Source organism: Sciurus carolinensis, chromosome 16, assembly GCF_902686445.1.
Source record: "Sciurus carolinensis chromosome 16, mSciCar1.2, whole genome shotgun sequence".
NCBI classification, from domain to species: Eukaryota; Metazoa; Chordata; class Mammalia; order Rodentia; family Sciuridae; genus Sciurus; species Sciurus carolinensis.
The window spans coordinates 67,590,480-67,734,658 of NC_062228.1; the positions used below are offsets into that span (position 1 = coordinate 67,590,480).

The 144,179-nt window shown below is 41.8% G+C and overlaps 5 protein-coding genes and 1 pseudogene across 6 annotated transcripts; all 6 read left to right on the forward strand.

Annotated features, from left to right (window-relative positions):
* The first annotated feature begins 6,771 nt into the window (after positions 1–6,771).
* LOC124966797 (zinc finger protein 416-like) lies at positions 6,772–14,614 on the forward strand. Of its 2 annotated transcripts, XM_047528496.1 has the most exons (5): positions 6,774–6,942; positions 7,417–7,455; positions 9,741–9,855; positions 9,994–10,120; positions 12,534–14,614. In XM_047528496.1, exons 4-5 carry the CDS (start codon positions 10,087–10,089, stop codon positions 14,108–14,110), a joined length of 1,611 nt encoding a protein of 536 aa, XP_047384452.1. In that variant the 5' UTR covers positions 6,774–6,942; positions 7,417–7,455; positions 9,741–9,855; positions 9,994–10,086; the 3' UTR covers positions 14,111–14,614. The 2 variants fall into 2 exon arrangements, with proteins under 2 accessions (XP_047384451.1, XP_047384452.1); XM_047528495.1 differs by lacking the exon at positions 9,741–9,855 and having other exon boundaries at positions 6,772–6,942.
* Positions 14,615–44,800: 30,186 nt separating this feature from the next.
* LOC124966798 (eIF5-mimic protein 2-like) lies at positions 44,801–45,888 on the forward strand. The gene has a single exon (XM_047528497.1). It carries the CDS (start codon positions 44,841–44,843, stop codon positions 45,711–45,713), a length of 873 nt encoding a protein of 290 aa, XP_047384453.1. The 5' UTR covers positions 44,801–44,840; the 3' UTR covers positions 45,714–45,888.
* Positions 45,889–48,288: 2,400 nt separating this feature from the next.
* On the forward strand, positions 48,289–64,625 carry LOC124966259 (zinc finger protein 671-like). Its single transcript, XM_047527291.1, has 5 exons — positions 48,289–48,356; positions 50,753–50,966; positions 53,399–53,525; positions 61,104–61,133; positions 64,597–64,625. The coding sequence occupies exons 1-5, from the start codon at positions 48,289–48,291 to the stop codon at positions 64,623–64,625; spliced, it is 468 nt and encodes a 155-aa protein (XP_047383247.1).
* Positions 64,626–64,709: 84 nt separating this feature from the next.
* Positions 64,710–71,474, forward strand: LOC124966597 (zinc finger protein 256-like). Its single transcript, XM_047528020.1, is given in 4 exon segments — positions 64,710–65,179; positions 68,572–68,698; positions 69,255–70,191; positions 70,193–71,474. Coding segments are annotated over 2 exon segments (867 nt in total). The 5' UTR covers positions 64,710–65,179; positions 68,572–68,698; positions 69,255–69,687; the 3' UTR covers positions 70,556–71,474.
* Positions 71,475–86,947: 15,473 nt separating this feature from the next.
* LOC124966598 (zinc finger protein 134) lies at positions 86,948–89,888 on the forward strand. Its single transcript, XM_047528021.1, has 2 exons — positions 86,948–87,023; positions 88,303–89,888. Exon 2 carries the CDS (start codon positions 88,766–88,768, stop codon positions 89,531–89,533), a length of 768 nt encoding a protein of 255 aa, XP_047383977.1. The 5' UTR covers positions 86,948–87,023; positions 88,303–88,765; the 3' UTR covers positions 89,534–89,888.
* A 43,867-nt stretch (positions 89,889–133,755) lies between these two features.
* LOC124967344 (MORC family CW-type zinc finger protein 3-like) lies at positions 133,756–136,728 on the forward strand (annotated as a pseudogene).
* The last annotated feature ends 7,451 nt before the right edge of the window (positions 136,729–144,179 follow it).

The window sequence follows — 144,179 nt, forward strand, 5'->3', positions numbered from 1 at the left end:
ATTGTAGGATTTTCTGCAAACCAATTTAGCAAAATATATAAAATTTCATGTATTGGCATTCTGAGTGATCTTCAAAAAAAACCTCTAAGTATGCAAATGTTTTATATTTTTTTCACAGGACAACCAGTTGCAGCCACAAGACAGGACACTGGAGAGGTACAAGTTAACTGTACTCACACAGGTCCTAGAGAGACAGTCACTGCATGCACAAGGGCCCACACTGGGCGAGTTCCACAGGAGGGGGGTTGACTGAGGAGGTGGGAGAGGGAGGAAAACTTTTGTATTAAAAAAAAGTACACTTGCCTTGTAAGCACAAAGCCCTGGGTTCGATCCCCAGCACTCCCCCCGCCCCAAAAAATAAGTACAAATATCACCAGGTATGGTGATGCATGCCTGTAATTCAAGCAATGGTGGAGGCTGAGGCAGGAGGATCGTACGTTCCAGGCCAGTCTGGGCAACTTAGCAAGGCCTTAAGGAACTTAGCAAGGCCCTGTCTGAAAATAAAAAATAAAAAGGATTGGGGATGTAGCTCAGTGGTAAAGCATCTCTGGGTTCAGTTCCCAGTGTCAAGGAAAAAAATTTACAAATACAAAAACACCAAAAAGTTTTGAGACAGCAGGTTTGATACATAGTAATACTTTGCTAAGACAAAATTATGAAAAATATACTGTGGTATTTTATCTAAGAGATTTAACATTATATTTACATCAGGCATTTATTAGTTTTCTTCTAAGATTAAGGCAATAACTGTATCTCTAAAATCTTAATTAAATCTCTACATACTTTAATGGCACTTCTTGAACAAGCCATTTCTCCAAAGTCATCATTCACTTTAACCATATATAAGTTATTTCTGAAGCCCTCCTATGTAAATATCTGCAAACATAAGTCATTTCAAGTTCGGTTCTATTTTTTCCAGTAGCAAACTATAACTATTATTATACTTTACATATAGGTAAGTTCTTTTCATTAAACTGATTTTTAAATTTTTTGTACTTTTGATAATAGAGGAAATTGAGAAATATCAACATTTTCATTGACATCTTATTCAATAAGATACATATTAGTGTGCTTTGAATTACTATATTGGAAAGACTTCTACCTAGAACAACAGTTTTCTTTGCTACTATTTAAGTTCTATGATTTAAATACCATTTTTGGTTGTCAATGTTTCCTTTCCATTATTTTTATCATTTCCCCCCAAAATCTCCCTTTTTTCACTGATGTATTGTTGTTGTAAGTTTAAGATTGTTGCCTCCACAAAAGAAAAATTTCAACTGTCTTGATTTGTGACTCTTCTAGATGATATTATTGACCTTAATAACATTTCCTGTTTCTAGAATGTTTCTCAAATGTGTATTTCAATTCTCAGTCATAGATGTGGACGTTCATCTCACAGCTGTGGTTTCTGTGTGGTAGAAATGACCATTCCAGAAGATGATAACAAGGCACAGTCCCGCATGGTAGTTTTGTTTCTTCTCAACTTCAAACATCCTCATACTTCACCATCCAACAATGAAGATTCGCAGCTTTTGGAAGAAGGGATTGTTCTGAGGAAGGTTCTCCTCAAACAGTGTTGTTGCTATTATTTTGTCTTTACATATGATAGTAAATGTTTTGAAGTGACAAATATCTCACCCAAATCAGAAATTTCTTAACATGAAATAGAATCTACACAGCTATAGATAGGATAAACCCTCCATTGGTTTTCAGTAGAATGATTGTGCTTTCCAAACATCTTCCAGCATAAACCTTAGCAATTACTGTTACATCACTTCTACCATATACAACTAGGTTATGTGCATTAATCCTTCAGAGTGATTGTTACATAATTTTCTGCAATGGTAGTTCCTTCCTGTGGCCCTGCAAGTGCTTCAGGTGAACTCAGCATTCTCTGTTTCCTCGCATCCCTTATTTTACATTTTCCAAGAGAATCTTAGAAAGTTTCTGCTCTAGATCTGAAATAAACTACTTCCATCCCCAAAGACACTGCTTTCTTATACTGAGAAATTGTACTAAGACACCAAAACCTGGCTGCTAGAAATAGGCATTGATATTTGGTTGTCCATAATTTCTACAGTTTTTCAATGCAGAAAGGAAGGAAAGTATATATTTTATGGATTTATTTACATATTGATATATGTGTGTGTATAGGGGGCTGAGAGTGCAGCTCAGAGCAAATGAGAGTCCCTGAGTTTGCTCCCTAGTATCAAAACATTTTCTTAAATATTAAATAAGTTAATATTGATTGTTCCTCTCAAGTGGAGGTTTTAGAGTTTTATTTTAAATTATCTTTATATTATCACTCACTTTCTCTTACATAGAAAGTCTTATTTTCCACTTATATTAATATTGTTTCAAAAATACGTCAATACTTTCATACAATATATAAACAAAGTTTAAGCTGTATTGATAGTTTTGCCTCTAGGGCACGCAGTCAAAATTATACATTTTCAATTCACTTGAATGTCCTTTTCACAGAGGTCATCGACTGGATATGCACTTTAATTTTTTATTTTTAAAACACCTAATTTGATTCAACAATGTTTACTAATTATGTAAAATATTTGTATTTGTGAAAACAAAGCCACTATTTTAGATTTTCTTCTAAAATCTATCTCTATGTATTTGGTTCCTGTATTTTTTTTCCTCCACATATTTGGAAAAACTTTGGTATAGTCCATACAGTTCTTCACCTGGCTTTGCATTCCAGAAAGCAACCAGTTGGTAAATCAGTATAAAGATCTTCCTCACTCAGTTTATATGTATGGAACACAATGCTATGCAGATGAACAATAATGCATTCACCTGCTTCCTGTGGTTAGACATTTAAACTGTTTCCAACTTTCAAGAATACCATCTGAATCCACAAGCACACATACTTAATGTCCACTTAAACAGAGAAAATATGTGTTAGGTTTAGAAGTAAAGTTACTGGGCATGGTGATGGTAACTTTTTTTTTTTTTTTTTTTTTTTTTTTTTTTTTTTGGTTGATGAACTACCCATTCCTTTTGTTCCAATCAAAATCACTGACCCAGGAATGCTGATGTGATGGCTATTGTCAAGTTGGAAATTGGGGTTATCTTCCTTATTCAGATGGGAGTGGGAATCCTTGGAAATTTCTCCCTCCTTAGGCTTTATACATTCACTTTGCTCATTGGACAAAATGTGAGACCTACAGACATGGTCCTCAACCAGCTTGTCTTAGCCAATTCCTTTGTACTTCTCTCTAGAGGGATCCCTCAGACGCTGGCAACTTTTGGACTGAACTACTTCCTGAGTGACGCTGAATGTAAACTTCTCTTCTATTTTCAGAGTGGCCAGAGGAGTTTCCCTCAGCACCACCTGCTTCCTTAGTGGCTTCCAGGCCATAAAACTTTACCCCAATTTGTCTAAGTGGCTGGAGCTCAGAATGAGATCCCCAAAGTGCGTTAGCTTCAGTTGTTTCCTCTTCTGGATCCTGCATCTGTTGGTAAATATCTTTGTTCCTATGAAAGTGACTGGTCCAATGAACAGCAAAAATTTAAGCGTGAAAATAAATTATGGATACTGTTCCTCACTTAATCCAGATAGATTTAAAAGGTTTCTAGTTGCATTCTTATTCTTCACAATTGACTTCATGTGTTTGGGACTCATGGCCTGGGCCAGTGGCTTTATGGTCCTTTTCCTGCACAGACACGAACAGTGAGTCCAACACATTTACATCAACAGTCACACCTCCAGACCTTCCCATGAAGGCAAAGCTATACACACCATTTTGATCCTTGTGAGCTCCTTTTGTCTCTTTTACTCATTCTCTTCTGTGTTGCATGTTTGGATGACTCTTTCTGTAATCCCAGGGCAGTGGCTGATAAATACCTCTATGATTTTGTCTTCATGTTTCCCAGCACTCAGCCCCTTTGTGCTCATTCATAGTGATACTCGTTTCTCAAGTTTCATTTGACCTGCTAAAAAAGGAAGCAAATTTTCCCTAGTTTGGTGATGACCATATTCTCTCCAGCTATTTCAATCATTCCTTCTATCATATTTTAATAATTTGGATGATAAATTTCTCATTCTTGATAGAAATGTGTCATTCTATGTAGAATGGGATGGTTCAGTCCTAGACATAAGTCCTATAAGAGGCCTAAAATAACTTTGTGTGCATAAACAAACACTATTCAGACTGCTTTAGCTTCAAAAGAGTGATTCATGAATGTGAAATAGTATGATAGAGGAAAAGTATTGTTTGGGATTTGGAGAAAATCTCTCACCTTGGCTTTTGTACACAGTGGTAAATGACATGTAAAATGCACCATTTTAATAAATTTCAGGTGTACGATTCAATAATGTTAAGTAAATGTGATGTTGTGAATCTACCATTACTACTTCCAAAACTTTTTAAAAATAAACCCAAACAGAAAAAGTGTCTACACTGAGCTATGACTTCTCATTCCCTTTGCCTCCAGCCTCAGGTATCCTCTGACTCACTGCCTGTCTCCATGAGTTAGCCTATTCAAGATATTTTGTAAAAGTGGAATAATAAAATATTTGTTATTTTGTATGTGGCTTACCTCAATACATTTTTCAAAGTTCATCCTTGTTGTGTTAAGTGTAACTTTATTTCTTTTATGACTGAATACTATTCCATTGTATGAATGTATCATTTTTTAAAATTCACAAATGTTTGATGGATATTTAGGTTGTTTCCACCTTTCAGACACTGAGACTAATGCTACCATGATCATAAGTGTACAGGTACCTGAGTTCATGATTTCAGTTCTTTAGAATATGTAAACAGGAGTGGAACTGTGGTGTCAGATGGCAGGTTCTATACTTTGAGGAACTGCCAGACTCTTTTCCACAGTGAGTGCACTATTTCATATTCCCACTGCCAGCATACAAGCGTTCCACTTTCTCTGCATCCTTGCTGTTGTTGTTTTAGTACCATCCTGATAGATGTGCAGAGCACCACTGTGGTTTCGACTATCCCTTAATGATTATGGTGACATTTTATGTTACATGCTATTCTCAATATTTCCTTTCCTCATCGATTTGCCCCTCTCTTCTCACCTCCCATCAGTGTACAAACATGGACTTACACCTACTTTCTCAAAAGGAAAACTTGCTTGCCTCCATCACCTCCTTAAGGCCTATTCCATTGCCAGAGGTGCCAGACTTGCGAGTCAGACTTGCAGCCCACCTGTTAACTCCCTTCTCCAACTGTCTCTCTTCTACTCCATGGATGATGTTAGGGAAATCCAGTTTTCTTCCAGTGAGCAAACTCCACATAGCAAACTGAATCTTCAACAGGAAATGGAAATATGTAGTTTTTCAAAGTAAATAATATGACTTGAGTCTGTTACTTGAGGATTTTCTTCTCCCTTTATTCGGATCACAAAATAATTTCCTTAAACAAGTTTGACGTTAAGTGCTGTTCTCTGTCAATTTTCATGTATTGAAGGCTGAGAAGTTAGCTGGAATTCATCTGTCATGCTGACAATGTTGGCGATGCAGAGCAGCAACCTCAAAAAGCTGCATGGGGTCACCAAGATGTTTGGCAGGAAACTGCTGGTGGGGGCTACCAGAGAATGGCTGTGGGCGGAAGACTGGCAGAAGCCAGGGGGACAGCATGGGCCTCTTTGCAGTGATGTCACAATCCTCACAGCCAGTGACAAGTCACCCCCTGACCAGCCTGAGCAGTCAGTGGAGACCCCGGAAAGGCTCTACCTCAGCAGTCCCAGGGCAGCGTGGAGGAGCAGCTTGGCAGGTTTAAGGCCTGGATCTAGCCCTCCTGGCCACTAGTGAGGCCAGGGCAAAAGGACAGTCAGTGTACATAGCGAATGACTGGTCAGGAAGATGGAAGCTGATTCAAAGGAAATAAAATGCTAATACCTCCAGAGCACTTCCCCCTCCTCCAATCTGTTGCCACGGTCACCTGCCTCCAGGGATTGTTCCTCCCAACAAGGAGTTGCTAATGAGCAGCCCTGGGTGGCCCCCTTGCTGCCTTCCTGGGCAGCTCCTCTCCGGGCTTTTGGTCACTGGTCCAGTAGGCAAATAAGAGGAGGAGGGGGCATAAGAAGGCAGTGTTAAATTCTATAAAAGGGGCAGGCCGCCCCCACTCCCTCGGATACCAGTTCTGGATTCCCCTCTCCCTGAGAGAAGCAAGTCTCTGTTCTGCGCTGGCCTCGGCGCGTCTCCGTGTTCAATCTTGGCCAGCAGAACGAGCCGGCTCCTGATTTGTCCTCAACACCGGGCCCTCCCGGGCTCACGGGGGCGTCTCCCAGTACTTCACAGCGTCCTCCTTGCTGTCTGCAGGTCAGCGTCTCAGGAGCAGGTCACTTCTGCCCTGGGATGAGCTTAGCAGTGCACGCCAGGCCTGCTGCACCACGAGCGACCCCGGTCCTTGTCCCTACTCCTGGACCAAGTCGCCGAGACCCCCCAACGGCGCCGCAGTGCCAGCTAACGGTCGCTCTTCTGAGCGCGAGGCGGACCCGCCTCTGGAAGATGGATCTGCGTCCACGAGGAACGTCCAGCACAGATGATTCGGCCATGGCGGCCGCGGTTCCTTTAAGTAGCGCGAAGCCCCGCCCCGCTCACCTAAGGCGGTGACGCCATCTCCCAGCGCCCAGAGGGGTTGCTGGGCAGCAGTACCCAGAGCGCCACGCCGGCGGCCCTGCGGCGCGTGGGAACTACACTACCCAGAAGTCCAGGCCAAGGCCGACCAATGAGCACTCGGCAGCGGGCGCTGAGACGTTTGTTCCGTATTCGAGGCGGGACTTCCGGCGCAGTCCCAGGTCGGTCGCAGTGGTCGCCTCTCCAGTTCCGCACGCTCAGCACTGGGGGTCCTGGCTGGTCCCCGCCGCTCAACGGCGGACCGAGGCGCGGCGGCTGCGGCCCGCCCGGCCCCGCGGCGCTCGCGGAGTCCGATGGCGGTGGCCGCGCCGCAGGACCCAGGCCGGGTAAGCGCCGCGCCGTCCGGGAGCCCGAGGGGCTACGCGCGTCCCCCTGTCTCACAGCCGGTTCCAGGTCCCTGTGTCCCGAGTCGCGCGGGGTGGGGCGGTCCCCAGCCCGAAGCTGTGTCCGGGGCGTGGCCGCGTGGCTGCCGAAGGAACCGGGTGATTCATTCTGTGGACGGGGCGCCGGCAGCACCGAGGCCTTTGGCCCGAACCCCGCAGAGGCACGAGGGCCGCGTTCAGGTCCTCAACTTGCAAACGCGTTGGAATCGGAGCACCTTGCAAGGGCCGGCGCCGAGGCGCAGCAGAGCCGAGGTCCTCGTGCAGGTTCCACGGAGTTACAGCACCGGGCTGTAGCACGGAGGCCGCCCACCGTGCGGTCATCCCCCGGCCGCTCGCTCCGGGGCTGGGCCGGGGGAAAAGGAGGCCGAGTCAGTGGAGCCCCGCCATGGTCACTTGTCTCTCCTCCTCTTCTCACAGGCCCGCATGACTGCAGAAACCCGTGTGGACCTCGCACAGGTGAGTGGAGGGTGCGCAGGACTTCCGTAGTTCTGACCCCATTCTGGCACTCCGCATTTTTGTGTTCTGGGACTCTCCTCGTGTCACTGCCCCCGTTCTTGGACCCTGAGCAACAACACCAGGCCCAGGAATCACACCTCTGGACTAGGGGCTCTCTCAAGCGCTTTCTGTTGCTGGAATCTGGTACAGTAAGGTGTGGAAGGTTGTCCCAAGTTTAGATCCTCGATAAGCAGATACTCAAAGGCAGGGCTGAGTTGTTGAGGAAAGCCTGGGTCTCCTGTCTCATGGGAGTTGAAAGCTAGAGAGCAGGAGTCACGTCTGTGATTGTTTTTTGATTTTCTGTGTCTCTTCTGGAGTGAGATGAGCAATGGAAGTTTTGGATTAGAAGATGGTGATCTGACCTAGGTCTCAGGCTCCCTGTGGCTGCAACATGGAGACCAGACCGTGAGTGTGACGGGCGAGATAGGGTGAGCAAAGAGAAGGCTACTGTAGTAGTCAAGTGAATGCTAGATGACTGGACCAGTGTGGTGGCCATGCAGCTGGTAGCTGTTGGAGTTTAGATCGTTTTTTTTTTAAGTATGAAAGGCTGGGTTTACATATATTGAGGGTGAGAGATTCTTACTTAAGAATCTGTGGTTCATGAAAGTGGGGTGTTTGGGTCTAACAGCTGGAAGTGTAGAAACGCCACTAACTGGGTTAAGTTGGTAGTAGGGTCAGTTTTTTGGTATATCAGCAATTTTGTTTTGGGACATCTTCAGAGGCTGAGATATTTCAAAGAATAGTTAGTTTAGCCATCAAATGGATAGTTAACTACCCAGGACCACAGCTCTGGGGAGAGATTCAGAACTCATCCAGAAGGTGACCAGTGTTTGTCCAGGGGTGTAACTTGGGTCACAATTAGGAGGGGAATTCTGGTTTTGCTGGTAATGCTATTAGTAGCCTGGGAAGGGAAGGTGGGATCACTGTTGGGTCACAAGTGCTTGGGTCCTTGGGTTATTATTGTGGGAGTCACAAAGATGTGGAAGAGAAGTAGCCATGGGGAAGGTGTGAGAGAGAGAATGATCTGGCCACTTGCCAAAGCTCTAAGGGATAAGTGGACATGAAATCCATGTGAAGGCCTAGGAGTAATTGAGGTAATGAAGCTAGGGCTACTTTTATTCAACACACTTTAGATGCACCAGGACTTTGTAGAACCTGTGGTGTGTCTGGTGAGTTTCAGTCAGGTACTTAAGTTTAGCAGTACCGATTTTCATGAGGAGAGTTGGTGGTCTTGAGGTAAAAGGCTACTGTGGCAGGCATTGAATGAAGGTCAGGAGAAGAGGCAAGCAGTTCTAGAGAGGGCATATCAGGTGCAGCACAAGTGGAAGTGGGCTGTGGTTTCTGAGATCTCTAGGCTGTTCTGGGTGGCTGAGGCTGAAACAGGAGCTTAGGCAGAGAAGCTGCTGTTTTGGGAATGTGGCTTGAGTGTCCCCCAAGGCTTCGTGTATTGAAATGCAATTCCCAGCTTGACTTATCAAGAGTAGAAACAATCTGACTGTGAAGTTTAGAGGTGGAGCCTTCGGGAAGTGATCAGGGTTAGAGTCATCAGGGTGGAGCCCTGTGATGGAATCCCGCTGGCTTTATAAGTAGAAGAGAGACCGCACACATGTGTGCGCACTTCTTGTCTCTTGCCATGTTATGCCCTGAGCCGCCTGCGGACACTGCCAGGAAGAAAGCCATCACAGATGAAGCCTTTAGACCTTGCATTTCCAGAACTCTGAGCCAGAACCTCTTCTTCATAGTTTGCTTCAGATATTTTGGGATGCTGGTGAAAATGGACTAATGTAGGATGCGAACAGGGTAGGGGCTGCCTCTGGTGGTGGGGACTCTCAGAGCTCTGGGTAGCACTGGATCATGTGTCAACTTGCCAAGCTCTTTGGATGCCATGTTCTGAGTGACATGGAGAAAGAGAGATGCTGTGGTTTGGACACAGGGTGAGGTGGTTGCAGGAGTGAGGTGATGTGAGAGGTGTAGCACAAAGAGTGAAGTCTGCGTGGTGGGCAGTGTGACTAATGTCTCACGGCCATGGCACCGAGGACAGCGCTGCGTGGTGGGGAGGGTGACGAATGTCTCATGGCCATGGCACCGAGGACAGCGCTGCGTGGTGGGGAGTGTGACTAATGTCTCACGGCCATGGCACCGAGGACAGCGAAGTGATGGCGAGCCCACATGTGTGTCTGAGAGGCACCATCTTTGGACCCCAGGAAAATCACCTGGCTTATGGGGATCTGGCCCTACATTTTCAGGCCATTTAGATGCTTCTCCCAACCTACCTGCCTGGTGATGCTGAGGGAGGACAGTGACCATGAGACATGAGGAGAGGGTGGTGCTAAGGGAGGACACAGTGAAGGTGAGGAGAAGGTAAGCTAAGTACCACCAGGCGCCTCCCCTGAGGTGGAAATCAGGAAGGAAGATGAGCAAGGGAGGCTGACTGGTGGGGTGGAAGGGTGGACTTGGGTTCCCAGGAAAAAGCTGATTAAACTTTCCCCATCTTGGCAGGACTGTGTAACCTTTGAGGACGTGGCCATTTACTTCTCCCAGGAAGAGTGGGGGCTCCTTGATGAGGCTCAGAGGCTACTGTACCTTGGTGTGATGTTGGAGAACTTTGCACTTGTAACCTCACTGGGTAAGACCCTCACCCCACCCCATTGTTTTGACCTGAACTCTATTTATCCACTTTCACCCTAGCGGCAACTCTGCCTTTTCCAGAGCCTGTGGAAATCCTCTCCATTGTCTGGCACATGTTCAGGGATGAGCTTAGTTCACTCCATGAGAAGCCCTTGCTCCTGCTGTCCTGCAGTGCGCAGGGAGGGTCTCGGAGTCAGGTGTCTTGAGGCAGCCTAACATATCTCACCTACTTTCTTCCACTTTGGGTCACTGTTTCCTCCCTCTGGATGATGTTTCCTGTGCCTGTGTTGGGGACTGGGGCATTTTCCTGATGTTTATGTGAACCTCGGGATGTTGGCAGAGCTTCCTCCGAGGATCTTCGTAGTCCTGACTTCCTTTCCTGTGGTCTGTAGTGTGCTGTGTGGCTCTGCGCCAGTGCTGCGGGAGCACCTGTCCTGTCTTTCCTTTAGGACTTGCTTCACACTGGGAGAGCAAGTGAGAACCCTGGTTGCCTCACAGCGTGAACATGCCACGTGTCTCAGAGGACTCCTGGCCTTGAGTGCCTCTAGGGGAGGATATCATATCCAGGTGTTCTGATCATAACCAGCAGCGTATTTTGCATCTGCCAGAGTTTTGGAGCTCTTGCCACCATCACCCTTCGTTTCTACTGTCTACCTACCTTCTTTTCTTCCTCCCCTCCTTCCTTCCTTCTTTCCTTCCTTCCTTCTTTCCTTCCTTCCTTCCTTCCTTTCTTCCTTCCTTCCTTCCTTCCTTCTCTTCCCTTCCTTCCCTAGGGATTGAACTCAGTGGTACTTAACCACTGAACACATCCCCAGACCTTTTTTTCTGTTTTATTTAGAGACAGGGTCTCACTGAGTTGCTTAGGACCTTGCTAAGTTGCCGAGGCTGGCTTTGAACTTCCAGTCTTCCTGGTTCAGCTTCCTGAGCCACTTGGACCACAGGTGTGCAGCACCATTCCTGGCCCTTTTCATTGTCTTTGTTGGTTCTTTACTGACTTTTTACTTCATGTGACTTCTGACCTTGTGCTGCTTCCTCCTTTCTGTCTTCCATGTCTCACATCTTCTCTGCACTGCTCCCTTGATGGTGTTTTCCAACACTGACCATTTGTAGTGAGGTATGTGTAAGCCATTAAATGTTCCTTGAATAGAATTGCTGTCTTGTACTCGATTCCAATTGAACTTTCCTGGTCCTGGACACTACTAGCCTTTGGAATGGCATGCACATGTCACCAGATGACAAGGGCTTGCCAAAGGCAGTTGGTGAGGAATAGATTTGAGGCCTTGCCTCTCCTTCATGTGGTGCAACCCAACCTGTATCCTTTGTCTGGTGATGACTTCCCTTTTCTGATCTTTATAGGCTCAGTAGTTCCCAGCAGCCCCTTCTTCAAACTGATTCCAGCTTCCTCATCCTCAGAACAATACAGTATGAATTCATTCTTTGATATGTGTGTGATAGGACCTGCCTTTTCCTGTGTTAATGTATACCTGCAAGATTTTAACTAATTGAGTTGACTGAGAGTTTTAATGTCATTGGTAGAAGAATTTGTTACTTACAGTAGCAAGAGAATAAGCACCATGCCATACAGGCCTACATGAGAAGTTGCCCAGTTGTGAGGAGGCTGAAGCAAAAGAGAAGGGAAAATATTAAGCCACAGCCTTTATTGGAGTTTCTGCCTAAGAGACAAGGCATGCTGAATAGCCCAGGATAGATACATTAATCATTGCCGTGGACCCAGTGACTAAAGGGCATCCTGGCCTGACTTGTCTACTGCCTGTCTTGGGATGAATGGGGCAGGGGAATACAGCATCCTGAAGTGTCTAGGCCATACAGAAAATATAGTCTGCAGCATGGGCTCTGAATTGGTTAATTTCATTTTAATGCTGTGCTTTCAGCTCAGCTCAGACTTTTGCTGAGAATTGCCTTGCTCTCTTCCCCAGCCAGCAAAGTTTTGTTTTTAAATGGAGGCTCACTGCTGCCTCAGCTTCCCAAGTAACTGGGACCACAGGGGTGTGCCATTGTGCATGGCTTTCAGCAAAGGGTTTTGTACTGGAGATTGAACTCAGTGGCACTCTTTTGTTGAGCTACCTCCTCACCCCTTTTTATTATTTTAAGACAAGGTCTTGCTAAGTTGCTCAGGCCAGCCTTGAACTTGTAATCCTCCTGCCTCAGCTTCCCAAATAGCTAGGATTGTGGGCATGTGCCACTACTCCCTGTATTAGCAGTGTTTTAAGATAGAAATTCAGACTGGGGCATAGCTCAGTGGTAGAGCACTAGCATTCATGAGATCCTGTATTTCATCCTTAGCACCACACACAAAAAAGTCATATTATACAGAAAGTACTTGGAAACGTGAGCATTATACTCCCACTATGGTGTCAACATGTATTTTATTAGAATTTGTTTGCTTTCAGTTTGTTGGCATGGAATAGAGGATGAAGAGATACCTTCTGAGCAGTTTTCTGTAGGATTGTCGCAGGTCAAGACTTCAAAGGCAGACTCATCCACCCAGGAGACTTATCCCTGTGAAATGTATGTCCCAGTCCTGAAGGACATTTTGCACCTGACTGGTCAACCTGGGCAGGAACCCTATTTGACTGGGACATGTGCAAACCTTCACCAGGACCAGAATTGTCACAGCTCAGAGATGTCGTTGACGAGAGACTTGGAAAAGGCCTCATATATGAAGAGCTGCATAATCCAAGAGAAACCCATTAGCTGTGGTAAGGTTGGAAAGGACTTTCTGGCCAAATTGGACTTTATCCAGCCCCAGGCTGTTCCCAACTGTGAGAGGCCAAACACAATAACTGAGCATAGGGAAGCCCTTCATATTGGAATAAACCATTACAAGTGGAGTGAATGCAGAAAAACTTCCAGCCACAAACACAGTCTTGTTCACCATCCAGGAGTTTACACTGGAAAAAGGCTTTATGAATCTACCAAATATGGGAAAGCCTACCACTGCAAGTACTCACTTATTCAGCTCCAGAGAGTCCATAATGGAGAAAGACCTTATGAGTGCAGTGAATGTGGGAAATCTTTCAGCCAAACCTCGCACTTGAATGACCACCGCAGAATCCACACTGGAGAAAGACCTTATGAGTGTGGTCAGTGTGGGAAATCATTTAGTCAAAGAGCCACACTCATTAAACATTACAGAGTACACACTGGAGAAAGGCCTTATGAGTGCAGTGAATGTGGGAAATCCTTTAGCCAAAGTTCCAACCTCATTGAACACTGCAGAATTCATACTGGAGAAAGACCTTATGAGTGCGATGAGTGTGGGAAAGCATTTGGGTCCAAATCCACTCTTGTTCGGCACCAGAGAACTCACACGGGAGAAAAGCCTTATGAATGTAGCGAGTGCGGGAAATTCTTTACACAGAGCCACAGCCTGCTTGAACACCAGATAATTCATACCGGAGCAAGGCCTTTTGAGTGTGGCCAATGTGGTAAGTCGTTTAGCCTAAAGTATGGCCTCATTCAACATCAGTTAATCCACAGTGGGGCTAGGCCTTTTGAATGTGACCAGTGTGGAAAATCTTTTAGCCAAAGAGCCACCCTCAATAAACACCACAAAGTACACACTGCAGAAAAACCTTATGAGTGTGGGGAATGTGGGAAAGCCTTTATGTTCAAATCTAAACTCCTTCGGCACCAGAGAACTCACACTGGAGAAAGGCCTTTTGAGTGCAGTGAGTGTGGGAAGTTCTTTAGACAAAGCTACACCCTTGTTGAACACCAGAAAATTCACACTGGACTGAGGCCCTATGAGTGTGGCCAGTGTGGAAAATCCTTTATCCAGAAGTCTGGCCTCATTCAGCACCAGGTCGTTCACACTGGAGAGAGACCATACGAGTGTGGCAAATGTGGGAAATCTTTTACACAACACTCTGGCCTCATTCTTCACCGAAAATCTCACATCATGGAGGGGCCTCACAAAAGCAACAAATGTGAGGAAGCCTTCAACCCAGGGTTTAACATTACTTAGCTCCTGGAAGTCCACACTTGAGAAACACCTTATACCAGCAAGAATTGTGCTGTTTCTTTGATCAGTGTTAGACTCTCTGAGGGAACTGCCTGCCTGAAGTTGAACATTTTACTTCCTAACACCTACTGGGGTAAGAGTCCCTGCATTCAGGCACGGATGAGGCTCACAGGAACCTTTGTCAGAGTAAAATCACTGCCAGAAGGCATCTTCTACCCATTCACAGTGTTCTTTGATTACCTGAGCTTGTAAAGGAAGACACCTGTCTGCTTATTCCCTGGAGAAAGCCTTGAACAACCTGGGCTCCCAAGGAGAATTCTTTCCCTTTTCTGAGTGATTAAAACATACATATGACTAGTTTTTAGGAGGAGGAGCTTGTCTGCAGTTTGCTGGAGTCTTCCAGGAATGGCTTACCTTCATGGAAAAGTTTTATCAGTCTCCTATTCACCAACAGGAAATTTTCTTCATGTTGTTCTGGTTTATACATTAATAAATGCTTTATTGTTTAATCTACCCATAGTCTTCATGTTTCTCTTCACAGTTTCTAATGGGAGGGAACAAAGTTGAGCTCTGTATGAAGTGATCAACAGTCTTCACAGAGCCCCCATTTTTAGTGACTTAATAGAGATAGTATTATGAATAAAAGTAATGGTCATTTCTTACCCTAATGTGCTTTGCTGCCTAGAACCTAGAAAAACCTGGAGGACTTTATAGTTGTGTGTAACCTTCATGTCTCTTTTTGGTGAAAACAGGTCACTATGAAGAGGGGTGTTATGAATTTGTTCAGTTCCCACAGACTCTTGCATAGTGCCCAACACTGTTGAAGAGATGCATTTTCTAGTTTCTACAAGGGCAAAGTGCCCTTGTGTTTATAATTCCATAGTGTTAGACAACCTTGCAGGAGCCAGGTGTACACCATAATTGGTACATAAATACTAGGTGAGATTAATTGGAAGTGGAAGATCCAGTAGCAGAACAAGTGGACTGCCACTTGTAGAAGCGCAGGCACAGTGACTGACTGTCTTTGTTTAACTTGATGACATGATCACTGTGTACTAAGCTTGACGGTGCATTTGCAGCCTGGCTTAGATAGGATGACCCCACACCCTGCAGGCATGATAATGAACTAATGTGTCAGAGCCTGGGGCTGGGTGCACACCTTGGCATAACCTGGTGGCATATGGAGGGTTCCACATGAGTACAGAGCAGGCTGCGATAGATCATCTGAAGGAGCTTGGGTTGGAGGAGGGTTGACTCAAATGACGTGCTCCACCATGGCGGCCAGGCACAATCACATCCTGAAGCACTGTCCACCTCCTGGTTCCTGCATAGGACTTAGCCCTCAGAAGTCCTGGCTTTCTGCACCTTTCTCAGTGACAACAACAGATACTAATGTCCAACAGCCCAAAACCAACTTCCTGCCTCTCACTTGCCAGACATGGTACCCTTCAAGGTAGGGGCCATGACCTTCACCTGGTAGAAACTTGAACCTGGCCAAGAAGATGCGCCAGTGTGTGAGGCTGGAGAACTCTGGGCTCTGGATCTTGGTTGGTCAGACTTGGCCTCTGTCTCATGTGAGTGACTTTTTCTTTCATTCCACACCCCTGTTCATGCCTGCCTTTCTCCACCCACAGTCCCTGCTGTGTTCTGAACATACTCGGGTCTTATGTTTTTCTGGTTTCCCTGTGTTATTGGACAAGAAACACTGCCTTATAAACCCTCACCTCAGTGCAGCACTCAGGCCTGTGTTCAAGGTCCTTCCAGAATCTAAAGAGAACCTGATTGATCCAGCCTAATGAGCCAGATGTCACCACAGCCCACTTTGCAGGAATTGGGTGATGGGCTATTCTCGGAGAATGTGCTGAGTCATTCAGGTCTCAGAAACCTTCCACAAATCAATTTTGGTGAAAAAGCTGTTTGCTGGCAAGATCTGCCTGAAGTGTAGGATATGTTCCTCCTGTGGTGTAGATGATCTCAAAGGGCCCAGAGGTATGTCTACAGCCCTCTCCTTCCCCTCCTGAATGTGTCAAGAGGGGCACTGTGCTCCTGCAGCCTGGACTCATCCCTCAGCAGGTGCCGTAAGCTCGCTGGAACTCGGGGGAAGTATTTTGATTTCTTTATTGTCCTTTGAGGATGATTTTCCATTGCTGACAAACTGCTTTCCCCAGAGCAATTTATTTCCCTTTAAAAATAAGTTGAAAGTGCAAAGCAGGCTCGTTGGATTTGAAACCACTAGTCACAATGACCATAGCTGAGTCAGGCCTGCTCCAGGCACTGTTTGTGATCAGCCATTAATGCTCATGACACCCCTGTTCCCTCAAATTTAGGAAAAGAACAGTTAATGCAATGAAAGCTTCATAAAGACTAAGTTTACTTAGAAATTGCTCCTTCATTGCAAGGTGCTGTACTCTGCCACTGTTGGTGGTAAAGTCCTTTTATGAAATGTGGGTGAGAGTAGACGGTTGATGTTTGAAATGTCCTTTTTGAACCAGATCACTGTGTGAACTTCTAATGTTTAAGATTCTCAGTGATTCATGAAATGCCAATAACTAGAAATCATGAAATTATCACCTCCAATAGGTTCCTCTTCCCCTCTCCCCCATGTTAAATCCTCCCAATCACATTCTTTCCTTACCTCCACATCCCACTTCTGCAAGACTTCTAGCTCCACACAGTGGCTGTGAGTCATTTCCTCCTGTGTAGCACCTGGAGCTCATCTCTGGAGCCAGACACATGGTGTTGAATTCAAGAGCTACTTCTAGTGAGTTATGTGACCTTATGTCCAGGAATGTATTTCCCGTGGCTGTGCACAGACTTATAATTTATATGGGTTGATCCACTGAATGTACCACCACAAGCCACATAGGAAAAGATAATATTCATTAAGTCATATAAAGTATATACAAAAGGAAAACCACCCCAGGTAGCATACCAACTCAGCACCAGAGAGACATCACGGGCATTTCGCAGCCTACACAACCAAAGAAAGCAGTCTTGTCACCTTTGAGTTCTTCTCATCTCTTAAATACCCTGGAGTAAACATAAAGTTATTGTCTGGAGCCACTGGGCTCAGTGCCATCAGTACGTTTGTTCTCCAGACCTGAATCTGGCCAGCAGCCAGGCCTTGAGAGCAGAAACCAGATGTCTTTAAGTTTTTTTTTTTTTTTTTTTTAAATGTTCTCGGGCAGAGAGCTTATCTGTCCTTGAACAGGGGCACTGCCAGACCACTAAGTTTCTCATGCAAGTTGTTTACTCCTTGCCCTGATTTCACTTTTTGAAAGCACTCTTAAGGTTCTATTTTTCTCTACACCTTAGGAAAGGTAAAAAAAATTCTTGTATGTCAGTGTCCTTCTTGGTAAAATGGGGAATTATGGTATCAACTACACAGGACTACTAGGGTGAATAAATTATGAAAAGGCACCAAACAAGACCCAGTGCTCCCCAATTGTGTGTTATTGGTTATGATCCCTGTGGTCACAATCCTTATCATCACTGTTGCTGCTGGCATCTCGGTCACCATCCTTATTCTGACCATCTTGCCTGAAATCAGCATGTTCTGGAGTTCTATGCCATTTTCATTGAGAAAGGCGCTTTACGTGTCTGACTGCAGGTTAGTGACATCCTCAGCATTCACTTGGTTAGTTTGCTTGTCTGACCAGCATCCCTGGGAGCAACTGTCCTGGCATACATGCAAGGAAGTAGCTTTCTACAAATACACTAACTTGCCCTAGTTCCCAGAGACCATGAGAGAGCTCCGGTATCCTTCAAGATAATACGCATCTGGACGTTCTGGCCCAGGCTTTCTCTATCATTGTTCACAAAATACTTGGTTAAGTATTTGGGAACAGAAAGAGCATTCAAGATTTAGTGTTTTACTGGCTCCCTTTTCTTTAAGAAAGATACATCATTCCATTAGTTGTTAACAATTTCTCTTCTCAATGTTTACTAGTGTTTTAATTACTAAGAAATGTTACATTTGAATCAAATATACAAATTCACCGTGACATTCTTGAGAAATCAACTTATGTACAAATGTGAGATCGATATGCATTCTGACAGACCTCCAAACTTGTACTAGTCAACCTTTCATCAATGTGATCAAAACATCTGATAACAGAGAAGAAAAAGTTTATTTTGACTAATGGTTTCAAAGGTCTCAGTTCATGGTTGACTGACTCCTTTGCTCTGGGCCTGTGGTGAGGGAGAACATCATAGTGGAAGGGCATGGTGGAGGAAATTTGCTCAGACCATGGCTGCTGGGACATAGAGACAGGAAAGTGCCAGGAAAGATTTAATCCCAAATCAAGCCTCCAGCGACTACTTCCAACCATGCCCCATCTGCCTACTGTTCTCACTAGTTCATTAAAATGATTAATTCACCAAATGGATGATTTCATTGAGGGATTGTAACTTTGATGATCTAATCATTGCATAGTACATGAGGATTTTGTGGGACATCTCAGATCCAAATCTTTGTGCCTTCTCTTTTCCTCTTCCCACTCATAGAGGTCACACTACTTTATTGTTGGGTATCTTCCCCACCACATCATACCCATCCATGAAGTTCTGCCTTAACACACATCTCCCTGCATTTCTGTGGACTGAATTCATCTTTTGTTTTTTCTTATGAGATGTGCTAAGTATTGTCTGGGGGTATGAGAAATGATCACCCAAAGACATGTTCTCCCACTACCTATGCCTCCCCTGGTACTGTTATCACTAGTGTAGTCCTTGACCAAAAGAGATGTCTCCCCCACACTCACACACAAATTATTCTCTTTATTCTAATTGTTGTGATGTGATTGCAATATTTTTGTGAAGGTTCTAAATTTCTCAATATAAAATCATGCAAATTTTCTAGAAAACAATATCAGAAAGAAATAGACTTTTATCTATGGGCACTCTGAATGATTTTCAAAAGCACGTCAGCCTGAAGCAGGCAGGAAAGTGACCAGCACACACCAGCTGCTCTCACAAAGGGTCATCTTGCACTGTCTGCAGAAAATGCCTGTGTCCAGTCCATGAACACACCATGAGCCACACACACATGCACACCACACACCATACCACACACTACACAAAACACACTGCATACAAACACACCACACAGCACACACACAACAGTCACTGCACACACATCACACATTACACATAAACCACTACACAAACCACACCATAATCATGCCACAAACTTCACACTATACACACCACACCACACACATACAAACAACACACACACACATACACTTGTCCTTTGTTCCTGGGGATTTCCTCCAATATAATTCTCCTGTAAATCAAATACTTATCTGAAAAAATACAGATACTTACCAAATGGCATTGGAGGTTCAGACAGTAGCAGTACAGCCTTTGTGCAGGAGTGGAGAGGGGCTTCTGAATTTCAGATAAATGACAGACTCCTTGATCTCATCTCCTTATCAGGAAAGCAATAAGTACTTTACCTGTGACTGCAATGGCAATAAACATCTGCAGAGGGACTTGAGATCAACTTTGGAAAACAACACTGTGCAAAGCACCAAAAGAAATTAATATTGAAATACATTCTCTACAAAAATTGAGGAATAATCTGGGAACAACTTATCTTGACTAGTGATTATTATTTCTTTAGGGTAAGAATCTAGTGGTGAGACTGCAGTATCATATCATAGGTATGTACTTGGTGTACAAGGAAGGCCCAGGTGCTTTTGTAAATTGGATGCATAGATTCTTTCTTGTGCCAACAATGTTTGACTGCTTTAGTTCCCCACATCTGCACCAGATAGTATTACTAGTCTTTTCCCTAATTTTGCATGTGCTGGTGATCATATAGTAGTATCCTGCTGTGGCTTTAATGTGAATTCTTGAATAATGATGTTGAGCATATATTCTTGTGCTATTTGCCATTTGGAGATATAAGAATATACTTGGTCCGCAGTGCCCAAGGTTCAGATGTGGAGCATTTAGGCAATGATTTATTTCATCATGAAGGCTGAACTCAACAGTGGATTAATCCATTTTTTAAAAAATGGATGGATTAGTGGGTTAATACCTGGATGAACTACTAGGAGGTGGGACCTGGTTGGATGAAGTTGGTCACTGAGGGCATACCCTAGAAGGGTTTGTCTTTCCTCTGGTCCCTCTTTCTGCTATCCAACTGCATGAGCTAAGAAAATTTCCTACTCCACATATTTCTGCCATAAATTCCTGTTTCACATTAGGCCCAGAACAATGAAGTTACCAATCATGGCTCATGGATAAAACAGGAACCCAAATAACTGTTTCTCCTCGAAGTTGTTCTTGACAGTTTTTGGTCACAGTGATGACAAACTGACTAACATCAGCATTGTGCCTTTTGGAAGGGAAGAGTGCTTCTTGGTTCTCACATCATTGAATCCAAAGCCAAAAACACTGTCCTGGAAGGGCTTTGTTTTCTGGCCTTAGTACACGGGGAGGTATATTAGGATGTGGGTGTATTTCCGGGGTGTCTGTGAGGGAGGAGTTGCCCAAAGTCCTTCACCTGAGGAGGAAAACTTTTAGGTAGTGGCCTAATCTTTTATACTAAATGTGAAGTTGGTAATTTTTGTTAGTCAAGGCATTCAGTGTTAACATGATTGCCTCCAGTTTGGTCAAATATTTTGATTTTGGATTCTGTCCTGTCAGGGACATTCTGACTGAGGAATGGAAAGTCACAACATTTAAGGGAGCTCCCTAATGTTGGCAGTTATTTTGTGTGATCCATGGACTCACAGTGCTGCTCATCAGTGAATCACAAGGTCTCATCAGGGACCTGTGGGATACAAAGGAAGGGTGACATTTACCACCATGGAATCTAGCAAGGCACTGAAGTCAGGTGAGTTCACACTTGCCTACAGTTAGATTATAATATAATATAATATAATATATAATAGCTGGGATTGTAGGCATGCATCAGTGTCCCAGCTCATTGGTTGTTTTTAAATTTTTTTATTTGTTCTAATTTGTTGTATGTGACAGTAGAATTAATTTATGTATGATTTTTTAGATCATACATAAATGGAGTGTAATTTCTCATTTTTCTGATTATACATATTGTAGGATCACAAAAGTCATGCAGTCATACATGTACATGAGGTAAGAATGTCTGTTTCACTCTACTATCTTTTCTACCTCCACTCCTCTTCCCCTCCCTTCACTCCCCTCTACCTAAAATAAAGTAACTCTATTCTTTCCTTTCACCCCCTTATTGTGAAATATCATCTGCATATCAGAGAAACTGTACAGCCTTTGGTTTTGGGGGATTGACTTATTTCACTTATCATGATATTCCCTAACTCCATACATTTACCAGCAAATGACATAATTTAATTCTTCATAAAGCAGCATAATATTTTAGCACCACATTTTCTTTATCCATTCATCAGTTGAGGGGCATCTAAGTTGGTTCCACCTTTTAGCTATTGTGAGTTGAACTGCTATAAACATTGATGTGGTTGCATCACTGTAGTATGCTTATTTTAAGTCCTTTGGGTATAAACGAAGGAGTGGGATAGCTGGGTCAAATGGTTCCATTCCAAGCTTTTTGAGGAATCTCCATACTGCTTTCCATAATGGTTGTGCCAGTTTGCATTCCCATCAGCAATGTCTGAGTGTACGTTTTCCCCCACATCCTTGCCAACCTTTATTGTTGCTTGTATTCTTCATAATTACCATTCTGGTTGGAGTGAAATGAAATCTTAGAGTGGTTTTGATTTGCATTTCTCTAATTGCTAGAGATGTTGAACTTTTCTCTTATGTTTGTTGGTCAATGTATATCTTCTGCTGTGAAGGGTCTCCTCAGTTCCTTAGCCCATTTGTTGATTGGGGTTTTTTTTTTTTTTTTTGTTTCCATGTATAACATAGCAGTAAGAATGGTAGTTTCTTGACCCCCAGCCCTTGGATGTCTTGTAGTCATCCTAGGTGGTCCAGAATTTCAGGAGACATAAGAGGAGACTGCCAAAGTTTCTATGGGAAGGAGTTTCCAAGATTATTAATGGTAGTGCCTATTGATTAAATGTGGTAATAAATTTGGTAAACTAGTAAATGTGGAATACATTGCCTCATGAACACCTAGAAAATTAAAAGATATTGGATATTGAACTTGCATATCTTCATGTTGTCACAATTTGTTCATTTCCCTTAATACACATGCTGCTATAAAAACCATTTATCTTTGGTAATGTTTTGCTTGTGCTTTAGTGTCGCGTTCCTTCTGCCCGCAGAGAGAGACACGACACATCAGTTGTTCATCAGAGCTCTTTATCCTCAGATGATGATTTTACAAGGCAGTTACAGTCATATTTATATGAATCATGAGCCAATCAGGTTACAGAGCATGTGGGGAGAGCATGATGATAATGTAATACAATTAGCATGATAACAATGTAATACAATAAGGGTGTAGCGGGCATGAGTCACCTTGTCCAATCAGAGCAGTCCATTCTGGCACTGGCTTAGTGCCGGGGCAACTTCTTTAAGCAGTGTCAGCTGTTTGTTGCAAACCAGGCCGCCCCGGCTCAGCGCCAGGTTGCCCCGGCTCAATGCCAGGTGCTATATTGAAGTCCTTGATGTTGCAAATCAGGAGCCCCGGCTCTATGCCAGACGCCACACTGAAGTCCTTGAAGTTGCAACCCAGGCTGCCCCGGCTCAGTGCCAGGTGCCGTTTGTTCCTCGATGTCGTAAACCAGGTTGCCCCGGCTTAGTGCCAGGTTCCGCACGTTCCGCACTGAAGTCCTTGATGTTGCAATCCACTGTCTCGGCATTAGGGCCACACTGAAATTCTGAAAGCCAGGCTAGGATGGGGTCTGCAGCCCCCAACACTTTAGCTGGGATGGGATTTGTGAACCTGATTTCAACAGATTCTGAGAGACAGTTAAGACCTGGCTCACTAAGAGCATCAAATCTACAGCCTGGACCATAGCTTCTCAATACCATCCTGCAATAAAAGGTAGCAAAATTATGTGGGAAAAAAGGCAGATTCCTGATCAGATCAAGGACCTTACAAGATGCCTCTGCGATGTTTGCTTGTCTGTTTTGCTCCAGAGGAAGTGCCCAAGGAAAATGGTGAAATGGTCAAACACAAGCCGATTGGGAGAAACTCACTGTCCTGATCTGGAAAAACATGATCATCAGAGCAAATAAGACAAATGCAATTACACCAAATGAAACATTGAAGAATTCACAAATACACATTGATATATTAATGAAATGTATAAACAAAATGAAGTGACAACTGTGGGATGGGAAAGTCTACCCCATTGTAGACTGTCTAGTCATGAGCATGGGCTGAACATCAGACAGTTATCAGTGGTGGGCGTCTAAAACTGTGGGAGAAACACTGGCATGGATCAGGATCTTTACATAGTTCAAAATAGTTGCAGACTCATCACTAAATATAAAGAGAAACTAGTAAGTATCAAGTCAAGATGTGAAAAATTAACATGAGCAGAAATAACATAGTTGACATTCTCATACACAGATACCACATTGCTCCTGCGAGAGTGCCAGAAGTGGTCACGTTATCCTTTTTGTGGATTCCCTGAAAATATTCAAATTTTAATAAATCTTTCAGAAACAGAGGAGACCCAGAGGGAATTTTTACAAAAGAATTGGCCTGCAACATTGAAAAAGATAATTCCAAGGTGCTGAATGGAAGGCTGAGGAGTCATCTCTCAGAGGAATACAAAGAGACACAGAAACTAAATGAAATGTGAGAATTTGACTTTGGGCTCACACAAGGAAAATTGCTACTGGCAATTAGGGGTGAAGGATGGCAATGTATTATGTACTGTTCTTGTATCATTTTTAATATTACTATTGTGTAATAATGGCATTTTGACAAAATATAAATTCTTGATTTTTATAATAGAACTCCAATAGCATAAGAATTTTCTGAGCTCTTAGGCATTATGCAATGAAATACCTCAACCTTCTGCATTCACGGATTCAATCAACCATGGGTTGAAAATACTTGAGAAAATAATTTTGTCTGTATGGATCAAATACACAGTTTTTTCTTGGCATGTTCCCCTAAGCAGTACAGTATAGTGGGTATTGCATAGATTTTACACTGCATTGGGTATTATGAGTGATATGGGGTGATTCCAAGTACACAGGAGGTTGTGTTTAAGATTTATGTAAGTGTTACTGCATTTTATATTAGGGACTTGAGCATCTGTCAACTTTGGTATCCACAGGGGTTCTGGAACCAAAGCCCTAAGGGTACTGAAGGATGACTCTATACACTGATGAATTGGAAAAATATTTCCTATTAAGTCCAGTTGTTCAGGAAATAAATCAATATTAATATATATTTACATATTGCAATCATAATACATATTCTATATTATTATAATATCACCTTTTCAATGTATGGAAACAAACTAAAAGTGAAAAGGTCTCCATTAATTTCTAGTAAGTCTCACCAAGAAAAAGTCTCTGGTACAAAACATACCAGAGTGGGATCCATTATTAAGGTATTTCACCTAACTCAGGAATGAAGGAGGGACCATCCATATTGGCCTTTAACATTAGGCTGTAAGAACTACTTATCGAGTTATGAATAAAAGTAACCAAGAGTGTGAATGGGAATGGAATATGCCTCCATCTCCTGAACTCACTAAAGCAACTCCTGGGGCAGCACCATCACCATGGGCACCCCGTGAATACCCTGCTCAGTGTGGGACTTACTCCTGAGCCATCTTCACCAAATATAGTTCCTGCCCTTCTCTCCTGTGGGACCACTGGCTTCTGACATGAGGCTGTGCAACTTAATTTGTTGGGTGCATCTGAGTAAGAAAAGCAGACAAAATGTGGAGACAAAACTTTTACCATGTCTCCTGTACTGATATATCCCAGGTGCCCAGAAAAGCGCCTGACCTGTGTGGCTTAGGAAATATTCTTGAAGCAGAAAATGGATATGTTCTTGTGATACTCCTGCTCACTTGAACCACTCTGGCTTCTCTTTCCACTTTATTCATATGCTGTCTACTGTTTAATTTGGGTTCCTAGAAGTCCCCAGGTATTTGCACAATCATACTTTGAAGCCCAAGTTTTCCACAAAGTTGAAACCCAGCAGAGTCATGATCTCCATGTACCCTCTCACTAGGCAGGTCCCTGTGTGCTCTGGTCTTCTGAACCATCCCTGTTCTTCCCCTTCCCCTACATGTAGTTTACCTTATAGCTTTAGATATATCATGTGTCTGTAGTACATTGGTGAGTTTTAATCTGCCTTTCCTATCTTGCATGATGTTTTAAAGTGTTCAATTGTGAAAATTCTACACATACCACAGTGCCCAAAGAAGATGTGGGTGCGCACTCTGACTGCTGGCAAAATGTCTCTTCCTATGTTTCTATTTTCTTTTATGCAAAGAAATCACTCTGCACACGTCTGTATCTTGCCTTTGCCTTGTAAAATGTGTGCTTGAGAATAACCCATGTTACTGCACAGGACTCTCCTTCACTCTCACTTTCACCTTGGAAGTAGATACTGAGGTTTTGTGCAGTTCAGGTTTTCATTGTGTTGTCTTTGAGCAGGTGGGCAGAAAGTCATCTTCCATTTCATGTGAGAGATTATTGTAAGTATTTAAAAAGGGGGTTGTATTGATGGTGACACTTTACTCTCATTTGTTTATCCCCTGACTTTAGGTACAACCCACCCTCCAGTTGCTGATGTGATCCTTTCAGCATGGATATGGGGATTATTTTCCTCACTCAGACAGGAGTAGGTTTCCTGGGAAATTTCTCCCTCCTTTGCCTCTATAACTTCATCTTTCTCTCTAGACATTCCTTTAGACCCACGGATTTGATTCTCAATCATCTGGTGTTGGCCAATTCCATTGTTCTTTTCTCTCAAGGTGTACCTCAGACTCTGGCAAGTTTGGGATGAAAACATTTCCTGGAGCACTTGTGTGTCCTTCTGCACTTTGTGCCTGTTCAATGGTTTCCAGGCCATTAAGCTCAACCCCAGAATCTGTAGGTAGATCACACTCAAGATTATATCCCCAACGTTCATAACTTTCTGCTCTTTCCTCTGCTGGATCCTGAAGCTCTGATGCATTCATTTATGCCTTTAAAAATTTATTTCTGCCTTTACTTGCGAATGGCCAATTTAATAAGAAAAATGTCAGTGTAGATGTATATATTGGTCTTGTTTCTGCATAAGCATGGGAATCATTGCTCATTTTATACTGTTCTATACTTTTCCCCTGTCTTGATGAATCTGACCTTCAATGCCTGGGCCAGTGGCTCCATTGTCCTCATCCTGCACAGGCAGAAGCAGCAAGTCCAACACATTCACAGTCATGTCCTCTGCCCCAGATCATCTCACAAGGCCAGAGTTATACACAGCATTCGGATCCTAGTCAGCTCTTTAATTTCCTTTTATTAAGTTTACATTTTTTTGACCATTTGATGACTAGGTGTAAATTGAGTCCATTGGGTTGTAAACAGCTCTGTGCTCATGGTCTCATATTTCCCAGTGCTCAGCCCCTTTGTGTTAATTATGAATGACCCTTGCATCTCTCAGTTTTGCTATGCCTGCAGAATGAGGAAAATTGTGTTTCCTAATCTGGGTACAGTGCAATGAGTCTATTCTCTTGGCATCCAGTCAAGCATTATTAATACTTGAAGGCTTATTAAATTTAAGGAATATGTGATATTATTTTGAATAAAAGTAGCAAATTCCCTACCTGGAGTGATATTATAATAGAGATGAAATTTACATCATATACTCAAAGATTCCTCATTATATACCATTGGGCATTTCATTTTTAAATTTCAGTGCCTGGGATTGAATCCTAGGTCTCACACATGGTAGCCAAGTGCTCTACCATGAACTACATCCCAGCCATTTTTATATTATTTATATATAGGGTCTCACTATGTTATCCTGGCTATCCTCAACCTTGCCATCCACAACTCCTCCAAAATCACTTCAATTGCAAGTATGCATCTCATGACCTTTCCTAGATTTTGGAGTTTTTAGTGGATAATTTACCACACTTGAAATGGTATAATAGAGTAAAATATAGGACACCATGATCAAGTGGGGTTCATCCCAGGGATGCAAGGTTGCTTCAACATTCAGAAATCAACAAACATAATTCATCACATCAATAGGCTTAAAGATAAGAATCATATGATCATCTTGATAGATGCAGAAAAAACATTTGACAAAGTACTGCACCTCTTCATGTTTCAAATACTAGAAAAACTAGGAATAACAGAAACACAGATCAACATTGTTTTTATGCTTAGCCCAAGGCCAATATAATTCTAAATGGAGAAAAATTGAAAGCATTTTCCTCTGAAAACTGGAACACAACAGAGATACCCTCTTTCACCACTTCTCTTCAACATAGTCATTGAAACTCTAATGAGTAATTAGAAGAAATAAATTTAAAGGAATATGAATAGGAAAAGAAGAGCTCAAACTATCACTATTTGCCAACAACATGATGCTGTACTTAGAAGATCCAAAAAATCCACCAGAAAACATCTAGAACTAACAAATAAATTCAGCAAAGTAGCAGAATATAAAATCAACACTCACAATAAAATGCATTTCTGTACATCAGTGATGAGTCCTTTGAAAGAGAAATTGGAAAATGACCCTATTAACGATAGCCTCAAAAATACTTGGAAATCAACCTAACCAAAGAGGTAAAAGATCTCTACAATGAAAAGTACAGAATGCTAAAGAAAGAAATTAAAGAAGACCTTAGAAGAAGGAAAGATCTCCCTTGTTCTTTGATAGGCAGATTAATATTGTCAAAATGGTCATACTACCAAAAGTGTTATGCAGATTCAATGCAATTCCAACTAAAATATCAATGACATTCTTCATAGAAATAGAAAAAGCAATCATGAAATTCATTTAGAAAAATAAGAGAGCCTGAATAGCAAAAACAGTCCTTGGCAAGAAGAGTGAAGCAGGAAGCCTCACACTACCAGAACTTAAACTATACTACAATACTATAGTAATAAAAATGGAATGGTATTGGTACCAAAATAGACATGTAGACCAATGGTACAGACTAGAGGACACAGAGACAAACCCACATAAATACAGTTATTTCATATTAGACAAAGATACCAAAAACATACATTGGAGAAAAGATAACTGCTTCAACAAATGGTGCTGGGAAAACTGGAAATCCACATGCAGCAAAATGAAATTAAATCCCTCTCACCCTGCACAAAGCTCAACTCCATGTGGATCAATGACCTAGGAATTAGACCAGAGATCCTGCATCTAATAGAAGAAAAAGCAGGTCCAAATCTTCATCATGTTGGCTTAGGACCTGACTTCCTTAGTAAGACTCCTAGAACTCAAGAAATAAAATCAAGAATCAATAAATGGAATGAATTCAAACTAAAGAACTTCTTCTCAGCAGAGGAAACAATTAATAACCCGAAGACAGAGCCTACAGATGGGAAAAAATCTTTGTCATGTGCATGTCAGGTAGAGCACTAATCTTCAGGATATATGAAGAACTCAAAAAACTGAACACCTCCGAAAAATGAACCAGTCAATAAATGGGCTAAGGAACTGAGTAGATACTTCATAGAAGATATACATTCAATCAACAAATATATGAAAAATGTTCAACATCTCTAGCAATTATAGAAATGCAAATCAAAACTACTCTAGGCGATCCAAGATGGCGGCCTAGAGGGAGACTGCACCCCCAGTCGCTCCAGAACCCAGGAGTTAAGAAGGGGAGGCATTGAGAGACTCGGACTGAAATATAGCCACAGGTGAGTCTGCCCACTGGGTAAAGCTCGGCCTGGGTGGCAGGCCCAGATAGAGGTGGCTTATCGGAGCCGGGCAGGGCAGCTAGAGTCATCCACAGGCAGCCCTGTGCACTCCGGCGGTGGGCCCCGCCCACACAGCCAGCTTCTCCAGGTTCTCGGAACAAAACTGGCCCGCTAGTGAGAGCCTTTCTGACCAGAACAAGCTCTGAGTCCCGGAGCCAGTGCAGTGCAATGTACTCCGGCACACAAGCAGCTTCAGGGACCAGGATAGGGCAGCCAGAGACCTCCCCAAGTAGCCTGGACCCCTGCAGTGGGAGGTGCCTTCCAAGGCTAGCTTCTCAGACCAGACCGCCCAGTGAGAGGTTTTCTACATAGAACCAGCCACAAGTCCCCGAACCAACGGAGAGCTTCGATCTGCAAGCAGCCTCTGGGATCAGGGCAGGGCAGCCAGAGACCTCTTCAGGCAGCTCTGCCCACTCCGGCTGCAGGCTCTCTTCACGGGGCGATCCAAGATGGTGGCCTAGAGGGTGACTGCACCCCCAGTCACTCCAGAACCCAGGAGTTAAGAAGGGGAGGCATTGAGAGACTTGGACTGAAATAGAGCCACAGGTGAGTCTGCCCACTGGGTAAAGCTCGGCCCGGGTGGCAGGCCCAGATAGAGGTGGCTTATCGGAGCTGGGCAGGGCAGCTAGAGTCTTCCCAAGGTAGCCTTCCACACTCCGGCAGTGGGCTCCTCCCACAAGGCCAGCTGCACGGTGCAGGCCCACAGTGAGAGCATTTCCGCACAGAACCAGTTCCAAACCGTGGAACCAGTAGGGGGCTAGGGGCAGTTTTCTTTGGATGTGCTGCTTTATCAGATTCCTCCAAGACATCAGGCTACTGAAGGCTGGGAGGTGATACACTGGAAATCTAACGGGATACTATAAGCCAATAGCGGAAAACTGCAATATCTCAGGATCCCACTGACAGCTGACCAATATGAGAAAACAAGGGAAGAAAATGTCCCAAACAAACCTAGATACTACATCAATAAAACCCAATGACAGCACAGCAGAAGAAATGTCAGAAAGGGAGTTCAGAATGTACGTAATTAAAACGATCAGGGGAGCTAATGAGGAGATGAAAGAGCAAATGCAGGCATTGAAGGAGGAGATGAAAGAGCAAATGCAGGCATTAAACGATCGCACCAATCAACAGTTAAAAGAGCAAATACGGGAAGCAAGAGATCATTTCAATAAAGAGTTAGAGATACTGAAAAAAAAAACAAACTGAAATACTTGAAATGAAGGAAACAATAAACCAAGTTAAAAACTCCATAGAAAGCATAACCAATAGGATAGAACACCTGGAAGACAGAACCTCAGACATTGAAGACAAATTATTTAATCTTGAAAGCAAAGTTGGCCAAACAGAAAAGATGGTAAGAAATCATGAACAGAATCTACAAGAATTATGGGATATCATGAAAAGGCCAAATTTAAGAATTATTGGGATTGAGGAAGGCTTAGAGAAACAAACCAAAGGAATGAACAATCTATTCAATGAAATAATAACAGAAAATTTCCCAAATCTGAAGAATGAAATGGAAAAACAAGTACAAGAGGCTTATAGAACTCCAAACATACAAAATTACAACAGACCCACACCAAGGCACATTATTATGAAAATACCTAACATACAAAATAAAGACAGAATTTTAAAGGCCGTGAGAGAAAAGAATCAAATTACATTCAGAGGGAAACCAATAAGAATATCAGCAGATTTTTCAATCCAGACCCTAAAAGCTAGAAGGGCCTGGAACAACATATACCAAGCCCTGAAAGAAAATGGATGCCAACCAAGAATCTTATACCCAGCAAAACTTACCTTCAAATTTGACAATGAAATAAGATCCTTCCATGATAAACAAAAGCTAAAGGAATTTACAAAAAGAAAGCCAGCATTACAGAACATTCTCAGCAAAATATTCCATGAGGAAGAGATGAAAAACAACGATGCAAATCAGCAACAGGAGGAGCTAGCCTAAAGGAATAGCCAGATAAAGGAGAAACCAAATCATGTCAAAAACAAATATGAGTCAATTGACTGGGAATACAAATCATATCACAATAATAAACCTGAATGTCAATGGCCTGAATTCATCAATCAAAAGACACAGACTGGCAGATTGGATTAAAAAGAAAAATCCAACAATATGCTGCCTGCAAGAGACTCATCTCATAGAAAGAGACACCCATAGACTAAAGGTGAAAGGATGGGGAAAAACATACCATGCACATGGACACAGCAAAAAAGCTGGAGTATCCATCCTCATTTCAGATAATGTGCACTTCAAACCAAAACTAGTCAGAAGGGATAAAGAAGGACATTACATGCTGCTTAAGGGAAGCATAAATCAGCAAGACTTAACAATCATAAATATCTATGCCCCGAACATTGGCTCATCCACGTACGTCAAACAAATCCTTCTCAATTCCAGAAATCAAATAGACCACAACACAATAATACTAGGTGATTTTAACACACCTCTCTCACCACTGGATAGATCGTCCAAACAAAAATTGAATAAAGAAACTATAGATCTCAACAACACAATCAACAATTTAGACTTAACGGACATATATAGAATATACCATCCAACGAAGAGTGAATACACTTTCTTTTCAGCAGCACATGGATCCTTCTCTAAAATAGACCATATTTTATGCCACAAAGCTACTGTTAGCAAATACAAGAAGATAGAGATACTACCTTGTACTCTATCAGATCATAATGGATTGAAATTAGAAATAAATGACAGAATAAAAAACAGAAACTTCTCCAATACCTGGAGATTAAATAATACACTATTATATGATGAATGGATAACAGAAGACATCAGGAGGGAAATAAAAAAATTCTTAGAAGTAAACGAGAACAAAGACTCATCATATCAAAATCTCTGGGATACTATGAAAGCGGTACTTAGAGGAAGATTTATTTCATGGGGTGCATTCAAAAAAAGAAGTAGAAATCAACAAATAAACGACTTAACACTACAGCTCAAAGCGCTAGAAAAAGAAGAGCAGACCAATACCAAAAGTAGTAGAAGACAGGAAATAGTTAAAATCGAAATCAACGAAATTGAAACAAAAGAAACAATTGGAAAAATTAACAAAATAAATAGTTGGTTCTTTGAAAAAATAAATAAAATTGATAAACCCTTAGCCACACTAACAAAGAGAAAGAGGGAGAAAACTCAAATTACTAAAATTCGTAATGAACAAGGAAACATCACAACAGACATGAGTGAAATACAAAACATAATTAGAAGCTATTTTGAAAATCTATACTCCAACAAAACAGAAAACCTCGAAGACATCAACAAATTTCTAGAGACATATGAATTACCTAAACTGAACGAGGAGGACATACACAACTTAAATAAACCAATTTCAAGCAATGAAATAGAAGAGGTCATCAAAAGCCTACCAACAAAGAAAAGTCCAGGACCAGATGGGTTCTCAGCCGAGTTCTACAAAACCTTTAAAGAAGAGCTCATTCCAATACTCCTCAAACTATTCCATGAAATAGAAGAGGAGGGAACCCTCCCAAACTCGTTCTATGAAGCCGATATCACCCTGATACCTAAACCAGAAAAGAAAATTTCAGACCAATATCCTTAATGAACATCGACGCAAAAATTCTCAACAAAATTTTAGCAAATCGCATACAAATATATATTAAAAAGATAGTGCACCACGATCAAGTGGGTTTTATCCCAGGGATGCAAGGTTGGTTCAACATTCAGAAATCAATAAATGTCATTCACCATATCAACAGACTTAAAGTTAAGAATCACATGATTATTTCAATAGATGCAGAAAAAGCATTCGATAAAATACAGCATCCCTTCATGCTCAAAACACTAGAAAAAATTGGGGTAGTGGGAACATTCCTTAACATTATAAAGGCAATCTACACTAAGCCCATGGCTAATATCATTCTAAATGGTGAAAAACTGAAAGCGTTCCCCCTAAAATCTGGAACAAGGCAGGGATGCCCTCTTTCACCACTTCTATTCAACATCGTCCTTGAGACTCTAGCCAGAGCAATCAGACAAACCAAAGAAATTAAAGGGATACGAATAGGAAAAGAAGAACTCAAACTATCCCTGTTCGCTGATGACATGATTATATATTTAGAGGAACCTGGAAATTCCACCAGAAAACTTTTAGAACTCATAAGTGAATTCAGTAAAGTAGCAGGTTACAAGATCAATGCTCATAAATCCAATGCATTTTTATACATAAGTGATGAATCTTCAGAAAGAGAAATTAGGAAAACTACCCCATTCACAATAGCCTCAAAAAAATAAAATACTTGGGAATCAATCTCACAAAAGAGGTGAAAGACCTCTACAATGACAACTACAGAACACTAAAGAAAGAAATTCAAGAAAACCTTAGAAAATGGAAAGATCTCCCATGTTCCTGGATAGGCAGAATGAATATTGTCAAAATGGCTATACTACCTAAAGTGCTATACAGATTCAATGCAATTCCAATTGAAATCCCAATGATGTACCTTGCAGAAATAGATCAAGCAATTATGAAATTCATCTGGAAGAATAAAAAACCTAGAATAGCTAAAGCAATCCTCAGTAGCAAGAGCGAAGCAGGGGGTATTGCAATACCAGATCTTCAACTCTACTACAAAGCAATAGTAACAAAAACGGCATGGTATTGGTACCAAAATAGACAGGTAGATCAATGGTACAGAATAGAGGACATGGACACAAACCCAAATAAATACAATTTTCTCATACTAGACAAAGGTTCCAAAAATATGCAATGGAGGAAATATAGCCTCTTCAACAAATGGTGCTGGGAAAACTGGAAAACCATATGCAATAGAATGAAATTAAACCCCTATCTCTCACCCTACACAAAACTCAACTCAAAATGGATCAAGGACCTCAGAATCAGACCAGAGACCCTGCATCTTAGAGAAGAAAAAGTAGGTCCAAATCTTCAACTTGTTGGCTTAGGATCAGACTTCCTTAACAGGACTCCCATAGCACAAGAAATAAAAGCAAGAATCAACAACTGGGATAGATTCAAACTAAAAAGCTTTCTCTCAGCAAAGGAAACTATCAGAAATGTGAAGAGAGAGCCTACGGAGTGGGAGAATATCTTTGCCAACCATACCTCAGATAGAGCGCTAATTTCCAGAATCTATAAAGAACTCAAAAAACTCTACACGAAGAATACAAATAATCCAATCAACAAATGGGCTAAGGAAATGAACAGACACTTCACAGAAGAAGATGTACAAGTAATCAACAGATATATGAAGAAATGTTCAACATCCCTAGTAATAAGGGAAATGCAAATCAAAACTACCCTAAGATTTCATCTCACCCCAATTAGAATGGTGATTATCAAGAATACAAGCAACAATAGGTGTTGGCGAGGATGTGGTGAAAAAGGAACACTCATACATTGCTGGTGGGGTTGCAAATTAGTGCAGCCACTCTGGAAAGCAGTGTGGAGATTCCTCAGAAAGCTTGGAATGGAAACACCATTTGACCCAGCTATCCCACTCCTTGGCCTATACCCAAAGGACTTAAAATCAGCATACTACAGAGATACAGCCACGTCAATGTTCATTGCTACTCAATTCACCATAGCCAGATTGTGAAACCAACCTAGATGCCCTTCAGTTGATGAATGGATAAAGAAGCTGTGGCATATTTATACAATGGAATATTACTCCGCAATGAAGAATGATAAAATTATGGCATTTGTAGGCAAATGGACGAAATTGGAGAATATCATGCTAAGTGAGATAAGCCAATCTCAAAAAACTAAAGGACGAATGATCTCACTGATAAGCGGATGAGGACATATAATGGGGGGTGGGAGGGGTTAGCATTAGGTTTAGGGTTAGGTTTAGGGTTAGGGATAAGGAGAGCGGTAAGAATGAAGGAAAGAAGGACTGTATAGAGGGAAAAGAGGGGTGGGAGGGTTGGGGGGGAAGGGAAAAAAATAAACATCATTGCCCTATGTAAACGTAAAAAAAAAAAACTACTCTAAAATTTTTTCTACTTTAGTCAGAATGGCAATTATCAAGAATACAAGCAGTAAGTGTTGACAAGAATGTCGGGACAAAGGTATACTCATTCATCATTGATGCGATTGAAAATTGGTGCAATCACTCTGGAAAGCAGCATGGAGACTTCTTAGAAAATTTGGAATGGAACCACCATTAGCCCCAACTATCCACTCCTTGGTTTGTACCCAATGGACTTAAAATCAGCATACTACAGTGACACAGCCATAACAATGTTTATAGCTGCTCAATTCACAATAGCTCAACTGTGGAACCAGTCTAGATGCCCTTTAATAGATGAATGGATAAAAAACTATGGTATACATATGCAATGGAATATTACTCAACCTTAAAGAAGAATGAAATTATGGCATTTGCAAGTAAATGGGTGGAGTTGGAGAATATTATGCTAAGTGAAGAAAGTCAATCCCCAAAAGGCAAAGGCCAAATGTTTTCTCTGATAAGTGAATGCTGATCCATAGAAGGGGACAATGGAAGAATGGAGAAACTTTGGATAGGGCAGAGGGGAGGGAGGGAAGTGGCAGGGTAATGGGGTTGGGAAAGATGGTGGAATGAAGTTGACATTATCAACCTGTGTATCTGTATGATTGCATGAATGGTATAACTCTCCATCATGTACAACCAGAGAAATGAAAAGCTGTGCTCCATTTGTGTACAATGACTCAAAATGCATTCCATTGTCATGAATAACTAATTAGAACAAATAATTTAAAAAATAAATAAAAACAAATATATGTAGTCAAATAACTTTTGTATTGAGTTTTTTCATCAGGTGTAGAGAAAGATGGAGTCTCGTTTAAGAGTGCTTTCAAAAAGTGAAACCAGGAAAAGGAGTAAACAACTTGCATGAGAAACTTAGTGGTCTGGCAGTGCCCCTGTTCAAGGACAGATAAGCTCTCTGCCCGAGAACATTAAAAAAACAAACAAACAAACAAACAAAAAAAAACTTAAAGACATCTGGTTTCTGCTCTCAAGGCCTGGCTGCTGGCCAGATCCAGGTCTGGAGACCAAAAGTATTGATGGCACTGAGCCCAGTGGCTCCAGACAATAACTTTATATGTTTACTTCAGTGTATTTAAGAGAGATGAGAAGAACTTAAATGTGACAAGACTGCTTTCTTTGGTTGTGTAGGCTGCAAAATGCCCGTGATGTCTCTCCTGTACTGAGTTGGTATGCTACCTGGGATGGCTTTCCTTTTGTATATACTTTATATATCTTACTGTTATTTTTTCCTATATGGCTTGGGGTGGTACATTCAGTGGATCAACCCACATAAATTATAAGTCTTGTGCACAGCCACGGGAATAACGTTCCCAGACATCAGGGGAAAATCAACTATAAAGATTCATGTAAAGAATTTATGTGCTCTCATGGAAGTGGGCTGAGTCCCATATGTTTGGTGTGTAGAGAGTTAGAGAAATCAGCAGAAAAGGAGGGATAGAGAAGATTCTGGGCAATCACTTAGTATGGCTGAAGAAATCTGTTATTTAAGATAAATGATGGATAATGAAGGAATTTGGTCAAGGTATGACAATATCAGTATGCCTCAATATTTAGTAAATATTCATTTACAATAATTTTATTTACTTTTACAAATAATCATTTTACTTTTATTACTATAGTTTAAATGAAAAGTATGGAATATTAATTAGTCCAAGAAAATACCAATGACCAAAATTAAGCACCCTAAACAATTTTTAAATTAGCTTTTTCAGCTATTTTCACCATAATGAAAAAATTCAAAACACTGAATTTCACAGAATAAAAGCTGTTTTTCAAAGCTCTTCCTAATTTATTGAACATGCTTTGTTTTAAAAAAATGTTATTTGTGAGGCATGGTAGCACGTGCCTGTAATCCCAGTGGCTCAGGAAGTTGAGGCAGGAGGATCATAAGTTCAAAGCCAGCCTCAGAAATTTAGTGAGACCCTGTCTCTAAATACATTATAAAAAAGGACTAGGGATGTGGTTCAGTGATTAAGCTTCCCTTGGTTTAATCTGCTGTAACAACAAAAAATATTATTTAATCTTCTATTATTGGAAATTGCTATTACTTTTGGTTTTTTATATTTCTTTACAAATATCCAGCATTGTAATAGATATTGAAATGTCAATAGCATTTGTTCATTTGCTATCAAAATTATAATACTTCATATCTTATTAAATTCCAACATTATCACATTAATATTTTCCTTACTGCTTTTGACGATTTTTAAAATGCACACATTCTATATTTTTTGGTTTTTTAAATATTTTTTGCTTCTTTGAAAAATTATCTATGAGAAATTATCTATTAATATATTACCTTAATTATTACAAGATTTAAAGTGAGTTTAGTGCATATCATATTTCCAAAATTTAAAAAATGATCTGCATTAAATATGAATCTGTTGGTAAATTAACATTGGCTTTTATTTTGATATTTAATTTTAATTCAACTTTCTGATAATCTGTGTTGGTATATCGGGAGGGATTCTACCTCTTGGGATCAATGGGCTTGCAACTAAGCCTCTGTCACCTTACCTTAGGTGCATACTTTTATAAGTGTATTTTAAAAGCTACCTCGGGAATCCCATAACACCCACAATCTTTTCATGGTTTGTTGTTGGTTTTGTAGTAGTTAGGATTGAACCTAGGGCCTTGTGCTTGACAAATGCTCTAGTATTGGGCTACATCCCCAGTCCCTTTTCATGGGTCAATTTCATCATTAGAGAGCTTGATATTTTACAGGATTTAATTTCATCTTCAAATATGATGCCTAATTTTGCTGGCTATAGAATTCTTGGTTGGCATCCATTTTTTCTTGCAGAGTTTGGTATATTATTCCAGGACCTCATAGTTTTGAGGGTCTGGGTTGGGAAATCAACTTCTCAGTTGACTCAGTTGGCTTCTCAAATTGGCTTTCCCCAGACATGATCTGATATTTTTCTCTTGCAGACTTTAAAACTATTCCTATCCTGTATGTTAGGCATTTTTATTATAATGCAACTTGGTGTAGTTCTGTTGTAGTTTTGAATATTTGGAGTCCTGTAAGTCTCTTGTATTTGATTTTCCATTTCATTCTTTAGGTTTGGGAAATTTTCTGGTATTATTTCATTGATAAGATTGTGTATTCCAAGAGGAGACACTGCTGCAGTTGCCGCCACATCGGGGATTTTTGGCTCTTTTCTCTTCGCCTTAATTTCGAGTGTCTTTTATGAATAATCAAAAGCAGCAAAAGCCAACACTATCAGGACAGCGTTTTAAAACCAGAAAAAGAGATGAAAAAGAGAGGTTTGACCCTACTCAGTTTCAAGACTGTATTATTCAAGGCTTAACTGAAACTGGTACTGATTTGGAAGCAGTAGCTAAGTTTCTTGATGCTTCTGGAGCAAAATTTGAATATCGCTGATATGCAGAAACACTCTTTGACATTCTGGTGGCTGGCGGAATGCTGGCCCCAGGTGGTACACTGGCAGATGACATGATGCATACACATGTCTGCATGTTTGCAGCACAAGAAGACCTAGAGACCATGCAAGTATTTGCTCAGGTTTTTTTTTTTTTAATTGTATACAATTGGGATACATGTTGTTTCTCTATTTGTACATAGAGTCAAGGCATACCATTTGTGTAATCATATGTTTACATAGGGCAATGATGTTTATTTTTTTCCCTTCCCCCCCAACCCTCCCACCCCTCTTTTCCCTCTATACAGTCCTTCTTTCCTTCATTCTTACCGCTCTCCTTATCCCTAACCCTAAACCTAACCCTAAACCTAATGCTAACCCCTCCCACCCCCCATTATATGTCCTCATCCGCTTATCAGTGAGATCATTCGTCCTTTAGTTTTTTGAGATTGGCTTATCTCACTTAGCATGATATTCTCCAATTTCGTCCATTTGCCTACAAATGCCATAATTTTATCATTCTTCATTGCGGAGTAATATTCCATTGTATAAATATGCCACAGTTTCTTTATCCATTCATCAACTGAAGGGCATCTAGGTTGGTTTCACAATCTGGCTATGGTGAATTGAGTAGCAATGAACATTGACGTGGCTGTATCTCTGTAGTATGCTGATTTTAAGTCCTTTGGGTATAGGCCAAGGAGTGGGATAGCTGGGTCAAATGGTGTTTCCATTCCAAGCTTTCTGAGGAATCTCCACACTGCTTTCCAGAGTGGCTGCACTAATTTGCAACCCCACCAGCAATGTATGAGTGTTCCTTTTTCACCACATCCTCGCCAACACCTATTGTTGCTTGTATTCTTGATAATCACCATTCTAATTGGGGTGAGATGAAATCTTAGGGTAGTTTTGATTTGCATTTCCCTTATTACTAGGGATGTTGAACATTTCTTCATATATCTGTTGATTACTTGTACATCTTCTTCTGTGAAGTGTCTGTTCATTTCCTTAGCCCATTTGTTGATTGGATTATTTGTATTCTTCGTGTAGAGTTTTTTGAGTTCTTTATAGATTCTGGAAATTAGCGCTCTATCTGAGGTATGGTTGGCAAAGATATTCTCCCACTCCGTAGGCTCTTCTCTTCTTCTCTCTTCTGATAGTTTCCTTTGCTGAGAGAAAGCTTTTTAGTTTGAATCTATCCCAGTTGTTGATTCTTGCTTTTATTTCTTGTGCTATGGGAGTCCTGTTGAGGAAGTCTGATCCTAAGCCAACAAGTTGAAGATTTGGACCTACTTTTTCTTCTCTAAGATGCAGGGTCTCTGATCTGATTCCGAGGTCCTTGATCCATTTTGAGTTGAGTTTTGTGTAGGGTGAGAGATAGGGGTTTAATTTCATTCTATTGCATATGATTTTCCAGTTTTCCCAGCACCATTTGTTGAAGAGGCTATATTTCCTCCATTGCATATTTTTGGAACCTTTGTCTAGTATGAGAAAATTGTATTTATTTGGGTTTGTGTCCATGTCCTCTATTCTGTACCATTGATCTACCTGTCTATTTTGGTACCAATACCATGCCGTTTTTGTTACTATTGCTTTGTAGTAGAGTTGAAGATCTGGTATTGCAATACGCCCTGCTTCGCTCTTGCTACTGAGGATTGCTTTAGCTATTCTAGGTTTTTTATTCTTCCAGATGAATTTCATAATTGCTTGATCTATTTCTGCAAGGTACATCATTGGGATTTCAATTGGAATTGCATTGAATCTGTATAGCACTTTAGGTAGTATAGCCATTTTGACAATATTAATTCTGCCTATCCAGGAACATGGGAGATCTTTCCATTTTCTAAGGTTTTCTTGAATTTCTTTCTTTAGTGTTCTGTAGTTGTCATTGTAGAGGTCTTTCACCTCTTTTGTGAGATTGATTCCCAAGTATTTTATTTTTTTTGAGGCTATTGTGAATGGGGTAGTTTTCCTAATTTCTCTTTCTGAAGATTCATCACTTATGTATAAAAATGCATTGGATTTATGAGCATTGATCTTGTAACCTGCTACTTTACTGAATTCACTTATGAGTTCTAAAAGTTTTCTGGTGGAATTTCCAGGTTCCTCTAAATATATAATCATGTCATCAGCGAACAGGGATAGTTTGAGTTCTTCTTTTCCTATTCGTATCCCTTTAATTTCTTTGGTTTGTCTGATTGCTCTGGCTAGAGTCTCAAGGACGATGTTGAATAGAAGTGGTGAAAGAGGGCATCCCTGCCTTGTTCCAGATTTTAGGGGGAACGCTTTCAGTTTTTCACCACTTAGAATAATATTAGCCATGGGCTTAGCGTAGATTGCCTTTATAATGTTAAGGAATGTTCCCACTACCCCAATTTTTTCTAGTGTTTTGAGCATGAAGGGATGCTGTATTTTATCGAATGCTTTTTCTGCATCTATTGAAATAATCATGTGATTCTTAACTTTAAGTCTGTTGATATGGTGAATGACATTTATTGATTTCTGAATGTTGAACCAACCTTGCATCCCGGGGATAAAACCCACTTGATCGTGGTGCACTATCCTTTTAATATATATTTGTATGCGATTTGCTAAAATTTTGTTGAGAATTTTTGCGTCGATGTTCATTAAGGATATTGGTCTGAAATTTTCTTTTCTGGTTTAGGTATCAGGGTGATATCGGCTTCATAGAACGAGTTTGGGAGGGTTCCCTCCTCTTCTATTTCATGGAATAGTTTGAGGAGTATTGGAATGTGCTCTTCTTTAAAGGTTTTGTAGAACTCGGCTGAGAACCCATCTGGTCCTGGACTTTTCTTTGTTGGTAGGCTTTTGATGACCTCTTCTATTTCATTGCTTGAAATTGGTTTATTTAAGTTGTGTATGTCCTCCTCGTTCAGTTTAGGTAATTCATATGTCTCTAGAAATTTGTTGATGTCTTCGAGGTTTTCTGTTTTGTTGGAGTATAGATTTTCAAAATAGCTTCTAATTATGTTTTGTATTTCACTCGTGTCTGTTGTGATGTTTCCTTGTTCATTACGAATTTTAGTAATTTGAGTTTTCTCCCTCTTTCTCTTTGTTAGTGTGGCTAAGGGTTTATCAATTTTATTTATTTTTTCAAAGAACCAACTATTTATTTTGTTAATTTTTCCAATTGTTTCTTTTGTTTCAATTTCATTGATTTCGGCTCTGATTTTAACTATTTCCTGTCTTCTACTACTTTTGGTATTGGTCTGCTCTTCTTTTTCTAGCGCTTTGAGCTGAAGTGTTAAGTCATTTATTTGTTGATTTCTACTTCTTTTTTTGAATGCACCCCATGAAATAAATCTTCCTCTAAGTACTGCTTTCATAGTGTCCCAGAGATTTTGATATGATATGTCTTTGTTCTCGTTTACTTCTAAGAATTTTTTTATTTCCCTCCTGATGTCTTCTGTTATCCATTCATCATATAATAGTGTATTATTTAATCTCCAGGTATTGGAGAAGTTTCTGTTTTTTATTCTGTCATTTATTTCTAATTTCAATCCATTATGATCTGATAGAGTACAAGGTAGTATCTCTATCTTCTTGTATTTGCTAACAGTAGCTTTGTGGCATAAAATATGGTCTATTTTAGAGAAGGATCCATGTGCTGCTGAGAAGAAAGTGTATTCGTTCTTCGTTGGATGGAATATTCTATATATGTCCGTTAAGTCTAAATTGTTGATTGTGTTGTTGAGATCTATAGTTTCTTTATTCAATTTTTGTTTGGACGATCTATCCAGTGGTGAGAGAGGTGTGTTAAAATTGCCTAGTATTATTGTGTTGTGGTGTATTTGATTTCTGGAATTGAGATGGATTTGTTTGATGTACGTGGATGAGCCAATGTTCGGGGCATAGATATTTATGATTGTTAAGTCTTGCTGATTTATGCTTCCCTTAAGCAGCATGTAATGTCCTTCTTTATCCCTTCTGACTAGTTTTGGTTTGAAGTGCACATTATCTGAAATGAGGATGGATACTCCAGCTTTTTTGCTGTGTCCATGTGCATGGTATGTTTTTCCCCATCCTTTCACCTTTAGTCTATGGGTGTCTCTTTCTATGAGATGAGTCTCTTGCAGGCAGCATATTGTTGGATTTTTCTTTTTAATCCAATCTGCCAGTCTGTGTCTTTTGATTGATGAATTCAGGCCATTGACATTCAGGTTTATTATTGTGATATGATTTGTATTCCCAGTCAATTGACTCATATTTGTTTTTGACATGATTTGGTTTCTCCTTTATCTGGCTATTCCTTTAGGCTAGCTCCTCCTGTTGCTGATTTGCATCATTGTTTTTCATCTCTTCCTCATGGAATATTTTGCTGAGAATGTTCTGTAATGCTGGCTTTCTTTTTGTAAATTCCTTTAGCTTTTGTTTATCATGGAAGGATCTTATTTCATTGTCAAATTTGAAGGTAAGTTTTGCTGGGTATAAGATTCTTGGTTGGCATCCGTTTTCTTTCAGGGCTTGGTATATGTTGTTCCAGGCCCTTCTAGCTTTTAGGGTCTGGATTGAAAAATCTGCTGATATTCTTATTGGTTTCCCTCTGAATGTAATTTGATTCTTTTCTCTCACGGCCTTTAAAATTCTGTCTTTATTTTGTATGTTAGGTATTTTCATAATAATGTGCCTTGGTGTGGGTCTGTTGTAATTTTGTATGTTTGGAGTTCTATAAGCCTCTTGTACTTGTTTTTCCATTTCATTCTTCAGATTTGGGAAATTTTCTGTTATTATTTCATTGAATAGATTGTTCATTCCTTTGGTTTGTTTCTCTAAGCCTTCCTCAATCCCAATAATTCTTAAATTTGGCCTTTTCATGATATCCCATAATTCTTGTAGATTCTGTTCATGATTTCTTACCATCTTTTCTGTTTGGCCAACTTTGCTTTCAAGATTAAATAATTTTTCTTCAATGTCGGAGGTTCTGTCTTCCAGGTGTTCTATCCTATTGGTTATGCTTTCTATGGAGTTTTTAACTTGGTTTATTGTTTCCTTCATTTCAAGTATTTCAGTTTGTTTTTTTTTTTCAGTATCTCTAACTCTTTATTGAATGATCTCTTGCTTCCCGTATTTGCTCTTTTAACTCTTGATTGGTGCGATCATTTAATGCCTGCATTTGCTCTTTCATCTCCTCCTTCAATGCCTGCATTTGCTTTTTCATCTCCTCATTAGCTTCCCTGATCGTTTTAATTACGTACATTCTGAACTCCTTTTCTGACATTTCTTCTGCTGTGCTGTCATTGGGTTCTATTGATGCAGTATCTAGGTTTGTTTGGGACATTTTCTTCCCTTGTTTTCTCATATTGGTCAGCTGTCAGTGGAACCCTGAGATATTGCAGTTTTCCGCTATTGGTTTATAGTGTCCCGGTAGATTTCCAGTGTATCACCTCCCAGCCTTCAGTAGCCTGATGTCTTGGAGGAATCTGATAAAGCAGCGCATCCGAAGAAAACTGCCCCTAGCCCCCTACTGGTTCCACGGTTTGGAACTGGTTCTGTGCGGAAATGCTCTCACTGTGGGCCTGCACCGTGCAGCTGGCCTTGTGGGAGGAGCCCACTGCCGGAGTGTGGAAGGCTACCTTGGGAAGACTCTAGCTGCCCTGCCCAGCTCCGATAAGCCACCTCTATCTGGGCCTGCCACCCGGGCCGAGCTTTACCCAGTGGGCAGACTCACCTGTGGCTCTATTTCAGTCCAAGTCTCTCAATGCCTCCCCTTCTTAACTCCTGGGTTCTGGAGTGACTGGGGGTGCAGTCACCCTCTAGGCCGCCATCTTGGATTGCCCCGTGAAGAGAGCCTGCAGCCGGAGTGGGCAGAGCCGCCTGAAGAGGTCTCTGGCTGCCCTCCCCTGATCCCAGAGGCTGCTTGCAGATCGAAGCTCTCCGTTGGTTCGGGGACTTGTGGCTGGTTCTATGTAGAAAACCTCTCACTGGGCGGTCTGGTCTGAGAAGCTAGCCTTGAAAGGCACCTCCCACCGCAGGGGTCCAGGCTACTTGGGGAGGTCTCTGGCTGCCCTATCCTGGTCCCTGAAGCTGCTTGTGTGCCGGAGTACGTTGCGCTGCAGTGGCTCCGGGACTCGGAGCTTGTTCTGGTCAGAAAGGCTCTCACTAGCGGGCCAGTTCCGTTCCGAGAACCTGGAGAAGCTGGCTGTGTGGGCGGGACCCACCGCCGGAGTGCACAGGGCTGCCTGTGGATGACTCTAGCTGCCCTGCCCGGCTCCGATAAACCACCTCTATCTGGGTCTGCCACCCGGGCCGAGCTTTACCCAGTGGGCAGACTCACCTGTGTCTCTATTTCAGTCCGAGTCTCTCAATGCCTCCCCTTCTTAATTCCTGGGTTCTGGAGTGACTGGGGGTGCAGTCTCCCTCTAGGCCGCCATCTTGGATCGCCTCTGCTCAGGTTTTTAACAAGCTAATCAGGCACTACAAATACCTGTAGAAAGGTTTTGAAGATGAAGTTAAAAAAGCTGCTGTTGTTCTTAAAGGGTTTTTCAGAGTCGGAGAGGAACAAACTGGCTATGTTGACTGGTGTTCTTCTGGCTAATGGAACACTTAATGCATCCATTCTTAATAGTCTTTATAATGAGAATTTGGTTAAAGAAGGAGTTTCAGCAGCCCTTGCTGTAAAACTCTTTAAATCATGGATAAATGAAAAAGACATCAATGCAGTAGCTGCAAGTCTTCGGAAAGTCAGCATGGATAACAGACTGATGGAACTTTTTCCTGACAAAAAGCAAAGCGTTGAATATTTCACAAAGTATTTTACTGAGGCAGGCTTGAAAGAGCTTTCAGAGTATGTTTGGAATCAACAGACCATAGGAGCTCGCAAGGAGCTCCAGAAAGAACTTCAAGAACAGATGTCTCATGGCAATCCATTTAAGGATATAATTCTATATGTTAAGGAGGAGATGAAAAGAAACAACATCCCAGAACCAGTTGTCATTGGGATAGTCTGGTCAAGTGTAATGAGCACCATGGAGGGGAACAAAAAAGAGGAGCTTGTAGCAGAGCAAACCATCAAGCACTTGAAGCAATACAGCACTCTACTTGCTGCCTTTACTACTCAAGGTCAGTCTGAACTGACTCTGTTATTGAAGATTCAGGAGTATTGCTATGACAACATTCATTTCATGAAAGCCTTCCAGAAAATAGTGGTGCTTTTTTATAAAGCTGAAGTCCTGAGTGAAGAGCCCATTCTGAAGTGGTATAAAGATGCACATGTTGCAAAGGGGAAAAGTGTCTTCCTTGAACAAATGAAAAAGTTTGTAGAATGGCTCAAAAATGCTGAAGAAGAATCTGAGTCTGAAGCTGAAGAAGGTGACTGAATTTTGAAACTACATCCTCAGTACAGCAAACAGGAGTTGTAGATAAAATGTCATGTCTCATGTGTCCTGGTTCTTACATCTTCCTACCTCCCTATATCAAGCATGATATAAGGGCTTTCATGGCAAATTTTATTTTAACTGTTTCTATGGTTACTGGAAATGTTGGGTTTAGTTTCTAAAAACCATGTTTTAAGTTGCTATAGGAGCTATAGATTTGAATCTAATGTTGCATTAGTCTTTTCAGTTATCTTCTACCTCCTGTATTTTCTACTGTAATAATGTAATTTAAAGCCTTCCACAATGAACAGGTCACTCTATTCCCTGGGTTTTCTATATATAAACAGTTTTCAAGATATGATTTGGTTAAAAATAATTTGTTATAAAAATTCTGTTTGCAAATTAAACTGTAAAAGTATCCAAAATCTCAAAAGGCAATTGTTTGTGTGATAATTTGGTATGCCTAGAGCCCTATTCATCAATAAAAGTCTCTTACACAGTAATTGAATTCATTAACATGAATCCTGAATATTTGGACCATTGCTTGCATGTTAACATTTACTTGCATCTTTAACCCCAGATGTCCTTAAGTTCAATTGTTTGCTCTCTATTTTTCACTATAAGTGAGCTATGGAGAACAAACTTGAAGTTTGAGGAATCATATATGTTAGAGATGGTGGGAAGAAGAAAATTGAGCTTTTTCCCATTGAGAGACTTCTGCATTCAGTTTTTATCTTTACAGGCAAAACAAATGGGTACTCTTTTCATGTGACCATTTTCAACTGAACCGTAGAAGTCTTATGATTAAAATATTTTGTGCTCAGAATACACTTCGATTGATATGAAAAGACTTCTAAAGAAGTGTGAATAAAGGATATTACTGTTGTAGACCCCATAAGATTGTTGAAAAATGCCAAGACTCTACATGTTCTAATTGGGGATCTGAATTTAACTTATATTTCCTTTTGGCTTAGAGTATTTGTTGCAAAGAATGAAGTTCAGTGATAATTATATGTTCTCACTTGTTTGTACTGGACTGACTTCATTCTCTTACTACATTCAGTAGTGACTCAATCATCTGGCTATTAACATGCCCTAGTTGCCAATTTTTAATTGCCATGAGCCAAATATTTCTTCTATATGGCTAATTCATTTATTTTGACATCTTCCTTTTAATTTTCATCTTTTTATTTTCTTGCTGCTACCCATCCATGTATGTAGTCATTAGGGGGGAAATATTGCAACATTTTTGGGTGGAAAGGCATTGTGTTACAAGTGAACATTTTGAAGGATTTTTAATTGAAAGAAACTAGCCTGGAATAATGCCACCAGAGATTGAGTGGAAATTACCCCTTTTGAAGGTGTCGTTCTTATTAGCCAAGAAGTTGGTATTTAAAAATTCATCTTGAGGGAATAACATGTAATATAATTTGAAATAAAGGTATAGTGACCTTAAGAAGATCATTATAACAGATAACATTGTGAATGGGGTGATTTTGTTAAGTGAATAACTTTGATAAAGTTTTCATGTGCAGGCAAAATGTGTTCACTAGATTTCTACTTAGTGATCTGCTTTTACTTTGTAATTTGTAGTCCGCAAAAGACTTTTTTTAAAAAATAAAGTCCATCCTTACACACATAAAAAAAAAAAGATTGTGTATTCCTTTGGTTTGTATCTCTGTGCCTTCATCCATCTCAAATCTTTAATTTGGTCTTTTCATGTTATCCCATAGCTCTTGGAAGTTCTGTTCATGGTTTCTTAACATCTCTGTGTGGTCAACTTTATTTTCAAGATTATGTATTTTATCTTTATTTTTTATTTTTATTTTGTATTGTCAAGATTTTGCATTTTTGCCTTTATTGTCTTCCAAGTGGTCTTGTCTGTTGGTGATGATTTCCATTGACTTTTAAATTTGGTGCTTCCAGCTAGGTTATGTCCATGGCAGTGGATGTGCCACTGGGTATTTCTTCCTTTTTATTTTATATCCAACCTCCTGAGTCCCTGATCTGCTTTGAATGTTTGGTTTTAAATTCCAGTAAATTCCCCCACATTTTTTGTTCACCCACCTTGCTGAGAAGCTGCCTGTTGACCTTCTTGGTTTCATTCCATGGAGCAGCCAGGAAGGCAACCTCCTCTATTCCACAATCTTGAAAAAAGTCCTCATACCAGTCTTAACACATATGCAATTACTAATAGTGGGGCCAGCAATATCTTAAATAGATATTAATTCCTATTCATTTGTTTTTTTGTTTATGCAATATTTCATTGGCATGTTACAAGATGACCATTACAGCCTCACTTTACTCCCTGACATCACACACCTTGAATGCATCTCCATGTCTGATATATACTCAGGAGGGAGAAGCAGGAGATGGGGAGGGAAGTGAAGCTACATCCTTTAGTGTGAATTCTTCAGGATACGCAGAGTAATATTTTAGAATTGAATGGTTTTAACTATTTCACAGGCTTTGGGATTTGAGGCTGTGTGTAGTTGTCTGGTTCTTGGCCCTGGGTTGATTCAGAACAGGACAATACTGGCTTGCTGTGTGATAATTAGATAAGGATATGGATGGAGACATGGTCCTGGATCCTCAGTCTGCACATGAAAGCAGCTCCAGGATAGTTGACCTGCAGAAGACAGGAAAGTAGGCTTCAGTCGTTCCCTGTGATTAATGAGCACCAAACAGAAAGGCAAAGGACTTAAGAAAATACTGAACATTTGTTTGTGTGACTGTTTGGAATCATTTTGTGGAAACACTGGGAAGATGCTAAGGGGGACTTCTAATGATTAGGTCGTAATTTCTCTAAACAGCATAGAAAACACTTTCCTTTGAGTGGAAAGAGAGAAACACTAAAAGTATGTGGAGTCCTTGTAGATTACCCTGTAACTAGAGTCACCATTGATATGGCATTATCAAATAAAATGCATCTCGAATCACTGAAATCTCTATCAGTATGTTGGTGGAGTTGTAGAGTTTGCTAAAAGAATGAGATGTATAATAGTTCCTTGCTGCATCTCTAGGATCAAGCTGGCAGGTCCATCTTAAATGTAGTCAGACAATATAAATTGAAAATTTAAGGAAATATATATAAAGATTATTGGAATTTGTGTGTAACCAAGGGGTAAGGAGTGATCATGATGGGAGAGGCAGGCAAGAGGTCACTGTGCAAATCTGGAGGACTGTAGACACAGAAAAAATAATACAATCAGAGTACTGCTAAGCACACAGTAAGCTCAGAAACATAATAGAATTCCTAGTATCAAAGACAGCAAAAATTTCTTGTGTCCAATTTGTGCATAGAAAGGGAAACCAGGAACATCCCTAGGGTGGAGGTTTTAGTGTCCAGGATAATATTATTTATAGTGTAGAAGGCTGAATGATTGTGGTGCCCTTCAGGTCATATAAACCAACACTTATTTTCTGATACCTAGCAATTTTGATTAAAGGAAATTCCTCCCTTAGGTGTAAGGTATGCACATTAAAGGTAAACTCGGACAAATTGACTTGAAAGAGATTTAAGATTTTTGGCTATGGCTGTCTATCCCTCTGAAGATGGCCTACCTTCTTCCTTGAATGTGTATTTCTTACTTTATTTCAAAATCTGTCTCTCCCCTGATATAACCCACATCCTCCATTGAATACATATCCACTTTCTTAAATAAATCTGTGTCTCTGAAAAAAAATACAAACCTTTGCTATTAATTTGGTCCTGTGACTAAGAGCCAAACAGAGAAATGTAGAAAACCAAAACAATTGGTTTACCTCCTAGGACCTTCACTCTTCTTTAACACTATCTTCAATGTTTTCAACTTCCTTGTGTGGTAGTTGTTTGCTACCTTACGTTTTATGACCTCTTTGTGGCCCTGCTGGCCTTCCAGTCTGTGGCAGGAACCCTCTACAAAGTGCTGAACCCTAGGAGCAAGGGTCCTGTAGGCACCTCACAGAGTGGGTTTTCTGAAAGAGGTATCCTTGCTCCCCTGTGTTATCCAAGAAATTCTGCTAGTTCTTCACCTCTGTGTCACTGAACTCAATGGTTCTGTCTCTCCTTGGGATCTGAATCAGAATGGAACAACCCAAATCATCACAGGGTCAAGTTTATTTGCCACAGATAAGAATACCCCAGAAAATCACCTGAGGGTGAGCGGCAATTTATTTGGGCAGGGAATACTTATTCAGAAAAGGGAAAGTGCTCATCATGTGCATAGGGCAGGAACAATTCTGCTTCAGTTAATCTAACAACATGCCCCTTCCATGTTATGAAAATGAGACTCCAGCTCTTGCTAAGTGTAGGTTTTGGTATTATAATGAAGTAACTTTTCACTTCTTGGTGTATGTTCCTTCGGGTATCTTATGGACTATCATCTCTGAAAAACAAATTTAAGCAGATGTATTGGAACAACTTACTTGAGGGGCTCAAGGTACAGGAATGGGGGAAGAGTCTGCCTTCTGCTTTTCCTGGCTATAAATGGTAGAGACAGACTGCATCCTGTTTTCTCAGGCTGCTGGTGGGGAAAAGCTGGCACCCTGCTTTGTCAGGCTGCCCTGCTGCTAACAGGTGTACAGACACGCTTGCTGTTTGGGGAGCCATGTGTGATTTGAGTTAGCATGTCCAAGAGAACAGAGAGGAAGGGGCAAGTCAGGTGCCATGAACAGTGTGGGAATAGGCGTTAGAAAGCCATGCAGACGCACAAGCATCTCGGAACAGAAGGCAGGCAGGAAGCACGGGAACACCTAGGGGCCTAGAGAAGAGGCCCTACAGGCTGTCTCCAGCGGTGACCACAGAGGACAAGCCCCACGGTTAGCGCCAGGGCTGGCCCAGGAGTCCTGTCCTGCTGCTGCGTCGCTGTTCAAGTCCTCCCTGCGGTACAGGCCTGGTTTCCACCTGCGGAGCGGCCGCCTGGATGCACAACACCCCAGCTCCTGCTCTTGCTGGTCTCCCCGGAGCGGAGGGCACTACGTTACCCAGAACGCCCTGCCCCGGGGGCGCTAAGCCAATGAGCGTCCTGGGCGGGCTGTTTCCGGCGTGGTCGCTCGTGTAGGCGGGGCTTCCGGCGTCGCCCCGCGCCGCTGCTGCGAGCGGTTCTTGGGTCTGTCCGCTCTGGCTGTCGTAGCTTTGTCCCGCGGGAGTCGGCGAGACTGGGAGGGCGCTCGGAAGGGCGGCCCCCGGTGACCGCGAGCCCGAAGGTGGCGGCTGCTCTGTCCGTGTCCCCACGGCGCGCGCGGAGGCCCATGGCAGAGGCCGGCTCGGCTCGGGTAAGTGCGTCCCCTGGGCCGCGCTGTCCTTGCCCACATCATAACGCCCGAGTGAGGGGCTCTGCCCAGGTGGCTGAAGCCCAGGTCTGGGTGCAGCACGCCCGGGCTCGTGAGTGAACCCCCTTTCCAAGGCTCGCGCGATGAGTGGGAGGCAGCCTGCGGTCCCGGCGTATGTCAGTCCTGGGAGGAGCGCTTGAGCGGCAGTGTTAGCGCCTGCAGCGGCAGCGTGCAGAGGTTTACCTTTCTCCTGGTGGACTGATGGCCGCGAGAATTGCATACAGAAGAGGTACATAGTCTGAGTTAGACTTCAAGGTTTTCCAGAAACTTCTATTAATAGGACAGAAAGCGGTGACAGCACTGCAGCACTGGGTGACTGAGGCAGGGTTTCCAGGCCTGACAGCTGCTACCGCCAGCACTGAAGCTCCAATATGATGACAGCTCCTCAGGTCACCGGCTTCAGGCTGGAAATGGGTACAGGAGGGCCTGAGCCTCTGGATCCCTGCTGTGGTCTCCTGCCTCTCATGACCTCACTCTTCCTAAAGGTGTCCCTGAGTGCAGAAGCCCTCAGGTGAGGAGTGCATGACCAAAGGCTTCCGGTGGTCCTGACAACATCCTTCCCCCAGGATTCTTTTCAATGCATCTCTTCTCTTGACACTCATCATTCCTTGGACCAAAGGACCTTTAACAAACCCAAGCCTGTGATCACAATTCTAGTTTGGGGGTTATTTTGAGTAGTTCCTATGGATGGCAGACAGTAGACTGAGGTATGAAAAGCTGTCCCATGCAGGTACCAGAATGTGTATGTCCTTGGAGGGGAGGCTGAACTGGTTCATGGAACTCTGGGTCTCCTTTCTATTTTGCAGGATCTAAAAGTAGCAGAGCAGGATTCAGACCTGGAATGACTCAGAATTTATCTATTCTGGAGGTGGTGGGAGCTGTGGGAGTTTTAGAGAAGGGAAGATGATGATCCAAAGATGATCTGGTGCTGGTCTCATCAGCCTCCATGTCACTGTAACATGGAGAACTCTGTTGGTATGGGAGGCAATAGGAAGCTTTTTTAGCTACTTACATCTGAGATATTGGATGAACAGTTAGTAGAGACATCAAGTGGGTGACTGGCCACACAGGTTTGGATTTTGGGGAGTAGTTTAAGATGGAGACATCTAAAAGGTATGGTCAGCGTTTGGCCCATAATTAGGAGAAGTTATATTTGTCATAATACTAGAACTCTGAGCAGCCCAGGTAAGGGAAAATGGGACTGTGCCTGGGTCTTGTACTTGGATACCTGAGTAGATATGATGGGCATCATAGATGGATGTGGAGAGATAAGTGGCCATGGAAGGGCATGACAAAGTGGATTGTCTGGCAGGTGGCTAAGGCTTCTAAGACATAAGGGAGATAGGATAGTTACAGAGACATAAGAATAATTAGGAGAAGATGACACCAAGGCCAGGACTTAATTTTTTGTCCCCTCCATATTTCATACAGTGAAATCGTAATCCCACAGGGATCTAATCCTAGTCCTAGAAGTGGGGTAATTAAATCATGAGAATGGAGTTTTGTGTATGGGATTAGTGAATGCCCTTTAAGAAGAGGTCAGAGAATAGCTAATGGTCTTTTCACTCTGTGGAAAGATACAAGGGGAAGTCGGCAGTCTACATCCTTGAAGAGGATCCTCACCAGAACGTGACCATGATGGCACCCTAACCTCAGACTTACAGCCTCCTTATCTGTGAGAAATTCCTGTTGTTAGTAAGACACTCAGTGTATGGTATTTTGTTGTAGCAGCCCAAACAAAGGTACTCAGGATAGTGCTTTTTCACTGTGCTACAGGATTTTGTTTTGACACTAGATTTGTCTATAGAGTTTCATTAAAGCAGATGGATAAGTTTGGAGACACAGTGTTCTTCTATGAGAGTCACTGGATCTGGAGAAGAATGTCATTGAGGCTCTGAGATACTTTGGTCACTGAGTTTGAGGATTAAGAGTAAAAGAAAGCTGTGACTGGTGAGGGGTCATCAAAATCAGCAGAAATAGAGGACAATAGGTGTTTGAGACCCATAAGTGATCCTGGGTAGCAAGGAACAGAATAAGACAGGCAGGCCTTCAGAGCAGGATCCTGGGCTGCTCGTGTCTGGGAGGCACCAGCTGGAGGACCACTGGGGAATTGTCTAGCAAGAGGAACACAGCACTACACGCCAAGTCCACAGTAAAGAGGGTTTCTGTGTCTCCCTGCCTTCCTGCCTGATGATGCTATGGGAGGACACAGTGATACTGGGACCATGACAGTGAACCTCAGAGACTTTAGGGTCTGGTATTCCTCTGAGATAGGAATGTGGGAAGAAGAGCAAACAGGATGGACAAGCAAGTGGATGAACTTGGGATTCTAGAGGAGAAGTTGATTGTGGAGTGACCTTTTCTTATTATGGCAGGACTGTGTGACCTTTGAGGACGTGGCCATTTACTTCTCACAGGAAGAATGGAGACTCCTTGATGAGGCTCAGAGGCTCTTGTACCTCAATGTGATGCTGCAGAACTTTGTACTTACAAGTTCTCTGGGTAAGGCTCTTATAGGGTAAGACACCCTAGTATCTCTGTCCTTTTTCCCCAGTTTCCTTACAGTTTGTTAAACGCTTTCTTGACATATGTGCTACAGGTGGCAGCACTGAGCTGTGTGCACTGCTTGTGCCCTAACACATCTGCCCTGTGTGGTCTGGGGGTTGGGTATCCTGCAGTCAGCCTAATGGATCTCAACTTCTTGCCGTCTCATGGGCTGTGTCCAGATTCATAACACCTTTTATCACAGCTCCCCTACCCCTCACCTTTTGCTAGTTAACCTTTTCTTGTGGCTGCCTGTGGCATGATAACAGGTAGTCATAGTCCATACTTATAGAACCGTGGGCTATTTTTATCAAACCCCCCTTTTTAAATAATTTAGTAATTTTTAAAATAATTTATTTTTCTTTCCTGTTGTCTCTTATGCTGAGATGCTCTGTATCACTGTTGGTTATCTGTGTCTTGTCTTTCCTGTGGACCTTGTTTCACACAGGTCCCATGTAGTGATGGTACTCAGGGTGTGGGGAGAAACCTGGTACCTTCATAGAGTGTAGAGTGAACATGGTTTCAATGGAGGCCTGGGCCTGATGAGTGGCACATAGAAAGCAGCATGACATCCAGGCCATTTTCAATCATAAAAGGATCCTGTCCTCTGTGTACCACTGTTTTGGAGCAAATACCACTAGCCAAACTTCATTTCCACATTTTCTTCCCCATACATGATACTTTTTTGATTTCTTATTTCATGTAACTGCCAGCACCCAGCCATCCACATCTTTCTGGTCTTCATGCCTCATCTGTTCCTTTATACTGCTCTCTACAGTGTTTTCCAGCACTGCCTCATACATACTATCTGGTAAAGTATACACGTACATTACATTAACCTGAACAGTCGCTACTCAATTTTGTGTGGATTTTCATGGACTTGGACCCAATCAACCTTCTATACAGCATGTACCTGTTACTAGCAAATAGCTTCCTGCCAAAGGTTATGTGGTGAGTTCTGGGGATATGACCACAGTATCAAAGCAACTTAAGCTTAAGCAGCTTCTCTTTTGGCAGAGAAATGAGTTGAACACTGCCTCTCCTTATGGCCCATACATCTTTGTGATCTTCATTTGGTAAGGCCTTCCCAATTCTGTGACCTTGAGAGACACCATATTGCCATACAGCCTCTTCCTCAACCTCTCCCCATATCCCTTATCCATAGGAAAAAAAATCTTGAAATCACTTGTATAGTGTGGATGGGGGCTCTTTCTTCATGCATAGTTACCATACACTTCATCAGCAATTCTCTGCTTTCAGGTTGTGGGCATGGAACAGAAGATGAAGAGATACCTTCTGAGCAGAGGGTTTCTGTAGCAGTTTCACAGGTCAGGACTTCTAAGACAGGTTCATCCACACAGAAGACTTACCTCTGTGGAAAATGTTTCCCAATTCTACAGGACATTTTGCCCCTGGATGATCTACCTGGGCAGAAACCCAGAATTGGGGCATGTGCAGAACTTCACCAGCACCAAAAACATCAGAGTACAAAGAAGCCCTTGACAAGGGACATTGACAGATCCTCATATTTGAAGCACTTCCTGTTCCGCATGTCAAGGAAGCCCTTTCCCAGTTGGGAGATTGAGAAGGACCTCCCCGCCATGTTGAGCCTTATTAAGTCCCCAGCACTTCCCAGTAGTAAAAAGCCCAATAATACAACCAAGGGTGGGGAGGACAGTCATAGTCATGAAAGTCCTAAGTTGAGAGAATGTGGAAATCCTTTCAACCACAAGCACACTCTTACTCACCGCCCAAAAGTTACCACTAGTAAAAAGCTTTATGAGTGCAGCAAATGTGGGAAAACCTTCCGTGGCAAGTACTCACTTGATCAGCACCAGAGGGTCCATACTGGAGAAAGGCCTTGGGAGTGCAGTGAATGTGGGAAATTCTTTAGCCAAACCTCCCACCTGAATGATCACCGGAGAATTCACACTGGAGAAAGGCCTTATGAGTGCAGTGAATGTGGAAAATTATTTAGACAGAACTCCAGCCTTGTTGACCATCAGAAAATTCACACTGGAGCAAGGCCTTATGAGTGCAGCCAGTGTGGGAAATCCTTTAGCCAAAAAGCCACCCTTGTTAAACACCAGAGAGTTCACACTGGAGAAAGACCTTATAAGTGTGGTGAATGTGGGAATTCCTTTAGTCAAAGTGCCATTCTTAACCAACACCGGAGAATTCACACTGGAGCAAAGCCTTATGAGTGTGGCCAGTGTGGAAAATCCTTTAGCCAAAAAGCCACACTCATTAAGCACCAGAGAGTTCACACTGGAGAAAGGCCTTATAAGTGTAGTGAATGTGGGAAATCCTTTAGTCAAAGTTCCATCCTTATTCAACACCGGAGAATTCACACTGGAGCAAGACCCTATGAGTGTAACCAGTGTGGAAAATCCTTTAGTCAAAAGTCTGGTCTCATTCAACACCAGGTAGTTCACACTGGAGAAAGACCTTATGAGTGTGACACATGTGGGAATTCCTTTAGTCAGTGCTCTAGCCTCATTCACCACCAAAAGTGTCACAACATGTAGGGGTATCATGAGAGCAACAAACGTGGAGAAGTCTTCAGTCCAAGGTCTAACAGCTCCTGAAAGTCCACACTTGAGAAAGGCCTTAGGCCTGTAGAGAATGTCCTCTTTTTCAGAGAGGCTTTGTGAAAGAACCAACTGCCAAACATCATACTTCTAACACCGACTGGGGCAAGAATCCCCATGTTTTCAGGCATAGATGAGGCTTACAGGAGCTGCCATGCACATTGTCAACTGAGTGGGGCCTTGTCAGAGTTAACCGCCACTTTCTCTGGTACAAGGCATCTTCCTCTACCACCTTGCACAATGTTCATGTGCACTGGAATCAGTCACTGGAGCATGTAAGGGAAGGCAAATGCTTTTTCCCTGGAGGAAGTCTTGAACAACCTGGGCCTTCAAGGAGAATTGTTTCCCTTTTCTGACTGATTAAAGCATACATATAACCTAGTTTTCACCAGGAAAATCTAGTCTGCAGTCTGGTGGAGGCTTCCAGGAATGACTTACTTTCTTCATGGGAAAGTTGTTTTATCAATCTAACATGATAGTTGGGTTAATTTTTCCAGCCCTCTATTTACCAACTAGTAACTGCCTGCCTTGCATTGCTCTTGATTGTGTGCTAATAAATGCCTTATTGTTAAAGCTACCTTTAACCTTGGGGTTGAGTTACTATGTGGGAGGCTGGAAAACACTTTGTGCTATTTGTCTGAAAGGATAAACAGCTTTCATTGGTCAACTTTGTGTTCCTTTTCAGGAACAGTAAAATAACAGTTCTCATTTCACTTTCAGTCCAATTTGTATTGCTGCCCTAGACAACATGGGAAACAAAGCAGGGATTTTGCCCTGATTTGTGGCTTGGATGCTTACACTTTTCTGTGAGACTATAGGTCATCCTGGGGAGAGGCCAGCTGTTATGACAAGTTTCTATGATTGGGTGAATGGAATAAACTTGCTCCTTTGTTCCCAGAGGATGTAATTTTATACTGCCCAGTATGTAGAGGAGAAAATGTTCACATGGCCTTACAAAAAGCGATGTGCCCTGATACCAATCAGTTTCATAGATTGGTGTCACTCATAAGATGACTGGAGCCAGCTGTGAACCATAATTGGTTAAGAAAACAAATACTGGGTGTGGAGGAGGAACTCACAGTAAACCACACTGAATGTGCCTCTTTCCAAAGTGCAGCCACATATCTTCCAGTGACTAACTGTGAGCATTCATAGGACCTAGAGATCCATGTTTGCCCAATAGCTGTGGTCATTGTCAAAGAAAAGAAAGGTTTTGTGGATTTCTGTTGTCTTTGTAGGTTGTTCACCTGAAGTGCATTGCTGTAGAAGCAGGAAAATAAGGAGATCATGGTGATCCTGCAGTCCAGGGTTATAGCTTTGGCGATCCTGTCAGTGTTCCTATTGCTCAATATCACAACAGCACTCAGTACTTCACTGAGGTAGAGCTGCCCTTCTCATGCATGAGGACAGAGAGAGTGGAATCAACATGGGCTTATTACCAAACTTTCTGGTTTCCAGAAAAATAGTTTAGGCTTTGAATTTTGTTTTTGAATTATTTTTTATAAACTTTTTGATATATGATTACTTGGAATAATCTAGGTTTATGGTGTATAATTTGTGAAGTTTTGTCTCATAAATTCTTGAAACCATTGTAGTGATCATGAATATATCTATGATTTACCTCATGCCTTTTTATCTCCCCATATTCCCCAAGTTTGCAAGTATCCAGTAATTTACTTTTATTCACAAGACTGTACCTCATGAATGAAATATTTTATGAATGAAATTAAATATTTTTACACTACATGATTATTTTGAGAATCATCACTACTGCTTATATGAATAGTTCATCCTTTTTGTTGCTGAGTAGGATTCAGTTCTATGGATATGCTGTTGTTTATTCTCCCATCTCTTAATGGGCTGTTGGATTATTTCCTATTTTGGGATCTTAAAAACAAAGCTATTATGAACACAGGCATAGGATTTTTAATGTGCACACGTATTTTACTTTTCCTGTGCCAGTAATTCAAAGTATGTATTTCACATTTTTTAAAAAACTGTCAAACTGATCTAGACTGATTGTACTTATTGCATTCCCACCAACAGTATATGAACATTTTTGTTCTTCCACTTTCTAGCCAGTACTTGGAATGGTTAGTCTTTTTAATTTGAGTTGTTTTAATGTATTATAATAGCATCTCACTGTAGTTTTAATTGCATTTTTCTGGTATTTCATAATGTTGGGCATGTTTTGTTTGCCACCATTGTATCTTCTTTGAAAAAAGTTTGCTCCTTTTTTGCCTATTTTTAAATGTATGTTGGTGATGTGGTTCTCATTAATAAACAAACATGTATAACAAAGACATGTTGGAACTTACTCATTCTTCACTAAATCACAGGCTTTTTTGTTAAGTGGGAAATTGTTTTTGAATACTGGAAAAATATTTCCTCAATTTTTTTTTTGCCTATTCATAGTGCAACATAGACACTATGTGTTTTTAGCATTTTCTGCATTATTAACAAGAGCAAACCCTCTTTTTAGTATTTGTTGATTACCCTGGTAAAATACTCCCACCATGGTGAATTCCAAGTTCTAAAATGATGTCACTGAACGTGGAGTTGGGGAAAGATATGCAGTAGCACATAATTATGTTTTATTCTCACCATACTGATACAGTAGTCACAAATGACCTCAAGAATATAAATATGTAAAACAGTAAAATAGGAAGTGACAACTTTTGAGTATCACCTTAGATTTTTTAGATATTAGTCATCCATGAACCTTTATTTATTTATTTATATGTCATGCTGGGCTTCACACATGCCAGGCAAGCACCCCACCACTGAGCTCCAGCCCAGCCCCATAATTCCTGCTTTGATGTCAGTGCTCAGTTTTTTTTTTCAGTTGTCTAAAAAATCTACTTGTTCCTTAAAACATATATCTGAGTTCAGTTAATTATATATGCCTTTTATATATATAAAACTTTTAGTAGTTTTGTTTGGTAAATCCCTATTATCCTACAAATACCATTTAGGGTTTAAAATATTCATTTGTTGAGGTTTTGGGGTCATTTATTCACCAAAATTTGTCACATTCTGGATCTGGTTGTTTTTCATTTCTCTGATGTAACTAAACATGCTCTGTATACCCTTTGCACTAGACATTTTATTAGATGAACAGAACCAAAATAATGTACATAGTGATAAAAGGGAATTTATTAGATTGGCTTACATGACAGGTGCTGGATTATCCCACAGTGGTTGTCTATAGGCTGGAGAGGTGGGGAAAACAGCAGCTGCTCAGTCCAAGAAGATGGAACCCTCACAAGAGGGATGAATGTTGCAGACCCATCCAGAAAGTGAAGGCCTGAAAGCTCCCTGGAGAGTCACTGAGTTCGAGTTCAAAGACTGAAGAATTGTAATCTGATGTTCACAGGTGATGGCGGCAGCCAAAAAATGATAATTTAAAAAGCATGTGCTTAAGAAAGCATGAATCTGCACATGTGGGAACTTCCCCTTTGTCTACTTTTTGTTCTATCTGGTCTCCCAGCCTATTAGATGGTGCTTTTCATGTCAGGGTGGATCTTCCCCGCTCAGTGTGCTGACACACAAGGCAATTGTGTCTGGAAAAACTCACACAAACACACTCAGAAGTGTGCTTTACTAATTTTCTAAGCATCTCTCAATTTGGTCAAGGTGAATTAACCATCATAGATTTTGAACCAAAATTAGCCATCATAAGATTTTGTTTTTTTGTTTGTTACTAGATATTGAATCCAGGGGTGCACTACCACTCACTGACATCTCAAGCCCTTTTTAATTTTATTTGGAGACAGGATCCCACTAAATTGCTCAAGCTGATCTTGAACTTGCAATCCTTCTGCCTCAGCCTCATGAGTTACTGGCATTACAGTCTCGTGCCATTATACCCAGCACTATCACAGATATTAACAAGAGGGTTGATGTGGTCTGGTTCCACATGTAAGTGTGTAATAGTGAGACATCTATGCAGTCTGGTTTTTTTCTTTTGGTCTATTCACAATGGTAAAAGCTAAGACACTATATTTTAAGGATTATCTGCATATTGCACAATTTGCTAGCATGCCATAGCCCTGCATGGAAACAAAAACATTTCAGGTATTGAATTTTGCAGGACCACCAAATGGAGTGGGAGTGTGTCTTTCTATGATAGTTTTAAAGCAGCACAGCCTTGGGACAAACATATCTCAGGAAACATTTGTGAAAGTATATGAAATTGACAAACATATCCAGGTGTGCTGTTGCATACCTGAAATCCCAGTTGCTCAGGAGGCTGAGGCAGGAGGAGTGCATGTTCAAGACCAGCATGGGCAATACAATGAGACCCTGTCTCAAAATGAAATTAAAAGGGGGACTTGGGATGTATCTGTTAGATAAGACCCTAGGTTCAGTCTCCAGTATGGGAGGGGGATGACACAACTGAGTACAGTCTGAATATGAATGTACATGTATCACACACACAACCAAATCAAGTGTGAGACATGGGACTAACAACTGGTGTGTCAAATTGGGCCAAAGACCTGTAAGACACAATTTCAGGACTTGGTAAATAACTTCCAGCTTTCCTAACTTTTTTCCACAGATCCAATGGAGAAAGACAATTATGCTCCCCTAATCAATGATATTGGATTCTTTGCTTCTTGTCAATCACCAACAGCTTCCCTGTACCAACAGCTTCCAATCAGAGCACTCACATAGTCTTCCTTGATTTCCATCAGAAAGATTTTCCCCTTCTTACCTATCCTTGCTTTTCTGACATATGTGGTGATTGACTCCTCACTATGACAATCTGAATAAATACCCTTTTCTTGTTTTCATATTCAATACACAAGCACACAATCTACATTAACCATATCTTTGTTTTCAGTATGTTATGATGGTGCCCTCTTCGTGGGAGCTATGGTACAATGATATACTGGCCTAAATGTTGCTCTAACACTAAATATCCTTATTGCTTTTCATACAGCTGATTTCTCCCACAAGTCGTCAGTGGCATGTAAGGGATTCCATCCTTGAAGACAGAAGACATCATGAAAAAGCAAAATGGAAAGAAGCACCTTGTGGTTTCTCCCTCTAAAACACTTGAGATTTTTTTAACTGATTTGCAATTTGAAACAATGCCAAAAATGTTTAACAAAGAATGTCAAAGCAATTACTATGGAATCAGTAATAGTGCTCCTTGGTTTTCCCCAGATGGATTGAAGACTTCCATCCACATGCAAAAAAACTGGACAGGAATATTTAGAGCATCAAAACTATTCTTTATATTATAATAGTATGTACATACCATTATACATTTGTGAAAACACATGGAATGGCTAAGAGCAAGAATGAACCTTCATGAATAATATGTACTTGGGTGATGATGATGTGTCAATGTATAATCAATCATACCTTTTCAGTGGTGGGATATTAACAGTAGGGATGTCTATTCATGGTTGGGAATAGTGGATATGTGGGAACCCCATAGTTTTTGCTCAATTTATCTGTGAACCTAAATCTACTCTAAATATTAATTTATTAAAATAGTCTATTTTAAAATAAAATAGCTAAAAATGTGGCATGTTTTTATTCTCAATGTTTGTATAATTCAAACAGAGATCCATTTTAACAAGCTGAAATTGGCAAACCAGTTTCCTCTAATAGCACTTTATCTACCTAACAAAAACAAGTAGATATGGAGAATTTCTGGAATTTTTCCCAAGTTTGGCTTTTCCATAATTTTTTTTTGACTACCAGCTGTTTTAGTCATCTTTCTTGCTGCTGTGACTAAGTAATCTGACCAGCACAATTATAGAGGAGGAAAGGTTTATTTGAGGGTTCACAATTTCAGAGGTCTGAGTCCATAAAAGGCTGGCAGCATACTCAAGGTGAGGCAGAATGTCAAGGCAGAAGAGCCTGGTAGAGGGAAGCAGCTTGCATCATCAGGAAGCAAAGAGAGAAAGAGACTCTACTCTCCAGATTCAAAATGTATACCCATTAGCCACACCCAATTCCCACCTTCTCCAGCCACACCCTACCACATCAGTGAATCCCATCAGGGATTAATTCACTGATTGGGTTAAGACTCTTACAACCAATCATTTCTCCTCTGAAACTTCCTGCCTTGTCTCGCAGGTGAGTTTATGGGGGGACACCTCACATCCAAACCATAACACCAGCCTAAGAATTTACCACAAGACACCTAAATATGCAGGGAAAATGATCCCTTAGTGGGGTCCCTCCAAGGGCTCCTCACTTATCCTTCTATAAGGAATCAGGCTGAAGATGGTAGTCAGGGACCCCCATGAAAAACAAGACCCCTTAGGATTAAGGGATAAAAGCCTCTCAGGAAATAATTACACTAGCTCTTAGTCATATGGGATTAACACTCATACCAAAAAAAGTTGGAAGTTAAAAGGTAAACTAGTTTTCAAGGCTACAGAAATGGGATAACATACCAGGTGATGGGAGGTTGGGAAAGTGAGCTCAACCTCCTAAGATTATGTGGTCAGCAAAATGCTAGCTAAAATCAGACAAAGTAGGGTCTGCCCTGTTCTGAAAATAATAGAGACTTCCCAGATGATAAAGGTAGAAACTCCAGGTGGAATAGTTTCTAAAGTAAAAATCAGTTACCTTTACATTTTTCATATAGTAAAAAGCACTTGCCTAATTGGAAACATAAGATGGCAATAAGACAAGCAAGATATGAAGAAGTATGGATAAGAACACAAGCATAACTGAAGTCCCACCTCTACATATGACATCAGATGACCAAGTTTCTGCCTGCCCCACAGATGTCATAAAAGTTGTACACATTTGTTCTTTGCTTGAGTCAGCCTGGGATTTCTGCTCCACATGTACTGTATCCCTTCTGACTCAAACAGAAGTCCCTAATAAAAGTTTGCCTATGCCTAAATATTTTTGGAGTCCATTTTTTTGTTTCTTCAACTCTGGATCCAAGAACCAGAGTTGAGTAATAGAGCCAGGTCTTCCCTCTTTCCTATCTGGATAGGACAGTAATTTAGTAACTTTGGAGCTATCTGCTCTACATATCCTCATGCAAACTTTTCAGAATACTAATGATTAAGTACTGCTTCCTTCATATTTCCTGTTTTCCTTAAATAGTCTAAGACTCATGAGAACAGGCTTGTCTTTCTTGTTTCCTGATTTGTTTCATTTACCTCCAATAGTGCCTAAAGTTAATGAACATGACACCCCAGATTTCACCTTCCTTCCCTCATTTATTTTTGCGGTACTGGGGTTTGAACCCAAGGTTTCACACATGCTTGGCAGTTGTTCTACCACTGAGCTTCATCCACCCAGTTCTTTTTATTTTGAAATAGAGAATCCCTCAGTTGCCCAGGATGCTCCTGTCCTTCTGGTCCACTTGCTTCAGTCTGTCATGTAGCTGAGATTTCAGGCTTATACTACCATGCCTGGTCACCATTTTCACTTTTATGACCACTTCAACATTCTTTTTAACTATCTTTCCAAGTGGCCATTAATGTTTCCATGAATGAAAAAAAAAAATCAGCATTTTATGACAAAATTCTCAGAGTGCCCATACTGTTGAACAGTTGTTTTGTTTGGTTCTGTCTTCTCAGACTCCAGTGTTCAATTAACATTTAATCATTTGATGGTGTTGTCTCACAGCTATTTCTGCTATGCATAAATGCTTTGGATAACTTCACTACTACTACTACTACTACTACTACTACTGCTGCTTTATTGCATTGCCAAGGATCAAGCCAAGGGTCTTGTGTGTGCTAGCAAATACTTCACCACTGCACGACATTCCAGTTTTCTCTCTTCCTGTGCCCCTCTTTCTCTCTGTCTTTCCCTTTCCCTTCTTTCTCGTGTCTTCTTAATGTTTTGGGGGTTTTTGTTTGTTCATTTGTTTTTAAAGACTGGGTCTCACTATGTTGCCCAACTTGGCCTGGAATCCCTGGATTGAAGACTTGAACTGAGAGTCACATGCTCTAATGTTTCAGGATTCATGAATTTGAAGACAGCTGATCAAATTCCCACTAATAAATGTACTCTGTGCCTGAATGACTCAATCATTGAGAGGTCCCTTTGGATTTAGAGTTTGGGGAGTGTCTGAAATACTTTTGCCATCTGAAAGCAAGATTTCAAAGAACCTGAAGTAACAGATCTCAAGTTGCAGACAGCACTTTCCAGAATTCTGAGTACAGACCCTTTAAAATGGAGCTAATCCTCCTTCCCCCACGCAGCAGGCTAGAGACCCCACGTTCAAGGCCCGCCTGGCCTCCTGCAGTACCTCTAGGGCTTTCTTCTGTAAGTCAAGAGAAAAGGTTCCTGACGACAAGCCTAGGAGATGGGAAAATACATTACCCAGAGGTCACTGCGCCAGAGGCCGTAGGCATTGAGCCAATGACAGTCCAGGAGGGAGGCATTTCCGCCACGTCAAGGCGGGACTTCCGGCATTTCTTCTGGCCTCCATTGGTTGGCCCCAGATGTCTACGCCCATCTGGTTGGTATCTAGGCGACGTCCCGGAAGGGTGGGGAGCGCCGCTGCCTCCAGAGTTCAGTGGCGACTGCCGTGCGGCGGGACCCGGGTGAGCGCCTAGACCTGGAGCGGGGAGGGGCGGCGCGTCCTTGGCCCAGGCCCGGGTCCGCCCTGCGGCGCGGGGTGCGGCGGGCGGAAGCTCGGCCGGCGGGAGGCTCAGAGGGCGAACGGGCGGGCACCGCGGGGCCGGAGCCGCCGAGCGCCGGTTCCGCCCCTGCGCGGCCTGGCGCTTCCGCGGTCCTGGTCCCGGGCTTCTGAACGTTGCCCCGGGACGCCGAGGGCAGCCCGGCCCTCTGAGCTCTTGACACCCAGCCACGCGCCCATTGGCGTGCGCGGCTCCGGGCCTCGAGGCCCGCCCGCCCCGGCCTACTTCCTGGGACCCTGAAGGAAGCCGAGCCCGGGTTCCATGTGGAGGCCGCGTCACCGAGGAGGTCCGCAAGGGAGGGACCCGTGGCCGGGTGAGCGGGGTCCTCGGCTGACAAGGGAAGGAATGTCCTCACCGCCCGAGACAGAGGGCTACCTAGGAGCTGGTGCGTTGGAGGGAGACCTGGGCAGTGCGAGAGGCGGGGTGGAGAGGCCTTGGGAGTGAAGCAAGGCACACTCGGGGAGGACGGGGCCACGCCCAGCGTGGGGCAGCGGCTCTGGTTCATTTGTGGAGGGACCTCGCTAGGGCCAGGTCTAGAGGCGGACTCAGGTCAGGCTTGCAGGACCGCGCGGTGTTTTTAGCCTCTGGCCAGTTGCCTTCCCTTTGTTGACAAGGGCGGGCTGGTGTCTGGGAACGTTATTCCCGTGGCTGTGCACAGACTTATGATTTATATGGGCCGATCCGCTGAATGTGCCACCACAACCATATAGGAAAAGACAGTATTTATTAAGACACATAAAGTATATACAAAAGGAAAACCACCCCAGGTAGCATACCAACTCAGCACGGGAGAGACATCACGGGCATTTCGCAGCCTACACAACCAAAGAAAGCAGTCTTGTCACCTTTGAGTTCTTCTCATTCTTAAATACCCCGGAGTAAACATAAAGTTATTGTCTGGAGCCACTGGGCTCAGTGCCGTCAGTACGTTTGGTCTCCAGACCTGGTTCTGGCCAGCAGCCAGGCCTTGAGAGCAGAAACCAGATGTCTTTAAGTTTTTTTTTTTTTTTTTTTTTTTTTTTTTTTTTTTTTTTTTAATGTTCTCAGAGAGCTTATCTGTCCTTGAACAGAGGCACTGCCAGACCACTAAGTTTCTCATGCAAGTTGTTTACTGCTTGCCCTGATTTCACTTTTTGAAAACACTCTTAAACAGGACTCCAATTTTCTCTACAGCTGGGTTGCTCAGGCGTTGCTTGCTTACACTCACGGGCGTTTGCTGCATTCCAGTGGATAATGGGCACTTCTCGTTTGAGACGCAAATCTTTCTTTTTCTGTATCACCAATTCCTACCTTAGCATGGAAAAACTCCCATTTCTGGTACCCAATCCGAACAGGGGTGGAAGAATATCTCAGACGAACACATGCTTAGCATGTGCAAGCCTCTGTTCAGTCCCCAACACTAAAAGAAAAAAAAAAAAAATGTAAACACTGTCTTAGAAGTTTGATGCCTATTCTAGAGGTAATAGGAAGTGTGGATCACAGGAGGAAGGTGTTTACCAAGGTCTTAACAATCTCCATCTGTCTGCAGAGCAGACTGACTGCAGGTGAGGTAGGAAGAAGATCAGGGTGGAGGCTGCTGCGATAGTCGAGGTGAGGGTTAATGAACTAAAGTCATAGTTAAGAAGATGTAGTTGAATCTGCATATGTGTATTTAAAGGGAGCAACCAGCACCAATTTTTTTTCAAATGAGGAAAAAGAATTATCAAAAGAAACAACTAGATGATTTATGGATGGTGAGTCAGGGAAGCAGGATTCAGGGATGCCACAGGTTTTTGATATTTTTTTAAAAAGCTGCAGGGATAAAAGCTTCATCAACTGAAATGAAGAAGCTGGGAATTGAGAGTAGTTTTCATTGGAGATATTGGACAGTTTGTTTTGGCCATGTTTTAAAGACTGAGATGTTTTAGAGACTAGAGGTGTTAGGTGGCAGATGAAGACCTAGAGCTGGAAATCTGGGAAGTGGTTTGGGATACAGACATCCAAAACATGGTGGCTATTATGTGGACAGAGTTGAGTGAGTTGTGGGTCATGCCAGAAGAATAATGCCTGGATTGTTGTTGTAAAACTATGGTGACCAAGAAGTAGATGGTAAGATGTGTGAACTGGATTTCTTTCTTGGGTACCTGTGGGTGATGGCGGTAAGTGGCCATGAATGAGGGGAGGTATGTAGATGATAGAATAGTTTGACAGGTGAACCAACACTTCCAAGAGAAGGGTGGACATGCAGTGAATTCAGATGCATAGGAGAGCAAGTGGGCACTCAGGCTGGAAATGGTGCTTATTCTCTTTGATTTTGTGAAGAAATTGGTGTGACCTGGGACATTTTGTTCAAGCTATAGGATAAGGTCAGGGTCAAATGTGATTATCTGTGAGAGTCACAAAGTGTGGGCTTGGTGAGTAGTGAGGCTGGGCTTTGAATGAGGGTTAGGTGACAGGAGAAGTGTGGCTGCTGAGGGGTCATCAGCAAATGTAGCACAGCGGAAAGGGCCATGGGTATCTGTTCTGTGAAACTAAGTCTGAGGCATGGAATTTTCTGACTGGGAGGCATTCCTCCAAGCTTTTGGGGTTGCTATCAGTACTAGGCTGCCATTGAAGGCAGTATAACACTGGATCCTTTTTGAATCTACCAAACATACCCCAGATGCTATCTTCCATGTTGTGGTATAAGTCAAAAAATTAAGACCTGATATTTATGCTGCCTTGACATCTGGCTAAAACAGTAAGTAACCTGAGTGCAAATTCCTTTTCCTAGTCTACTGTGGATAAACTTTCTTCGCCCAATAAACCCTTCTTTTCAAGGAAACTAGAACAAGTCTTTTTTTTTTTAATTGTTTTCAAGTAGTGGGTTTCAGTTTTCTGCCAATCTTTATTCAAACAACCAGTTCCACCCTCCTCTGGGCACTGCACAGGGGATTCTCCTCTCCTCTCCTTTTCTTTTCTTTTCTTTTCTTTCTTTCTTTCTTTTTTTCTTTCAAGTGCTGGGGATTAAACCCTTAGGGAGTACTCTATGACTGAGCAACATCCCCAGCCCTTTTTATTTCTTTGAGACAAGGTCCTCCTGAGTTGCCTTGGCTTGCTTGAATTTTTTTTCCTCCTGCCACAACCTCCCTGTTGATGTGCCCCACTACACCCAAATTGGTTTTTCCTTCTTGATACTGTGAAATTCACATCCCAGCTCTAAGCTGTTCATTCCTTCCTGGAGTACTGGCCCCATATGTGGAGTGTGGTATCACTTACTAACTTAAGTGTACACGGTTAATAAACTGCTCTAGATCTCTGGTCATCACAACTATAGGTCATCCACTCTTTCACAACAGAGTGATGAAGAGATGATCAAGGCCTAAATATCATGTAGGGAGGCCAGAGAGATTGTGGTATGTGGTCAAGGGGGTGGTGGTCACAGTCATGTGCTGTCAGATCTGGAGGTGTAAGGAGTATGTAGTTTAAATGATGATTTGCATTTGAGGTGGGAATATGCCCATGCCGACAGGGCCCCAGTATTGAGACTTCAGTAGGCTTGGTCATAACAGGGAATATTTTAGAATGAGCAGATCGATTCTCTCAGGTTCACAGCTTAGGTGTACATTTGTTTGTGTTACTGATGATTACACCCCAGGACCAGTGGACCCACAAGTAAACAGTAGCCCTACTTGCCTGGTTTCTCCTCTGAGTTGGATAACTTTGAAGGAATATGGGCATGGGGTAGACATATCAGGAGATGAATTGGGGGGCTCTTTGAAAGGAGCTGTTTGATTCCATCTATCTTCATCTTGGCAGGTAACTGTGACTTTTGAAGATGTGGCCGTGTACTTCTCTTGGAGGGAATGGAATCTCCTTGATGAAACTCAGAAACATCTGTACCATGATGTGATCCTAGAGAATTTGGCACTTGTAACCTGCCTGGGTAAGATCCTTGTGTCTATCTCTGTGCCTTTACCTCATTTATCCACTTCCTTTTCTCCAGGTTAGGTCTATCCTCACATCAGGACCATGAGCAGTTTCCTTCCTCTATTCCCTGGGAAGGGCTGTGGTTGGTGGGGCTGAGTTTCTACATTGCCATATCTCTGAACTCCATGGCAACTACAGACCTCACCCATTCTTTTACCACTTTATCTACAGTGTTTCCCAACATTGCTCTCCACATATTGTGTCATAAGCAGTCCTTGATGGTCAGCTGCTCTTCTGCTCTCACATTTTCTTGGGTGTAGACATGCCTCTACTTAATTCATATGTCAGCAGAAGACAAAAATCCCACTAAAAGTTATAGAGGAACAAGCTGTAGACTTTGCCACTTTCTGTGTTCCCATGGTATATTTTTCAACTTATGAGTGTCCTCTGTCCTTTGATCTTTTAGAGCAGTTCTGTTAGGCATCCCTATCCTCAATCTGAACTCAATCCACTGAGTCTAAAAACAAAATCTCACCAAAGTCAACATGGCCTTCATCAGCATTTTCTTTCAGGTTGTTGGTGTGAACGAGAGGATGAGGAGACAACTTCTCAGCAGAGTGTTTCTGCACAGAGTGTCACAGATTAGGTCTCTCAAGACCCATGCTGCCCAGAAGACCCCTTCCTGTGAGATATGTGGCCCAGTCTTGAGAGATATTTTTTTACTTGGTTGAGCGGCACCATGAACAGAAACCATATGTGGGTGAGTCATGTGGGCAATGATTACAGTTCACAGCATATCTTCATCAGCACCAAAAGTAGCACATTGAGGAGAAACCCTTCAGAAGCAGTGTGAGTGGAGACTCACTTCTGAACAACTGCAGATTCCTGGTGTCCAAGAAACTATTTACCTGCAGAGAAGTTGGGAAGTACTTGCTGGTGAGCTCAGGATTTCTCCAGCAACAGGCCACTCAAACTGAAGAGAAGTCCAACAGAACTGAGTACACAATGGCTTTTCACAGTGTAAAAAGTTATTACAGCTGGGAAAAATACATGAGAACTTCAAACTACAAACAAGAACTTGTTAAGCACCAGAGTGTCCTCAATAGGGAAAGATGTTACCTATGTGGTGAATGTGGGAAATCCTTCAGTACCAACTGTAACCTCAGTTATCATTCAAGATTTCACACCTTAGAAAAGCCATTCGAATGTGTGGAATGTGGGAAATCCTACCAGCAAAGCTCTAACCTGATCACACACCGAAGAGTTCACACTGGAGTAAGACCTCATCAATGTAGTGAATGTGGAAAACTATTTATTAGGAAGTATAACCTCTTTATACACCAAAGGGTTCACATTGGTGAAAGGCTGTATGAGTGTAGTGAATGTGGGAAAGCCTTTAGCCATAGCTCTAGCCTTGTTACACATCTGAGAATTCACACTGGAAAAAGGCCTTATGAGTGCAGTGATTATGGAAAATCTTTTAGCCATAGTTCTAGCCTCATTACACACCAAGAGAGTTCACACTGGAACAAGGCCTTATGAGTGCCAGGAATGTGGGAAGTCATTTACTTATAGCTCCATACTCCTTCAACACCAGAGAGTACATACTGGAGAAAGGCCTTATGAGTGCAGTGAATGTGGGAAAGCCTTTAGCCAGAGATCTAGCCTTATGAGACACCAGAGAAGTCACACAGGAGAAAGGCCTTATGAGTGCACTGAGTGTAGGAAAGCCTTCAGCCATCACTCTAACCTCATTAAACACCAAAGAATTCACACTGGAGAAAAGCCTTTTGAGTGCAGTGAATGTGGAAAATCCTTTGACCAGAGCTCCAACCTGAAGGAACACCTGAGTTCACAGGGAATGACCTTATGAATGCAGTGAATGTGGAAAGTCCTTTACCTTGAGCTCCAGTCTCCTAAAACACCAGAATGTTCACAAGGGTTAGAGGCCTTTTGGTCATACAAGTAGGGCTGTTACAGACTGAATTGTATCCCTGCAAAGTGTTCAATGCCTTATCTCCATGTGGATGTTTATAGAAAGGGCCTTTAAGATGGTAATTAAGGTTAAATGAAGTCATAAGGATAGGACCCCAATCCAGTATGAGTGGTGTTCTTTGAAGAAGAGTAAGCAATACCAGGGAACTCTCTGCAAGATGTCCACAAGTCAGGGAACCCAGCCCTGTCAGGGTCCTGACTGGAATTTCACCACCCTGGATTGTGATCAGTCTTTTTCAAGCTGCCCAATCTGAGGCTTTGCTATGGCAGACTAAACTAATGGATATTTTGGTTTATGAGTGACTAGGAATTCACAGCTGCATTTGGGGTGCCCAGAAAGAGGAGAGAGGAACATTTTCCCAGTTGGAGCTATGAGTTGGTTATCCATTTTGTGTGGAAGAATAAGTATCCCAAGATGACCATATCCATACCAATTTCATGTTAGTCAAATTTCTAACATATGGTGGGCTCAGCTAAGTTCTTTCTTCTTAGAACTGTGTTCCTTACTTCCTATTCATGAAGACTCATGTACTTAGGGTTCTTAGCTACCTTTCTGGGTATTTGTGTCATTCTCACTATGTAACCCTATTAATCTACATTAGTCACAACTCACCTCACTCCACAACTTCTCATGTAGTTTCCAGACCTCTTGTAGACAGTCACTGCACTTAAGAGGTGACATAATGACTTCCCAGCAAGGTGAGATAATTGAGTCCAAACTCTATGTTCATCTGCCCACATTCCACACTTGAAAATCTAACATCTCAGCTGATATCCTTGCAGCAAATGCCAGTTCAGTGAATTCACACTGGAATAGTATTCCTAGGTAAGTATCACATACTTAGGGGAAAAGATTCCACTTCCTAGGGTGTTTTGTGATATTCCTGTGGACTGGAATTGTTGAGTTGATTGTCAGCTTTGGAAAGAACAAATGAATTGCAAGTTGAGATGAAAGTCACAACTTATACCTCATGCCAAATTGACAAGTCTGCACAAGAAGAAAAACAAATACACTAAAATATTTAAAAGGATTATTTTCTTCTTAAATAAGTGTAATTCATTGCAAATTGGGGCTCAAGTTTAAAATAAAAATGTATTTTTGATGGATCTTCAAAACTTAAAAGCAAAACAAGATCACAACTAAAATAATCACAAAGGAACTTCATTACAGGAATTTCCCTAATGTTTCCATACTCCTACAAATCACATGAAGTCATAAGGTATAGGGCAAACAGTTTTGAGAAAGCCGTTCATTGTATAGAATGAAGTACAATGAGAGAACTTCGAAATGGAGAAAAATGGTAATCTTTTTGTATAAATTTCTTAAATTATACATAAGCAGGACATTTGACATCACATAAAAAGTAACAAAAGTCCTATTAGAGAAGACCTACAAATTGAAATTTTGCCCACAGTCCTCGCTCCCCACATAGGTCGCCTTCTCCACTATCCAATAAAGGCGAGGCATGGGGTGCTTCCTGCAGCGTCGTGCTGGGTGGAATTTCCACCGGTTGTGGTGTAGCCAGGGTTTGGACTTCAGTTGATTGGCCTTGGTTTAGAAGATCACAGGTGATGGCGCTGGACAGGGGCCACAGGGACTGGGCATGGTGGATGGCAGAGAGCGGGCTGGAATTGGGGGGTGACCCAGGTGCTCCAGCTCCAAGGGACAGTGAGAGTTGTGCCTGCAGTGGACACTGTTATTGCTTCAGAACACCGAGGGTCTGGGCTGAGAACAAGAGAGGGAAAAGTCTTTTCTTGGGCTTTGTCCTAAAAAACTGTCCAGAGGAACAGCCCAGAGGGGTAATGACAGTAAGTACAGGGGGATTCAACTCTCCTACAGGCCACATAGCAGGTTAAAGTTAGTAGCATGGACCAAAGTCCAGAGGTAATTCTTCATTCCATGTACCCTGGCTCCAGGGCTAGGCAGGGGAGCAGGAAAGTTAGCCCAGGGAGCACCATGGTGCTATCTTCTTTCTCAGAACTTCTACAGTATGTCTCTAGTACAGAAGCACTTAGACTCTACAGAGATGAGTGGAGAATATCCAGAACATCACTGGTTCTGATGCCTCCCACATGATCTCTGGGACCTAGGACTTTTGGCCCGATTCTCTTGCAGTCACTCTTTGGGCCATGGGACCTTGAACATATCCTAAGCTGACTCCTGAGTCCAGGCTGGGGTTTCTACAGATCAGTTCCTGTTGTTGGCAATGGAATGAGATGTAGAAGTTATTCTAGGTGTAGGTACAAGTATTTGCAGATGCTTGTGGGTGAAACTGGTCAAGGGAATTTGGGATCTCCTTTCTTATTCATGGGAACTGAGAGCAGGGGCATGAGTTGGGTCTAGAATGGCTCCTTGATAAATTTTGTGTTTTGGAGGGGATAGAAGCAATGGGAGCATTGGAACAGAGAAGGGAGGTAGCCTCACTTAGATCTCCTCAGGTTCCCTATGACTGAGCATGGAGAAGACCAGATATGAGGGAGATGGTAGCAGTAGTCCAGGTGAGTGCACCAGTATGGTAGCCATGAATGTGGTAGAGGGTTGATTTTTAGATTTTTTTTTAGTAAGTCTTATCAATTTTGATTTTTATTTGAGTGAGAGGTGGAGGAAATTAAAGTGACTGCAAAGTTTTTGGATTTAGGAGCTTGAAGGATGGAAGTTCCACATAGTGGGATGAGGAATTAGTATGATTCATTTTCATTTGGGATTTAAGTTTTATCTACACTAAAGATTTGTGTTTTAGGGAATAAATTAATAGGCATTACACTGGGTGGAACTTCCAGGAGTTGTGGTGGAGCCAGGGGAAGGTAGACATAGAACTTGGACTCTGTGGAGGGGGTCAAGATAGAGACATCTACAAAGATAGTCAGTGATAGTGCATGGACTAGGATGGAGTTATGTCTTTGGCCTGATTACAAAATAAAGCACTGTTGGCCTAATTAAAAATTGTTTTTCACAGTTCTGGAGACTGGGAAGTCAATGATGAAAATGCCAGCATCTTCAGCTCCTGGTGAGGGCCTATTTCCTGACTGGGAACCACTGCCTTTTTGTTGTATGCTCACCTGGCCTTTTATGGTGGGAGTCTGTGTAGAGAACAAGACATATCTCTCTTCCTCTTCCCATAAGGGTACTAATCCATCATGAGGGCCCCACTCTCTTGACATGTTCTTAATCTAATGACTACCCAAAGTCCCACCTACTAATACTATCACATTATGTTTTATTGTGTTAGTGCTTTAACATACAAAATTTGGGAGGACACAGCCTAGAAAAGTAAGTCAAGGAATTTCTGGTCATGATAATAATGTTAATAGACAAAAAGAGTATGGATAGAGGCCACAACTGGGTCTCATTCTTGGATACCATAATGGGCATGTGGAAATCCCAAACAGATGAGGGAGAAAAGGGGCTCTGGCCACTTTATAGGAGAGAGGATGACCTAGTGTGTTGCCAGTTCTTCTGAGGAATGAATATGAGATGAATATGGAGGCTCAGGATTCATTCAGACATAATGATGTGGAAGTCAGGACTAGAGCTCATTTACTCCTCTGTGATATTATAGAGATTTTTCTTATGACTCTTGAATGGGAAGTTTTGGTAGAGTAGATTATTCTTAAGGCACAGTTGGTCATTTAGTAGAGTTACTGGTCCTGGGGTGGAGAGCCACTCAGGAGGTAAGGCAGGTATTTATTTCTAAGTGCAGGGCAAATTGGAATGGACCATGGTATCTAAGATTCACAGATAGCTCTGTGTGGCTGAAGTTGAAGCAGGGATCAGAGGCTGAGAGGTCTTCAGTGGGATTGGGGCAACAGAACCATCATGGATTGATTGGTACTGTAGTCTCTGAATTTGCAAGCAGTTCCTGGTTATCTCAGGCTGATGATGTGTAGGAGCCCATGGAGAGGCCTCTAAGTGGCAGGGTGGTGGTCCCTGTGAGATTTGGTCTGTGTGGGAGAGGTGTGATAGAAAGACTGACATGTAAAAGAAGAGGGAGTTTGAACTGATTGTCCAAAGTTCTTAGCATTGAGGACCTAAAGGTGAATATACTTATATGTGTGACAGTGTTGGACAAAGAAGTGACACATAAAGGTCAGAAAGGTATAGTAGCTAGGGGCCAGAAGTTACAGATGAAGTAAAGTCAGGAAACCATCAAGGATTAAGTGTGTCCTGTGGCATAGGCATCCAAACACTGGGACATAGGTCAAGTTTATATGATCAGAAGAGCCCTTGTGCCTATGGTTGTAGTTCAATGGTATAGGAACCAAGGATAAGGACACACCTTCTGAGCAGAGCTGTCTATAGGAAGAATGTTGCTAATCAGTACTCCAAAGGTAGGTCCATCCACCCAGAAACCTCACTCCTGTGAGATGTATCCCCAGTCTTGGAAGACATTTTGCACCTGGCCAAGCTCCAAGCAAAGGAACCATACTTGGGTAAAACATCAAGAGGCTTCTGATTCAGTGCAAACCTGTAGTTCCTAAAGCATGATGGTGAGGATAAGTCCTTCAGAATGGACATGATTAAGGCCTTGTTTGTGACAAAACTGCAGACTCCATGTTTCTGGGAAACCCTTCACCCGTGAGGAGATTGGAAAGAACTTTACAGTCACCTCAGGCCTTCACAACCAAGCCACTTCCTATTATGAGGGACAATCCAGCAGCCTCAAGGTTGTAGAGCTCTTTAATGGAGGAAAAAAGGCATGCCCAATTGGGTAAATGCAGGAAAGTATACAGCAAGAAAAACAGCAGAAAATATGCACTGGAAGTCTTGGTGAGTTTAGCAAATGTGGTAAAACCTCAAGCTGCAGATACAGAGTTATCAGCAAAAGCAAATTTACATTAGAGAAAGACCATATGAGTGCACTGAATGTGGAAAATGCTTTAGGTACCAATTCCACCTCAGTCAACTGGAGATCTCACACCAGAGCAGACCCATACAAGTGCAGTGAGTGGGAAAATCTTTCAGGAAGAAATACGTCCTCACAGAACATCAGTGTTCACAGTCAAGAAAGGCCTCTGTACATCATAAATATGAAGAGGACCTGGGAGAAGCTTTTGTTGACAGCTCATGACACTGTTGCCATTGAAAACCCTGCCGATGTCAGTGTCATATCCACTAGGAATACTTGCAGTGGACTGTTCTGAAGTTTGCTGCTGCCACTGGAGTCACTCCTATTGTTGGCTGTTTCACTCCTGGAACCTTAACTAACCAGATCCAGGCAGCCTTCTGGGATCCACACCATCTGGTGGTCACTGATCCCAGAGCTGACCACCAGCTTCTTATAGAATCATGTCAATCTGCCTACCATTGCTCTGTGTAACAAAGACTCTCCTCTGCACTACCTGGACATTTCCATTCTATGCAAGAATAAGGGAGCTCACTCTGTGGGTCTCATGTGGTGGATGCTGACCCGAGAAGTTCTGTGCATACATGGCACCATTTCCCATGAACACCCATGGGAAGTTGTGCCTGATCTCTATTTCTACAGAGATTGAAAAGGAAGAGCAGGCTGCTACTGAAAAAGCTATGACCAAGGAGGAATTTCAGGGTGAATGGACTGCTTCAGCTCCTGAGTTCACTGCTAGTTAACCTGAGGTTGCAGACTGGTCTGAAGGTGTGCAGGTGCCCACTGTGCCTACCCAGCAGTGTCCTACAGAAAACTGGAGTGCCCAGTCAGCCACTGAAGACTGTTCTGCAGCTCCCACTGCTCAGGTCACTGAATAGATAGGAACAACCACCAAGGGGTCTTGAGCTATTCTGCAGACACTTTTTTTTGGGGGGGGGGTGCTGGGGATCGAACCCCGGGCCTTGTGCTTGCAAGTATAATGACCCAGGAGAAAAGTCTTTGTGAGGAGTCTTCCTCAATTGTGTGTGTTGGGATATGTGCCCCAGCATCCAAGGATTCCTCATAAGCTTCAGGTATATGAGAAGTATGAGTAACTGTGTCATACTTTTTAAACCCACCCAGAGATCTTACCACATCAATATTCCTGCCAGTTTCTGTGACTGAAGCTATGTCATTTCTAATCAGGCAGATCCACCTAGTGTACATTGTTTTCCACCACACTATGTTCAGAGAATCAGACCTCTATATCTTCCATTTGTTGGAGGAAATCATGAATATGCTGAGTTCTTAGGGAAGCTCTCATTCTCATTTCTCTGACTTGTTATGACATGTACGTAACTCTCTTTTGGCTCAAAGGACTCAATCAGAGCTCTGCTGCCAGCTTGCAGAAAAGAACCCAGGTTATAGTTGTGACATTATTTAACTTTCAAGTCCTCAAACTAGGAACTGCCTATTGAACTTTGCACTTATTTGTGCAATAAGAAAGCATTTTTACTTTAGTCTCAAAGTTTGGAAAGTTCTTTTCACTGTGGTGTAAATTGAAATTAAAATAGGACTTTGGAAGTTTGTAGTAGTAAACAGTTTTTGTGGGGACCCCAACTTTGTGAGCTACTGAGGAAAGAGTATGATGGCAAAAATGTAGCCTTTGCTCTAGAGTTTAGGCATAGTTACTTGGAATTATTAGAACCCAGTACAATAGGAAAGAGGCAGAGAAGCAGACAAGTCACAGAAAAAACAAACCGTGATGAGAAAGACCTGGAATATAAATGCATGTTGGCTTAATAAGATACTGGGGCAAAACTTTAAAGTGCCATAATGCATTTTCTGGGTGGAATGTGGAGAAAGGTGCTACTCAGTCTTAGAGTGCAATGCATGATTGCCTATTATAAATACAGTTACTTACAAATAGTTATTTTTAAGTAATTTCAGAAAAATCTATTCATTAAAATAAAAGCATCCCTGTATAAAGATGTGCAAAAATGCTTATACTACAGTTACTTGGAATTTTAAGTAGCACCCAAAATGAGGGTCTACTTTAACATATGACTGAAATAAATGTAATGCATTCATATATTGAGATTATTTGAAATGCAATGGAGTACTGCAAGAAAGATAGCAGTAATATGAATTAACCCATTTTGTTAAAATGATAAGAAATATGTATATAAATCCACATGAGGAGATTTAAATCTCATAGGGTAGGCCATAAGTTTGATAAAATTGATCACAGAGAATGCAAAGAACATACTTAGAATCATAGAAGTGGGGGTAAGAATGCAAGAAAAGATAAGGCTACCATAAAATGTGCCTATATCTGCTCTCATTAAAGCATTAAAGAAAAATAGAAGGAGTAAAATGTGCAATAGTTAAGATAATTACACACATGTAGAAATGTAAAATTATACAAACTCAAACTTGAGTAGAATAAAAGATCATCTTAGAAAAAATGTGATAATCAGAAGGTAAATATCCAAAGAGGGATAAGAAGTTGAATGAAACATTTCACTAGGAAATGGATGTGTGGACAGAAACAAATGTGTAGACAAGGTAGGCATTTCCATGTGATTTCCACATAATGACTAGTACAAATTAAGCCTTCTTGGAAGGAAAGTACACCTTTAGCTACTTCATTGCTGGACAGTATTAATAGGAGCCAGAATGGAGCTGAAACATGGATGGAACTACACATTAAAAGGAGATGTGAGCACAGAGGCCTATCAGAGCGTCTTCTGAGCTTTCACTGATGTGGGGTCAGTACTAGGGAAACAACTGCCCTGTGGTTTTTGGAATCCTGATGACCATTGACTAAGATAAGTAAAAAAAGAATGGGTGGAAACCTTCCCAGAGTTGTAGTCCAAGTGAGGAGCAGACTTGGATCCAGGGATTAAAAGGAAAAATGTGTTAAAAGGTGGACTACATACATGGAGAACATGACAACTGGGCAGGAAACATTGGTGTCCAGGGCTATAGGAATGACTTGACAAGTTGCCATGTTACACTGGCATGCAGTGAACTACTACATATATTGAGGGTAAACAGATTTTTTTTTAAATGAAGAGGAGAAACTTCTTTAAAGAAGTTCCCTTTAGTGGACTAGAGAAAGATTACAATTTCCAGAATCTTTTGAGAACAGCATACTGAATTGTTACTCTTGAAAAGGAAAGCCCAAGCACATGCTCAGTGTACTGGAAGAGTGGGTAGTTGAGTGTGGAGTGCAGAGCTCAGAAGGGACAGCAAAGCTTTCATGCAGATGGAGATAAGCACATGGGTATGGGAAGCCATCCATGATGATTCGTATGAGAGCTGAGCATAGTTTGAGCCATTAACCAGGAATATCTTGCAGTGCTAATAATGCCCTTCGATGAACTGTGCTTTCTTCCTGTTGGTTCGGGTTTTTTAAAAATTTTAGTTCTCATAAAGTATAGACATACATAGAGTACACTGATAAATGGACCCCCTCTCCATTCCACTGAGACAGGAGCCTTAATTCACTTAGGAAGTGACTATTGTTTTTACAATTAGAGTCTGAAAGTATTTGTGGAAAATCAGGTACCCTCAAATAAATTCCAAACACGATTTCAGAAGAAAGAATATGGTCCTGTCACAATTACTATTTAATAAACTTCAATATGCCCCACCCCAGGTTAATCTGATGTTTATTACCAACCTCCCATCTATACTTTAAAATGTATCTCCTAAGAAAAGGACATTATTTTTGACAGTCACATTTTAAAAAATATTTAATTTTTTTTAATTAGTTGTACATGACAGTAGAATGCATTTTTGATAGATCATACATAAATGAAGTGTAATCTCTCATTTTCCTGATTACACAAATTGTAGGATCAGATCAGTCATGCAGTCATACATGTACATGAGGTAATAATGTCTGTTCCTCTCTACTATTATTCCTACCCCATACCCTTTCCCCTCCTTTCACTCTAAAAGCCAAATTTAGTTAAATTAGTTTCAATAAACACTGTCATATAAAATGTTATATTCTATAGTTAAATTAGTTTCAATAAACACTGTCATATAAAATATGTTATATTCTATATTCACTAGTTGGTTGGAATATTTCAATGTCCCCAAAACAATACATCAATGGAGAAAAAGACCACTAAATATAGTAAGGATATATTTGTCAATAATTATGCCAGATGAATAAGTGTGAACTGGCAAGTTAGACAAGAACAAGAAGGGTTATTCTTAACCATTTATCAAATTATTCTATAAAGTTTATGTTTTAAAAGAGGTATTTATGTAAAAGCAAAACATACTCATGACTCTAAATCAAGAGTCCCTGGGTGGGAGTGTTTATATTGTAAGCATAAAGACATGAAAATTTTGGTCACATTAACCAAGACAGTGATGAAGAGAGAGTCCAGTGTGGACAAGGTCCTCTGGAAGGCTTCTTGTCAGAGGGTGGCAAGAAGGTTGTGGGCATGTTCTAAGGGAGTGATGGGAGAGGGTAGGACTCCAGACTGAAGTAATGACAATGGAAATGTTCAAAGAATAGTACATTCCACAAAATAGTCACAGGAGTAGTGCCAAAGCTGTCTCACAGGTAACTTATGCTTGTAACAAACCAAGCAGGTTTAGAAGTATGACCAACTGTAGCAATTCAATGGACTTTAGTCACTATGAAATCTTTCAGTCAAATGTTCAGCAAAGTACATTGGAGGCCTGGTTTTTCACCACTTAGTTGAGCAATCATAAGTTACTTCATTCTGGGTTTTCATTTTTCCTCACTATTTGCAAAATTTTAGAGTCTGACTTCTGAGATTTCAATTTTCTATGAGTCTATTTCATTGTTTGTGACTGTTAAGTTTAGATGCAGGTGACCAGATAGAAGTCAGACCAAAAGGGGCTGAACAAGGTTTTATTGGGGGTGGCTCAGGCAAGATTCACCAGTCCTCCAGGGTGAAGGCCAGGATAGAGGGCTGGGGAATCTGTGCATGGCTCCAGCAGGCCGGGGCCTTTATAGTCCAGAATTGGTGGGGGAAGGCTTGAGGGTTTAGTGTCCACCTGAGGTTGGCTGGAGACTTCGTTGATTAATGGGCAGATGCAAGACACCACTAGGGTTTATCTGTCAGCATCTGATTGGTTGTTCTTTGGCACATGGGCTACTTGATGCCCCACCCCCATGCAGCTGCTCAGACCTCTCTAACAGTACCATGTTAACATATACCAGCACACTCTCGAGTCTCCTCACACATCCAGCATGGGTGAGGGAAAGGTTTTCTGTTGGAGGGATGGGCCAGCTGTAAATAAATCACTAAGAAACTTATTTAATAGGAAAGTCACAGGAGACAATTATCTCTTTTGAATCAAGGGGGTGTGATGTATTGAATCATGCTAATATCTGGCTCTAATAAGAAATGGAGCCGGGCTTGGTTTATTTATAGCAGTACAGATCAAAGGGGATTGGTAGTGGCTTCTTTCATGGGAAACAGGACGGGGTGGAGTTTAAGGAAGTCATTTTGCTCTAGCGGGTCATGTGACACATCCAAGACACGCAAATTCTGGTGGTGAGCCACTCTGCATGGAAGCCACATACTTCAGGTTATCTTAAACAATCTCTCATGACTGCCAGTTCCTGAAAGCCAGATTTCCATGTCTGATGGTTCAACCAAGCCTGATTTTGCTAGTAATACAGGGCTCCCTGCAGCACACGTCTCCCTTTTCTCTGCTACAAAATTTAAATATGTCCTTCCTGCCAGTAATGCACACACACATACCACTTACCAAATCAATGGATGAAAGGATGCTGGAAGGCATGGAAAATGACAGGTGAGAAAACTGAAAAGGTAGGAGGTAAATTAGCAGAGTAGGAAATTGATTAGAAAGCATTTATGAGAATGAGAGACACCCACCCCAGGACACATTATAATCATGTACCTGATAAAAGATTCCAGGTGGTCTTTATAAGGTCACCCCCTCCTTAGGTGCCAACATGGTGCTGGCCGAGCTTCTCTTCCTGATTTTACTCCTCATAACTTCTTCCCACCAGTGCAAACTCACACCCAATCGGTGCTCAACACCCTGCCCAGACCCCTAGCAACAAGGCTCACCCAATCAACCATCACCCTGACCCCTAGCAACAAGGCTCTCCCAATCAACTCTCACCCCATTTCATGCCCCAACCAATCAGCGTCTTCCGAGCCCTATATAAGTGTGTTCATTTTTAAAATAAAATGGAACTTATCAGGTGATTTGATTTGGACTGTGGCTCCGTGCACTTCTTTCAGCCTTGCTTTCTGAAACCTTCACTCAGAAAATCACCCATCCATCCCTCCAAGAGGGAGAAATACTTTTGAGGACCACACATGTCTATAGAGAGGAAATTGTTGTTTAGTAACATTAGACACTTGTCACAGTGATAAAAGTTCATACTGCCAAATGCCAGTCAAGTGCACAGTGACTGCCCATGAACTAAGAATGTAGATTTCATGTCCTTGCTCATCACACATTGGAAATAACAGAGATGGGACTCCCACCATTCCTGCAAGTAGAGCCTGGAATTTAACTACAGAATGATCTCCTGAAGCAATTCAAAATCAGGTCTTCTCATGGCTATGTATAACACCACCAACCAGTGTCTTTGATGATCACATCAATGGAAATAGGAAGAATGAGAGATGAATGTGGAGCTTCTTACCTGCTGCTTTTCTTTCAAAATTCAAGTTTTGTGCTGGAATACCTCCCTCTCCCTGGAATGGAGCTCTTGTCAGTGTACCAGCACCAATTCTGTCCAGAAGAGTCATTTTCCAGGTGCTACCACTTACCATTGTGTACCTCTATCCCCAGACTGTCATGTAGTCACTTAGAAGTTTTCTTTGGCTGGGAGGGTAGAACTGTGGAGATACTCAAAGGATGAGTGGTGAGGAGGTAGCAATTTCCTACAAGATTATCTGGAGCTCTCTAACCTCACTTCTTTCCACAGATGTGAGTATCCAATCACCTGATGCCACAACAATGGTGTCTGCTTGGGGAGTTGAAAACAATACTGAAAAATTTTCGTCTTTTCTACCAATTACCAAAAATGATTACTGGTGGTTATTATGCTTTCCCAAGGAGCAACAAAAAACAATGGTGAGACTTGATATGGTGGTTTAGGCTTGTAATTTGAAAGGCTCAGGAGGCTGAGGCAGAAGGATCCCAAGTTCAAAGCCAACCTAGCAGGGCTGTAAGCAACTTATTGACACCCTGTCTCAAAACAAAAAATAAAAAGGGCTGGGGATGTTGCTAGGGGTTAGGCACCCCTGGGTTCAATCCCTGACACCAAAAAAGAGTCCAATTAATAAATGGACAAATGAACTAAAGAGGCACTTGGCACTTTTCAATAAAAGAAATACAAATGGACAACAAATACAAGAAAAGATGTTCAATATAACTAGCAATTGGGGAAATGCAAATCAAAAATACCCTGACATTTCATTTTACTCCATTCTGGATGGCAGCCATCAAGAATACAAACAATAATAAGAGATGGATAGGTTGTGACAATAAAGGAATAAATTGTTAGTGGGATTGTAAATTATTACAACAACTGTAGAAATCAGGATAGTTTTATCAAAAGGTTGGGCATAAAACCACCATATTACCCAACTATACCTCAGTATTTATCCTACAGTGTTACATGCATACCCATGTTTATAGCAGTACAGTTCACAATAGCCAAACTGTGGAACCAGCCTAGGTGTCCACAAATGGTTGAATGGCTAGAGAGAATATGGCGTATAGGCACACTGGAGTTTCACTGAGCCATAAAACAATTAAATTGTATCATTCACAGGAAAATGGATAGAACTTGAGAACATAGTTAAGCAAAATGAGACAAAGTCAGAATGTCCAGGGTTGCATACTGTCTCATGTGAAAACTAGAAAGAAAGAAAAGAAAGGTGGAGGTGGTCTCATGAAAATTGAAGGGAGATCAGTAGAATAGAAGAAAGGAACTGGATGAAAGAGGAAGGAAGGCTAATAGGAAATACTAGGGAATGATACTGACCCAATTATACTGTTACATTGTGTGCATGTACAAATATATAACAACAATTCCCACCATTATGTACAACTATAATGTACAACCAATAAAAATGTGGGATAAAAAGTTACTGGTGGAATTTAGAAATGATTGCAGATACAACTCCCAAAGATTTGGCTTATTGAATGACAGGGAAAAGAAAAACAAGTATGCTAAAAATAGAATATTGGTTGTTGCTATCTGTAATAGCTATAATGAGAGTTAAGGAGTTCCGAGTGAGATCTCAATGTTTGACCAAGTACAGATTTTGGTTGGTCTGAGCTTTGGCCACTAGACTCAGCATCCCTCAAAGGAAAGAGTTCTGCCAGGACAAAAGAGAGCACTCCTGAGACCTTGCTGTTCAGAAGGCAGTCCATGGGATGAAGGTGAAACCAAGAAACTGCCTAAGGGCACTGCAAAGGATCTGCGCATCTCGTGGTCAGTGTCACCAGCCTGCACCTTTACTTGGAGATCACAAATGACTAATCAGCAAATTTGGTTCTGATTGATGAAAGCAGAAGAGTTCAAGTGGTACAGGACCACTACTGACTAGTTATAGGAAGTTTGAGATCACAGTGCATATGATGATGTATGATCCACACAGTGGACTGTCCTGAGGGAGCAGCCTCCTGAAGGACTGGGACAAAGTGTGTTTGTTTACTCAGAAAGGACTGTCTGCCCTCCTCGACATGCCAGCTGGAGCAGCCCAGGGGAAGTAGCAGACATGCTTTGCAGGCAAGTCATGCAGAACTGGTTTTATGATGACTGGGATATTTGCCTGCTGAATTTGACCATTGCCCATTTTATGGTAAATACTATGGTTAAAGGGGCCCCTTCTCCAAGACACTCCAAGTGGACTTACTTCCACAAAATTGTCCATGGCTGGAGGGGTAGTTCAGTGGCAGAGCATTTGCCTATCATGCACCAGGCCCATGATTTGACCCCAGCACTATTAAAAATAAGTAAATTGACCAGTCCAAGGATCCTTGTAGGATTTGTTGTCCCACCTTCCCTGTATTGATCTGTAGGTCTATACAGAGGGTGTTGGCAAGGGACTTGTCCCAGCACAGTGGAAGTTTTAGATGGGTTGGGGAATGAGATGAACACAGTGGATTTGATGATGGTGAAATGCAAGTGTTGACACAGCACTATGGAAGTCTGGGAGGACCCACATGGGCTCTGCACTGACTCCAGCTGGTGTTAGGGTTGAATTGTAGGACACCAGTTAGTGTAGAGAATTGGAGAACTGGTGTTGTAACAGTGTGGTCTAAGAAAAAGTCATGTGCCACAGGCCTTGTAGGAAAGATGGCAGGCCTTGGCACCAGGGTGTTTTGTAGACCCAAAGACCACCCTGAGGAGGGTGAAGTTCTGGCAAGCTGCAGTGCCCTGAGAGAAGCATGAGCCAGTCCTTGTTCCTGGGGATGCTGAAGAGAAGATTTCCTCAGGTCCTGAAGGTACTAACATTTTATTTCCTTTCCTTTCAAACCAGACCCCACCTGTGATCTGATCGATCACTAGCCCTCAAGAGAGAATCTGATCCCTGCTCTTCTGATGCCTTCATCTCCTCTTTTCCATTGTGCTGACCACATTCTAACATTACGTATGATTTAGCACTTCAGTTTATATTTCCTCCTCTGTTTGCCTTGAATAACCGGCAAGCTCCTTGATAGCTGGAGTCTTTGTTTTCAGGTTTCATGCATGTAAGAGTGCCTGAGATGCAGATGTGCACTGAACATCCATTGGAGCCATGTATAAGCACAGTGCCCCAGCACCCCATTCATCTTCACCATCCAGGCAAGGTGTCTGAAATGCTTTAATTCTCCCTCCAAGCAGGTAGTACTCAAGTGTTTCAATAATGGGAAAAAATTCTACTTTGGTAACTAAATCCTGCTGTGGGCAAAGGTCCAGCACAGCCCTGTGTCTCTCACTTCTTAGACTTCAGTGTCTGCTACTCACATTTTGTTGACATCTTAACTGTTCTCACCTGTCACAGATTCATTTAACTAAAGGTGTTTCTGTGAAAACTATGGAATTAAGATTAACTTTAAGTAATTTAAACAATTCACAAATCTCTTTCTCTTACCCTTAAATAATCTCAATTTTCAACTCAAACACTGTCCCTGTAATTGCAGACGAGTCAGGAATCACCTCCCAGCAAACTAATGAGAGAATGGCATTCCCAAATTGCACTTCAGGGTTCAGGCCTCATCTCTAAAGCGTGCTGCCTCTAGGACCACATCAGCTGTTTCGGCACAGGGGACCTTTATCATTGTTTTCCTTTTTAAGATGGTAACATATTCCTAAAAGAAAATGCCTGTACCTCAGGCTAGGAAATACTGGTCCCTTGGTGGGACACCATCCTGACTTTGTAAGCAGGAAATGTGATGGGCTGACAGATCTGGTGCCATGAGACTATTATAGGCCAGACTCTAAGGGAAATGACTAAACAGACTCCATTTTGCTCTGAGACTCCATGTTATGTAGGAAATAAGCTTCTCCCATGGGAACACCCTGCCTCTGTGCCCATCATCAGTTACTTGGTGTGACATGTTTAATAATATACATTGGCAACTCCTATGTAGTAAAGAATTGTTCTCTTTTGGTCCCTATTGCTCCTAAACAATGTACCATGTGAACAGTGATTGTGTGGATGTTAGCAACCATTCTTTAGTTTGTACCTAGGTAAGGGTCGTTTTGACCCACTTCCCCCTCTATCCATGATCTCATGATGTTAATGTGTAATTTTGAATCATAGCAACACACACTTATGATTAATGTGATTTTTGGTATAAGAACCCCTACAACCCTGTGGTCAGGGCTGTTCTCCCAATAGCCATTTTTTGGGGCATTGTGTGAGACAGTCGCCTGGCTTAATAAAGACTCTCCAATTTGGACTTCTCAGTGGTGCTCCTCTGTGCTTAGGTTGCGACCCATAACAGAAAGGCCCTCCTGCACCCCTGCTCCAGGGCAGCCCAGTGTTCCCTCCCTGTCAGGATTCTTTTCTGAGGAACCAGTGGCAGAGCTCCACTTTAGTCCACAGGCCTCCGCTCAGCGGCTGCATGCAGCCCATTCCTCCACTTTATGGCCCTGTCTGGGGACAATTCTCTCACTCTAACAAAAAATGACTGAAAACTTTCCTCTTCATGTATTTTCACAAAAGTATGGACTCCGAATGGACTCCGAGTTACATTTGATGTGTTGTGCCCATTTGGGGAACATCTGAAAGAATATGCCTCCCAAAATTTCTGGGATCCCCGGCGCTTCCCGGTGCGGGGGCCCTTTAATAGCAACTCGCCCGCTAACTCCCTGGGGACTACATTACCCAGGAGGCGCTGCGGCGCGGTAGCGGCGGCGCTGGCAACGAGGCTTTCCAGCGTGCGCGGGGCGTGTGGGCGGGACATCCGGCGTCTTCCTCCCGGCGGACATCTTGTCGGGCCCAGGGCGGAACCGTGGGAAGGGCGGCTCCCGAGCGCCGGGTCAGTTCCGCGCTCACCGACGCGGGGGAATCAGGAGGGGACGCGCGGGTGGGAGCTGCGCGTCCCTGCGACGTTTCCGGACGCGGAGCCGCGAGCCCCCTGGAGGCGGGCGGCGGGGCGGGCTCGCCGCTGCGCCCGCCGCGCCCGTGAGCAGAGCGAAGCCCCCGCCCTTGCCTCCTGCGGCTCCTGAGGGGCGGAAAGCGGCGCGGCACGAGCGAGGGGCGGCGGCCCGGCGCCGGCGTCCGGCCGGCGTCTGGCTCCGCACTGCCTTGGCCGGGGGCGCCGCTGCCCCAGCCCTCGCGGAGGCGGCCTGCGCCCCGCTGCCCTACGCCCAGCTCCTCCGAGCGTCCCCGCGGGGTCTGAGCGGCAGGCCGGGGTCGCTCCGGGAGTCCCGCCCGCTCCCGGCCAGGCCGGCCCGCCACCTCTCCCCGGCCGACCGTGGGCCGGGCCCGGTGGTGTCGCGAATTCGGCCGGCCTGGCGCCTTCCGTGGAGCCCGCCCGCTGTGGCCGCAGGGCCGTCTTCCCCGTCGCGTTTCCTTCTCGTGACTTTGCATCGGGTGGGCCACTCTGGGCCCGCGCCCCACCTCCCTGCCCACCTTACCCCAGCGCCCGGCACCCGCCCATCCTTAGGGCTGCTGAAGTAGCCAGCGGCCCCACCAGAGGAGGCTGTGGCCGGGAGCCGCGCGGACAGCCCCTGGTGCACCGGGCTGGGGAGGGCGGCTTCGGTGCCGTGTTCCCTTGGTGCCAGGAATTTGCCTTGGGCCCACCGTGGTTTGATTCCAAAGCTGGAGGCCATTCCTCATTTCAGTCTTCGCCTTCCTGTTCTGGGCTCTTGTCTTATTTCAGACCCAGGGTCATCTCTGCCACCCTCCGCAGTACTTTCCAGTATTGGACTGGGTGATGTGCACATACCTTCAGTGCCTTGGCACACCCATCCTTTGTTTCTAATAAATTTCTTGGGCATAGGCATGCATTTCTGCATAGTGTTTATCGGTCACCAACAACAAGCTGAGGCTCTGCCGAAAGCATTTGCAGAGGATGAGGTTGTAGACTGCCTGCCTTTTCTCCCTGTGCTACATCATCGTATCTTTGTCCTTTGTGAGGCCTTCTCCATTCTGTGACCTTAGGTTCCCACACAGCAGACTTCAAACCAATTCTAGCCCCATCCTGCCAACAATCCCATAGACTTAACCCCGAGTGTACTAGACACACATTTGTGATGCATTGCCCCCTCCCATCAAAGTCAGCTTCTGTGTCAACAATGTTTTTCTGCCTTCAGGTTGTTGATGCAGAGGAAGGATGAAGAGGTACCTTCGAAGCAGAGCTTTTCTGTAGAACTGTAGCATAGTAGGACTTCTACAGCCAGTCCATCCATCCAGGTGGCTCACCCTTGTGATGTATGTGACCCCATCTTGAAAGACATTTTGCTACTGGAGGGAGCACACTGTGTACTTAAAACTTACACATGTAGGGCATGTGGGAGACAATTCCGGTTCCTTGCAGACTTTAACCAGAACTTAGAGCATTACAGTGGAGAGAAACCTTCACAGAGAGATGAAGGCAAGACTTCACTGGTGAAGAAATGCAGTTTGTGAAGAACCTCACTTCTTAGGAAACCCCTTTACCTGTGAAGAGGAGCAGAACTTTCATGTAGCTTGGGCTGTTGCCAACAGAAGATCATCCGTAACAAGAGAAAGACAGCCCAGAGAACTGCAAGCAGGGAGGTCCTGCATGTTGGACAGATGCATTACAAGTGCAGTGAATGTGGGAAAGCTTTTAGTCGCAAAGATACGCTTGTCCAGCACCAGAGGATCCATAGCGGGGAAAAGCCTTATGAGTGCGGTGAGTGTGGGAAAGCCTTTAGTCGCAAAGCTACACTTGTCCAGCACCAGAGGATCCACACTGGAGAAAGGCCTTATGAGTGCAATGAATGTGGAAAAGCCTTCAGTCGAAAAGACAACCTTACTCAGCACAAAAGAATCCACACAGGAGAAATGCCTTATAAGTGTGGTGAATGTGGAAAGTATTTCAGCCATCACTCTAACCTAATCGTACACCAGAGAGTACACAACGGAGCAAGGCCTTATAAGTGCAATGACTGTGGGAAAGTCTTCAGACACAAATCCACACTTGTTCAGCATGAAAGCATCCACACTGGAGAAAATCCTTATGATTGCAGTGATTGTGGGAAATCCTTTGGCCACAGATATACTCTCATTAAACACCAGAGAATTCACACTGAGACAAAGCCTTTTGAATGCACTGAATGTGGGAAATTCTTTAGTCGAAGCTCTGACTTTATCGCACACCAGAGGGTTCACACAGGTGAAAGGCCTTTTGTGTGCAGTAAGTGTGGGAAAGACTTCATCAGAACCTCCCATCTTGTTCGACATCAGAAGGTACACACAGGGGAAAGGCCCTATGAGTGCAGTGAGTGTGGGAAGGCCTACAGCTTAAGCTCCCACCTCATTCGGCATCAGAAAATTCATGCTGCAGGGAACTTTAGCTGAGCTGTCCACACGGCAGGATTCATCAGTGAGATGTCAGGCCTGCCTTGCACTTCCTGACCTTCTCAAGTTGCTGTCAAGTTGTTGAGATGGCTGAACCCGTCTCAGCTTCTCCAGCTTGGTTACCCAGCATCTTCAGGAACAGCAGGACTTGAACTCTCTCCAATGCCCATGGTGAGCCAGGGGACCCCTTAGTTCACAGGGTCCTCATTCCTTTCTGTGACTAGTGTGGTTATGAGTGTGACCCATCTTTAGCCAAGAGGACCTGAGGTGTGTTCTGCTGGTAACTTACAGGTTTTCTTCATGGACATTGTTGATCTTACATAAAATTTGGTTTTTGTTTGAGACAGTGTCTTGCTATGTTGCCTAAGCTGGCCTTGAACTCATGGGCTCAAATGATTCTCAGGCTGCAGCCCTCAAGTAGTTGGGATTACAAGCACTTGCCACTGTGCCCAGCTTTTATGTGAAATTTCAACAGATGTTTTCACACTCCCAGGTCACCTAGCCTGGAAGAGTAGTTGCCTCATGTTGCTCTGGTTTATAATAATAAAGGCTTTATAATTTAAGCCACCTTTAATCTTGGGGGTTCTTTTCATTTTCTGAAGTGGATTGAGAAAAGAATTAGTCCCTGCCTCTGTGGGGACCTCCAACTTTCTATGGGACAAGGGCTGGGTAGAAAACAATTCTCCATTCAGTGTTGGTGTTATTTCTTCTCAATTTGAGTTTCTCAGACACTGGTTTTTCCATGGGTTGAACTTCTGAATATGGGTTTGGTAAAAAAGGGACACTTGCAGATTGGGACAGTTTTATTCTCTGGTGTCCAACTTCTTCTCTATAAGGAAAAAGTCTTTATTTATTTGTTCCTTTGTCAGTTCAATCCTTTTGGTCTTTATTTCCTCCACTTCAGCGGTGGTTCCACATACCTTTGATGCCTGATGTCCCTCATGCGACATTTGCATTGAAGTATTAACATGCTGTGTCCCTGACGCCCCTGAAGCACTTCAGGTCTTCCAGGCAGACATCCCTACCCAGAATACCTGTATATAACTTACAGGTGCCACATGTATGTGCTTGGGTGGGAGGACAGGAGCAGCAGTAAATTGGAAAAGCACTGGACAGAGCAGCCTCAGCCACGAGCTTGGATGAACCAGAACATGTGCAAGAGAAAGGGAAGCCCAAGAGTTGCCTCTGCCTGCGCAGTGATAAAGGGTGGTAAGCGGCTTGAGTGGGCTCCTCAGCTGTGGTCAGGAGCGGGCAAGGGAAAGGACGGCACCTGCAGGAGTGGCAGCAACAGCCTCCCTCCCACAGTGCTCAGGTTGCCCAGGGAAAGACCCTGCCACCAGACCTTCACCCTGACTGGCCAGTTCCTGATGGGGCCCCAGATATGTTGCATGGGGACCCTGCCACCCCAGGCCACACACCCTCTTGAGCCCCATCCTTTGAAGGTCCTGTATACCCCACATTCTGCTCCCTATAGGGGACTCATTCCCAGCTGTCCTTCCCCATTGCAGCTCCTGTGCCCAGCTCTAATGCCACCAGCACTCTGGTCTGTAGACTCAGGATAGGTGGCACACTTTACTAAGACATACCTGGGGTGGGCCTACATCAGCTGCCCAGGATCACTACAACCCGGTCCTGAGGTGGCTCCTTGCAGGAATAGACAGCCCATGTTGGGAAGCTGGAGCAGGAGAGGGCTTCAGGTAGGTGGGCTCTGGATCCCTTGGGGCATGGGGAGACCTCTAGTGGGCCTGTGCCCAGGAGTTGGGCTCCGCCCTCCCTAAGACTCCTCCTGGACCTCCAAGGCCATTTCTATGCCAACAGTTAAGGAACCTTAGTTACCTGGTTATGACAGCTCCAGTGATCAAGAGTGAAGTCCTAATGCTCCCTGAGAAGTGACCAGGCTGGGTCTAGGCTTAGCGGACTGGCCGGGTGTTTGCTCAGAACCTGGAGCCTGGGTGGAGGTCCACGCAGGAAAGGACCTGGCAGCCGAGTGGAAGCAGCAGGGATGGGAGTCTGCAGAGCCAGCCGGGCACTCCTGGTGGCAGGCCTGGAGCTGTGGGACAGCTCCAGCAGGGCAATCAGGGGCTCCCACCCCAGGAGCCCCTGGAGTCTCTGATGGCTGAGCCTCCAGTGCAGCTTCTGCCACACCCCTTCCCACAGGGGCCCTCTCAGAGCCCACCCCAGCCACCTGCCTGTCCTGCCTGTTGTGCTGAGTCTTGGGGTCCCTCAGCCCCTCTTGTGAGGACATGGCTTCAGTGAGGATTTTAATTCATGCCAAATATTGATCATGATCCTCCTTCCTCTTGATGCATTGCTGCCTTGCAATGGTGCTATGTAAATTTTCCCTGCGTTTTCCAGCTTAGTGTGTCTCATGGGCTGCTTTCCTTAATGATAAGTTCTTCTAAAACACTGTTTCATTTGTTTTTGGTGCAGGGGATGGAACCCAGGAACTGAATGCTAAGCAAGCACTCTACCACTGAGCTATGTCCCTTGCCCTAAAACAGCTACTTTTCTGATATTATTTCTGAAATCATTTTTGCCACAAAAATGTAAAATATGAGCCATGTTACAAAGCTGTTCAATGTGTCAGCTCAAGTTTTCTGTGGCTCTTTAAATTCAATTTAAATGACCCATGCCTCATGCACTAGCCACACTTCAAATAATGTATGTAGATTCATAGTGAAATGAAACTAACTTGTTTACCAACTCTTGCCCAAAGAAGAATTTGTCTTATGATTTTGTGGTCCCTATCTACCCATTTTTGTTCCCCAGGTGTACTGCTCTTCTTATTTTTATGATTATCAATTTTTTTTTTTTTTCTTCTTCTTCTTCTTTTTGGTACTGGGGATTGAACCCAGGACACTCTACACTAAGCCACATCTCTAGCTCTTTATTTTTCCTTTTTTTCTTTTCTTTTTTTTTTTTTTTTGTGATACTGGGGATGGAACTCAGGGCCTTGTGCTTGCCAGGAAAGCACTCTACCAGCTGAGCTATCCCCCCAGCCCTCTTTTTATTTTTGAGACAGGGTTTCATGAAATTGCTGAGGCTGGCCTTGAACTTGCAATCCTCCTGCCTCAACCTTCCAAATAGCTGGGATTATAGGTATGGCCATAGCACCTGGCTCTTGCTATTCTTTAGATATTATATTAAAATCACCAAAACTAGTTGAATTGTGTACACCTTCAACACACATAAGTGGGTACCATTTATATTTTTCTGAATCTTGGTCTTATTAAAATTAAACTTGTGAGACTCTTAGATCTTGAGGAAAAAAATCCATGGATGATGATCTATGGACAACAGAAAATAAACGAAAGCATGCTTAACAGTCTGCTAGACACTGAGGCAACTTTAATTTTGGCTTGATTTTTTTTTTTTAACTACAACTTTCAGAAGTGTATCTCTGAGATTAATTGGAAGTACAAACAAGCTAGAACTGAAAAGTATCCTATTGACACTATTTTAAATTTGAACTACAGGAACAGCACAGTTTGGCTCCATACAAGTGTGTGAAACTGTGTGGTCCATAATGCCACTTCAGTGGAACAGTGGGGTGCAATTCTGTGTGAGTGCACTTACACACATGGCAAGAAGACAAGCAAAAGTGGGGACTGTTAAACCTGGTGATTTTAACTGGATACGTTCTTTTAGAAATTGCATTGTGTATTTAATCATACTGTGTATCTAAATTTTATCATAATAAAAACAAAACTGCCTTTGATACTGAACTGCTATTTAGGGAAAGAAACATCAATATTCCCCCATTTTCACTCCATCTATATGGGTTTTTCATAGAACAATGACTTTTCTCCCACAAAGGCTTTTGGTATTATTAATGGAAATACTGCTACTGTGAGAAGCTTGAGTTCAGAGGGCAGCTAACTGTGCCTGACAAAGGTGCTTCTATCAGGACTGGAAGTGAGCTCCTCTCCTTTCTGCCTTGGTGGGAGGTGTGTCCTGAGGTGTGTCCACAGTTCTCTGGTCTCCATTGAAGTTACAGAGCACCTGGGATTGATTCTAATTGGGTATGGTAAGACATGTAGACACAGAAATAGCTGTGATACGGTTTCATGTGCACAGACCCCTGAAGCAAGATACACAGGCAGCCTTGAGGGGCTGTGTGATGAACAAACTGGAAGAAGAGGTAGCGAGAGGACAGCCTGGATGGAAGTGTCCATCATGCTTCCCAGGTAGGAGAAGAGTGGGCAAGGCAGGGAGGAGCAGGTGGCAGCAGCAGATGTGGGATTGGCTAGTTTGGATTGTTACGTGGACTCTAGGTTTGGAGACTGCCCCAAGATGTCTGGTTTCTGGCCCCTGTCTGATCGGGGGTGGTGAGATAGTGGCCTGTGTGTTCTCTGAAGGGGTTGTTGGGTGGGCCAGGCTTCTGGGCTCTCATCACTGCCACTCTGATCCCACAGAGTAAGCCCTAACTTGAGGACCCTCCTGCCTGATGTTTACAGTTCCCTTCCGACCCTTTCCTCCCCCTAGTCCCTCCCATCTGCATGGTCTCCCTGGACACCCAGGCAGCTCTGGGCTTCCACTTCTTCAGGTCTTTACTTGCCTTCTCCCCTTGCCAGTCCCCACCCCACAGTGTTTGTTGTTTTGCTTTGTTCTGGCTGGTCTGGAATGTGTAGCTGTGTTCCAAGATGGGGCATGGGATGTGGTTGGACTGGAGGGCTCTGCCCTCATTGGTGGTTAATTCACAGGTGATTTCATGTTTTTGACTATTGGAGGTGGTGGAAACAGAGGCACGACACCTAGATGAAGGAAGTGGCATGTGGGGCAGGCTCTTGGGGACATGCACCTTCTCCCCGGCCCCTTCCTCCACTTCCTGGACACCATGAGGTGAGCAGCTCTGCTCCCCTCTGCCCTCTGCCATGATGTTCTGCCTCACCTTGGGCCTGAAGCAATGAAGACAGCCATGCGTGAGACCTCAGAATCCATGAGCCACCATGAATCTTCCCTCCTGCAATTTGGTTTTCCTGGTTGTTTTGTCACAGTGATGGCAGCTGACAGCACACACTATTAGATATGGAAAGGACAAAGCCCCAATAGTGTGGCCTGGGAAGGAGAGCAGAACCTGATGGCACTCACCCATCCCCAGTGCATCTTTCCTGATGGCAGAACAATATCTAGAAAGGAAGCCAAAGCACCGATCCTTCCTCAAGTAGACACTCTCTCAGGGACAGTTCCATGGGACCCTGGAGGAAAGGAGATGAGCACTGAACACTGACCAGGCCCTCCGTTCTTCTCCAGGAGAAAATATTCCCAGTAAGAACACATTTTCACCAACCTGAGTACCCCAAACAGACCACTAACCCTAGACCCCTCCTCATCTTGCCCAGTAAGACCCAAATTCCTAAATGCTCCAAACTGACAAACACATGAACTAAGTCCCCTTTCTCTGGTGGCTCATTTTCCACCAGGAAAGTGGGTCAATTCTCATGGGTGTAATCCCATTCCTGAATAAAAGGTCGAGGTGATCCGTGAAGTTTGAGACCCTCTGGTCCTTTTGTGCTAACACACTATACTCCTTAGTTTCCGCACCTTCACTTTTTAGCACAATAATAAAACTGCATTTTTGTTTGTCCTCCTCATCTGAGATGCACGTCCCTGGAGGACAAGACTCTGCACCTGGTTTGTGCTCCACTGCTTCAGAGAAGGTGTCACTGGACCACGCAGGGGCTGAAGAAGAACAGAGGTGTCTGCCCTCTGGCAATGCCCCCAGTGTTCTGAACCTCTGCCTTCCTATCTACTATTGTGTAGGTTCCTCATCAGGGATAGTGGCAGTGGGCTGGGGTGCAGAAAAGGGACTGGGGATGGGCAGGCTCAACCTGGGGCCACTGTCCACTCACCCTGCTGCTGCAAGGCCTCAGAGTCTTCTACTGCCTCTCCCTTGATGCCTCAAGTGAAACTCTCCTTCTCAACTCCTGAACGCCTCGCCACCTTGGGAGACATTACTAATTAGCATTAATGACTAACTGTGATACACACCTATATTAAATGTTTTCCTCAAGGCAATCTTAAATCCCTGCGCAGAAACTGTCAGGGATTGTGGGTGCAGCAGTAATCATGAGCAGGAGAAGATGGGTTCAGAATCTTGCACCTGTACCTGAGTGTCCAGATGCCTACCCTCCATTCCTGCCTGGATGCATCCTGCAGTCACCATACTGTAATGTGAGCATGGAAGGAGCTATTATTTCATTAATCAACTTTTGGAAGGAGTGGCCTCCATCTGGGATTTCCAGGGAATGATGTGTGGATGAACAGCCCTGCCTAATTGGTGGGACATGGACCAGCAACAGGACAAAGTGGCCTGGGCTAAGAAGCACACTGTCACACTGTCGGGCCTGGTCTTCTGCCCAGCAGGCCCCCTGAATAGGGAGCATTTTCCACACCCTTCTCACAGCTGTGGGAGGGCAGGGAGGTGACACTGGCCTGCTCCCAAAGCCAAGGCCTTGGTCAGCTGGGATCTCCATCTCAGGGAGCTGGCTGTGTGCGATCACCCTGCAGTAGAAAGGCTTACGATTCCACTGAAGGACCCCAGTCTCTGTGGCAGCAGGAGTAAGGGTGGGACGGGACACATGCTCCCCTGGGTGGCTCCAGACTCACAGCTCAGTGAATGAGCACTCACCTGTTCCAGATCTGGGTCTCCCCTGTCCTACCTTGCCTGACAGCCATCCTGGAGGGAGAGCACCATGCTTCCCTCTCTCCCCAAGGATTCACTGCACCAAGGAGGAAAGTCCTCTCAAACCCTGTGAGCAGGCTCGGCTGCCCCTTCACTCTCTCCAAGTAACTCAGTGCTTGAGGGAAAGAGGGCACAGCACTCAGCGTAACCAGGACTCTGGGTCCCATGGAGGCTGAGACTGTGGCCTTCTTAGGTTCACTCCACGTGGGTCGAGCGACCTGCCCATTGTCTCAAATCATTTCATGATTCATCTGTGAAACAACTGGACTCCTTCCTTCACTCAGTTGGCCTCACAGATCCATCTGTCATCTGATATCCTCCTGTGACTCCCCTCTTTCCTTTTATTTCAAGTGCTGCTGTCTACACTGGAAAATATGCAGGTCTACAATTCTCTGCTTCTCAGCTCTTCTCTGGCAGAGGCCACTGCACCAGGAGTGGACCCCCCAGGTTGTACTGCAGCAGGCAGTATCCACTGGCCACCTGTCTGGGCCCTCACCCCTTCCCTTGGTGAGACTCACTGCCCCAGGGTCCTCAGAGCCAAGAAATAACTGCTTGGAGGCCTGCTCACACCCTCTCCCTTGCCCACCACAGCCAGGGTTTTATTTTTCCAAGTCAGTTGATTTTTCCCCAAATTCTTGATTCCAACTTCACGTTTCAGTTTTAACTACATAATTTATTTACTGCAATGCAAAAGCTTGAAATCTGATTGCAAAATAATAGTTATTTATAAGCACCCTCATTTCAAAGCTATGGAAAACAAACAATAAGATTCTTACAATCGATTTCACATCATTTAAATGTGAATGTCGAAACTCCAAATGATAAGACTATAGTATACATCTACAAGGCTTGCTACACAGAGTTCTAATATATTGAAGTACTTGGGTGCATGAAGAACTCTAAAACATTTATTTCATTTAGTGTTTTTATAGAGAAGAAGGAAGAATCTAAAATACTTATTATGTGACCAATAATAAAAATTAGAACACATGATAATTATGAAAAATTTTTATTTTGTGTTAGAAAAATGCCATTTAATATTTGGTTTATATATTTTTTTATTTTATTTATTTATTTATTTTTATTGTAAACAAATGGGATACATGTTGTTTCTCTGTTTGTACATAGAGTAAAGGCATACCATTTGTGTAATCATAAATTTACATAGGGTGATGTTGGTTGATTCATTCTGTTATTTTTTCCCCTTCCCCCCATCCCTCCCTTCCCTCTTTTCCCTCTATACAGTTCTTCCTTCCCCCATTCTTGCCCCCCTCCCTAACCCTCACTATAACCCTAAAACTAACCCCTCCCATGCCCCATTATGTATCATCATCCACTTATCAGCGAGATCATTCTTCCTTTGGTTTTTTGAGATTGGCTTATCTCACTTAGCATGATATTCTCCAATTTCGTCCATTTGCCTGAAAATGCCATAATTTTATCATTCTTTATGGCTGAGTAATATTCCATTGTATATATATGCCACAGTTTCTTTATCCATTCATCAACTGAAGGGCATCTAGGTTGGTTCCACAATCTGGCTATGGTGAATTGAGCAGCAATGAACATTGATGTGGCTGTATCTCTGTAGTATGCTTATTTTAAGTCCTTTGGGTATAGGCCAAGGAGTGGGATAGCTGGGTCAAATGGTAGTTCCATTCCAAGTTTTCTAAGGAATCTCCACACTGCCTTCCAGAGTGGCTGCACTAATTTGCAACCCCACCAGCAATGTATGAGTGTACCTTTTTCTCCACATCCTCGCCAACACCTGTTGTTGCTTGTGTTCTTGATAATCGCCATTCTGATTGGGGTGAGATGGAATCTTAGGGTGGTTTTGATTTGCATTTCTCTTATTACTAGAGATGTTGAACATTTTTCCTTATGTTTGTTGATTGTTTGTAGGTCTTCTTCTGTGAAGTGTCTGTTCATTTCCTTAGACCATTTGTCGATTGGATTATTTGTAGTCTTGGTGTTGAGTTTTTTGAGTTCTTTATAGATTCTGGAGATTAGTGCTCTATCTGAAGTATGATTGGCAAAGATTTTCTCCCACTCTGTAGGCTCTTTCTTCACATTGCTGATAGCTTCCTTTGCTGAGAGAAAGCTTTTTACTTTGAATCTATCCCAGTTGTTGATTCTTGCTTTTATTTCTTGTGCTATGGGAGTCCTGTTGAGAAAGTCTGGTCCTAAGCCGACATGTTGAAGATCTGGACCTACTTTTTCTTCTATAAGATGCAGGGTCTCTGGTCTGATTCCGAGGTCCTTAATCCATTTTGAGTATAGTTTTGTGCATGGTGAGAGATATGGGTTTAGTTTCATTTTGTTGCATATGGATTTCCAATTTTCCCAGCACCATTTATTGAAGAGGCTATCTTTTCTCCATTGCATATTTTTGGCCCCTTTGTCTAGTATGAGGAAATTATATTTATTTGGGTTTGTGTCCGTGTCCTCTATTCTGTACCATTGATCTCCCTGTCTATTTTGGTACCAATACCATGCCGTTTTTGTTACTATTGCTTTGTAGTATAGTTGAAGTCCAGGAATTGAAATACCCCCTGCTTCATTTTTCCTGCGAAGGATTGCTTTAGCAATTCTGGGTTTCTTATTCTTCCAGATGAATTTCATGATTGCTTGTTCTACTTCTGTAAGGTACATCATTGGGATTTTAATTGGAATTGCATTGAATCTGCATAGCACTTTTGGTAGTATGGCCATTTTGACAATAATTCTGCCTATCCAGGAACATGGGAGATCTTTCCATCTTCTAAGGTGTTCTTTAATTTCTTTCTTTAGTGTTCTGTAGTTCTCATTGTAGAGGTCTTTCACCTCTTTTGTGAGATTGATTCCCAAGTATTTTATTTTTTTCGAGGCTATTGTGAATGGCGTAGTTTTCCTAACTTCTCTTTGTGAAGAATCATCACTTATGTATAAAAATGCATTGGATTTATGAGCATTGATCTTGTATCCTGCTACTTTACTGAATTCACTTAAGAGTTCTAAGAGTTTTCTGGTGGAATTTCCTGGTTCCTCTAAGTATATAATCATATCATCAGTAAATAGGGATAGTTTGAGTTCTTCTTTTCCAATTCGTATCCCTTTCATTTCTTTGGTCTGTCTAATTGCTCTGGCTAGAGTTTCAAGGACGATATTGAATAGGAGTGGTGAGAGAGGGCATCCCTGCCTTGTTCCAGTTTTTATAGGGAATGCTTTCAGTTTTTCACCATTAAGAATGATATTAGCCATGGGCTTAGCATAGATGGCCTTTACAATGTTAAGGAACGTTCCCACTGTCCCTATTTTTTCTAGTGTTTTGAGCATGAAGGGATGCTGCATTTTATCAAATGCTTTTTCTGCATCTATTGAAATAATCATGTGATTCTTGACTTTAAGTCTGTTGATATGGTGAATTACATTTATTGATTTCCTGATGTTGAACCAACCTTGCATCCCTGAGATGAAACCCACTTGATCATGGTGCACTATCTTTTTAATATGTTTTTGTATGCGATTTGCTAAAATTTTGTTGAGAATTTTTGCGTCGATGTTCATTAAGGATATTGGTCTGAAATTTTCTTTCCTCGATGTGTCTCTGTCTGGTTTAGGTATCAGGGTGATATTGGGTTTGTAGAATGAGTTTGGGAGGGTTCCCTCCTCTTCTATTTCATGGAATACTTTGAAAAGTATTGGAATGAGCTCTTCTTTAAAGGTTTTGTAGAACTCGGCTGAGAAACCATCTGGTCCTGGACTTTTCTTTGTTGGTAGGCTTTTGATGACTTCTTCTATTTCATTACTTGAAATTGGTCTATTTAAATTGTGTATGTCCTCCTCATTTAGTTTAGGCAATTCATACGTCTCTAGAAACTTGTTGATATCTTCGAAATTTCCTATTTTATTGGAATATAGATTTTCAAAATAGCTTCTAATTATGTTTTGTATTTCAGTCATGTCTGTTGTGATATTTCCTTGTTCATTCTGAATTTTGGTGATTTGGGTTTTCTCTCTTCTTCTCTTTGTTAGTGTGGCTAAAGGTTTATCAATTTTGTTTATTTTTTCGAAGAACCAACTATTTATTTTGTCAATTTTTTGTATTGTTTCTTTTGTTTCAATTTTGTTGATTTCAGCTCTGAGTTTAACTATTTCCTGTCTTGTACTACTTTTGGTATTGGTCTGTTCTTCTTTTTCTAGGGCTTTGAGCTGTAGTGTTAGGTTGTTTATTTGTTGACTTTTGCTTCTTCTATTGAATGTGCTCCATGAAATAAATTTTCCTCTATGTACTGCTTTCATAGTGTCCCAGAGATTTTGATATGATGTTTCTTTGTTCTCGTTTACCTCTAAGAATTTTTTAATTTCCTTCCTAATATCTTCTGTTATCCATTCCTCATATAATAGCATATTGTTTAATCTCCAGGTGTTGGAGTAATTTCTGTTTTTTACTCTTTCATTTATTTCTAGTTTCAATCCATTATGATCTGATAAAATGCAAGGAAGTGTCTCTATCTTCTTGTATTTGCTAACATTAGCTTTGTGGCATAATATATGGTCTATTTTAGAGAAGGATCCATGTGCTGCTGAGAAGAAAGTGTATTCACTCTTCGTTGGATTGTATATTCTATAAATGTCTGTTAAGTCTAAATTATTGATTGTGTTATTGAGATCTATGGTTTCTTTGTTCAATTTTTGTTTGGAAGATCTGTCCAGTGGTGAGAGAGATGTGTTAAAATCACCTAGTATTATTGTATTGTGGTCTATTTGGTTTCTGAGATTGAGAAGGATTTGTTTGACATACATGGGTGAGCCACTCTTTGGGGCATAGATGTTTATGATTGTTACATCTTGCTGATTTATGCTTCCCTTAAGCAGTATGAAATGTCCTTGTTTATCCCTTCTGATTAACTTTGTCTTGAAGTCCACTTTATCTGAAATGAGGATGGATACCCCAGCTTTTTTGCTGGGTCCATGTGCATGGTAAGTTTTTTCCCATCCTTTCACTTTTAGTCCTTGGGTATCTCTTTCTAAGAGATGAGTCTCTTGCAGGCAACATATTGTTGGATCTTTCTTTTTTATCCAATCTGCCAGTCTATGTCTTTTGATTGATGAATTCAGGCCGTTAATATTCAGGGTTATTATTGAGATATGATTTGTATTCCTGGTCATTTGATTCATTTTATTCATTTATTTGCTTATTTTTGACACGACTTTGTTCCTCTTTATTTGAGAGCTCCTTTAGGATATCTCCCCCCTTGACTGATTTGCTTCTTTGTTTTTCATATTTTCTTCATGGAATATTTTGCTGAGAATGTTCTGTAATGCTGGCTTTCTTTTTGTATATTCTTTTAGCTTTTGTTTATCATGGAAGGATTTTATTTCATCGTCAAATCTGAAGGTGAGTTTTCCTGGGTATAAGATTCTTGGTTGGCATCCATTTTCTTTTAGGGCTTGAAAAATGTTATTCGAGGTCCTTCTAGCTTTTAAGGTCTGGATTGAAAAATCTGCTGATATCCGTATTGGTTTCCCCCTGAATGTAATTTGGTTCTTTTCTCTCACAGCCTTTAAAATTCTGTCTTTATTTTGTATGTTAGGTATTTTCCTTATAATGTGCCTTGGTGTGGGTCTGTTGTAATTTTGTGTATTTGGAGTCCTATAAGCCTCTTGAACTTGATTTTCCATTTCATTCTTCAGATTTGGGAAATTTTCTGAAATTATCTCATTGAATAGGTTGTTCATTCCTTTGGTTTGTTTCTCTGAGCCTTCCTCAAACCCAATAATTCTCAAATTTGACCTTTTCATGATATCCCATAGTTCTTGGGGATTCTGTTCATGATTTCTTACCATCTTCTCTGTCTGTTTGACTTTGTTTTTGAGGTTAAATATTTTGTCTTCAATATCTGAAGTTCTGTCTTCCAGGTGTTCTATCCTATTGGTTGTGCTTTCTATGGAGTTCTTAATTTGGTTTATTGTTTCCTTCATTTCAAGGATTTCTGTTTGTTTTTTTTTCAATATCTCTAACTCTTTATTGAAGTGATCTTTTGCTTCCTTTATTTGCTCTTTTAACTGTCTATTGGTGCATTCATTCAATGCCTACATTTGCTCTTTCATTTCATCGTTTGCTTCCCTTATCATGTTGATTATATACATTCTGAACTTCCTCTCTGACATTTCTTCTGCCATGCTGTCATTGGATTTTATTGATATAACATCCAGATTTTTTTGAGGCATTTTCTTCCCTTGTTTTCTCATGTCATTCAGGTGTCAGTGGACTGTAGAGATGTTTCAGATTTCCTTTATTGACTTATAATGTCCCTGAAGATTGCTAGTGTATCCCCTCTTATCCTTCAGTAGCCTGAAGTCTTAGAGGAAGTTGATACTGTGGTGTTCCCCTAGGTAGCTGCCTCTCTAGGGGTGGTGGTCTTCAGGTGGGGTATATTCCCTGCTAGTGAGCAGAGGTGCCTCTACTTGTTGACCAATGGTCATCCAAAGGGGAACTAGACTGCGGGCTGAGGCAATGCCTGTTTGGGCCAGTGTCTCTGGTTTTACCGCCCTTGTGGGAAAACCTCACCCGGCGGGGAAGACTCAGCTGGTGGGGAGGTCTCGCTAGTCAGTTCCCCTCCTAGAGGTTCCCCTCAGTCCACAACTACCTCCTGGGCAGGGCAGCCTTCCCAGGCAACATTTCCAGGGGCCTGGACCTACCTCCTGGGCCTGGGAGCCCTGCCCTTCACAGACAAGTCTCCTTAGGTAGCCCCTCCTCCGAGAAGCTGCCCGCAGTCCTGGAACCTTTGCTCCACCCCTCAGCTTGTCTCTGTGTAGCTCTTCCAAGAAAAGGTGCTTAGATCCCCAGATCGGACCGTGCTTTGCACCTAATCGCTTGGCTATGCGACCCCTCCTCTGAGCAGTCACTTGGAGCCTCGTACATATGCTCCAAGCCCCAGTGACCCGTCACTCGTCTCTTCCTCCAGGCAGCCACCCGGTGTTCTGTGTGGGCGCTTGGAGACCAAGCCACTCCCTGCGCACCTCCACCTTCTCAGGACAGCCCCCTCCCCGTTGTTCAGGCGATTGCTGAGTCCAAATAGCTCGCTGCCCAACTCTTTCTCTGGCAGCCCCCAGAGCCCCGGCAGATGGCTCCAAAAAACCAAGTGGTGTGCTGCTCGGCCTCCTCTGCAAAGTTCCCCGCTTTCCGAGTTCACTGTTCCAGCAGGGGGAGGTGTATCTTGCCGCCTGGGCAGGGCAGCCTTCCCAGGAAAGTTCCCAGGGGCCCGGACCTACCTTCTGGGCCTGGGAGCCTCACCCTTCGCAGACGAGTCTCCTTAGGTTAGAGAAGCTGCCCGCAGTCCTGGAAACTTCAATCCACCATTTTTTCACTCCGCTCCGCTATCCGTGTTTACCGCTCTGGTGGGGGGAGGGGCGTCTAGCCGAGTCACTCTACTTCACAAAGTTCTCTGCATTCCAGGGCTACTGCCCCATCTGGGACGCCTCCCCTATGGGAGAAACTCACCCAGCGACTTTGAGTTGGTCCCAAGTCACTATCTCCTCTTTTGAATCTTGAGTCCTGGAGCAACATGAAATGCAGCCGCCCTCTAGTCCGCCATCTTGAAACTCCTGGTTTATATTTTTATACAGATAGTGAAAGGAAGTGGAGAGGATGGAGCCAAGCAGATGTTGTCTCACACAGAGATGAGCCTTCTGCATGTGCATGTGTGTGTTTTCTTCCTAGAATGTTTGCTGACACACCAGGCTGGGACGTCTGTCTTTTCCCAAACTGGTACTTAAATGAGACAGCTCCTCTGTTGACATATTTTATATATGAAATACTTCAATTCAGTTTGTAAGCTCATGGCCACAAATGATGGAGGCAGGAGATGGGAAGCAAACCTCAGATCAGGAAACTTCCTTTATTCTGCAGCGAAGTCCAAAGATCAGGCATGGGAGGGCTCATTTTCTGGGAATGGAGATGCCACCCCCAGGTTACAAAAGGAGTCTGGGTTTCTATACTTTCAGTGCAGATTGAGGATATCTAGTTTGGACCCTTGGGGGCTGGTTGTGCAGGTTAGAACTGTAGCTTAGGAAGGTAGCCGTAGAAAGGTTGAGACAGTCCAGATCCTGAAGGACGAGTACTCGAATCTTGCTCACTGTTTTTCTTTCTCTGGGATCCACTGTTTCTCAGAGTTTCAATATTTTCTGTGCCTCCATTTAGTTTGCGATGGGGGAAGGTCAAAGTTCAGGAACCAGCATTCAGTATTTGCCTCCTTCCTTCTAGATGCACTGGGGTTGAGAAGGGGTAAATGTTTGCTTTTGGTGGAGATGCTGGGGGTCAGCCAAGGAAAGGATGAAAGTTTGCTTTATCTCTGCAGGACCCATTGTTGTTTGGAAAGGATTCACTGGGAGAGGTTTAGTGTTTGGTCAACTTCCCCATCCTCCTCCTGAGCCACACTATCCTTCTGTTTTTCTTTGGGGGCTGTCTTGCAGGAATATTATCTTCCATAATCATTCAGGGTTGTATTAGATTTTCTGGGTATCCTTCATTTTACAATATATTTTTTATGGATTCAGATCTGTCAAAATTATCTTCTAGGCAAATGGACTCAGAAAGACATGAGCTGAAATTTTCTCATGTATGGGAACAGTCCTCATCAGCTCACCAGTTGGCCAGAAAGAGAGTCTGTGCTGGAAAGTGGGACCAGTGTTTATACCTTCACCTATGTAATGAGTCCTTAGAATTATTTTTCCTGAAAGACTCTAAGGTTATCCAATGCCACATTATTCTTTTTATACTTTCATGAGGGACATGAGTTTTTGACCTAAGTGATGTGTTTCAGTCTTGTATAAAACTGTCTCACCTGTGGTGCCAAGAACCCATTCTGACTGGCCCCAGCATCCTTCACCAGCCCCCAGGCTACCTGTGCCCCTCGGCCAAGTTCTGCAGTGTTTTTCTACAAGATGGGTCAGTTCACTCTGCACAATGTCCTCAAGGTCCATCCATGTTGCAGTGTACTGCAGAATGGCACTCCTTGTTAAGCTGAAAGGACGTTCCTCTGTGTGAGATTCTATCCACTCACCACTCGGCCAACACCGGGTGCTCCCTCCTCTCAGCTGTGGTTCTGCTCTGAACAGGTGTGTGGTGCCTCTTGGAGGTTCTACCTTTGTTGGTCCCAGTGGTGTCCAGACACGTGATGTCATGTGTTGGTTCCATCTTGGTTTTGGAGGAGCTGCCACACTGCTTTCCACAGAGGCCACACCAGCAACCTTCCTCACTGGCACTCGCATTTTTGTTTTGTTTGGTTATTTGTTTTCTCCAATAGTGACCATCCCTATGTGCACAGGGGGGTCTCCATTAGTTTTTTATGTGAGAACCTACATATCAGATTAAGAATTGAGGAAATTTTCTAAGAAGAAGATTTCACATTTCCCCCCTTTTTTCCAATCTTTGTGACTCCAGTTAAAATCCATCCCTCAGGCATTGCTGTGATGTGATGGTTTCAACCGACTCAGGCTGGGTGATGGGGTGATCAACTTTCCACTCTGAAAGGAGTCGGATCCGTGTCAGGAGTTAGCCTCCATCTTTCCTTCGGGACACATTTTTTCATCTGGCTCTCTTTTTCTCCTCCCTGTTTATTCTCAGGGTTCAAGCTCCTGTTATTTTCCATAAGTTATTTGATTATTCATTTTCCCTAAAGTAACTTGAGGACACCCATGACCCTGCGTGCTGTTGGTTTGCATTCCACTGCTCAGTACTAACTGCTACCTCACACTATTTTGCTGTTAATTTGGAAGTTTTCACAGTAAAATATAAAACAGTCAATTGTAGTGATTTTCATTCTTCAGTGGGAAAGACTCTGGATAGACATACTTCATATAAAACACAAAAACTCTTTCCATTTCTCATTAAGAGTGTAAAGGTGTCCTGACACCAAGAGTTTTGAGAATCTCTCTGGCCTAGAAAAATATTTTCCTTTGTGAATAAGAACACATGTGGAAAAATGTTGAAGGAAAAACAACAATGCATTGACAGTAGCATTGTTTTAACTCCCTCATACCAGAAGCAACCAGAAACTCCACAGCAGAAGAATGGTCTACAACGTGTCACAGAATTCTCAACAGCTATAGAAAAAAGGAAGACAGAGACAGGAAACAACTGGGTGATTCTCAAAGTCATTTACTGTGCCAAAGCCTAAGTGGAGCCCACAAGATAGTATCTTACTGACATAAAACAGGAAATCTTAAATCTCTATAGACTGGGGATTTAACTCTATACTGGGGATTTATATACTGTAAAGAAAACTATCAGGAAAACCCAGTAAATGCTCCATTAGAAAGAGAGATCAGAGGGGTCTCTCTTGTGCCTCTTGGGGCCACTTGAGAAGCAGATGGTGCTGCCTCCTTTATTTTCTAGGAAGTATTTGAGTCCAAAAGCTGCCAGTCTGTGGGATGCTTGCTTCTGTGTATGAGTAAACCCTCTACCTAGAGAGGATTCCTGTACATCCATAAACCCACCTTACTTTGTATTCCTTTCAATGTAAAGCTATTCAGTACACTCTCTGAAATAATTTGACGTATCATAGAATTTGTCTTTTCTTTACAGTTCATTTTATATGAAACTGAGGCACGTTAAGTGCACAGGATTCAAGTGAGCCTGGAAATGAGACAAGCATGCCCTCCTGTGTGTTCCCACCAGGACGAACAGAGCACTGGCATTGCTTAGACCCCCTCTTTCCTTGGTCATCAGTCTCCTCCCAGTTCCAGAAGACATGATGGATTTTTCCAAAATAGACTAGTTTATCCATCAAGGAACTTCACATCAAAGGATGGAGTGGACTCTCTTAGGTGAGGATCCTTTCTTTCAGCAGAGAGCGTTGGAGGTCGACCACACTGATGGATGTTCTTTTGCTGTAGAGTAATGACTCTGAAGATGTGGTGACTCCTTTGCTTCAAACTGGTGCTCAGGTCCTGTGGGCACCACCCTCATGAGTGAGAACATTTCCTCAAAAATTTTTGCTCCTCTTTAACCTACGGACACAAGGAACTCTCTGCTTTGAAGCAGAGAATATGCCAACCACACACTGAATTGCTGAGGCCCTGATCTTGGATCTCCTGGTCTGCACACCTGAGAGCAATGTCCGTGGTTTATAAATTACTCAAGCTAAGGTATTTTGTTATAGCACCCAAATGGACTCAGATGGGGGTCTACAGTCACATTATTTCCTGTGATGTTCTTACTGACCTAGAAGAGTACTTTGAAAATTCGGCCCCACCCTCTGTCTCTGAAGGACCCGTTTTGTCACATCAGGTGTCCCAACAGGTGTGATCTCCTGAGCTCCAACACTGGGTTCTCTGGCTCATCCTCCTGAGTTTGGGTTTTTGTGCCCTGTCATCTGCAGGTTATAAGGTGCATCTAATTGCTTACAAAACAATACCTCCTATTTTTCTTCATTTAGAACTGTCTTATTCTCTCTCTGGTATTTCTTAATGAATTCTAGAAAGCAAGTTGTCAACTTGGAATTGACAATATTAAAAGAAAACTTAAGACAAGGTAAACTAATGTAATTTCATTGAGTAAAGAAAACATTCACATTGCACAGTGCTCAGGACCAGAGCAGATTCAGGAAGATGCCTGCTTGCCAGTTCATCTGGAAAGCCTTAGTGGACAGAAAAGGGGAAACCATGCACCAAAATCGAAGTGAGGCAGAGGAAGCCAGGAGGCTGCAGCTTGCTGAGGCCTAATTCCAACTCCATAACCTACTGGGACCCTGTTATGTTACGAGGAAAAATCCTTAAGCTGACTTTCAGTTTGCTGAGCATAATTTAGGGGACAATTCTTTATGCAAAAACCCCACTGTGTGAGAATGGAGGGACTCTTTGGCAACTTCAGTTTTGCTTAATAATTTTCATATAAACCAACAATGAAACATGCTTTTGACTTCTTCTCTGAATCACTTTGTGTTCCCAAGTTCCCAATCATGCTAGAGTATCTAGTTTTATCCTATGTGGTCAGTGATGGGAGGGTAGGAGCATCTATGTAGGAACCTCCAGACTCTGCCCTCTAGGGGAGGGGCCTCAGAGGAAGGGACCTCTGAGCAAGGACCTCTAGGGTAGGTGCTTTGTGGGCAGGGTAATCTAGGTAGGGACCTCTGGGTTCTGCCCCATAGGGGAGAGATTATAGCGGAGTGTGTTCTAGGGAAGGGACTTTAGAATGAGGACCTCTAAGCGAGGGTCTTCCCTAGCAATTTTGGGTGACCATAGGAGTGTGGCCTGTATGTGAGGGGACTCATGGAACTGAGCCCTGAATGGAGCATATTTTGTACCTTGCCCTCCTGATGATCCTGGGAAATACTTGGTGCCTGGAATCACTCAGGAGGCCTATTTTGGAAGATACCCTGAGCCAGAAGGCAAGTGACTGCTGCCACATCCTGGGAAGAACTCCAGCCACAAGCAGTAGTATGTGAGGTGCTGCCCAGCAAAGAGCCAGCTATGAACCAAGACTGGTGTTAGTAAGCCTGTGGGTCTGTGCGCCCCTGCATGGGTCTTTAGGGGTTTCATCCTCAATGAGCAAGGAGGTCACACCCAGACTAAAGTTGGGAAGATCCACCTCCTAGGGCATGGACCTGTCAGGTGCCCCAAGCTCCGGTGTTTACCACTCTATCCCCAGGGTATCATGTTCAGAGGTGGGACTTGGGGAAATGCTGGCTCATGAGGACTCTGACTGCAACTTGGGTGAACCATCTGCCAGCTGCAAGGACACCTAGCAGGGATTAAACTAGGTGGCAGGCATGACTGGAAGAGGTAGGTCACAATGTGGGGCATTCCCTGGAAAGGCACACCTTATCCCCAGCCCCCTTGCTTCTCTCCTCTGCTTTCCTGGCTGCCCTGAGCTGAGAAGAGTTCCTCCACCACACCCTTGTACCATTGTCTTCTGCTTCACCTTCAAAGCAATGGAGCCCACTGACCATGCACTGATACCGCTGCAGACAAGGGGCAAAATAAGAATTCCCTCCTTTCAGTTGTTTTTCTCAGGTACTTGTCACAGCAAAAAAAAAAAAAAAAAAAAAAAATTACATCAATCTATCCATTTAGAATGTGGGAAAACAGACTACCCAAAGGAAAACAAGCAGAGGCTATTTCTACAGAGCTTGTCAGGTGTTATGGTTTGAATGTGAGGTGTCCCCCAAAAGTTCACGTGAGAGACAGTGGAAGAAGGTTTAGGGGAGAATTGATTGGGTTTGAGAGCCTTAACCTAATCAGTGAGCTAATGGTTAGGGCAGTGTGAGGAGGCTGGATGGGGGTGAGGCATCAGGCAGCCCACGTGCCAAAGAATGACCAATCAGACACTGACAGATAAACCCTAGCAGCATCTCGCAACCACCCATCAATCAACAGAGTCCCAAGGTAACCCCAGGGGGACACTAAACCCTCAAGCCTTCCCCATGTATCCTAGATGACAAAATGCTGCGCCATCAGTGCTGGGTCGCAACTTCCCCAGCCCTTCTCTCTGGCAGGCTGGTGAATCTCACCTGAGAGTCGATCTCAATAAAGCTTTGTTCAACTGCTTTTGGTCTGACTCCTTCTGCGGCTACCCACATATGATCTTATATTTGGTACTGAAATCTGGGAAGGGTGTTTTGACCTTCGCCTTTGGGAGATCAGCCCTCTCCCTCAGGTGGACCAGGAAACTCCTGTATCATCCTTTTCTCTTCATTGGGGTGGACAGAAGTGGGATAAGCTCCTTTCCTATGTTTCCCTTGGCCTTCTGGTTGCCCCCCCACAGAACCTCACTGGTTCTGTTTGGGCACTGTTAGATTGTGAAGATGTTCCACTCTCTGACAAGCCCCTCATTTCTTTCCCAGACCCAAAAGGCTAAGAATAAGTTATTACCTTTGGTGTGCCCTCTCTGTTTCTTGGGTGATCACGACCAGGACTTGGGACACCATTTCCTGCTCCTGTTCACTCCCAGGTAATACTGAAAGGCCATGGGAAGTTCCAGGTCCTCCCTAGACTGCAAGACTCCTTTGGACTGTCTGTACCTTCATTTCACTAAATTAGCACTCGCCCATGACTTACACAGTAAGCAGCTGGTCTTTTACTTGACTGTGACTTGGTTGCAGTACATTTTGGATAATGGCTCAAGATGGCTTCTGAAGGGAAGCCATCTTTGGTTCAAATCCTTTGATTTTCAAATACTCACTGATTTGGGCAACTACTGTCACCAGATAGAGAAGTGGACACAAGTGACTTATTGTCAAACTTTTTGGAAATTGTGTGCTCATCCTTCCCTTTGTTCTACCTGTTCTACTGCCCAAGTTTTCCTCCCCAGAGATGGTCCCGAACCTCTCCCCCACTGTTCTCTCACTTCTTTGTCCATGTTTTCAGATTCACTGGAGCTGGTTTCAGCTCCACCCTCTCAACCTCTCCCTCCTTACTCAGACCACAGGTTGTCCTCCTCATCCTCTTCTCCTCTTGCAGTTGTAAGTCTGCCCCTTCCGCTACACCTACAGCTCCCCCTCCTCCTCCTCAGAGTCCTCACTCTCACCTCCTTCTCCTCCCTCAGGTTGTCCCTACACTCACTCAACTCTATCCTCCCCTGTTAGCACCCATACCCAATCTCATCAGGATTCCACTGTCTAACCCAGAACTCCTCTGTCCTCTCCAAAAGGTAGCCAGTGCAGAGGGCATTGTGTGCCTCCATGTCCTGTTCTCACTTCAGAATCTTTCCCAGATCAAAAAGTACCTAGGGTCTTTCTCTGCTGAACCCTGTACTTATAATAAGGAATTTACATATCTTCATCAAGCTTATGATCTCACATGACATGACTTTTATATCATTCTTTCTTCCACTCTCACTCCAGATGAATGAGCCCGCACCCAGCATGCAGCACAAGATCATACTGACCAAGTCAGCCTAATGGACATAACTCTTCCCATAGGTGAAAAAAAAAGTCTTTTATTGAACTCTAGCAAAAGTACATTGTATGGTGCTTTGCTAAAATAGTTAACAGCCATTTCATTTTCCCAGGACTCTTGCTTTATCCTTAAATTCTATAATTTTTGAGCTCATAAAATTATGTTTTTGGATCAGTTCTATTTTTATTCAACTCAACTTTTTGAATATCTGTTATATTGCAAAGGAGAATCACCTATAAAAAGGCCTTTGCTTTTGTGTCATGAGTATATCGTGTTTTCTGTCTACTGTGTGTCCAAAAGTTATGTGCATGATATCATAATGGACATAAATAGGGATCACTGAAGAAATTAAAATTGAAAAATGGATCCAGATACCTTTAATTCACAAGATTGAAAAAGGTTCAATTTAAATTAGGTAAACAAATGAAAGTAAAATGTCTTTAAATTTACCTCACAGTCTCCAGTGCATCAAATTAATAAAATGTTAATTGATATTAATCAATTGTTTCTAGGACTTTTCTTTGACAGAAAAGAGATGGCAGATACTGTTAAATAGACTTATCTGTTATGTTGGATTTCTAGTAAAATGAGTAAGTTGGATTTGACCTATGTGGGATTACTCAAGTGTGTTTCTTGAAGACATCTGATTAATTTGCAGAGTTAAAATGGAGGCTGTTGGAGAATATCGAGTATTCTTGGTTTCCATGGGGTAACATACATAAACATCTTTGGTGTTTTCATACATTGGTAAATGAAAAGGGTTTAAAATTGCTTTGTGGCATCACTACAGACAAGGTTGCTAAAAATTGGGTCCTAATAAGTTCAATTCTATATACAGAGGGATCCAAAAATTTCAGCTCTATTTCATTTGGAGTACTGCAAAAAACATAAGATATTTCATCTTATTAAAATGGAGTAATTTATGTAAATAAGAAAATTTCATAAGAGTTGTTTCAGAATGTAAACAAAAAGTATCATCAGATAGGAAAGATTAAATAAAATGTTCTAGGTATGGAAATATATTCAGTAGAAAGATGTGTTTCTGGCTAAGAAAGTGCTTAAATGCATGAGGTTCTAAGTAAGTGTTAAGAAAGTCTGTGTGTGAGTAAAGAGCAAATATCCACGGGTTGTATGTAATTAGGTTGGCTATATATGTATGTGAGACCAGCGATTAAAATCTCTTTAAAATTTTTCCTTAAGGTCAAATATTAATGTGCTGATATAAACCAGAGTTTAATCTATATGTTAAAATGACAAGGATTTTGAAAATTGGGGTGTATACAGTTATGGCTAAATAACTTTTAAAGTATTGTACTACATTATGGAATCTAAATTTTGCTTTGAAAACAAAAAATTTTGTCTTTGGTTAAGACAGAAACATCAAGATAATTATGCTTTTACTTTTCTTTGTATATTAAATGTGTTCATATTTTCAGAGTATATTTGAAAAATTGTTTTTTTTGTTGTAAAATTACTGTGTTCTGAAACAGGGGATATAATGAATAGTTCAGTAAAACTTCAAGATAGCTATTACACAAACTAAATGTTTTACTGTTGTTGATTCCATTATTTCCTTGTAAACTCTAAGTGTTGCCTATTATTTTGCATAAGTACTACTTAAGAAAAAACAACCTAAATTAGACATAGTAAGTCATCACCTATAGGACATATAACATGCACCCCAATAAATAAAGGGATAAATTACTGTAAAGTCATAAACATTAAAATTAAAACCCTGTACTCTTACTTTATGAGTGGTGAGACTGACTTGCTGGATGTTTAAGATCAAACTTAGAAATTGAGATTAATACAAAGGGGTCATGAAAAAAGGAGTATTTGACTCTTGCCCTCAGAGTCAGCCTGAATCCAAGGAACAAGAGAGCTTCTCTAAGGAGCTTTACAACTCTGGGCCACACGACCTCCTGATCAGGGAGAATGTTCAGACCATTAGAGGATGAGAAGTCAATCAGTGCATCTGGTGCAGAGAAGGGTCATTGAAAAAGGGAGACATCCCTGATGCTTCCAAGGGAAGCCACCTCATCAAGACCATACGTAGCGAATGGAACTAAGGAGCTAGGAAGCTGCTCTCAAGTTTCCCACAAGTGACCCCTGTGGGAACGCAACTGACTCTCAAGAGGCAGGAACAGTTCAACTTGACCAGCTTGATCTTAAACACCTAGCCAAACAGTTAAAACCAAAACAGCCATTCTTGGGTATCTAAAAAAAGAAACAATAGTTAAATGTAACTTAAGATGTACACTTGTGTTTACATTCCTGATAACTCTGGCAATGTTAAAGTTCCCAAATAAAGGCCTTGTCCTCTCCAGCCTTTATTAGGCCTTGTTATGGGAACAACTTCTCAGTTCTTCCACCTCCTGGTGAGACATTGACTTGTGTCATCTTCATGATATTCATTGCCATGTTCAAGATGCTGCAACATTTATTCTGTATTAATCTCATATCAGTACTCATGTCTTTTTGTTTCTCTATCATAAGAAGCACCCACCCCCAGATGACTTTACAGTGGGCTATTTTCCTACGGTGGTGGTCGGACACTCCCTAATCTCCTCACTCATGGCCTCCAGGTTTGGGGCAGGAGGACTTGGTTATGCAGTCACTGCCACCCAAAGGCTAGAACAGCAACTCCAAGAGGCAGTGGAGGCATCTGCTGCCTCCTGGCATCCCTACAAAGACAAATAACATTTATTGCCAAAGTCTCCTGACAGAATTGCCAAACACTAGATCTCCTGACAGCAGACAGAGGGGGAACATATCTGTTCCTAAAAGAAGAATGCTTCTACTACATCAGTGAAACTGGGCTTGTCAAGAAAAATGTCAAAACTCTCAGACATCTGAGTGAAAGACTGAAGCATCAACAATCAAATGACCCTTGGCCAGGATGGTTAAACTGCACTCTTGTCACCTGACTGACCCATATCCTTAATTCCATATTAGTGATAGCATTGCTACTAAGCATTGCTCCCTGTCTTTTCAGGTTCATCTGGCACCACATGAGTGAGGTTGCCAGAGTAACATACAACCAAATGCTCTTGCACCCTTATCGCTGCCTCCCAACCAAACTCACACTGGAGCCATCTCCACATGATGCCCCCTAATGAGCAGAATATCCAGTTGGATTTCAGCTCACTATATCATCAAAATGTGCAGAATATTAGAGTGGTCTGAGGTAGCTGAATGGGGGCAGGGTATAGGGCCGCCCATGGGCAAAGAACAACCAATCAGAAGCTGATAGATAAACCCTAGTGGCATCTTACAACCACCCATCAATCAACAGAGTCCCCAGCCAACCCAAGGGGGACACAAAATCCTCAAGCCATCCCCCACCTATCCCAGACTACAAAATGCTGCCCCATTGTAAGCTACAATGTGACTTCTCCAGCCGTTCACTCCGGTGGCCTGGCAAATCTCACCCGAGAGCAGATCCCAATAAAGTTTTGTTCAGCTGCTTTTACTCTGACTCCTTTTGTGGCTACCAGCACCCGACCTCACACTGATCCCTGATAGGGATTAACTGAGTGGTAACCGAGATGGGGAAGGTGTGGCTGGAGGAGGTGAGAATCAGGGTTGTGCCTTTGAGGTAGATACTCACATCTTGCAAGTGAAGTCTCTCCTTGCTGTTTGATCACCATGTGAATTGTTTCCCTCTGTCACATTCTTCCTCCATGATGCTCCACCTCACCTCAAGCCCCAAGGATTGGAGCTTCCCTTGGGTGGACTAAGGCCCCTGAATCCATGAATCCTCCTCTGCAATTGTGCTGGTTGTGTCCTTTATTCATAAATATAGAACTGTCTCTTTCATGCTATTTTTCTATTCTGACCCCCTCCCACCCCTTTTTCCTCTACATCATCCAAAGTTCCTTCATTCTTCTCTTCCTCCCACCACCCCCCATCTTTATATATTTTCATGCACTTATTAGAGAAAACATTTGCTCTTTGGTTTTTTTGGGTTTGGCCTATTTCAGTTAGCATAATATTTTCCAACTTCATGCACTTACCAGCAAACACCATAATTTTACTCTTCTTTTTGACTAATAGTCCATTGTGTATATATACTATGGTTTCTTTATCCTCTCTACAACTGAAGGGCATATAGGTTGGTTCCACAATTTACCTATTGTGAATTGAGCTGCTATGAACATTCATGTGGCTGCATCACTGTAGTATGCTGATTTTAAGTCCTTTGGGTATAAACCACGGAGTAGGATAGCTTGGTCAAATGCTGGGTCCATTCCTAGCTTTCAGAGAAAACTCCATACTGCTTTTCAGAGTGGTGTACCAATTTGTAACTCCACCATCAATGTATGAGTGTGCCTTTTTCCCCACATGCATGTAAACACTTATTATTGCTTGTGTTCTTGATAACAGCCATTCTACCTGGAGTTAGATGAAATCTTAGGGTAGTTTTAATTTACATTTCTCTAATTACCAGGGATGCTGAGCACTTTTTTCTATATTTGTTGATTGCCTGTATATGTTCTTCTGTAATGTGTCTACCCAGTTCCTTAGCCATTTATTGAATGGGTTCTTTCTATTTGGGATGTAAAATTTTTTAAGTTCTTTATAAACTTTGGAGATGAGTACTCTCTTTGAAGTGTGTGTGGAAAAGATATTCTCCCACTCTGTAGGCTCTCTTTTCACATTACTGTTTCCTGTGCTGAGAAAAACCTTTTTCATTTGAATCTATCCCATTTATTGATTCTTGCTTTTATTTCTTGTGTTATGGGGGTCTTATTAAGGAAGTCTGGTCCTAAGACAACATGATGGAGATTCTGGCCTACTTCTTATATTTGGTGAAGGGTCTCCGATCTAATTCCCAGATCATCGATTCATTTTGAGATGAGTTTTGTACAGGGTGAGAGATAGGGGTTTAATTTCACTTTGCTGCATATGTATTTCCAGTTTTCCTAGTACCATTTGTTAAACATGCTATCTTTTCTCCATTGTAAGTTTTTGCCACCTTTGTCTAGTATGAGGTTACTGTACTTGTGTGAGTGTGTCTCTTTTTCTTCTATTCTGTACCAGTGGAGTATCTGTCTATTTTGGTGTCAATACCATGCCATTTTTGTTACTATTGCCCTAGAGTAGAGTTTAAGGTCTGGTATTGTGATACCTCCTGCATCACTCTTCCTGCCCAGGATTGTTTTGGTTATTCTGGGTCTTTTGTTCATCGAGATGAATTTCATGATTGTTTTTTCTGTTTCTATGAGAAATGTCACAGGGATTTTATTTAGAATTGTGTAAACTCCGTATAGCACATTTGGAAGTATGGCCATTTTGATAACATTAATTCTGTCTACCCAAGACATGTGAGATCTGTCCATTTTCTAAGGTCTTTCTCAATTTATTTCTTCAATGTTTTGAAGTTTTCATTGTAGAGATGTTTGACCTCTTTGGTTAGACTGATTCCCACATATTTTTTTTTTGAGGCTATTGCAAATGGAGTTGTTTTCCTCATTTCCCTTTCAGATGTTTCATCGCTTATGTATAATAATGCTTTAGATTTATGCGTGTTGATTTTATAACCTGCTATTTTGCTAATTTCATTGATGAGGTCTAGAAGTTTTCTGGAGGAGTTTTTTGGATCCTCTAAATAGAGAAACATGTCATCAGCAAATAGTCACTGCTTAAGTTCCTCTTTTCCTATTCGTATCCCTTTAATTTCTTTAGTATGTCTATTTGCTCTGGCTTGTATTTCAAGTACGATGTTGAATAGAAATGGTGAAAGAGGGCATCTGCCTTGTTCCCATTTTTAAAGGGAATGGTTTCAGTTTTTCTCCAGTAAGAATGTTGTTGGCCATGGGCTTAGCATAAATAGCCTTTACAATATTCAGGTATGTTCCTACTATTCCTATTTTTTCTAGGGTTTTGAGCATGAAGGAGTGTTGTATTTTCTCAAATGCTTTTTCTGCATCAATTGAAATAACCATATGACTCTTATCATTAAGTCTATTGACATGATGGATTATGTTTATTGATTTATGGGATTTTGAACCAATCTTGCACTCCTGGGATGAACACCACTTGACCGTGTTGTACTATTTTCTTAATATATTTTTTGGATATGGTTTGCCAGAATTTTGTTTTGAATCATTGCATCTATATTCATCAAGGATATTGGTCTAAAATTTTCTTTCCCTGAAGTGTCTTTGCCTGGTTTCAGTATGAGGGTGATATTAACTTCATAGGATGTGTTTGGTAGGGTTCCCTCCTTTTCTATTTCATGGAGTACTTTGAGAAGTATTGGAATGAGTTCTTCTTTGAAGGTCTTGTAGAACTCAGCTGAGAATCCATCTGGTCCTGGGTTTTTCTCGGATGGTAGGTTTTTAATGACTTCTTCTATTTCATTGCTTCTATTGATCTGTTTAAATTGTGTATGTCCTCCTGGTTCAGTTCAGGAGGAACATATGTCTCTCGAAATTTGTCAATGCCTTGGTATTTTCTATTTTGTTGGCACATACATATTCAAAGTAGCTTCTCATCATGTTATGTATTTCAGTGGTGTCTGTTATGATGTTTCCTTTATCATCACGAATTTTAGTAATTTGGGTTTTCTTTCTCCTTCTCTCTGTTAGTGTCTAAGAGTTTGTCTAATTTGTTTACTGATAAATCTGCCAATATCCATATTGTTTTCCCTGTATATGTAATCTGATGCTTTACTCTTGCAGCCTTCAAAATCCTATATTTATTTTGTATGTTATTCCTTTTCATTTAAAATATGTCTTGGTGTGAATCTGTTGTGATTTTGTGCATTTGGTGTTCTGTAAGAATCTTGTATTTGATTTTCCATTTCATTCTACAGGCTTGGGAAATTTTCTGATATTATGTCATTGAATACGTTGTTCATTCCTTTGATTTGTATCTCTGTGCCTTCCTCAATCCCAATAATTCTTAAATTTGGTCTTTTCATGATGTCCCATAGTTCTTCGAGATTCTGTTCATGATTTCTTACCATCTACTCTGTTTAGGCAACTTTATTTTCAAGATTAAATATTTTGTCTTCATTGTCTGAGGTTCTGTCTTCCAAGTGGTCTAGTCTTTTGGTGATGCTTTCCATTGAGTTTTTTATTTAGTTTATTCTTTTCTTCATTTCAAGAATTTCCATTTGGTTTTTTTTTTTTTTTTGAGAATCTGTATCTCTTTGTTGAAATGATGTTTTGCTTCCTTCAGTTGCTCTTTCAACTGCTTATTAGTATTATCATTCATTACCTGCATTTTCTCTCTTATCTCATCTTTTGCTTCACAAATCATCTTAATCATGTATAATCTGCAGTCCTTTTCTGACATTTCTTCTACCATACTGTCATTGGATTCTATTAATACAGAATCTAGAATTTTTTTGATCATTTTCTTCCCTTGTTTTTTTCATGTTATTCATGTATCTTCCCCTCTAGCAATGCAGATCTGGGGTATTGCAGTTTCCCCCATATAGGCTTATACTGACCCTATAGGTTTCCAAAATCTTTTCTTTCAGGGGGAGACCAATAATAGCAGTGCCCAGATCAGAAAGTATGCAACCCTAAACCAAATAACCCCTATGAGGACGTTAACAATATTGTCATAATAGAATGAGTTCAATTATTATCTTCAGTATAACAAATAGATTTGTAATACATTCTGCAGTTTCTAATGGAGGACAAAGAAGATGCAGAAGGGTGTAGGAAGTAGCTGTTAATAGGATAAGAAAAGAATATATAGAAGTTCTAGATCATAGATAGAGTGAGAGTGTAATCAAAAGAAGTTGGTTGTTAGCATGGGAAAAGGGAGAAAGAGACTCTGAGGGAACAGGTAAACAAAAGGAAAAGAGAGTGAGAAAAGCAAAGAAATAAAACCAAAAATTTTCAATAAGGAGAAAAAAGAAAATCTACACTATAACAGTCATATAGAATTCAAACCTACCAGTCTTAAGTAGCCTGATGTATGAGAGGTAGCTGACAATGAGCTTCAAGTCTCCAGCAGGCATCTCAGGATGGCATTTGCCCCACCTAAAGATAGGAGCTACAGCATCCAGGATTATCCAAGATGACCACTCTGGCTTCCAAATGTGTTGGCAAATGGGGAACTACAGCTTGGGGTATGGACATGGCTGGCTGGAGGTCCTGGATGTAGGGTGTGGTTGGTTGGGCAGGGGTCCTGGAGATGGGTTGTGTTTGGTGTGTTTGTGGGATCCTGGAGGCAGGGTGTAATCAGTCAGTCCGGGGGTCCTGGTGATAGAGTGCATTCAGTTGGTCTGGGGGTCCAGGTGGCAGGGAGGAGTCAGTCAATGTGAGGGCCCTGGAGGCTGGGAGTGATTGGTCAGGCAAGGTATCCTGGAGATGGGGCTCAGTCAGTCCAGCCATGGGTCCTATGGGGCCTGGATGTTGTCTCAAAATGGTGGCAGCCACGTGTAACCAAACCTGTGGGTACTGAGACATTGAACTTCCAGGTAACAGTAGGCAGCTGGTGCTCCACTGGCAGTCTCTGGTTAGTTTGCCGACTGTTGTCCAATGATCAGGAGGTGAACCTCGGGTGGTGCGTGATGGGTAGGTGAAAGGCAGGTGATGGACAGGAAAGAGGCAGGCAAATGGTAGATGATAGGTGCCTGACAATGAGCAATTCACACTCAAAAATGTGTCATTATGCTGGAAGACTGCAGGAGATCACAGTAGACAAATCAGGTAAACAGCAGGAGATCGATAAACAGCAAGAACTGCCTTACCAAGAAACAGACCCTCTGCTTCAAACCCGAGTTATGGAGTGACAAGGAATGCAGCCTCCCTGTAGTCCACCATCTTGGATATCCTGACTCAGATTCTTAACCACACACATGACTCCACTAGGCTATGTTGGCTTTGCCACTGATGTAGAAAAGAAAGGAAAAGACCCATCTGACTGCAGTCCCTCCCCACCACTGTGTGCCTGCCTGGGGTGAATACCCACTATTTGATGTGCACCTTTGGGTGGCAGGTGGTGTTACCACTTCCCATTGACCCATGGTGACCCTGGCATGGATCTTCAATGAGGATCATGAGCACCCAGAAGAAAGAGCCCACATCAGATCAACAGTCTGCTGCCATTTTATTGGCACCACCAAGATATCTGAGAACACATTTCTTCAGCCTCACAGAGGGTCTCCGGGACATTGCTCATGTGCTCAGCATGACGTTCCTATGGATGGAGACATGGTCAAAAACCAAGGTACCTGCTACACGGACCAAGGGGAGAAAGAGAAGCCACTGTTCCCAGGTCAAGCTGCAGGCCACCTAGACAGGTGTATGGTTTCAGGGAGTCCACAGACAGGAAAAAGGCAATGTTCCTCTGGGGACATTTCTTACTATTGAGTAAAACAAAGGTTAAAACACTAAAAAGTTGGGTGAGAAGCAGAGAAGATACCCATTCAAGAGCCCTGTCATTTTCTGTGACAGGAAAAGAACTGGAGAAGCTAAAAACCTTGCCACCAGCTGAGACTACGCCACCAGGACTGCTTGTCCCAGCCGTTTCAGCTCTACCTCTCTGTCTCCAGGGAAGAACACAAGGAGATTTTGGTCCCTTTCCTCGGAGGACACCAGGGTCACTGTGCAATATTTAACTTGTCAAGATGGAATTGACAGCAAACATGTTGTAAACTTTTAGGCCTTGTGGACAGAAAAGTAAATTTGATAGTAGGAAGAGCCTATGAGTGTGGTGTAAAGATCAGGATCACTGTACCTAAAATACCCCTCCAATTGTCAAAAAGATTGATGTCACCTTGAGGGAAAACTTTGGGGGCCAACCCACACACAAGAGGTCATAACTAATATTGCTTAATAGCTGTGGAGATAGGTGTTCTGGATACATCCCACTCTTGCTACCTGTAAGGGATGCTGTGTGTGGGTGGATACACAGCATGTATTGTGCAAAATTTCAAGTGTAGGTGTTAAATGTTCTCACCACAAACAAATAGGACAGTCATGTGAGGTGACGGGTATGCTCATTGGTTTGAATTGGTTTATTTCACAATAGCTCTGTGTGGCAATTTTCTGTCACTGTAGCAAACACCTGACCTGATCACCTTCAGAGAGAAAAGGTTTAGTTTGGCTCATGGTTGTAGAGGTTTAAGTCCCTGGCTACTTGGTCCCTTTGCTTTTGGGCCTGTGAAAAGATGAAGCTCCAAGTCCATGAGAGCTTGCTGCCCAGAAGAAATGAGAGAGAAAGAGTACTGGGGTCCCCATCCCCTTCAAAGGCAGACCCTGAACTCAGCCTTTCTGCTTACAGATTCAAACCCACTAACAGCACCCTGCTGGACACCAGGTCTTACCACGTGTCCTGGGGGGACATTCCAGTTCCAAACTATAGCTGCATACACATATCAAAATCCCATTGTGTACCACAGATATGTACAATCTGTCAATTAAAATAGTAAATACTTCAGTCTATGTAGATTTCAAACAAGGGAATTTATAAATGAGGGGAGAAGGAGTAGAAGAATGCTCTTTTCCTTTTAAACGTTGTAGTGCGGGTTGACTTTTTAGTCTTTGCATACCTATTCTTGGGTTAAAAATAAAGATGAAAAAGTTGAGACTCACTCAGCACTAAAAGGGATGAATTCTTGAAATTCACATATTTGGGAGTTAATCTCTAAGAATAAGAACAGCCAGGCACAAACCTTTCCTGAGTAATGTACAAGTCACTTTCTTGTCTATGACTTGACCTTTTAAAAAGTCTTCTGAGCAGCTAATGCCCATGAGTTGGGTCACTGTGCCTGGAGTCCAGCTTTCACATGCAGGCAGGTGATCCATGGGACCTGCCCACCTGACAGATTCCTCTCCTATTTTCACTCACGGAAGAAATGAGGCCCCATCCCTTCAGCATAAAACCTCAAGGAGTAGCCAAAGTAGGCAGCCATCAATGGTTTATATCCCTGTGCCACTTCCCAGGGAAACTCTGATTAAAACATTCCCTTGAGGTCTTCTTCCTCTTCTGCTTCTGACTCCTGAACAAATCTGATGTTTCCCCCATCACCCTTTGTATGTGGCTTGTCCCATTCACTCAGGGAACAGAAGTAAAAACTCCCTTCAATAGTATAATTTACCTATTTCATCACTCAGTCACCTTTGTGAGTGTAAATGAGACAAATCATTATTTTATATAAATTTCTAGAACTACCAAAATCTAACCTGTGTTTTTAAAAAAAAAAAAAATCAGAACGGTTGTTGTTTCTGAGGGGGAAACCTACTGCAGATGCACAAGAAGATTTCCCTGACCTGTGGAATTCTCCTTTGCCCTACGCAGGCTATTAGGGTAACTGTTGCAAATATCCATGAAAGACAAATCTATGAGTTCAAGAAAGGTTTATTGACAGAGAGAGTCTACCATGCTGCCCATCTGCAACTACCTTCTAAACTCCATAGTCATGTACAATAGAGTAGTTTAAAAATAACAACTCTGGCCCTGTGACTGTTACTTGTCATCTTTTCTGTGGTTCTGGTTTTGGGACTCTGGGTGAGTGGGCCTACAGGGAAGTTTATGCCTGGGTGGGCAGGTGGTGATTTTCAAAATGGAGTTATTTTGGTCTAAAGTCCTAACAATCTGACCTTTTGTCTTATAATGCTAAGGGGTGTCATTTGTTCTGATTTCTTGGAGCTGAACAGGGAGGAAGAAGGTTTTAGGCCTAAACTTTGGGGAGGGGGCTGTATTAGCTCACAAAGAGATGGATTACAGTCTCATTAGTGAGGGCCTTTATTCAATCTTGAAAAAAATATTTTGGGTAATTTACCAGACAAGGTCATATTAAAATATGTATGCAGAAGGCCCATCAATGGGAGCAGCCAGGGTAGGGTCTGGCCCAAAAGGTTCCTGAGGGGTGACTGTTGTCATTCCCAGTGGTGTTTCTCAATGTACTCCCAGAGTTCAGTTACTTTTCCTTGGACTATTCTGGATTAGTTGGTGAAGTAACAGCATTCCTCTACTAAAAAGACACAAGCACCTCTCTTCTCTGCTGTTAATCAGCAGTGGTTCCCCTACTTTGGAGAACTACACTGGCTAAGGAGGTGACTTGAATATGAAGAGATTCTAGGGAATATGTCATAGGGGCAAAGGGGGTATGTGCAGTAGACCATCAGAGGTTAGTTGTCCTGTTAAATCTTTAACTTAGAAGAGTGGTTGTCAAAATGTTGAAACTCATTGTTCTTATTGTGGGATCCACTGTTTCCCAGAGTTTCAGTATTTACTGTGCCCCCATTTAGGGCTAATTTATGATGGGGGAAGTTCTATAATTAGGGCCCATTGCTATTAGGGAAAGGTGCGCTGGGAGAGGTTTAATGTTTGACTGATTTCCCCTCCCTCCTCCTGAGTCACACTGTCTCTCCACGTTTCTTGGGGAGCTGTATTTTAGGAATATTATTTTTTTATATAATCCTTCATTCCAGACTCTGAAAGGGGAGGGAGAATTGGGGTGCTGAGTCAGGCCTGGCTGCTTTGAGTTCATAATGGTTGTAGTAGAGGGACCCTCCCTTCAGAGTTCTAGAATAGGGCATGGAGTTCCCAGTGGGGAATGGGGAAGAGTTTTGAGGTCATCATAATTGGAGCTCCCCTTTGTGATCTCGGTGGGTTAGGAGGTGAGCAGGATAATAGCATCTGTGTGTCCCAGGAGGCAACTGGGACCGAGAAGGTGAGCTTATAAAGAAATTGTTCCTACACAGAATTGAAAATAGGCAGGGTAAAAGTAATAAGAACAGTGAAATCAGGTGATTATAAGAAAGGTGAAGATTAATTCATTTGCTAATACTAAGTGAATAATTTCAGCAGGGAATGCAGTTGGGATCCTATTGTTCTTAGTCAGTCATGGGCCTCACTCAGATATAGGGAATACTCTCCATGATTCCAGGAGGGTGGGTACTTTGGAGCATAGCAAGCATGATTAACCTTGGAATCATATTTTCCTGGTGTTTTAATCATTTTCATCCTGCTTGACAAGTTATGCAAAATAAGAACTGAAAAATTTAATTGGGGTCTAGCAATAAGGGTTAAGTGAAGAGTAATAAGGAGGCAAGCACACAGGATCTCAAAGAGCAAGAGTGGTTGCTCAAAGGAAAGGCAGTTCAGTTTATTATCTATTCCGGGGTCATATCAAGTTACCTAGGTTACATAGTAGAGTTACCTTTGAGCATGTACAGATTATGTAAGTTGATTGCTTCTCAAAGTCCACTAGTACCAAAGTTTCTTATAATAAGACAATGTCAATAAGACAAGGACAGATGAGTCGCAGACCATCTCTATGCCATTCAAACAGAGCACCTATTGTCCTGAGGAGTTTGCTCGAGTCAAAGGAATTTTGTTTCTTTGTACATTGACTGACCTGAAATTCCTACTAAGAAAAGAAATAAAATTAACAGTAGAGTTATAACTAGTAACCCAACTACATGTGTAGAAAAGTATTTAAAAGGGTTAAGAGAAGAAATTCCTTCAGCTAAATTGCCCCAAACTTCTTCATTATTAAGAGTAGGCTCTCTTTCATGGACCATGGCCAGAACCTGAGATTGTAATTTTAATACATTATACATTTTTACTCAGACAATAAAACATAGATCCTTAATATACATGCTGTGAGATAAAATTACTTATGAAACAAAATGTTAAGATGGGTAACATTTTGAAAGTTACATTGAAAATCACCATTTGAGATGTGAAGAGGCTTCCGAGTCAGAATTATTTCCATATTCCAGGTCTTCTTAGATTTTTTTAATGTTGTCTCTCATCACTCCTGATTGGTTTACAAAGAAGCAACTTTCTCTCCTAATTTGTTGTAGGAAAACAGATGGCAGGGAGTCTAATTGAGTTTGTAAAGTCAGGACCAAATCAGTGACCTTTTGGATATCTGCAATAGCCTGTGTTGACTAATTTTATAGCAAATAGAGGTTCCTAATCCTGCTTCTTCTGTGTTAATCCTGGTGGATATTTTTAGCCCTATGAGTAAGGGAATAATTTTTGGGGGGTCTTCCTACATCTGGTGTGTGCTGTTATTGGAATGGGTAGACTTTGGCTATCTGGTAAAGTGTCACTTTAAGGAGTAACTTTGGTAGGCAGGGATAAATGTGAGTATCCCAAAGGAAAAATTTCACAGAATTTGGGAACCTTCCTGGCTGTAGGACTAACACACGTATAGGTCTTAAGTTCCAATAAAGGAACTGTTGTATTTCTTTTTAAATACAATTATGACTGTGTTTAGATTATAACTGTTTTTGCTAGGTGTTCAAGATCAAGCTGGTGAAGTTGACTTTGTTACTACCTGCTGTTAAGAGCCAGGTGAGTTCCCACAAGGGTCACTCTTGGAGAACTTGAGAGCAGCTTCTTACCTCTTGTAGTGCCATCTGCAATGTAGGGTCACCTTGATGACGTAGCTTCCCTTGGAAGCATCAGTAATGTGTCCCATTTCCAATGGCCCTTCTCTTTGCAGCAGGTGCACTGATTGTCTTTCTATTCTCCAGCAGTCTTATAAATCTCCATGAGAGGGAGGTCATGTGACCCAGAGTTGTAAAGCTCCTTAGAGAAGTTCTCACATTCCCTAGATCAAGCTGACTCAGAGGCAAAAGACAAATACTGACTTCCTTGGCCCTTTTGTGTTAATCTAGATCTTAAACTTGATCTTAAACATCCAGAAAAGCAGTCTCACCAGTCTTAAAGATGCTGGGCCTCAACTTCAAGGTCTATAACCTTACAGTCATTTACCCTTTCATTTAACTGGAGTCTGTATTAGTACTGCAAGTTACCATTATGTACTATCTGTCCTGTAGGTGATGGCTTATTATCTCAAGTTAACCTAGGTTGAGTGTTCTTGAAGCAATGCCTCTGCAAAACATTAACAGGTGACAGTTTTACAAAATGAAATTAGCAAGAATAAAACATATTCAGCTTGCATAATACCTACCTTGAATTTTGACTGATTTATACTTTATTCCCTATTTGAGATTGCAACAAAAATAAATGTTTTGAATACTACTTTATGTGAGCTCGAGTCTCATCTACTTTGGAGTCATTTTAACATATAGTGACATGAGAGGCAGAGCTCTATCTCAGGTAAGGTGGGACTCCACAAATCGTAGGTAAATCATTCTGGTTTTGAAGCTAATTCTCGCCTCTTTCTTTAATGTCATTTTACAAAGTTTATGTATATTGTCTCCTGATCCTATATGAACATCAACACAATATAACATTACACTTAAAACATAAATCAAAGAAAGACTGAGAGAGCTTTTAGCTTTCCGTTTGTGTGTCAAAATGGCAAAATACTTACCTGTTTCATGATATTAACCTTTAAACAGATCAGGCTCTCATTAACTTTTAGAAATACAATTACATTTTATCTCAGTGTAGAAGGTAACATATAGTTCATGTCCAGTTACAGAACATTAAATGATATAAATAAATCCCCAATAAAATTTACTATTCTTACACATTTAAAATTACCATTACACAAAAGTTCAGATTGGAGAATAGCAGGTTGATAAAAATATTCTTTAAAATTTTCTGCCTTAAGGACCTTTATACCTGGAAAATATGAACACATTTAGTATGACATACTGATGTTTTTATATTGACCAAGCTTAATGTTTTTGAAGAATATCTTTAATTTATTAAAATAAGCAAATTGGAAATAATCAAACATATTTATTCATAATTTTAAATTGGATGATATGGTAATTTCATAGTATTTTGGTGGAGAAATAAAATTTTTGCTCACTTGATGTTATAATGCAATGTGACTAATTTAAAGGAAAGAGACAAAATCAAATTAGGAATTAAGAACTGCAATACAAACTCAGAACAATGCAAAACAGAACAAAACACAACATAAAATGTCACATAAACTCAGAACAATAACCAAGTCACCATCACCATGTGCCTGTGCTATAGAAACACTTGGAATAATAACAAAATAAACCAAACACTAACATTCTGGGTGAATACTTAATTGTAGTAATGCAAGTGCAAGCAATTTTGAAGAAGCACATAAAAAAATCATTGGTGTTTCAATGTAAGTAAGATTTTAAAGCTTACTGAATTTCTTTGGTTTACTGGTAGAGAAAACTAGTATTGAGATTGAAAATGATTCTATTGTTTGAAAATGAGTTTCTCTTCCATTGAATAAATAAGTATAAGATACTGGACTACAACAAAATGAGTCAAGAAGCTTAATTTTTAAAGGAAAATTTTGCCTCTCTAATGTAACTTTTAAAGGAAAATTTAGCCTCTCTAATGTAGCATAATACTCTAACCATTGTTATTTAACCATAATTGTACAAATCCTAATTTTTAAGACTAATTGCTCTAAAGCATAAAACTTCAAAATATATAATCAAGTCATCAGCGAATAGGGAATAGTTTGAGTTCTTCTTTTGCTATTTGTATCCCTTTAATTTCTTTGGCTTGTCTAATTGCTCTGGCTAGAGTTTCAAGGATGATGTTGAATAGAAGTGGCGAAAGAGGGCAACACTGACTTGTTCCAGACTTTAAAGGTCTGCTTTCACTTTTTTACCATTTATCATGATATCAGCCATGGGCTTATTGTAGATGGCCTTTACAATGTTAAGGAATGTTCCCACTATCCCTGTTTTTTCTAGTGTTTAGAGCATGAAAGTATGCTGTTTTTATTGAATGCTTTTTCTGCATCTATCAAAATAATCATGTGTTTCTTAACTTTAAGTCTGTTTATATGGTGAAAGACATTTATTGATTTCAAATGTTGAACCAACCTTGCATCCCTGGGATAAAACCCACTTGATCGTGGTGCACTATCTTTTTAATATATTTTTCTATGCGATTTGCTAAAATTTTGTTGAGAATTTTTGCATCGATGTTCATTAAGGATATTGGTCTGGAATTTTCTTTCCTCGATGTGTCTCTTTCTGGTTTAGGTATCAGGGTAATATTGGCTTCATAGAATGAGTTTGGGAGGGTTCCCTCCTCTTCTATTTTATGGAATACTTTGAAAAGTACTGGAATGAGCTCTTCTTTAAAGGTTTTGTAGAACTCGGCTGAGAACCCATCTGGTCCTGGACTTTTCTTTGTTGGTAGGCTTTTGATGACTTCTTCTATTTCATTACTTGAAATTGGTCTATTTAAATTGTGTATGTCCTCCTCGTTCAGTTTAGGCAATTCATATGTCTCTAGAAACCTGTTGATGTCTTTGAAATTTTCTGTTTTGTTGGAGTATAGATTTTCAAAATAGCTTCTAATTATGTTTTGTATTTCAGTCGTGTCTGTTGTGATATTTCCTTGTTCATTCCGAATTTTAGTAATTTGGGTTTTCTCTCGTCTTCTCTTTGTTGGTGTGGCTGAAGGTTTATCAATTTTGTTTATTTTTTCGAAGAACCAACTATTCATTTTGTCTATTTTTTGTATTGTTTCTTTTGTTTCAATTTCATTGATTTCAGCTCTGAGTTTAACTATTTCCTGTGTTCTACTACTTTTGGTGTTGGTCTGCTCTTCTTTTTCTAGGGCTTTGAGCTGTAGTGTTAGGTTGTTTATTTGTTGAGTTTTACTTCTTTTGTTAAATGCGCTCCATGAAATAAATTAGGAAAACTACCACATTCACAATACCCTCGAAAAAATTAAAATACTTGGGAATCAGTCAAAAAAAAGAGGTGAAAGACCACTACAATGAGAACTACAGAACACTAAAGAAAGAAATTAAAGAAAATCTTAGAAGATGCAAAAATCTCCCATGTTCTTGGATATGCAGAATTAATATTGTCAAAATGGCCATACTACCTAAAGTGCTGTACAGATTCAATGCTATTCCAATTAAAATCCCAATGGTGTACCTTACAGAAATAGAGCACACAATTATAAAATTAATCTGGAAGAATAAGAAACCCAGAATAGCTAAAGGAATCCTTAGCAGAAAGAGTGAAGCAGGGGGTATCACAATACCAGATATTCATCTCTACTACAAGCAATAGTAACAAAAACGGCATTGTGTTGGTATCAAAATAGACAGGTAGATCAATGATAGAGAATAGAGGACACAGAAACAAAACCAAATAAATACAATTTCCTCATAGTAGACAAAGGTGCCAAAAACATGCAATGGAGAAAAGATAGCCTCTTCAACAAATGGTACTGGGAAACCTGGAAATCCATATGCAACAGAATGAAACTAAACCCCTATCTCTCACCCTCCAAAATACTCAACTCAAAAGGGATCAAGGACCTCGAATTCAGACCAGAGACCTTGCGTCTTATAGAAGAAAAAGTAGTTCCAATTCTTCAACATGTCATCTTAGGATCAGACTTTCTTAACAGGACTCCCATAGCACAGGAAATAAAAGCAAGAATCAATAACTGGGATAGATTAAAACTAAGTAGCTTTCTCCAGCAGAGGAAGCTATCAGTAATGTGAAGAGAGAGCCCACAGAGTGGGAGAAAATTTTTGCCACTCATACTTCAGATAGAGCACTAATTTCCAGAATATATAAAGAACTCAAACAACTCTACACCAAGAATACAAATAACCCAGTGAAGAAATGTTTTCAGGAAATGAACAGACACTTCTCAGAAGATCTACAAGCAATCAACAGATATATGAAAAAAATGTCCAACATTCTAGTAATAAGAGAAATGCAAATCAAAACTACCTTAAGATTTCATCTCACCCCAATTAGAATGGCGATTATCAAGAACATAAGCAAAAATAGGTGTTGGCAAGAATGTGGGGAAAAAGATACACTCATACATTGCTGGTGGGGTTGCAAATTAGTGCAGCCACTCTGGAAAGCAGTGTGGAGATTCCTCAGAAACCTTGGAATGGTACCACCATTTGACCCAGCTATCCCACTCCTTGGCCTATACCCAAGGGACTTAAAATCAGCATACTACAGAGATTCAGCCACATCAATGTTCATAGCTGCTCAATTCACAATAGCCAGATTGTGGAACCAACCTAGATGTCCTTCAATTGATGAATGGATAAAGAAACTGTAATATATATATATATATATATATATATATATATATATATACACACACACAATGGAATATTACTGAGCCATAAAGAATGATAAAATTATGGCATTTGCAGGCAAATGGATGAAACTGGAGAATATCATGCTAAGTGAGATAAGCCAATCTCAAAAAACCAAAGGAAGAATGATGTTGCTGATAAGCGGATAATGACACATAATGGGGGGTGGGAAGTGTTAGTGTTAGTGGTAGTGTTAGGGTTAGGGTTGGGGAAAGGCAAGAATGGAGGAAGGAAGGACTGTATAGAGGGAAAAGAGGGGTGGGAGGAGTGGTGGGGGAATGGAAAAAATACCAGAATGAATCAAACAACATTTCCCTATGTAAATTTATGATTACACAAGTGGTATGCGTTTATTTCATGTACAAAGAGAGAAACAACATGTATCCCATTTGCTTACAATAAAAATAAATAAATAAAATAAAAATGTCAACTAACTACAAAAAAAAAGAATAAAACTTAATACACAATGTTAAGAGTAATTAGTGTATTTAAGAACTCCTTGTTAGTTTAACATATGAATTAAGTCTTGTTTCTTATCAGTATATAAAGTATTTGACCTTAGGGAAAAAACATAAATAGCTTTCACTGTTGTCTCACATACATATAATGAACTTAGTTACACACAAACTTGTTGGAAAATGTCCTTTACTTACACACAGGCATTCTTAGCATTCATTTAGACCCTCATGTCACCAATTTATGAAAACACAAACAATGTTCAAGTACACCACCCATGGAATTCAGGAATTTAAGAGTATTTTGCTATATCTAACAGCATTTTAACTTTGTACATTAATCAGATGCTTTTACTAAACACATTTATGAAAATTAGTTCCATATATGTCAAATTCAATTTACTTATTAACTATAAGAATTAAGGTATCAGACAAGTATATCGGACAGCATTTACCTCTTCCATGTTGAAGAAAATTAAAAAGCATGAGAGAGTGAGAAAGAGAGAGAAGGCACAGAGAGGGAAGGGAGAGGGAAGGGAGAGGGAGGGAGAGAGACAGAGAGAGAGACTCTGAAAACCATTTTTCTGTATTGTAGCCCACAAGAATTTTAAAATGGGTACATTTTTCTTTAGTCATAGGTTGGTCACTCCCTGGGCCTGCTGTGTATTATAGTTTACATTCCAAAGCTGGTTAGGGTTATTTTTCTCTCTCTCAGTGACATGCAGGTTAAATTTTTGCTCCATAGGTTAAGATGATGGTAAGTGCTTGAAATAAGGATTTTTACATGATTTTGGGCTGGGAACTCACCTCATTTGCCATTTTGCAATAAATGACTTTTTTACTTTTTGCACAATTTCTTGATCAAAAGTTCCCTATTTGGACCATTGGTGTAGATTATCTCATTTGTACTGTGGCCATATTTGAGTGCTGACCTTAATGAAGCATTCAATTTAGATAAATGACTGAATCATTCTCATATTGTGGAGGGGTGAAGGACTGGACCAGACCTGGAAGATTTGTCCCTACTTAGTGAAGGTGTGTCTGAGTGAGGGGATGAAGTTGTGGCTGAGCAAGCAAAGAAGCAGAGGGTGGAGGTGGAGAAAGTGAATATTGATCATTTAGGTCAAAAGAGGTAAAGTCATTAGGATTGGGAGGTGAAAGTGTTAAGGGAGAGTGAGCAGGGAGGACCTGGGTGGGGAAGCAGGACTGACTTAAAGAGGGGTGAGAGTGAAGAAAAGAGAAGGCTTGAAAATAGGGAATCCTGGCCTGCTTGCTGCTGTGACGGAAGTTGTATAAATCCTGTATAATGGGATTGAAAGTCCCATTCTTTGGACTGAGGAATCATTATCTAATTTATATTGGGGCCAAACTGTGTAGCAACAGAATATGAGCTTTTGAGGTTTGAGATCTGGAGTCAAATGGAGAGGCTGATGGTTTTTGAGGAGACAAACAAGGGTGTGGGGTCACAGAGAAGTTTAGATTGTGCAGAGTCCTTGGCTAAGAGTTCTCAGGAGCCCAGAGAAGGGAAACAGGAGAGAAAGGGGTGTCACTACAACCTCTCTGACTTCCCACGTAGAAGCAGACCACCAGTGAGGGTTGTCACCATCCCTGACAGGTCTGCAGCCAAGGCCGAATCTGTCCCAGTGATGGGATATTTGTAGAGAGAGAGAGAGCGCTCAGGGCCTCCATAGAAGAGTTCTGAGGACACACTGCCAGTAGAGGAAAGACTGACTAGAGTCAAATTCCATGGTGGGCAAGAAGGTTGGCAACATCGATTCATGAACCCACCATTGTGGATATTGGCCAGGGATGAGGGGGCACTGTCAAGATGGCTCAGATCCTGGTAAAGGAAGAACCAGCAGGCAATGATCATGGATCCTGTCCTGGGTTTCTGCACCAGAATATTAGGGTAGCTTGCACAAAAATCCATTGCAGACATACCTCAGAGTTCAAGCAATGGTTTATTGACACAGACAGTCTGCCAGGCTGTCCCTCTGTGAGGAGATGTAGCCTGCAGAAAAAAAACTTCTAAACTATACAGTCATGTACAATGGAGTAGTTAAAAATAACCGGTCTGGCCCTGTAACTCTTACTTGATGTCTTTGGGGTGGTTCTGGTTATTGGGACTCCTTGTGAGTGGGCCTACCAGGAAGGTAATTTTTGGGTGGGCAGGTACTGACTTTCAAAAGGGAGTCACTTTGGCCTGAAGTCTAAACACAGGCTGTAGGTCATGTGCAGAAGCACCCTTGTTAGACTGCTAATGGGAGCTACAGTCTGCACATCTTCCCTGATACAACTGTCATTCCAGTGAGGGGCTGAACTCCAGAAGTAGCTTTGCTATACCTTGGCAGGTGGGCGTTTGTGAACCTGGGTTCCTCATATTTTGAGGTGCTTTGAAGATACAGCTCACCAATAGCTTCAAACCCTCTAAGGCCTGGACCTGACTTGGTGACACCTTCTTAGAGTAGAAGGAAGCAAAACTGCTAAGAGAAAAGGCTGCTTCTTCCCAGGGTTAGGAAGTTACAAATGAAGTCTGGAATGTATTGTCTCACTAGAAGGATGAGTGACCAAGGAGTAAGGATGCCATGATCAAAGGACAAAGAAATTCATTTGGAGAAGCTGTCACAGACCAGTCTCAAAACTAGAGCATCAGAGAAAATAAAGACCCTCCAGATTATGACCCATGAAAGCCATGAATTCTTGCATACATGAAAAATGGTTTAGAAAAGGAGTGAATAAGGAGAAATGGGAATGTCCCCCAGGTGGGAGGTCGAAGGGGAAGGAGCCTGAGAGCTAGGTAAACAGTGGTGGCCAAAACACAGGTGGAAGACGGATGTGCATCAGGATACATGGGTCAAACATGCCCAGAATGCTTACTGAAGGAGAAAATGGTAAGATTACAGTGAAGAACTGTGAAAGAATTAGTGGGAAGTGTCGCTGTGATGACAGACACGATGTGCATCCCGGTACACTATAAGTGCATAATAGTCCACATCTGTGGTTTCCCAGTAAAGGATTTAGAACTTCAATCTTCTGGAAACATTAGCACTACAGAGGAAGATTTTTAAAATAACTGGCTTCTCATCTTAAAAAAATAAGAAGACGGGAGCTGGACTGGGTCCCGCTCCGGAAGTGGGTGGAACGTTGCACCCCAGAGTCGGGTGGCGGCGGAGGCCGGTCCTGGCTTTGTAGCTTGCTCAAGATGGCGGCACAGCCACCCAGTGGGATCCGCCTCAGTGCGCTTTGCCCGAAGTTTTTACATACAAATTCTAATAGTCATACTTGGCCATTCAGTGCAGTTGCTGAATTAATAGATAATGCTTATGATCCTGATGTGAATGCTAAACAGATATGGATTGACAAAACAGTGATAAATGACTGTATATGCTTGACATTCACTGATAATGGGAATGGTATGACATCAGATAAGTTATACAAAATGCCAAGAGATGGGAAAACACATCAAGATAGATTTAAAGTAATTTACCCAAGATGATACAGCCAAGAAGGCTTTGGCTTCAGTGACAAAGTCACCATGAATGGTCATGTCCCAGTTGGATTGTATGGGAATGGCTTCAAGTCAGGTTCTATGCGTTTGGGTAAAGATGCCATTGTTTTTACCAAAAATGGAGAAACCATGAGTGTGGGCTTCTTGTCTCAGACCTACTTGGAAGTCATAAAAGCAGAACATGTTGTTGTTCCAATAGTGGCATTCAACAAGCACCACGTCAGATGATTAATTTTGCAGAATCAAAAGCCAGCCTTGCTGCAATTCTGGAACATTCTCTGTTTTCTATGGAACAGAAATTACTGGCAGAACTTGATGCCATTATGGGTAAGAAGGGGACAAGGATCATCATTTGGAATCTTAGAAGCTACAAAAATTCAACAGAGTTTGATTTTGAAAAGGATAAATATGATATCAGAATTCCTGAGGATTTAGATGAGGCAACGGGAAAGAAAGGGTACAAGAAGCAAGAAAGAATGGACCAAATTGCCCCTGAGAGTGACTATTCCTTGAGGGCTTACTGCAGTATATTATATCTAAAGCCAAGAATGTAGATCATCTTACGTGGACAGAAAGTGAAGACACAGCTAGTTTCGAAGAGTCTTGCCTACATCCAACGTGATGTTTATCGACCTAAATTTTTAACTAAAACAGTGAGAATTACTTTTGGATTCAACTGTAGAAATAAAGATCATTATGGCATAATGATGTATCACAGAAATAAACTCATCAAAGCTTATGAAAAAGTCGGATGTCACCTAAAGGCAAACAACATGGGTGTTGGAGTAGTTGGAATTATAGAATGTAATTTCCTTAAGCCAACTCATAGTAAGCAAGATTTTGACTACATTAATGAGTACAGACTTACAATAACAGCATTAGGAGAAAAGCTGAATGATTACTGGAATGAAATGAAAGTGAAGAAAAACTTAAGAATATCCTCTAAATTTGCCAGTTGAAGATATACAGAAACGTCCTGATCAAACATGGGCTCAATGTGATTCCTGTCTAAAGTGGCAAACATTACTAGATGGGATAGATCAACTTCCAGAAAAATGGTATTGCTCCAATAACCCTGACCCACAGTTCAGAACCTGTGAAGTTCCAGAAGAACCCAAGGATGAAGATTTGGTACATCCCACTTATGAAAGAAGAACAACAAAGAAAAATTCAGAATCAAACAACCAGAAGTGATCCTACGGATTAATACTGAACTGTTTCGGACAACCCCTATTTCAAGTCAGAGCTTTTCTCCTATGAGGGAAAGCATTCCAAGAGGGCATCATTCAGAAGTGATAAATTCCTATCCAACAAGACCTATAAGTAATCATCGGGTTTCACCCCAGTCTGAACCTGAGAGCAACAGCCTAAAATGGAGACTTTCTACTCGTTCCTCAATTTTGAATGCAAGGAATCGGAGATTAAGTAATCAAGCATTTGAAAACTCAACTCATAAAGATGATGATGATGATGATGATGAAGATGTGATCATCTTGGAAGAAAACAGTACTCCCAAACCTGCAGTAGATCATGATATTGAAGTTAAACCAGAACAGAGTCACACTGAACAAAGTGGTGTTCACATTGAGCTTGTGGGCAGTGCTAAATCTTGTGGCCACACTAGTTCAACAAGCACTGCGTCACCCAGGTGTGATCAGGGCATTACTGCAGCCACCCAGACAGAAGCACCAAATGTAGTTGTTAAAAAGGAAGAAATGATCAAAGATGAGATAGATGTAAGAAATGATATAGCAATACTGCCCTCCTGCGTAGATGCTGAAGGAAAGATACAGGAAGCCCAGAAAACCTTTGCTAAGGCAGCAGTTGATGTTGGCTGCCACTTACAAGAGCTGAGAAATGAATTACTTTTAGTCACTCAAGAAAAAGGCAATTATAAGAGACAGTGTCATATGTTTACTGACCAAATCAAAGTATTACAACAGAGAATATTAGAAATGAATGACAAATACGTGAAGAAGGAAACTTGCCATCAGTCTACTGAAACTGATAATGCATTTTTACTTGAGAGTATTAATGGCACATCTGAAAGTCCAGACCATGTGATATCTCAGTATCGGCAAGCTTTGGAAGAAATAGAAAGGCTGAAAAAACAGTGTAGTGCTTTGCAACATGTAAAGGCTGAATGTAGTCAGTGTTCTAATAGTGACAGTAAAAGTGAAATGGATGAAATGGCTGTGCAGCTTGACAGTGTTTTTAGACTACTGGACAAATGCAGTGTTGAGAGGGACCAGTACAAAAGTGAGGTTGAATTATTAGAAATGGAAAAATCACAGATTCGTTCTCAGTGTGAAGAACTCAAAACTGAAATGGAACAGTTAAAATCTGCAAGTCCTGTGAGAGGAACAGATGTTTCAACTTCAAGTAATATTGAGGAGTCTATAAATTACACAGATGGGGAAAGCCTCAAACTTTGACCTCTTCGAGTTAATGTGGGACAGTTGCTGCCATGATTGTACCTGATCTTGATCTTCAGCAAGTGAATTATGACGTTGATGTAGTTGATGAGATTTTAGGGCAAGTTGTTGAACAAATGAGTGAAATCAGTAGTACTTAAAATATGTATCATGAATTAATAAAATACTTGCTCAGTTCTTTGGATTGTATGGCTTTCAAAATATAAACAGTTTCATTCTATAATTTCGATAGGTAACAGACTGAAGAACCATTATTTTACTGTATTCTATGCATTCAATATTCAATATTCAATTCTATGCACACAATATCTGTGTGGTCACAGATATTGTGGACACAGTTCCATCTTTTGAAATACCTGTGAATTATTGGTATTGAGCAGTTGAATAGCTAAATCATGACTTTGTGTTGAATGTAAATATTTGAATGTAAATATTAGGTCCATACATATTTTTTAATTCTCCTAAAATATGTGATTTTCACCAAGAGCTTTTCAGGTTGCCCCCAAGCTTTGTGCAATTTTTTCTGGTTGCCAAAAGTGTATTTTTCTTGGAATTGAGGGCTGTACCATGGTATAAATGAAAATGCTACTACCATTGATTTTCTTATAAAGGAGTTTAAATAATTTTTAAATAATGTAAAAGTACTCCTGATTACAATCTGGTTACAAGGGAATGAGTGTTAGTGTTTCTTTTCTATAAATTCCTATCTCCTGACACATTATTTATGAAAATGTGATAAGCAAAACCTGACTCCATTTGTCAGGGTTTTTCTTGTGTTGAGATTGCCAATCATGATTAAACACAAAGTGTTTTTTTAGAACAAAAAAACACCCTTTAGTATAAAGTATTGAAAATATTAAATAACCACCAAGTTTACTTTTGAAGCCCCTTTTTAGCTGTTTAGTCAGTATGGAGTGGGCACAATAAGTATTTAATATTTTTTTGTGTGAAATTTCCTGTATAGCCTTTTGTAAGATTATTGCAGGTTAATATGAGTTGAGGAAGACAATCTTTCTCAGCAATTTTGCAGACCTTTTATTATATTACAAATCTAAGTGTTTTGTATCCTGGAGTTAAGGACAAACTGCCCTAGGATTATAGTATTACATGCCATAAAATATGCTTTATTGGTTCCATGTTTTGTGCAACTTAAAGAGATGGGTTTTTATTAAGTGTATATCTACGTATATATAATTAAAAATCATATTTTCAACAACTAAGATAGGCATTATTTTTTCCAAAGTTTTATCATTACTATTCATTTTTACTTTTGTTTCTGAAAATTCAATACATGTTCATTTTGTATGTATGCTTAATTACATGTCTCTCATATAATATTGGATTTCTATTGTATTATTTCCTTCTTGTTCTTCTGAAAAGAGCAAATAAATGAAGATTGTTTTTATTTGCTTGATAGAGTAATTGAAAGTGTATTTTTGGTATGAATCTGGTTTTCTGTCTCCATTGTAACTGCCCAAATTTTTCAAATACATTGTAATAAAATATATGATCTCTAACTCTTCAAAAAAAATAAGAAGACAAGACCAAGGTACCCAATGGAAGGCTGAGCAACTGTTTATCAGAGAAATCCACAGAGACGTGGAAACTAAATGCAAGGTTGTCTTTGGTCCTGTGCAGTGAAAATGCCTAGGATAAATTGGGAGCAGTGGTTTCCAGGCATCACACACGGTTTACATAAAGATTCCCACCCATATAAAAATTTCTGGTTTATGATAATACTGTCATTATATAAGAACATACATCCTTTGGAATTGTGCACTGACGTACTTATGGGTATACTCCCATGTTATACTCAAATTATTCAGCAAAATATTTTATGCATATACAAACTGTTGATTGTGTGCACACAGATGCTCACACATACATGTATATAGTACCTGTGTAGAGATGGAAGGGAAACGGAAAGAGTAAATAAGTGAATGAAGCAAAAGTTAAACAATTGCTAAATTTGGGGGTTTGCAAGGATATCCTTTTCTATTTTGCAAATTTTCTGTAAAATTAAAATGACATCAAGAAACTAAAATACAAGAATTAGTTGATACATTTTACTGCTTATTAGAAAAATGAGACATATCACATGGTCATTTAAATTAGTAAAAACAATTAGGGGATAGTAGGAACATTCCTCAACAGTGTAGAGGCTATCTATGCTATGCCTACAGTCAAAAAACTGAAAGCATTACCCCAAAACTCTGGAACAAGGCAGGGATGCCCTCTTTCACCACCTCTATTCAACATTGTTCTTGAAATTCTAGTCACAGCAATTAGACAGACCAAAGAAATTAAAGGGATATGAATAGGAAAAGATGAAATCAAATTATCCCTATTTCCTGATGACTTCATTCTATATTTAGAGGAACCAAAAAATTCCAACAGAAAACTTCTAGAACTCATAAATCATTTCAGTAAAGTAGCAGGATATAAAATCAATGCTCATAAATCTAATGCATTTTTATTCATAAGTGATTAATCCTCTAAAAGAGAATTTAGGAAAACTACTCCATTCACAATAGCTTCAAAAAACATAAAATACTTGGGAATCAATCTCACAAAAGAGGTGAAACAAATCTACAATGAGAACTACAGAACACTAAAGAAAGAAATTAAAGACAATCTTAGAAGATGGAAAAATCTCCCATGTTCTTGGATAGGCAGAATTAATATTGTCAAAATGGCCATACTATCCAAAGTGCTATACAAATTCAATGAAATTACAATTAAAATTCCAATGACCTACCTCATATAAATAGAGCAATCTATCATAAAATTCATTTGGAAAAATAATAGAGCCAGAATAGTTAAAGCAATCCTTAGCAGGAAGAATGAAGCAGGGGGTAGTGCAATACCAGAATTCCAACTATACTATAGAGCAATAGTAATAAAAACAGCATGGTATTGGCACCAAAATAGACAGGTAGATCAATGGCAGAGAACAAAGGACACAGAGACAAACCCAAATAAATACAGTTTTTGCATAGTAGACAAAGGTTCCAAAAACAAACAATGGAGAAAATATGACCTGCTCAACAAATGGTGCTGGGAAAACTGGAAATCCATATGCAGCACAATGAAACTAAACCGCTATCTCTCACCCTCTACAAAACTCAACTCACAATGGATCAAGGACCTTGGATTCAGACCACAGACCCTGCACCTTTATTGAAGAAAAAGTAGGTCCAAATCTTCATCATGTTGCCTTAGGATCAGACTTCCTCAACAAGACCCCCAAAGCACAAGAAATAAAAGCAGGAATCAATAATTGGGATAGAATCAAAGTAAAACACTTTTTCTCAGCAAAGGAAACTATCACCAATGTGAAGGAGAGCCTACAGAGTGGGAGAAAATCTTTGCCACTCATACTTCAGATAGAGCACTAATCTCCAGAACATATAAAGAACTCAAAAAACTCTACACCAAGAATACAAATAACCCAATCAGCAAATGGGCTAAGTAAATGAGCACACACGTCAAAGGAGATCTACAAGCAATCAACAGATATATGGAAAAATGTTCAACATCTCTAGTAATAAGAGAAATGCAAATCAAAACTACACTAAGATTCCATCTCACCCCAATTAGAATGGAGATTATCAAGAACACAAGCAACAATAGGTGTTGGCGAGGATGTGGGGAAAAAGGCAAACTCATATATTGGTGGTGGGGTTGCATATTAGTGCAGCCACTCTGGAAAGCAATGTGGAGATTCTTTAGAAAACGTGGAATAGACCCACCATTTGACACAGCTATCCCACTTCTTCATTTATATCCAAACCACTTAAAATCAGCATACTACAGTGATGAAGTCACATCAATGTTCATAGCTGCTCAATTCACAATAGCTAGAATGTGGAACAAATCTAGATGCCCTTCAATTGATGAATGTATTAAGAAAGTGTGGTATATATACACAATGGAATATTACTCAGCCATAAAGAATAAAAAAATTATGGCATTTGCAGGCCAATGGATGAAGTTGGAGAATATCATGCTAAGTGAGATATGCCAATCCCAAAAGTCCAAAGACCAAATGATCTCTCTGATAAGTGGATGATGATACATAATGCACTGTGGTAGGGAAGAAAGAATGGTGGAAGGATGGATTGTATAAAGAAAAGAGGAGTGGGAGGGTGGGGTAATGGGAAAAATAACAGGTTGGGACAAACATCTTTACTCTATGTGCATGTATTATTACACCAATGTTATGACTCTACTTCATGTACAACCCGAGAAATACGTTTTACCTCATTTGTTTACAGTGAATCAAACTAAATAATTTTTTTTAAAAAGAAGAAAACAGAAAAATGATCCCAGTAATTGGAATCCGGAGATTTGGTTTCAAGTCTTCAATAAATCACATGATCTGTAAAAAAAATTGATATATTATCACCCCTTCTACATAGTTTAAAAAGAAACCAGAAGTATAGGTGATCTTCCTTAAACTTCTGAAAGGTATCGAGCAAAATGTGAAAAGGAACACAAAAACATACTTAAGCACCATTTGTCTCACCTCCATTCAGGGGTGAAAGATGGGTCATGTCTGTGTGTCCTTCCACACCATCTCCAGGTACTAATGCTAAGTATATAGAAAAACATCCTGTGTGTGGGTGGGAAGGGTCAGACTCCATCCTCAGATCACTGAAGAACTTAATTGCAGCAGCACCAGAATCCACTGCCCTGAACATAGCAAACATGAGGGACACTTCCATGTTCCCACACCTGGCAGAATGCTCCTCCCTGTGCTGCACCTGACAGAATACTTCTGCCTGGGCAGCAACTGGCTGCATACTCCCCCCTGTGCTCCCACCTGGCTGAATGCTCCTCCCTATACACACATATGGCCAAATGCTCTTCCCTGTGCTTCACATGGTGTAGACATGCTTACAGCTGTTTGAGGAAGAGACCGTGCACACACGCGTGTGTGAGGACGTGGCCATCTGGTGGTGTGTGATTCCTCCTCTCCCATCCTTACACCCGCATGGTCCCCCTGCTGTGCTTGCACCGTGGCCCCAGCAACCTCACACGTGAGGCGCCGGATGAGGGAGCACACGGGAACGACAGGCACCTGGGGGCGCCGCTCTACACGTGCCGCACTTGGCTCACTTCCACTCCTAGTGGTGGTGGCTTGCTGTTTTCACTCTTCTCACGGTGTCAGGCGGAGCTGGTGTTGGCACCAACGCATCTACTTGGGGAGAGAGGCAAGCAAGGAAGCAAGCAAGGAAGCACCCCTGAGAAAAATAAAGAAGCTGTTCATTCCCAGTCCACCTCCTATTCTTTCCCGTGGTCTCGTTGCTGCAGGTGGCAACAAGTGGTGGCCTGTATGGTGCATTTGGCACAGTGGGTAAGTACTGAGGAACCTCGTGAGAGTCTCTGGCCAGAGGGGTTTAGGGCGAGGGAAAGTAAGAAATGGGGTCGGAAATTTTAAAGACCCAAATGACTAAGGTCATTAAAAGATGTATTAAAAAGTAATGGCATGGCAGTGAAGGAAACAGGATCTAATAGTGAAGGAAAAACAGGGGGTTCCTCTTCCTAAAGGAACATTTCCTATGAAGCCTTAGGAGAAGTACAAGAGCAAGAATCTGTTAAACATGTAGAACAAGGTGAGAAAGAATTGAGTTGTAGTGACTTAGAAAGTATTTACTCAGATAATTTAAGAAAAACAAGGAGAAAATGTAGGGGAACGCTAAATCCTATTCAGCCTTCTGCACCACCATGGGTAGATCCTCTGGCCAAGACCATTCAGGACGTTTCTTAGCACTTAGACGCCCTTGAATACAAAGAAGCCCCAAATTCATGGGACCTGCCCATATTTGAGGACCAAAATAGACAGAGATACCATCAACCATTAGACTTTAAAACCATTAAAAACTTTAAAGAGGCAGTTATGACATATGGACCTCAGGCACCATTTACCATAAGTATGTTTGAGTCTTTGAGTAAATTTGATTCCTACTGATTGGAAACAGTTGTACAGAGCAGTGTTATCTGGAGGACAATATCTGATTTGCAGAACTTAGCGGCAAGAAATATCTGTTGAAACTGCTCACAGAAACACAGCAGCAGGGTTTCCTGGTAGAGGCCAATATGCTCCAATAGATACCCCAAATCAATATGATCCTGGAGTGTATGCACAGGTATATACAGCGGCAATCAAGGCATGGTAAACAGTCCAAGTATGTGTCAGATTTTTGTAGACCAAGTTTTACAATCCATAAGAAGAAAGTATCCAAAACTCATCTGTCTCCATTATACGGATGACATTCTATTAGCTCATCCTGATCATCAGAACCTCCTTGAGATATTTGGGGATATGGCTATCATCCTAAAACAACATGGGTTGATCATAGCAGAAGAAAATGTATGAACTAAACGCCCTATCTTGTATCTAGGATTTCAAATTATGGACACATTCATCAAACCTCAAAAAATCCAGCTCAGTAAAGATCAGTTAACCACTTTAAATGATTTCCAAAAACTACTGGAGGATATTAATTGGCTTTGACCAACTTTGGGCTTCTCCACAGGAGAATTAAAGCCTTTTATTTGACACACTCCATGGGGATCCTGATCCATCTTCTCTAAGATCTTTAACGAATGAAGCTAGAGAAGCTTTAAGTAGAATAGAAAGGGCTATTGAGTGTGCCCACTGTGATAGGATTAAATTCTTAAAACCACTTCTGTTTGTAGTAATTCCTTCTCAATATATGCCCACGGGTGTTTTCTGGCAACATGGACCTTTAATGTGGATACATTTATCCACCTCTCCTAAAAGTATAATTGAACCTTATACCTCTATGGTGGCACAGCTTATTCTTCAAGGGATAAAAACTGCAGTTAGAGTGTTTGGTATACATCCTACCGTCATTATAACTCCTTATTCTGCCCAAGTTGAAATTTTATGTGCTAATGATAATAACTGGGCTATTGCTAAATGCTCTACTTCTGCAAAATTTGATAACCACCCTCCAAAGTTCCCTTTATTGTCTTTTTGTCTTAATCATCCTGTTATATTCCCCCAAGTAGTTAAAAAACAACCTATTCCCAGAGCATTAAATGTTTTTCCTGATGGATCCTCTAATGGTACTGCTGCACTGGTCACTTACCAAAATACTATCACTCATATTACTTTTCATAAGTCTGCTCAATTGGTAGAAATGGAAGCTGTGGTCATAGCCCTTATAGAATTCAAGGAACAACCCAGAAATCTTTTTACAGACAGTAATTATATTGCTCAAGCTATTCCTAAATTAGAATTGGCTTGAACTATAGCTCCTCATACTCCAGCTTTTAGGTTATTTCTTCAAATACAGAAGCTCTTATGGGAACGTAAAGAACCTATGTTTTGGGGACATATAAGAGCTCATACCAATTTGCCTGGTCCTCTACATGAGGGTAATCATAAAGCTGATCTTCCAACTCAAACTATTTTCATATATTCTTCAGTAGAACAGGCCGCTGAATTTCATGTTCAATTTCACGTTAACAGTATGACATTACAATGTAGATTTAAAATAACTAAAGAACAAGCTAGAACTATTGTTAAGGGATGCCAACCTGTGCTATTCATTCTCCAGTTCCACATGTAGGCATCAATCCCAGAGGGCTTTTACCCAATCATTTGTGGCAAATGGATGTTACTCATGATCCCAGCTTTGGTAGACTAAA

Bases quoted from the DNA above. Each gene is read 5' to 3' on its own strand.
- LOC124966797 (XM_047528495.1), top strand. From the start codon at position 6,910: ATGGCGGTGGCCGCGCCGCAGGACCCAGGCCGG. The intron at 6,943-7,416 runs GTAAGCGCCGCG...CTCTTCTCACAG, and splicing joins CGCCGCAGGACCCAGGCCGG to GCCCGCATGACTGCAGAAAC. The intron at 10,121-12,533 runs GTAAGACCCTCA...GTTTGCTTTCAG, and splicing joins TGCACTTGTAACCTCACTGG to TTTGTTGGCATGGAATAGAG.
- LOC124966798 (XM_047528497.1), top strand. From the start codon at position 44,841: ATGAAGTTAAAAAAGCTGCTGTTGTTCTTAAAGGGTTTTTCAGAGTCG.
- LOC124966259 (XM_047527291.1), top strand. From the start codon at position 48,289: ATGGTCCTGGATCCTCAGTCTGCACATGAAAGCAGCTCCAGGATAGTT. The intron at 53,526-61,103 runs GTAAGGCTCTTA...CTTTTCATACAG, and splicing joins TGTACTTACAAGTTCTCTGG to CTGATTTCTCCCACAAGTCG. The intron at 61,134-64,596 runs GTAAGGGATTCC...GGTTGGCCCCAG, and splicing joins CCACAAGTCGTCAGTGGCAT to ATGTCTACGCCCATCTGGTT.
- LOC124966598 (XM_047528021.1), top strand. From the start codon at position 88,766: ATGCATTACAAGTGCAGTGAATGTGGGAAAGCTTTTAGTCGCAAAGAT.